The sequence below is a fragment of the Maylandia zebra genome, linkage group LG7 (genome assembly GCF_041146795.1).
Source record: "Maylandia zebra isolate NMK-2024a linkage group LG7, Mzebra_GT3a, whole genome shotgun sequence".
Classification (NCBI taxonomy): domain Eukaryota; kingdom Metazoa; phylum Chordata; class Actinopteri; order Cichliformes; family Cichlidae; genus Maylandia; species Maylandia zebra.
Window position 1 is genome coordinate 37,103,810 of NC_135173.1, and position 144,179 is coordinate 37,247,988.

General features: G+C 40.2%; 6 protein-coding genes and 1 long non-coding RNA gene across 13 annotated transcripts; 4 read left to right on the forward strand and 3 right to left on the reverse strand.

The window, feature by feature from the left end:
* The first annotated feature begins 5,990 nt into the window (after window positions 1–5,990).
* LOC101472857 (stomatin-like) lies at window positions 5,991–16,387 on the forward strand. Its single transcript, XM_004538429.6, has 7 exons — window positions 5,991–6,218; window positions 7,556–7,665; window positions 7,907–7,979; window positions 12,597–12,679; window positions 12,823–13,026; window positions 14,336–14,470; window positions 15,024–16,387. Exons 1-7 carry the CDS (start codon window positions 6,158–6,160, stop codon window positions 15,210–15,212), a joined length of 855 nt encoding a protein of 284 aa, XP_004538486.1. The 5' UTR covers window positions 5,991–6,157; the 3' UTR covers window positions 15,213–16,387.
* Window positions 16,388–16,463: 76 nt separating this feature from the next.
* On the reverse strand, window positions 16,464–37,845 carry gsna (gelsolin a). 2 transcript variants are annotated; one of them, XM_004538427.4, is made up of 17 exons: window positions 37,706–37,845; window positions 29,647–29,843; window positions 26,935–27,089; window positions 26,260–26,421; window positions 26,022–26,171; window positions 25,853–25,942; window positions 23,936–24,068; window positions 23,308–23,612; window positions 22,997–23,130; window positions 22,253–22,343; window positions 22,005–22,031; window positions 20,228–20,398; window positions 19,606–19,780; window positions 18,011–18,132; window positions 17,739–17,816; window positions 17,559–17,619; window positions 16,464–17,275 (listed from the first exon to the last, which is right to left on the reverse strand). In XM_004538427.4, the coding sequence occupies exons 2-17, from the start codon at window positions 29,840–29,842 to the stop codon at window positions 17,106–17,108; spliced, it is 2,220 nt and encodes a 739-aa protein (XP_004538484.1). In that variant the 5' UTR covers window position 29,843; window positions 37,706–37,845; the 3' UTR covers window positions 16,464–17,105. The 2 variants fall into 2 exon arrangements, with proteins under 2 accessions (XP_004538484.1, XP_004538485.1); XM_004538428.3 differs by lacking the exon at window positions 22,005–22,031.
* Window positions 37,846–41,343: 3,498 nt separating this feature from the next.
* ppp2r2ab (protein phosphatase 2, regulatory subunit B, alpha b) lies at window positions 41,344–52,517 on the forward strand. Its single transcript, XM_004538425.5, has 10 exons — window positions 41,344–41,657; window positions 43,416–43,484; window positions 46,092–46,189; window positions 46,409–46,574; window positions 47,088–47,200; window positions 47,550–47,727; window positions 48,353–48,517; window positions 48,667–48,836; window positions 49,603–49,694; window positions 50,736–52,517. The coding sequence occupies exons 1-10, from the start codon at window positions 41,651–41,653 to the stop codon at window positions 51,013–51,015; spliced, it is 1,338 nt and encodes a 445-aa protein (XP_004538482.1). The 5' UTR covers window positions 41,344–41,650; the 3' UTR covers window positions 51,016–52,517.
* A 563-nt stretch (window positions 52,518–53,080) lies between these two features.
* bnip3lb (BCL2 interacting protein 3 like b) lies at window positions 53,081–66,962 on the forward strand. Its single transcript, XM_004538424.6, has 6 exons — window positions 53,081–53,421; window positions 60,160–60,385; window positions 62,383–62,452; window positions 62,790–62,893; window positions 63,462–63,611; window positions 64,531–66,962. The coding sequence occupies exons 1-6, from the start codon at window positions 53,367–53,369 to the stop codon at window positions 64,577–64,579; spliced, it is 654 nt and encodes a 217-aa protein (XP_004538481.1). The 5' UTR covers window positions 53,081–53,366; the 3' UTR covers window positions 64,580–66,962.
* Window positions 66,963–74,565: 7,603 nt separating this feature from the next.
* On the forward strand, window positions 74,566–106,516 carry dpysl2b (dihydropyrimidinase like 2b). 2 transcript variants are annotated; one of them, XM_004538422.6, is made up of 14 exons: window positions 74,566–75,254; window positions 88,353–88,441; window positions 89,233–89,417; window positions 91,483–91,647; window positions 92,026–92,087; window positions 93,096–93,176; window positions 93,528–93,596; window positions 94,496–94,616; window positions 94,880–95,036; window positions 95,151–95,292; window positions 96,984–97,154; window positions 100,057–100,236; window positions 100,499–100,664; window positions 102,205–106,516. In XM_004538422.6, the coding sequence occupies exons 1-14, from the start codon at window positions 74,988–74,990 to the stop codon at window positions 102,294–102,296; spliced, it is 1,947 nt and encodes a 648-aa protein (XP_004538479.1). In that variant the 5' UTR covers window positions 74,566–74,987; the 3' UTR covers window positions 102,297–106,516. The 2 variants fall into 2 exon arrangements, with proteins under 2 accessions (XP_004538479.1, XP_004538480.1); XM_004538423.5 differs by lacking the exon at window positions 74,566–75,254 and adding an exon at window positions 78,777–79,105.
* LOC143419482 (uncharacterized) lies at window positions 84,607–95,630 on the reverse strand. The gene is made up of 5 exons (XR_013099475.1): window positions 95,522–95,630; window positions 94,461–94,637; window positions 89,249–89,447; window positions 88,334–88,417; window positions 84,607–85,318 (listed from the first exon to the last, which is right to left on the reverse strand). It is a non-coding gene; the product is annotated as an uncharacterized LOC143419482 (long non-coding RNA).
* Window positions 106,517–124,216: 17,700 nt separating the features above from the next.
* adra1ab (adrenoceptor alpha 1Ab) lies at window positions 124,217–137,219 on the reverse strand. Of its 5 annotated transcripts, none has more exons than XM_076886321.1 (3): window positions 137,040–137,219; window positions 132,449–133,616; window positions 124,217–125,883 (listed from the first exon to the last, which is right to left on the reverse strand). In XM_076886321.1, exons 2-3 carry the CDS (start codon window positions 133,362–133,364, stop codon window positions 125,432–125,434), a joined length of 1,368 nt encoding a protein of 455 aa, XP_076742436.1. In that variant the 5' UTR covers window positions 133,365–133,616; window positions 137,040–137,219; the 3' UTR covers window positions 124,217–125,431. The 5 variants fall into 5 exon arrangements, with proteins under 5 accessions (XP_076742436.1, XP_076742435.1, XP_076742434.1 ...); XM_076886320.1 differs by having other exon boundaries at window positions 132,449–133,649; XM_076886319.1 differs by having other exon boundaries at window positions 132,449–133,731.
* Window positions 137,220–144,179: the final 6,960 nt, after the last annotated feature.

A 144,179-nucleotide genomic window follows, 5' to 3' on the forward strand; every position in this document is an offset into this window, starting at 1 on the left:
AGTGATATTAGAGGAGTACAGAATTAAAAGTAGGTCAGAAAAATGAAGAATAGTAAGTAATTATTTTTCAACCACATGATTTTGATTTTTCTTTGTTTTGGCTTCTCCTACATATAACTCAAGTCTACCCTGCTGACACAGGGCTTGTGGCAGGTTCGTCCATCACAGGATAAGATATTTAAATTTCAGTGTGCACAGTATCGCAGAGGTTGTTGATCAGTTTTTAAAATGCGCGTTCCATTTTATTTTCTGGATTTTTCTATGAGTGAATTATCAGCTCAATGCCTGGTCCTCATTTCATTCCATGTTACGGCCCTGGGCCTTGGAGAGAGTGAGACTACCCTTTTGTGTTTATGCAAATCTAAGTGTGCTAGGACTCGTGGATGACTGGCTGCTGGGAGTCCTGTGCCAGCCTTCTTTTATGCAGATCACAGTGTGCCAGACCTTGCGGACGATTGGCTGCCTGGAGATCCCATGACACTCCGAGACCAATTGACTGGCTGATTGTCTGCACCTGGGAGTATAAAAAGGCTGAAGATTCTTCACACTGTGGGGGATTGTTGTGCTGATGTGAACATGCAGTGGCCTTCTTGTCTGCCTAATAGTTGAACTGTGTTTGTAACCTGATATACAGCTAACCTTAGTTTTATTAGACTCTTGTGTTTGCTGCCCACTTTAGTTAACCCTTAGCTTTTACTCTTGCCTGTTCTTTTCTTTGTGTATTAATTGTTTCCCCGGTGGTCTGTTGAACAGCCCCGTCGGTTTTCAGTTTGTTTGTAATAAAACCCCTTATTTACTCTGATTTTGTGAGAGGGCTTGTGTATGTTTATCCCCTCCTGTCGCCTAGCAGAGGGGGTCGTAACATTCCAACTGATTAAAGTCGTTATTTACGTATTTATGTTCAGTCATGACGTTTCTGGCAATTCTGAGTTGATGTTGTAACTGTCTATCACTGTTGCATTCAAACATAAAACAACTGATGCCCCAATGGGTATATAAATAGCTGGAAACAAGTTGAAATACTTTATTCTGACTGGATCAGACAGTGAAATTATTCTTTATGGAAAAATATAATGACTGCTGTCTAGTCATGTTATTAATCCAAAGCCGTTTTCATTTGCTCATCAGTGTTATTCCTGAGATATATTGGCATAAACTACATAAATATCCATATATCAATAAGAGGATCCTCTGTACAGTGAGGTCTATAGCAATTCTCCTGTGCAGTGCGTCAGACAAACTATGCTCTGCTTTCAGTTTTTTTCTGTTTGTGCTGCACCAGCCTATGTTTGACGCCTCAGTTTGTATTGTAACAACTTGCCAGCTGTTTTTGTAGTCATATATCTGCCCATTCACTTCTACATCCAGCACATTTTTTTGTCATAACAGTTCACTCACTGCTCTGTGTGGCTGCCTGCTAATAGTGACACAGTGGATGAGGAACCACCTCAATGACCCCTAGTGGTCAATTATTAAATCGCTTACCAAACGTCTCTAGTCTTATACTTTTGCCTTATACTTTTGTTTATTTTTATTTGAAGAAAACAGTGCTACTAGGATCAAATGTAACATTTCCAGACAAGTTTTTAAAAAAAACATTTATTTACACCTGCTACTTTTCATTTTGGATAAAGTCTGCAGGATGCTGATGTGGCTCTCTGTAATTTATAATTGATCACATTTCTTTGTACTGTGATACATCAAACTAGCTAATGTTAGCCCTATCTAGACACTTCAAGTACTTGTGTGGACTATTTGGATCCTAATTGATTCTTTTGTTCACCTTAATCCCCATCGGCATGAAGCTGAACCTCCATTATTGGCTAAGAAAAGGAGAGACTGAGAAATGGGCAGATAGAGCATGAAGAGAGATAGTTAGGGATGAGGAAAGATAACGAGGAGGACAAAGTACCCTGTAGGATTAGCAAAAAGGGTGGATAATAGGGAGCAAGTCTGGCTGCAGATAGAATAGCCTATCAAGTGAGAGTGAAAATGGGGGAAGGATTGGAAATGAGCGAATCATATGCTGTAACTTATCCTCCCAGTTCACCAGAGACCAAAGACACTTTGGTTTCAGCTGCAGGAAGCCCGAAGCCCAGGTAGCCTCGGGGAGATGGAGGGGTATTTTTTCACACATGAGAGGGTCTTAGCTGTACCTAACTGGCCACATTGGCCACCAGTCTTGTACACTGGTCCCAGCTTGGTGCTTTGTCAATGTGCTGTGACTAATCCAGGAGGGGTTCCACATTTTCTCTCACCCTAATTAAAAGAGGATTAGGTGAGGTGGAGCTCTAGACCACTGCAACATGCACAGCCACCATCCCTTAGTTTTCCCCAGGATAATTGCACTTTGCCTGGGTTTTCTGTGCATGCCACCACCTGAACTCAACAACCAGCTCTGTCACTAAAATGATTGGTGTTAATACTGAAGGAGCTTACAAATAAGGATTGATCCAAAAGAAAAAAATACACTAGCACTTCGTCAACTGGTGTCTACATATGGTCTATACGCTCTAAATCTGCTCCAATTTTGTATTTCATTACTGACTGTAAAATTTAATCCTGATGGCTTTATCTTCATTTGTGCATGTTCTGTAGGGATCTGTAAAGGGATTTAAAATACCGTGGCCTATTAATTTTTCCTCAAAATACCGTTTTCTTTGATAATTATTAATTCTGATTTAGAGCAAAAGAAAAGAAAAAAATCCCAGTTTTGATGCATTCACATCCTTCAACATTTCATTATTGAACTCGTAGGTGTAGCAGTGTTAAAATGAATATAAAGATAATAAAATAAAGTAAGCAAACTTCAGTGCCAAATTCAGGATTAACTGCATAAAGATAATGATTCTTTCAGCCACAGATTATATCAGAAGTGTTCTGTGGATAAAACCTTTTCCAATTATTTGGTGGCTTGTGCAGTCTAGTCTTTTTTTTATTTGTTTGTGTTTTGTTTTTTTTAGGATTTATTTTTGCCTTTTAATATTATTATAACATAAAAATAGAGCTTACAGGAAAGGTCTCAAACCTGGGCCCCTGCAATAGTCTTTTGGTACATGATGTCTTCCAGCCTACAGAGACTGACCAACTCTCATGTTTAGTATTCAACAGGTTTTTATGGTTGCTTTTTTTTTTTAACCTGTAAATCAATCTCATGTCATTTTGAAGCATGTCTTACTTTCTAAAATGCCTCTGGAGGCAACAGTAACAAGTAGAGAGGAGGCTTACTGGAGAAGCTGTAATCAGGTATTTACAGATGTGCCCTTGGCAGAAATGTTCTCCATTGATGAAAGAACAATGCCAAAACACTGGAACACTTGAACCACGTCAGGTGGAGGACTCTAAATAGCTAAATAGCTAAACAGGTGTGCCTTTATCAGGTACACCTGTTTAGCTGCTTGATAACTGCTGCTTGGGCTTACAGAGAATGATCCAAACAATAGAAGATTGAAAAAACACTGCCTGGTTTGATGACTGTCGATTTTTACTGCAACATTGGGTGTTGGATCAGAACTTGGTGTAAACAGCATACAAGTATGGATCCATCCTGTCTTGTATCAACAATTCAGGCTGCTGGTGGTTTAAATGGTATGGCAGACTTTGGGCCACTTTTTATCAATTGAGCATTATTTAGACACCACAGCCTGCCTAAGTATTGGTGTTGACCACGTCAGTTCCTTTCAAACCACAGTGTACACATTTTCTGATGGTTGTTCCCAGAAGGATAACACAAAGCTACTGCAGTCAAATAGCAGATCTTAACCCAATAGAGCATCTTTGGGATTTTATGGAACAGGAGATTCACATGCACAGCCAACAAATCTGCCGCAACTGTGTGACGCTATCATGTCAACGTGGAATGAAATCTCTGACTGCTGTCGCATAAATTCACTGAAAATATTTCATTGCCTGGGTTATTAATGGAAGCTACTTTCAGTTGTTAGCATTACCCTCGACAGTAGCCTGTAAATAGCAGGTTAATTTAAATAGGCTCCAGCTGCCACACTGAGTAGACCAGGGGTGTCAAACTCAAATACACAGTGGGCCAAAATTTAAAACTGGAACAAAGTCGCGAGCTAACGTTAATATTTATTGAAAAAAAAATCTTCCTCCAGATTTAAGAATGAATCTTTTCTTATGGACTCAAATAAGTTTTGCTGGAAAACTGAATATGGAACAAGCAAAGCTTAATACTAAACAATATATATATTAGCTGTATAATACCAGTAGGCCAGCTCTAACAGTAATTTGGTATGGCTTCGCGGGCCAAATGTAATTAGGCTGCGGGCCAAATTTGGCCCACGGGCCAGAGTTTGACACCTATGGAGTAGACTGTTACTTCCACTACATTTTTTGTATGTGAGGAAGCCATAAGAAAGTCAACCTTGCTGATCTTTCTTTAACCTCATGAGGCGGTGCAGACTACATAATGTTTTTAAGCTCATTTGCAGTTGAATTGTCTGACAAGGTCTATTGGTGTATCAGACCATCTTAAATAAAAAATGTGAGCTCCAAGCACTGAGCTCAATGTCTCACTTAAAGGTTCTGCCATTTTTTTAAAATATTCAACTCATCTCATCTCAGCTTCAGATGCCAACACCTACATGCACATTTTTAAGTCAAGCACATATTTGTGACATCATTAATGCTATATATTAGGCTTCAAAATGTAAGCAAACAGTATAATATTGGAAATACAGTATAAATATTGGGTCAAATATGCTTTGGACTCAAAAGTTAAGTATTAGCTTTTGGTGGTCACAGGATACTTTGATCTGTGTGAAAGTCTAGAATATGAGAAATTTTTTTGTTTCAAACCAGAGGCGATGCTTATACATCTAGTATAAATATCTCCCCATCGAACTGAACACATTCAGTTTGACTTGACATGTTTTGTTTCTTTTAATGAGACTTCAGTAGGGATAAGAATGACAAAGTCAGGACAGATCAATCAAATTAGTTTTACAAGTCTTGAGCCACTCCTCACATCTTTATATTTTGCTTCCAAGGACCTATAATTTGTTGTAATTTTTTTCTTATTTATTCCTATTAATTTTTAAGCAATGTTTTTTCAGACTCTAAAATGTTTCTTTTGAAATTAAACCAGTAGAAAACAAAAGAAAAAGTGTTGGGCATAAAATACTTTCTACAGCAGATAAACACAATCTGAAGGTCTTACAGAAGGGCATTAGGGAAAAGATTGTATCGGTATGCCAAATTGCACAAGAACTCGACCAAATATTAGCAGGTCTTATTGAGTGATGAATCCAAACTTGACATTTTTGGTTCAGATCATTGTTGACATGTACATAAGAGGTCAGGAAAGAGGTGCAATAGTGAGCGTCTACATCAATCTGTAAAACGCAAAGAGGTCCTGTGATGTAATTCATTTAAAGCCTATGGTGTTTGGGGACCTTGATAAAATTGATAGTATTGAATGCAGAAAAGTACTCTTAGATTTTGATCCACTATGCAATGCCTTCATTTTTTTCAGTGCGACAGTCCCAAACACATTGTCAGTGCAGTGAAAACATACCTGGATAGAAGAAACTCACAATGGAAGTCGATGATGGATTGGCCTCCCCAGAGCGCGGAACTCAACATTACTGGCATCATCTTGACAGAAAAATTTAAAAAAGGAAGTCAACATCCAAAGGAGAGCTCTGAATGTCCAAGAAACTAGGAGAACTATTCCTGAAGACCACTTAGAGAAAATACTGGAAAGCTTTCCTGAGAAAGTTCAGACTGTGAAGAATGACTGTGGTCACACCAAATATTGACTTTCAAGGTAATTAGAACAAACTGTGTTCACCTTATACTCTGTTTGTTTTGCCGCATATATTTAAACATTTCTTAGCAAAACATTAAGAAATGAGAAGTGACTCCAGACGTTTGTATAGCATGAACAATAGTGAACTGAATATGAAACTTCCTCGTTCTCTTCTCCGGGTGGTTTTTCCAATGTTTTCTACAGTTATGGGGTCTTCCAGGACGTGGGATGGAGCTGGTCTCAGCCACGCCCCCTTGCGTCAGATTACTGCAAGTAAAAACTTGGGTAAACGTCACCTCGCACTAACTGGCTGTCGCCCATAGTGAATCAATATATCGCTATCATTTCCTGCTGTCACTGTTAGTTATTTATTATTTGGCCGGGACTATGGCTGACGACAACGAAGATGCTGAAATGAAACGAGCCCGAAGTCGCGAACGGCAGTTAGGTAACGGCTGCTTAATTTTCTACGCCTTTTACTGATAGCTGGACAGAGATGGCTTCATAAAGTCAGTGAACTTTGGCCCAGCCGAGTTATTTGGCTTTTTCTTTAAGTCGGCACTTAGCTGAAAGTTTTACTTTTAGATTAGCGTGAAATTTCTAATTAAATGTTGGTAGAAGTACATATTTTTTTTAGTGATCATTACTTAAAAAACGAGCTAGCTAGCTCTGACCGTTAATAAGCCGTTAATAAGTTCCACTCACACCTTAACCGTCCAGTAATGTTTTACAAGACAGTAGCGTTCAAGAAACAGTATTAAACCACGTAACATACATGTTAATTACTGTAAAAAAAAAACACAAAAAAAAATTATTGTAAGTTAAGTATAAGCCATTCATGGCATTCTGACTTCTAATTTTGTCTGTTGAATGGATTGACAGAAGTAGAGAGCTGATTTCTTAATTTGTTTGCGTTACATGTTTCAGGTTATCAACAAATTTTCAGATTAGATAAAGAAAACCACAGCAAACGCAAAATGCACTTTCCATTTATGTATTAAGGGGGAAAAGCCATCCAAACCCTACCTGTCCTATGTAAAAAAGGAATTGCCACCTAAACCTAGTAACTGATTGTGCCACTCTTAGAATCAAGAACTGCAGTCAGGTGTTTGGATGACTGGCCACATGTGTTTCACACAAAAAAAGCCTTTTTGTTCAGCATTGTGTTTTTTCCTTGGCACTCTTGCTGATATCCTTCTTATTGTTGATTCATGAATACTGTTCGTTAGATGTTGTTTTATATTCTGTTGTGACCTCGTAGATGAATCGTTGATGTGCTCTTCCAGTAAATTTGGTAGGCAGCCTCTTCCTGGGAAGATTTATTAACATTACAAGTTCTCTCCATTCATTGATAGCGTCTTTCAAAATGGTTTGCTGGAGTACCAAAGCTTTAGAAATGGAGCACTTTCCAGAGTGATAGATTGTCAATCACTTTGTTTCTTTAGATTGTGGCATGTTGCATTGTTTTTTTGTTTTTTTTAGATCTTTTAGCTTACCTGCTTTGTCAGACAGGTTCTATTTAAGGGATTTCTTGATTCAACTATTTGAAAGGCTGAAAGGGGGCAATTACTTTTTCACATAGGGCCAAATAGATTAGGATTTTTCCCTTCCATTTTACCTTTGAAAAATAAAATAAATAAAAATAAAATCTAAAATATAATTTCTTAGCATCTAGAAGAATATACATGCAGATATGTCCAAATATACAAGATTCACTATGCATTTATATATTCTCATAGTTGGTACAAACCAGTTGAAATCATGCTGTCTGTCTTCTTTCCCCAGCTTTGGAGAACCCAAACACTGACATTGGCTTTTGTGGCAGGATTCTGGTTGGGCTCTCCCTCATTTTCCTGCTGATTACTCTGCCCATCTCCATATGGATGTGTATTGTGGTCAGCTACTTAAATTACAGTGCTATTTGTTTTATTTTAGAAACACCTTTTAAAAGCTGGTGACGCATGGTTGTTTACCATTCACCCAGATAAAATGCATCTTTACTTTACAGGAAAACTCATTTCTTTTTAAAAGTAGCATGCATAAGAATACCTCCATATCTAGCTGCAAGAAAAAGAAATTACTCATACTTACTTACATATTATATATGACCTTGGGGTTGTTTTTCTCTGTATACAGATTGTGAAGGAGTACCAGCGAGCTATTATTTTTCGCCTGGGGCGCCTTTTGTCAGGAGGAGCCAAAGGACCAGGTAAGAAGTCATGTTTTATTTCTTTTTCTCTTTTTATTACACCATCGTGTTTTTTTTTAAATAGTCATCTAAATATACAGTTCCTTTATTGAAATGTTAGTAGTCTTTAACTCATAGATAATATATTTTTCATGCTCAGCTGTGGTTGCATGGATCATCATTCAAATGTCCTGACATTTCTTTGCAAATGTCAGTTGTTGGACATTTGTTTAAGTGTTTCAGTGACTCACTTTTAGCTACCGTAATACAGAGCTGCTTCAAATGGGCGGGAGGAGAACAAGCACTAGTCAGTGTCCTGTTACCAGCGATTTAGATTGTCCGTTATTTTAGATGCAGTCAATAAATTTAATATTGATTACTGCTTTTATTGGCAGACTTAATGACATCAGTTGCTATCAGCTGAGCTTTAAATTGGAGGGTTTTTTTTCTTGCATTAAATTCAGACAAACAGTGTAGGAAACTTACCCATCGTCACACAGCTGACCACAGTCACTGGACTGATTGACCTAAACATAATTTTTTCATATATGATGTGTATTGTTGAGTTACATTTTTTTCCACCCTTTGTTTTGTAGAGCACACCAGTTGTTTGGTTGCGGTTACTTTACTACAAAAACCTCTAATTCTATCAGTCTGCAAGGGAGCGCAAAAAGTTACATAATGTATATCCAAGTGTCATTACAGTGTGGTTGTTAAAATGCCGACGTGAAGAAAGTACTGATTAGATGTATGATCCGTTTTGTTCATATAGCAAAGTATTGGGCAAATTATGCACCCTGATGATGGCACCAGATGACAAAAAGAGTCATGAAATCACAGGAGCAATTGCTGTTGATTCTCGGGGCATATTAATGCGTGTACCAAATTTCATGGAAATCCACTTAATGTTTTTTTAAACAACTCGACTCAAAGTCGCAGAAGCCAACTTCATTTTGGGGGATCACAGAAACATTACCATGCATCATCTGGTAACCAAATGTAGTGCCAATTCCTCCAGTAAATCCTGAGGATTTCTCATTTGGGGGGGGGGGGGGGGGGGGGGCACGTAATGTGTGTTACTTACTATTTTGTGACAGTCCATAGTGTAGTTTTTGAGACACTGATTGACAGTCCAATATTTGTGTTGTTAAAACCATGAAAAAAAAAACCATAGGAAGAATCAAAGAGAAGCATGGGGGCAGTGGGTCCTGTTGTGTTGTGTTTACAAGAGCGTTTTCTTCCTGCTGTTGGGCAGAATGACACAAGGCATGTCATAGCTAAAAATTAAAATGTGATTTTTTTGGTAGGCTTTTAGCAACAAGACCACAGACAAAGTGGGCATGGGTGCAGGTTCACTCAGGCCCCACACAGGGGCCCGAGGGAACCTGCACCCACAGAGCTGTTCAAGCGCTACAGCATATTTTTCTGAATGCCTTATCCATGCGATCAGTTATGTAACTTGTGTTTTGAATGGCAGCAGATTTGTTAGAAGCATAGAAGTAAAAAATACAGACTCCCACGAGGTACAATTTGCATACACCTCACAACTCGCTGTCTCTTTATCTTTGATTTCTTGTTGTACTAGATCTAAAAACCAAGCAGTGTCCTCTCAAAATGCTGAAACGTGGCTCCTCAGAGAGCCCCGGGCTTGAGTTTATGACAACATGGGGTTAATAATAGCACCTGCAACCTGCAACTCTTGGCTTCTCTATCTACGGGCTCACAAAGAAAGTGTCACGGAAAAGAGGGACCCAGGCGCGGTTCTTGCTCACAGAAACACAGTGCGTTTATTTACAGTGAAACAGATAAGTCCAACAATCAATTCAAAAGTGCAATTTTCCAATCGTGCTCGTCCCTTGCTCCCAGTGCGTTCCGTGTAGTAACTCCCTTAGTGTGTGTGCTCCCCAACTCGCTTCTCCGCTCGCCCCTCCTGGATAGGGTTGCCAACTCCCTGAAAAATAAATAAGGGACACCTCGTGGCCAGGGCCGGGCGACCCAGTTGTCTTCACCCTTCCCAGTTTGGTGAATTTTCTAGCTCTTTTTTTGTGTGTGAAATTATTTTTTTAACCATTTGACTTGAAGTTGATTTAAGTAGATGCATATTCTATTCTTTGTGATATGAACACATGTGAAACAAATGATCATTTAGCCATTTATTTTTAGCTCAAAATGACAACATTAACACAGTAAAACAGGTCTCTTTCTTAAACAGAAGCCTGTCATGCTTAACTTTTGAGAATATAAGTAAATCTTTCTTTAAAAGAACTCTGTCCTGCTTAACTTAAAATAATAGAAAACAATAGAAAGAAAAATATTCTTGTAACAGTGCACATTTAGTGCATTTAGTACAATTGGCTTCAGTTGAGGTATTATTTCAGCTTTTCTAATCAGCTGCTCCTGTTTGTAAACCTGCTTGTTCCCATGATTATGCATCATAACTCATCATCATTATTCATCTATGTATTACTTTTATGTATTAGTCATCTATTTGTTGTAATCATCTATCCTTGCAGTTGTTTATTACACAAAATAAATTATATTATCACACTTCTGGCCACATAGCGCTGATATTCACTGCACATGCCCATATTAACTTTTTCCAGCCAGGTGTTTTCCTTTTCCCATTCTTCCCTTTCTCTGAGGGGAACAAACATTGCTGCTCTAATGCTGGGCTTACACTGTGCGATTTTTGGCCCATTTTGAGCCGATTTTTGAGTGATCGGACCGATTTTGGCCTGCATCGTGTAGTATACGTGGGGTAACGAGAAGTGATTAACACCTCACGACCAGCTCCCGATCATCAATCGCTCGTGAGGGTCTCACCACAGGCGCTCACACTGCTCACGCGCAAACACGTAAACGTCGGTGAAAAAGACGGAGCAGCACGGCAGTGCAGCGTGCGATCTGGACACAAGCGATGGAGGCACAACTTGTAGAACTTTGGCAAGCTCATCCGAGCCTTTTCGATGTGGCATCACAAAATTATCACGACCACAACAACCGTGAAAATAGTTGGATTTACACTGCTGCTCAATCACAGCTGCCTGATCAATGTTTTTCATTAGCAATTTAGCAAAGTTGATGGTGGTGGTGTGTCTGTGTGAGTGAAAGACAGAGAGAGCGAGCGAGCGACAGATTTTCTGTTATAAACTTCATTTTATGGAGGCACAGTGTGAGCACTCAGGTCGCATCAGAGCATCGGTGAGAGTGTGAGACCTGCATCGTGACCTACCAACTTCTAACCTCTGCGAGTCAATCGTGCAGTTTGAGCAGGAGCTGAATAACGTGACTGAAAAAATCGCACAGTGTCTGCCCAGCTTTAGGTGTACTGTCGTCCGAGACTTGCACCGCAGTGTCGGCGTTTGTTTCCCTGTTGGCCATGCTTCTTGTTGTGGTCATCTGTTGTCTTCCGGTATTTTCTCCGCAAGCGACCTTTCCTCGACCAATGAGATGAGCGGTAATCTGAATTGTCATACTCGAATTGTCATAAGTGTGCTGTCAGCTCATTGGTCACAAAGCAGGAGAGGGGCTGGGAATTATGTTTTCAAACAAAGCGTTAATTCCATTAAAAGTTATAGACTACTTTTGATTCTCACTGTATTACGGGACAAAGTGCGTCCCTTATTAGCTCAATACGGGACGTGTACTTTTGTTTCGAAATACGGGACGATTCCGTATTTTAAGGGACGGTTGGCAACCCTACTCCTGGAGGAAGAAGGAAAATCCAGCGTTAGCCACACGCTAGCCGAATAACACACTCACACTGCTCGCACAGACTATACCAGTTCGGAGTAATAATCCCACGTCGACTGTCGCCGCGAGTCCAGGTTAAATACCCCTTTCTAGCCTGGAGGAATGATTACCAACCACTGGTCAGGTAATCAGCTGCAGGTGGGCCGGCAACAGCGAAGAGGGACTCCCAATGACGACAGTCGCCAGGACACGCCTCTCCCACGGTGCGCACTTCCGTAAACAACCCCGAGGGCCAGGGAGGGAGAAGCAAACATATATACAGAAAACATAAACACAAGCAGGGTCGTCCGGAAAGGGCCGTCCGACCGTGACAGAAAGTTTACTGTAAAATCTTTCATTCTGCCTGAAACTGAGATTTTTATCGATAAACATGCTTATGTGCATCACAAGATGTTTTTCAGACTGTATTAGACCAACTGGGACCTTTTTACTTGTCTGACTGAGAGTGCTTCAGATTTCATGGTGGAAGTGGCACGGGGAGACTGTTGTTATCATCATTGCCCCTCCTGAACAGATGTCTGTGATCTCACCATTTAAATTTACAATATCTTGACAGGAATGGCATCCAACCACTCTCTATCCGGTGTGGTGTTAATGTTTGCTAAATGATTGCACACCTAGCACATGTCTATTTCACTAGTATTGTTTGATGCACTAATTCAATCATAGTGACTTGAAACAGGCTAATGAAAGCTGCAAATATCCACGGCTTTGCCTTGCTGTCAGTACAGCTGCAGTCTCATAAAGCGAGAGCTTGACTTGGCCTCCTGCCAGGATCTCATTCATCCTGGTCTTTTCAAACATTTGTGAGGAAGCTTCCTCATTATTGTGTTTACTGTAGCGTTAGTCTTTGTTGAAACTATTTGCATTCTTGTGATTTCACAGGCTTGTTCTTCGTCTTGCCGTGCACTGACAGTTTTATTAATGTGGACATGCGCACCGTCACCTTTAACATCCCACCACAAGAGGTACGACATGCACCCTTCCAGTTACATTAAGCAGATCACTTTCACTGGAATTCAGCTCATGTAATAATAACTGTGCGTAGTTATTTTATTTGTAGTTTTTTAGCTTATTACACAGTATTGTGTAAACACTGTTCTTCTCTCAGGTTTTGACCAGAGACTCTGTGGCAGTGTGTGTTGATGCCCTGGTCTACTACCGGGTCCAGAATCCTACTCTGGCCGTGGCTAATGTCAGTAATGCAGATGCTGCTACGCAGCTTTTGGCCCAAACCACCCTGAGGAATGTTCTGAGTAACAAGAACCTGGCAGAGATTCTGTCTGACTGTGAACACATTGCACATTTTATGCAGGTAAACTCCTTCAGCTTTTCTCTTAGCTGTAACTGTGACCCCAAAACATGCAAGAAATAATTATATACTTCCAAAATTTACTTCTTTTTTTTTTTTTTTTTTTACATCGTTTACATTGTCCAATAAGCCTTTGAGCTGTCACTCTAAGGGTGTGTCCAAGGGTATGACCTTACACATTTGTTATATGTGGTATATCCAAAAGGTATTCCCTCATCTCTGTGAAGTCCTTCTGTCTCTATTGGCTCATTGTTAAGGCATTTTGAGATGCCATCTTGCTCTGAGCCTTGTTTACCAGGTGCATAATGCAGCTGTCACCCGAACTGTGTGTTACTGTTAAACTAACAAACTGCTGTAAACTGAGTGAAGCTTAGCTAATCCCATGTTTCTATGACGAGTCCAGCTTTTAGTTTGCTTTAGAATTTAATTATTTATTTTTTCCATTAAACTTTTACTTCCAGTTTATGCTGAGCTGCTGTAAATGATTAAATATTTATTTCTAATTCAGAGTCACAGAGACAGTGATCAGGAGGTACTTCAGGAAGTGGACAAATGTCTGTGACCACACCTCTTACTCGCTGAATTCAGCAATGCCGTTGGATTGTTTAGCTGGGTTTGGCCTGCGCCTCTTACGTCCACTTAAGGGAAATCTCACTGCTTCAGCTTAACAAGACATTTTGGACAATTCTATGCTTCCAACTTTGTAGGAATAGCCTGGGGAAAGACCTTTTTTGTTACATACTGTGCCCTAGTATACAAAGCAAAGTCCACAAAGGCATGGTTGGATGAATTTTGTGTTGAAGAAGCTGACTGAAAGTCCACTGAATACCACTGGGATGAACTAGAATGGAGTTTGTGAGCCAGGCCCCTTTGTCTAACACTGGTGTCTGACCTTACAAATGCTCTTCTGGATGAATGGGCAAAAATTCCCACTGGTAAATCTTTGTAGCAGTAACAGCTTCCACTCTCAGAAGAGTTGTATAATCATAGTATGATCAACAATGACCAATAGACACTTTTTCTTGAATTCTTTTGCTCATAAAATGTAAAAATAGACATGCAGTGTGTGACAGTGTGTAGATGTAAAATGTGTGTCTGTTTCTCTGCTTTGTGAGAGAAACGTGTCACCACTGTCAGCTCCATCTGCTGGACAGTTCTGAAAAATGTAAAACTTTGAAAGATGAGGGACATCCTTCTCATTCATTTAAAAACTTTGCGATAAAATCTATTGTTGTTGAGGGGTTTTTAAACATACGTTCTATTTTTACAGATGTGGTACTACAAACGGTATATTGCATGGCTGTCTCCTCAGGTCACTCTGGACAATGCCACAGATGACTGGGGAATCAAAGTGGAGCGGGTGGAGATCAAAGATGTGAAACTGCCCCCTCAGCTACTGAGAGCCATGGCATCTGAGGCTGAGGCCACCCGTGAGGCCCGAGCCAAGGTAAGGCGGTTCTACATCTCCATATCACTGTCTAAACACAAGTCTTTTAAGGGAAATGTCTTCGAGGACCATCTGAGAGACGAAATGCTGCAAATTAGCAGCAACTGAATTTCAAAATAAGATCAAGTGGATTGTCTGGCCATTCATTTCCTAATGTGTGGGAAACACTGACCTATTTTGAAAGTATTCAAATAGCACTCAGCTTTTTGCCTTCCAGTTTCCTGTGTCCTTCTTTTGCATTTATCAATTGTTGTTATTTTTCTACACTTCAATTTCATAAAAAGGAGAAAAAAGTAACATTGGGAGATTTATGTAGTTTGTAAGGTTACATACTGGTCTAATCCTTTTAAACAATAGGTTATTGGAGATTTTAAAAATTGGTTTAAAGGAGATTTACAAATAAAACAAGAAATCTATCGCAACCCAGAAAAAAGGAATTCTGCAAGATTTTGTAATAAGAATAGTCGTAACTGTGGGTGTAGAGGCTTCTTCCACTGGGCTGTGAGATCAAGGCGCTCTTTTCATTTTCTTCCCTCCTGTTTCTCCTCTTAAGGTGATCGCAGCAGAGGGGGAGATGAGCGCATCGCGGGCGTTGAAGGAGGCGTCCCTGGTGATTGCAGAGTCTCCGTCAGCCCTGCAGCTGCGCTACCTTCAGACCCTGAACACCATCGCTGAAGAGAAGAACTCCACCATCATTTTGGCACTTCCACTGGAGATTTTGCCGAAATTCGTCAATACATGAGAAAGTGTCTAAAAAAAAGAAAAGAAATGCACATACTCCCAGCATGCATCACTGAGCACATATACATGTGTAATCAACTTCATTGCCTCACCGTCATTACATCTGACAGCAGCCAGCTTATTTTCACATAGGTTTAATTTATAACTTCTTTTTATTTTTTTCCAACTTTATAATCAAAGAAAAAAAGTGACACAATCTAGGGTATCATCTCCTAGCCCACAGGCCTTCTTTGAGAATTTACCCTTTATTACAAACCTGTGAAATTTAGCATATTCTCTGTTTATCAGAGCTGGAGTTGAATATTTGCTTTGCCTCAGGTGCTCTGGCAGCTGAGCGGGTAGCTTGAGCCAGCAGTGGCAATGCCCCGCAGTCATCTTGGTGTGTTTGCCAATAAATGACCACTGATTCAATATATTATATAACATATATATAATAATATGTAGTATGAGTTTTTAGTCTTAGCATAACCTTTAACTTGAAGTTTTATTTATTTAATTGAGTTTTCTTTAGTTTTTGTTTTAAGTTGTTTATTTATTTATTTATTTGCAAGTTTGTTCATTTAAAGCTTCAGAAAGTGTCCAAGTATCAGGAAGCTGAAAAAATGAGTTATAATTGATCATATTCTTTCTTTCAGCGTGTAAATATTTAAACATGTTTGAATTTATATATTGTGAAAATGACACGTTCTGTTTTAATCTGTTGTTCTGCTTTCCTACTTTTAACATAAGTGTTTGGACTGTTTGACCAAGAAGTGATTTTTGCCTACAGCCACATGTTGTTGTTGCCACACAGAAGATTTCTTTGTTAGGAAAGGGAAAGGTTGTTCGATTTTACTTTAGTAAGTCGTATAGGTTTCTGTTGTGGTAACAATAGTGACATTTAGGGAATTTTGATACATATGGAAACACAACCAGTGGACAACACTGTGCTGCTGTGTTCTCTAAAGACTGTTTGATTGATTGTTGTCCAGTTTACCAGTTTTCATTGTAATTTAAATGAATTTGTTTCTGTAAAAAAAAACCTCAGACACATGAATAACTTTTTGAAGTTTCGTTCAGGATTAATGCCTGTGTTTGCTTTGTTGTTGTTTGTAGCACACATTCTTTTGTGCAGTATGATTTGATATGATTTTATTTTGAGTTAAGTGTATATGACTAAATAAATCTGAAAGCATGTTTGTGTTGATTTTTTTTCTTTCAGGTCAGTGTGAGAAGTTAAGTGTTTGTAAAAGCAGAGGCAGAAAACAGCTGGTATATTTTAATTTGGTTTATTGAATTGATTACAGGAAACCTTAGAAATTGCCACAGAAAGTGGAGCTAATAAAGAAGCAAAGCAGTGGTTTTCCACTAAAAGACACCGCAGCAGAACACAAGCTTCCTGGGTTAGAATCTGTGGCATTATTTTAAAATAAATATAACATCTAAAGGTACAAAAACATCAATAAAGACAGTACCCTTTAAAAAACAAGCTTACTGTAATCTCAAGGAAATCATTCTAAGGCATTGGTTGTATTGCTTTTTATAAGCTGTTTTCTTGGCAGTAGCTTTTGTAATATTGCAGGAAAACCAAACTTTAAACTGTCTTCTTTTATGTTTGTTATATTTTGCTAGTAAACAGGTTTTTATTGTCAAACATGGGAAAATCGCCTTGAATGAGAGTCGTAGTTTGAGGCTATATGTAGTGCAAATCCTAAAGGAAAGCCTGTGTATCTGTTGAAGTTCTATTTGTACTGGATGATTTCACTGGTTTCAAGGCACAACAGTAGCATTTGAGACAAAGTGAAAAAAAAAACAGTGATTCGTTAAAAAAAGAAAAGGGCACGTGTAGCTTAAAAAAAAAAGATCTTGCTACACGGTGACAGGTCGGGGCAGAGAGGTGGGAACAAGGGAATGTTCAGATGTTCAGTTCAGCCATAGCGCGCTCCAGAGGGTCGGTGGTCCAGTAGTCGTAGTCCCAGCCCAGGAACCAGCCAGTGAACGTGGGCGGCTCGAAGCCCTGCTTGATTTTGACAATGGGCGTCCTCGGGTCTCTCTTGGCCGGATCTGTCTCGATGTAACGGACCGCTGAGGAAGACGAGTTTGAATTAGTACAAGGATTAAAAGGGTAGCAGAAGATGCTTTATGCTTTGACTCTTGGTGACACTGCTGCTCTAGTTATGGGGCACTTTGCTGTTAATGCATGTATCAGTAATTATGATGTCTTTTAAATAAATACATTCTGTTTTTTGATTAAGTTTTAATTTTTTTTATCTAATGATTGATGTTGTGTTAGATAATTTGCAATGCCAGCTGTATTTCTCGTCTCCTATTCCACATGGCATTGTTCTTTCTCCTCATATTTGCTCACCAGATGCCATAGCTTCAGTCTTCTCCTCCTCTTGGGCCTCATTTCCAATCCAGACAAACACCTAAGAATAAAAAAAACCCCAAATAAATAAAGGTTTATTGTGGAGTTTATTCTTTTTGTGGGCACTGATTCTGCTCTGAATGCATATAGTACAGCAAAGGCAGTCAGCTTGTTTTTTACCTGCTCCCAGGTGTCCAAGATCATGACATCATCAGTGGCAAGGTCATCTTGGGTCATCTCACCTGGTACCTCCTCAATCTAAGAAGAAGAAGACGGATTTAAGGGGGCTTTATTTTTATGTACACGTAACGACAAATAAAGACACAGTGCACTGTTTTCAGCAGGTACTTTGAAATATTCTTGACATCCTGCACATGCTCGTGCAATACCAAAGACTTGAAAACTCGAGTCAGAATAGGACAAAACCAATCCAGCAGGAGAAGAAAACGTACTATAAAGTTTCCAGTCTTATTGGAACAAGCAAAGAGACGGGGTGGATGAGCATCCATCTTGTCCTTGAGTCTAGTGGAGGTGCGATACTCCGTCTTTCCACCCAGAGCCTCCCAGAACTGATCTGTAAAACGACAGAAACACTTCAAGCTATTACAACCATCAGAATTTGTAAGAGGGCAAAGCAATAGTTTGACATTTGGGTAACTCTGTTCCTTTTTTGTTGGTACAAAGCCAAATCAGGTTTTTAGTTTAGCATAAAACCTGGAAGTAAGCCTGGTTCTGTCTAATGGGGAAGAAAACAAAATGCTTGGTTTACATTATCAGGTTATCACTATTTTTAACTGAGGTAACTGCTAGAAGTATCTGTTAGTGGACAGATGTTCCAGTGATTTCACTGTCATCACACACAAATTCCTCTATTTGCACTGGGAGGCAGTGGGATAAGAGATGTGCATGTGGGAAAATGTGTTCTGAAAATTTCAGGTCAGCCAGTCTGACACTTAAATCCCATTTCTCCCCAATCCTGGCTCTCGCTTCAAATTCCAACACATCATCTTGACCATGCTTTCATGCCTATATGCACTGAGTTGCTGCCGTGTGATTGGTTGATTAAATATCTGCATTAACAACCAGTTGAATAGGTGTACCTAATAAAGTGTCTGGTAAGTGCAATTGCAGTGTTTCCCCACACATAGACTTTAGTTGGGCAACCTTATTTTGCTATTTATTCATTTTATTTTGCCCATGTGGAAACTGGTGGTTTTCGTCAAGTGAGCAGTGGTTTACAGGTGAGATAAGAGCACTGAAAATGTCAGTGCTGTTACATCACCTGCCATAGACCAAAAAAAAAAAATACCTGTAAACATATATAAAGAATGAAACAAACCAGGAGCTAAAAGCTTAATGGACCTGCTGAGGTGTTTGCAATATTGTGTAGTTTTTGTTACAATTATTCTTGCCCTTCCAGCTATACAGCTATTTAATCAATTTTTAATATACAAAATTATTGTTAGAGCACCTTTAAGGGTAAAATAAAGCAAAATAAAACAAAGTGTAAATGTAAATTTGCAACCAGCATCTGTGAAACAGCAGGTACCTGCACAGTACAGCATCAATTTTGAATAGAAAATCTTTTCAACCATCAGAAATAAAATGGTGAATTTCTCGCTTGTCTTTTGCGAGGCCCCAGCCGAGGCCAGTCCTCAAAAGCAGGGTGTTTATGAAAAATTGAATCTGTTATGTTGTAGCCTGAGGTGTTTTTATATGTGAAACTGTTAGCAGGGAGTTTCTTCTTCTTGAGCTTGGAAAGCAAATAGCAAGACTTCTGACAACATCAGAAGGGGTGATGCAATCAAGTCTGCTTTGTTTCAATATGGATGAACATAAGCGCTTAGCCGAAATACAAAAAGGGAGCTATTTAGCCTCGCATTAAAGCGCTATTTTAACAGCCAGACCACACTTTGTAGCTGACACAGATACAGTTGTGAGTATGTTAACAGCTGTTGGGTTTCAGCTTGACTTAAATGCAGCAAAAAAATTAAATAAAGGAGAGAAAATGATAGTGGAGGTAACTGTGTTTATCCTGTTTCCTCACCGCTCTCTCCTCCCTCGGACAGCTCGGAGACAGACACGCCCAGGATGTCACACAGCTGCTGAGCTCCCTGCTTCTCTGTGTCGCTGGCACCCACTCCCACCCACAGGAAGGAGTTGCCGGGGGTCACCAGAATAAAAGCATCATTGGAGTTTAGGTTTGATGCCTGCACGTCAAGCTGCATAGAAACAGAGATATTGCAAGTTATCATGAGGAGCTGTTGTACGTTGACCTTCTTAAGTGTTGGTGGTTTTTCATTTTTACCAATATTCATGCTAGCATAATGCTTTATTTGACATTTTATGCCCTCTAACACCAATTCGAGAGGATATTTTAAAGGAAAGGACATCGGTGTTTTCCATTCTTACTATGCATTTTTCCCTTTTCCTCTTAAATACCCTTCAACCATTTACTGAATACTTAAAAAAAACTTCAAGTATGAAGTGCTTCTGCTTTCCTTTAAAACCTCTAATTGTTACTTCATTGTTAATGGACAGTGCTTATTAGATTAGAAAACAAATATTTCAGAAATCTGTTAGAAACTGTTTTGCAAAAGAGAGAAGAAAAAAATTAAATAATCGAGGAATGATTAAATTCAGGTAATGAATGAGACGTTTCCTCTCACCTCCACAGCTCGTGTGTGTCCTGCAGAGTTGGAGCGCACCTGGAAGAGTCGAGTCTCAGCTGGAGCGGACTGACCTCCTTCTCTGGACGTTCCTCCCTTGTACACAATCATGGGCTTTCCTCCAAACAGACTCATCAAATGGGCCGGCTCTTTCCCCTGCACCACCCTCACCTGATACACAAATACCGAATTTAAATCTCTGCATCTAATGAAGTTGTTGTCACAGCAATTCATATCGAAAAATACCTCATGCATTTTGATGTTACAAGCGGTGCTACCAAATCACTGCAGACACATCCTCCCTAATTGTGTCCTGTGAAATATGCATCAACAAGGTGTGGAAAAAAAGTCTGCAGCAGTTCCCACCACTGACGCAAGATGGCAGCACAGAGCCAAATCATGCCATACCCTGAGGTGAGAGTGAGATCTGTGATATTAGTAACCACGGTGAAGATAAGGTATGTCGAAAACAGTCTGCGGTTTTTTGTAATAAACAGTCATAACTCTGAGGTGTTGCAGTCAGTGGTTCCTCTAATTCAGTAAGCACTGCACATTACACTAATCCTGAGCTTGCTGGGGCAAACAGAGAAGAGATAAATATTTACTGATGAGTTTACAGGGAGAAACTATTTGTATTACATGAAGTTTAACATAGAAAGCCAACATGCTTTTTTATGTTCTGCTGTTCCTTCAAATATTTGACATTTGATGCTTTTGGCTTGCTGCAGTTGCTGATAGATTAAAGTTGAGTTCATAGACTGTATATACAAGTGTGAAAATTCCTTAATGCTTATAAATGCATTCTATTTAATGGTCAGAAGGGGGCAACTTCTCTTAGTGAAAAAAGCCTCTAAAATCTATGAGAAACCAGCACTGCTCCTCAATTTGGATCCACTGGGACTTTGCTATGACCTGAGTAGAAACTTTCCTGACAAGGTTTTGGACAGCGTAGCAAGTCTTACTTAACATAACATAATGCTCATTATCATTATTAATGTAGCATATGCATCTCGTGATTGACAAGTCCCTGCAATGGGAGCGATTTCTCAAATGAGACAGAGGTGAAAGAAAAGCTCAAACTCTGGCTTCAGGCCAGAACTTGACCAACAGGTGACATCACGCTTGCTATGCTCATCCTTAAGTACAGCCTGTGATTCAGTTTAGTTTGACAGATGAGCAAATGCAAAAAGTGTTTGGTAATTGCAAGATGAGGAATCAGGAACATGAGGACAAATAACTGGGACTGCTGCTGATTCCTACACACAAATTCAAACACATACAGAGTCGTGCCACAACACACGGACAATAAGAAGGCCGTACATGCACACGCGAGGAGTGAGCAGTGAATGACCAAAGACTCGTATGAGTTCAGAGCCACTCATGAATATTTAGGCCTCACAGACAGGCTAAGGCATCATAATGTTGGTGTGACATCAGTTCAGGACAAAGGAAAAAAGTAGTGTGGCTTATTTATGCTAGCAGACCGAGCTGGCGACAGAGAAGGAGGGAGCCTCCCATGAAACTCCACAGTGGAATGTCCTGTTTGTGTTTCAACGAGTCGTTTTCATTTGAAATTCACTTTAGCTCATTATTACAGTCACTAAACCTGAAAGGACTTCTCAAAAATGAATAACACAATACCCTCCAGTAATTATAAAGAATGGGAGAATCGAGAGAATATGTCCTTGTTGCTTCTATTTTTGCTGTGGCTCTGGACACGAAACACATGAGTCCCTTAGTGAAGATGAGGAGCAGGGAAGGAATGAAGGAAAAATACCTGAGTGGTTATAGGAGCGCCAACAACCTGAGGAGATAGAAAAGGCCAGAAACCAAGCAAGTGAGGAAATGAGCAGCAGCACGGAAACCATGAGGAAGAGGGAACACAGTGAAAGGATGTAAAAGTCAGACAGGACGTGCTAAGGAAGCCAGACGTGAGCAGAGTCGTTGATGACAGGGAAGATCAAATAATATATAAGCATATGGAAAAAAAAACCAGAAGCACGCTAAAAGAACAATATGTTGTACCTGCACAGGACCGCCGCCGAGTTCTTCATCCAGCTGTGCGCCGAGGATCGCAGAAGCCCCAATTTCATCCTGACTGGAGTCTGCTCCCTGCCTGGAAAACAAGATGAGTTTATCAGCTCAGCATTCAAACATAACAAGAGGAACTGAGTTGGACACAGCATATGCTTACAGCCCAACCAATAAGATTTATGACTGTGATTAATCTAATATATATCAACTTTGTGTCTCTCGCTGAACTTTCTGAACTTCACACCTTCTCAATCTTTCCTCCGCGTACTTTTCACAGTGAAACAAAAGTGCAAAACTGAACTATGATTTGTTTATTTCCAGTGACTATTACATTAAATTCAGTGCTACCAAAAAGAAAATATATCCCCCTTTTTATAGTATTGAATGACTGATACTTAAATTTGTGGCAACAAGTTTAAGCTCCAGTGACTGAACTAGCTCTGAAAGGGGGATGCGATGAGTGCAAAATAACAACTTCATAATGTATAAATTTCTATGTGAAATCCCTTTGTGCTTTACAAATGTAATGTACCTACAAATTTATTTCTGACTCCTCAGCCTCGATGTTTGCTTATGAATCAGTAAATCTGATCAGACCCTGCTAATTATCTAAAAATAATAATACTCCAGCTCCACGCCGGCTGCTTATATTTTAGTGCTATAGTCTGATGACAGGTAACTTCACGATACAGACTCTAATTATGGTTCCACAGTCTTGACAAATTTATGTCTCACCACATGTAGATGATGTGTCCCTGGCGCCCTCCATGAGAGTAGTTGTAAAGGATGATGTAGCTGTCTCCTCCATAGAACTGTCCATAAGTGGATGGATCCACTGGGACTTTGTCAGATCCCTCTATACGCCAGATCTAAGAGGGGGGAAAAGAATAACATGGAAAACGTAAAATTAAAAAAAATCACATTTAGTAGGCTGTAGATTTCAAGGTGCACCTGCTCCCCCTACTGGAATGGAAAGTAATGACACACACAGGCAGCACTGAAAGCAAATCTGACACATAATCACAAGCTGAATGACAAACCCCCACCTGTTTCTCTCCGCTGCCATCGTCCACCATGCCATGCTGGGCGGCCATGGCGGAGGATTCATGTAGGGTGGCGGCATCGAAAGGCACCTTCTCAATCTTTGCGATGCTGTTAGCGATGTAGGCCACACCCAGGCCCACAGTCTCATCTTTATCGCGCCAGTCTTTGAAGAACTGCTTGAAGAGCGGCGTCTCGCCCATCTCAGGCAGGATCTGGACCTGTGTGTGTTTGGGGTAACCCATCTTCTTGATGAATTCGTCTGCTGCCTTCATCGCTGCTTTCCGCTCTTCCATGTTGGCGTCTTTGCCTGAAGAGAAAAGACATTAAATACTGGAGAACGAAATGGAGAAATGTTACTGAAAATCAAAAAAGGAGGCCAGAAATTATTTCTAAACCTGGGTGAGAAAGGTCATTTGGTGCATTGACTTCAGCACTAATATAAATATTACAAAAGAGTTCTGAAAGTTGAAGAGTTGGTAACGAGAAGGTAAATAGTTTAACTTTTGTGAAATGCACGTATTTGCGCTTTTGCTAAGAACGATATGAGACAGCTGTGTTGTCTGCAAGAGTGGAAAAAAGCAGCTCAGCCAAGAGCCATTTCTTGAGTCCGCTGCACCACCCTGCACTGACCTTTCCAGAGAAAGATCTTTCCATCAGAGCCGTGGTCCAGGATAAAGCAGTCACCAGACTCCAGGGTGCTCTGAGCGAAAGGGTTCTCTGCTGCCACGAGAGTAATCGACATGGCTCCGGTAGCATTGGACACCTGCAGGGGAGGATGGGAAGGAGGATGAAGGAGCTGCCAAGCAGGGAAAAGTACCGCTTTTCAGGAGATTGAAAGGCTGCTGTAGACGCTGCTTCCTCTTGATCTTTTAAGCCAGGCAAATATGAGCAAGGGTTTTATAAAAGATACGTCTCTTAATTGATGTCAGCTGGCAATTTTACTCTATGAATCTTAGAAATATGACGCTCAGTACTTTATATTTTAACTGATGAATGATCACAAAAAAGGGGCTGCAGTAGGAAACATTTTGGGGGTTAGTTTAGAAAAATTTTATATTTTTCTAAAATAACCCATAAAATGTTTCCTACTCTCTAACACATTATAGTTTTACCTTAATTATTACCTAAATGTGTATTCCTGATAGGGAGTTTGTATTTTTGGACTATATCGATTTACACTTACTAGTCACTTTATTAGGTACACTTTCCTTTTACTGGTTTGGACACTCTTTCAGCAAGGTACTGGAAACATTCCTCAGAGATTTATTGGCAGATAGATTGGTATGACAGCATCCCATGATGGTGACTGTGGAGGTACAGTGAGGCCTGCCCAAGAAACCACTTTGAGATGATTTGAGCTTTCTGACATGGGATGTTACCTTACTTGAAGCTGTCATCAGTTGATGTGTACACTAGTAATAAAGAATTGTCAGCAATATATCTCAGGTATACTGTGGCTTTGTGGTGTGACCTTCTGCTGCTCTAGCCCACCTGCTTCAAGATTTGACATATTGTCTCTTCAGAGATGCTCTTTTGCATACTTTGTTGTGCTTATTTTTACTATTTAATTTGTAAAAATGTGTATACACACACACACACACACACACACACACACACACACACACACGTAGGAAAATATTTAGTATACACATCCAGAAATGCATACACTATTATATATTGTACATATATTTATTAGTTTCAGGTTGGCCATTCTTGTATTTTGCTCGTTTGTGTTGTTGTGTTTGCACATCTCTGTTGCTTGTGGGGCTCGCACACAAGAATTTCACTCGCATGTGCTGTGCCAGTGTGCCTGCACATGTGATGTGACAATAAAAGTGATTTGATTTGATTTGATTTGATTATTTGAGTAACTGTTGCCTTTCTCTCAGCACAAACATTATCCCTTATTCAGACCACTCTCTGTAAACTATAGAGATGGTTGAGTGGAAAAATCACCCCAGATCAGCAGTTTCTGAAATACTCGTACAAACCCGCCATATTTAAAGTTTAAAGTCACTTAAATCTTTTTTCTTTCTCATTCTGATGCTTCAGCAGGTCGTCTTAATCATGTCTACCTGCCTAGATGCATGCAGCTGCTGTCTGGATTGCCTGATTACTTGTGTTAATAAGCAGTTGAATAGGTGTACCTAATAAAGTGTGAGTGTATATATGTGCAAAATTAACAAAACATTTACTACATTTTTTTTAATCTACTTTATTTTTAGTACTTTGGGTGCATCGTTCTGGAACTAAACTAAAACGTTTGTGGTCACTTGTAAATTGTTGTTGTTCACAATGAATCATGAATATATTAATTCATCATAAATAACTTTATTATCCTTTTATAATGAGGTTTCTGTATTGGTGTTTAGAGGCCCATTTCTAGCAACCAACATTTTTTATGTTGAAGAAGCCACATAATCAGCCTGTGCACAAACACAGGAACAAAAACTTTCCTTGCTCATGTGCCAGGCACGTTTCTAAGTGAGTGAACGCCATGTTTGTTTCTGTGTTGTTGCTTTTTTCTTAACAAATCCATGCTCTGACCTTGTAGAGTTTAGCCCTCATCCTGTTTGAAGCATCAGCTTTGATGTCATCCGAGTCTCCAGCTGGTAGATCTGGTTTGGGACCTAACACCTGAGGACAGAGGCAGAGATTTTAATAAAAAAGCGACGCCTGAAGACCTAAATTTGATCTCATAATGCACTGATCGCACCTCTATCATCTTCTCTCTCTCCACCCCCTCATCACAGACATAAACTCGAGACCTCCCACTGCGCTCATTATCACGGATCCCCTTGGCAACCTGAGTAGCCTTCAGCTTCTCAAAGCGGTTGCTCTGGGAGCCACACCACTGGTAAATCTCCTGTGGGGTGAAAGGAAAGACAGTGGATTGAATGAAGAAGAGCTTTTACAAGTCATTTTTTAAGATAAGATCTATGTATAAGATTTACATCTCCCAGGTCCAGGATGAAACAGTCTCCCGTGTTGAAGCTGTCCCAGCTGACCGGCACCTCCGTTGCCCTGACCACGCGGCGTCCTTTAATCTGGAGCACTCGCTGCACCGACACCTCATTGGTGACAACGTGCTTGAAACCAGATGCCACGCCTCCTTTCTGCAATATGAGCGTCGCATTTAAAAGTGAAATAAAATAAATAAATGAAAGTAAAGTCACTCCAACTGTAAATAATAAAATGTTTTTTTGAGCCCTGTTCTCTCTGCAAATTTACTGCCCTCTTGACACATCTGTGGCAAAAACGTACATACACATAGAAACTGTATAGAAAAATCCTCATATATCAATATTTCACTTACACAGCTTGAACCCTTATCAAAATGATCAAATCTTCTATTTTTGCACCTTACAGTATACTATGGAGCCAACTACGGGGATTTGTTTCTATGCATGTGAAACATCTAAATTTACAGCAGATGTTTCATGTAACAGTGAACGAATAAAGGAACTGAGATTCTGTTTCAAAATATGTGATAAATATAAAGTATTTCTTTACATGAGCCTGGTTTTAAAAGCATCAAAAACATAAAGGAAACACACCCCTCTAATCATTTATCATATTCCTCTTAGGTAAATTCAAATGTTTCTGCTAGTTCAACAGTGACATCTTACCATGTATTTGATTCCAGACTTGAAGTAGCCCAGAAAGGTTTTGGACTCGTGTCCCTGCACCTCACGGTACTGGATGGGTTTCCCCCCGAGGAAATCGTCCATTTGGACCGTAAAGATGGCTGCTGAGCCGCTCTCATCCTGGGTGCAGAAATCACCTGTGCGAGAGAAACCAAAGAAGGGATCCATCTTAAATCCAGCCCTCACAGTTCTGCTGAAAAATAACCCAGTTAGCCATATTTTGTGTCTGACCAGTTCTCCCAGTGAGGACTTCAGTCAGTTAGGAGATCAATATGTAAGAGCAGCAGCGGGTCACATTAATACATGTAACATTGTTTTATTTATGGGCACACAGTGTAGTCCATCAGCATGTGGGTGGATTACATCACATCCTGCTTATTGGTAAACTGTCTGTGCCAAGATCAATCAAGCTTACGAAAACAAAATAAAATTAATAATCTGACTCAGCAGTGTAAATAATGCGTTACCTAGTAATACCCATTTCCCATTATTAATACCAACACACACAGCACAGATACAAACAGTGACAACTAACTGGGATTTGAAATTGGAAATGAAAATGTTTGGTGATTAAGATGATTATCTTACCAGAACATCAATGTTGGTTTGGACACATCCAATACACAATTATAACTTTTGCCCTGTCTCCCTCATGTGCAATGTGCACACAGACAGGGCAATTTTCCCCATTTTCCCTATTTAACAAAGTATTTTATTCTATTAGTACAGTATTGTTTTCTATTTGTATAGTACTTATTCTATTGTATATAGTATTCTTTCTATTTTGTATAGTATGTTATTCTGTTTATCTTATTCTATTCTATTGTTTTTCTCTTTTTCTCTTAATTTTTTACTGCTCTTGTATTTTCTGCCGTGACCAAAAATTTCCCACGTGTGGGACTACTAAAGGTTTATCTTATCTTATCTTATCTTATCTTATCTTATCTTATCTTATCTTATCTTATCTTATCTTATCTTATCTTATCTCCCAATTTTAATCAAATAAAGAAGTATATAGTATATAATTAATTTAGTTTTCTCTGTAAAGTTCCTAGTGCTTTAAAATTTTCCCTTGACATAAAGGTTTTTTTTATTTTAAACCGTCATAAATAGTTATACATTAAACTGTATTGGGTAAGTCGTTGGTGAAATAATCTACAAACTTTTGCATGCACGGTTTAAATTTTCAGCACTTCAATGTAAGACATTATGTTGCATTACTGGCAGCACTTCCTCCTCTTTCCTCTGCTTTTTTCCCCCTTTCCTCCCTCTCGGTTTTGGGTTTGCATGTGTGAGTGTTATTGTGCATCTGGGAATGACACCGACTGGTCATCTCTCCAAAACACCCGCTGGCTTTTCACTTCACACTCAGCCAAACAGATCGGCATCCTAAATGATAGTGCGCAATAGTAAATGGTTATACCAAACTCCTGTAAAAATACAAGAGTTTGCACAGCAAATTCTTTGTGAATACTGGTAAAGGTGTGTTTTTTACAATATGATCTGTGATTGATTTTTATTGCTGTGGATGGAGATGTAGAGCTTTATCGTAAAATCATAAAATCTCTATGAATATTATGTATAATAGGAGCTAATTGTGTTAGAAAAGGGAAACCTGTAATCTATACAGCAAAGTCTTCTTTCGTTATGTAAATGTTATATTACCTAGTGGCAGATAACAGCTGACACAACCAGCTGCCAGTACAGTGCTGTACTGTAATTTAACAGGCAAATTCTCATAGCATGCAGTCAGGCTACGTTTTAGTTCTCACTTCCAGGTATTTCAATTTCCAGGAATTTATTTTCCTTTGCACCTGTGCACCAGGTCTTCACGTGGTATTCAAAACCAATTATCTGCAGGGCGGCTCCACCTGTCACATTCTTCTTTGGCTGACCTGCCTCTCACCTTATTTGCTCTTCCTACTTCAGCTCTCCACTCTGGCCAAGATTGCCTGGACTCCTGTGCTCACCTTCTCACTAACATCAGGCTGACCTCCTCTACAAAAACCACGAATCATTTTAAATATGCAATAAAGTAAAATAATTTTCATAATAATCCTGTTTATGAGTTCAAACTCATGTTCACTAATACTTTAGCTTAAAAGGTCATCTTTTACACTAATCAGCTTTTTTAGGGATCTCCATACTTCATTTGTCACTGAGAATATCTACATTTAGTCCTTATTAGGTTTTAAATGCATGAAAAAAACATCTACTATTAAACACCAACCCTCATTCGTTTCACAATCTGATAGAAATGATACAGCTTATTATCTGATAAAACTGTTTGCCAATGAGCCATGTGGCTTTCTGTTGCTTTATGGCACATGACTCACTGTCCTGACTAGTTTCAGCCTCTCCACTGCAGCAGAAACAACGGGCAAAATTATTTTCCAGGGCCTTCATCCTCGTACTGTTCCTCATCTGCTTTGCAAGTCAAAGAAGATCACACTGGAAAACTGAGATCATCTTTATTTTTTGCCACATCACAATGGAAACAAATACAAAAAGGCATGTCTCCCATGTGCTACTAGGGGTTTTGTGCTCAGCCTCAGTGTGACCTGTGATATTCGTGGTTTACTTTCACATTTGAATAATCCAAAAGAAAGAACAGCACTGTATGGTATCCCTTCCAGTTATAATGGTCGACTCTGAGTAATAACCCAGAGATCATTTCCCTTTCACGGCACTCACCCAACCAGAAGTGGAGGTCGTACTGCAGGCTCCCGGAGCGCTGTTTGATAGTATTGAGGATGAGGTAAGCATCTCCGGTGTAAAATCCCCCGCGCAGGTTCTCAGGGACAGGCACCAGGTCAAAGTTCTCCACCCTCCACACCTGGAGGCCTGGCTGCTGTCCAGCTCGCTCAAATTCTGGGTGGTGCGCTGCCATCCTGCATTCAGGGAAGTCACAGACCTTAAGTTAAGGGCTTTTGCTACTGCACAGGCCAAAAACAAATGCAGGTCAATGAGCTAAACAATAAACTTAGTTGGTCAAAAGGCTACTGCACCAATAAAACTTGCAGAGGTTGTAATAACTTTACAAAGTGAAGCAGACACTGCCCACATGAGAGCTATAAAAGCCACTCCCCTTAAAGCTCAGTGGTTGCCATGAATATAAAGATAAAGCTTTGTTCTAGTTAAGTATTAATACAGAGCAGAGTGATTCATCCACTGTGCTCAGGGTATTTCCTCTAGAGAGCAGCAAGAGGAAGCCATGGCAGTTATGACTCATTGTTATCATCATAAACTGTTAGTGATGGTTGGCAATAGAAACACTTCTGTGTTTCTGTATAACTGTCTATTTGTATATCCTGCAACCAGGGGTTTAAAAAAGCCTTTAAATGTGTCTTTAGATAACTACATAGTGGACAAATCTGCTCAGAGACATCTGTCCAATCATAAACACACACACAGACACACACATAGACCCATTCATTCATGTCTGACATAATGCCACCCACAAACAGTTTCAAGTAGGTGCCTGTGCTACACTAGATTACTGCCTACTGCCTTCTGGAACGCCTGAGCGGATGTCTCAGATGCTAAAATGAGAGCGGGGCATCCTGTTTAAAAAAAGAAAAGTGGTTAAAATTTGAATAGTTTTTCACTTTTTGCAGCTGTTATGTTGTTTGGGTAAAAAATTCTAATGCCAACAACACAATTCATACCACGACGAGGCAATAATTTAAACAAAATTATGCTACAAATTCTGCAGTAAAGATCAACAGCCCACACAGTCACAGCATCCTATACCAGCTGCTTGTTACGACATAAACACTACAGAGGTAACATTTTTTCTGCAGTGGAGTGGAGTAGTGCTCTAACCCAAACTACAATATCAAGTTTAGATGTTATAAAACTGTATAAACTAGAGTTCATGCAGTTCAAAACAAACACAGAACCTAGTTTTCCACAGGAATGCTGCTCGTGTACTGCCTTTCAATTTGCATGCACACTGAAGCAAGAATCGGCCATTCTTCTAGGCAGGCGCCTGCCCACAAACATGGCAGGAATCTGTTATTGACCCGGGAAGAGGAAAGTGGCTCCGAATTCATGCAACCAAGCCAACAAACGTGGGGCTTCTTTCCCCCCCATCTGTGCTCTCTTCTTATGTCAAACTCAGTGCACATTACTTTGTAGCTAAGGAATGGTTTGAGATGGAAAAGCAGGCGGATAATTTCACAGTGAAACACATGCAGTCAAAACAGAAGCTTCCTGGAGTCATACGAGGCCAGGCACCACCTGACCTTCCATAACTACACACAGGTTTGGCTGGACGGGAAAGATCTGAAGCCATGAGGCGATGCCATCACAGCATTATACACAGTCCTTGTAGATTTCCCCTTGTGAGAAGCTTGACGGTCACAAAAACCATAAATGATGCTTCTTTAGCCACATAAGAAGAATTAACTAACGATACCAATGTTGAATAGCCAGTTTCTGAAAGCTTCAACACACATTAGTGGCTTGGGTCATAAAGTTCTCATATGTTTTATTTGATAAAAAACAGTGTAGAGAGTTTTCATAACAATTTCACAACAAAAGTGACCCAGAAACTATTTCTAATTTGGATTTTATCTGTCTTGGATCACCACATGGGCTAACCTCAGTCTTTCTACTTAAGCTGTCAAACACGAGCCAGCCAAATTTCCTACTGAATTCCTGTTTAGATCTATTGCTGTGGTCTGGAACATCAAAATGACACAGTTCAGCCTTTACATAACCAAACTTTTGAGTTCAGTAGTTTCTGTAATGCTGTTGTTCAGGCTATATAGTGAGAGTGTATATCATCAGTACCTTTTGAATTCGTTCTTGCTTTCTTTCCATAAATATCATAGGAAAAGCTGAAGGTTTGCAACTTTTTTGGAGAGCTAGATGAGAGTTTCAGAGAGCTACCACTTCCATGTAGCATGTTGTATCCTGGCCTAGCATGATAATTTAAAGCAATGGAAGAAGCTAGCGTAGCTCTGACGAAATTAAAAATGCAGGGCGTTGTAACTTCCTAATGTCTTATTCCCACACTGAGGTTTTCCTGTACCCCCAGAGGCTGTAACACCCCCTCTAAGACCTCAAATGTCTCTTTTAACACTTTCCCAGTGTTTCATAAACTTATTATAGCACAAAGCCAAGCGTGTCTCTTTTCTTTATGCTAAGCAGCTAATCATCACCTTGCTGTCAGTTCATCTAAAGGTTGAAAAAGAAGAAAAAAAGTGATATTTCCCTCCCCAAAAAAAGTTTGGTTATTTCTTAGAGCTATTTTTATTATATCAGTGAGCCCAGATAGCATCCTCAAAACACACCTGATGATTCATATTTTTCAATTATGTATTTTCAAAAGTCATCTAAGTGCAGAAGCAAGCACATCCTCCCAAGATGGCTACTTCCTGGCAACTAGCAAAACACTGTAGTGACATACAATAACACTGTGCTCTCATGCAGCTGGTAATAAATCTGGTGCAATGCTACAGCATTTCTTTAATGAAACCAACATACCCAGAAATCTGCAAACAGCTTCACTTTAATTTGAAATCAAGCGGTAAAGGGAATATTTTTACCCCAAGCTGGCCATTACACAATCATTTAATATTCTCATGTAGAGGGTGCAAGTTTTATGAGCGGTTACCTCCTAAATCACATTCTCAAAAACATACCTGAAAACAAAGCTAGGTTTCCTTAACAACTGAAGGGTTTTCATTTAGTAGCTGCTGAGTAGGCTAACTTCCCTCTTAAACATACCACTTGTGGAAAAGACAGTATCACTTCTGTGCAGCTTCATATTCTGAAGATGATCATCTCTGTGGCACTAAATAAACATGACTGGCTGTGACTGTGATCTTCTCCTCTGATGGAGAAAAATGTTCTGTCTTGTCTCCTGCACATCAGAGCTCTTTCATCCTAGAGTTAGGTACGATCCCTGACTTAATAAAGCAAACATCAGAGGGGATACACTCAGCATCTGAGCAACCTTTGAAGAATCAAAGCCAGTAATGGTGAAAAAAAGAAGACGAAAACTTACACGGGGAAAAGGTTAGAGAATGAAGTTTAAGGCACAATAAGACTCTTACAAATACAAATGTTTTTGCTTGTATGAGGGACAGCAGCTGACTAAAACAGTCATTTACTATTCAGGGTTGCTTCACACTGGATAAAGTGACTCAAGGAACGGTGGTTTGTTGACTCAACACAGCCTAAATAGAACCGGTCACATGACCTGTGGTCAGTCACGGGCATGCTGAAGAAGGGAGGCGTCTGCCACCAGCCGCACACTGGCATCCAGTCAGTTTGTACCCCCTCATCTGTGGACCCACCCACCACCCCTTCGCCTCCTAACAAACAGGGAATGAGAGCTCATTCCAGCTCCAGTTATCTGATCCCCTCCCCCAATCCTCACCAACCTCTCTTTTGTGTCTGCCTTCGCTCGAGGCCCGAGTGAAAACTCGAAACTTGTGCAGGTCACAGCATTGGATTCATATGACAAGAAATAAACTGTTACATAAGCCCTTGTGATTTGTCTGCTGGTGTCCATTCTTCAAAAACAAACTCAAAATAGCGTTATCTGGAAAATCTTGATTCTTGGGGGCCATGGCAGCATATCATTCCTGAGTTTCTCCCAAATAAAACAATATTCCTCCTTCAGGAATGGTGTGTGTGCGTGTGTGTGTGTGTGTGTGTGTGGGGGGGGGGGGGGGGGGGGGGGGGGGGTATTTCTGGTGACTCATTTCCTCCATGCATGCCACTTTCAGCCTCTTCAGGGCTGCTGAGCTGCCATGTAGCTTGTTCAGGACACATCAGATAATGCTCTGTACAGACTCTGTAATAGCCACTCTGCTTCCCTACCATGTTGACACTGTGTAAGACAAGGAGAATCAAAATGGCTGTTTATGACTTTGTAAATAATCTCCCTGATTTATGGATGGCTGTCAAATGATATGAGAAACTTATTTCAGGAACAATCAATATGTGAGTAGCCATAGCTGAAAAACTCTGTAACCACTTCTCTTCTCATGTAATGTGCAGAAAGTTTTAAAGATGGGATTTCACTCTGTATGTGCGCATATGAAGTGAGTTCTCCAGTGAGTAATTAAGTAACAAGTAATGTGTTACACATTACTTTCTTTTTCAATTATGGCCCCAAACAATGCAATTTTACACTTTTAAACAGGAACATTCCTGATATTGTGTGGTCAATTTCACAGTAACAAAACTACAGTAAAATGTTTGCTTTATGTATCAGTTATAGAGAAGTCATTATGATTGTGGTTGCACTGCTGCCTCAGGAACTTGGCAGTTTGCAATCATTCGTTCATCTGTGCACTTAAAGTACCCAAAGACAACATGAGGCAGAAAGCTGAAGTTAAAAAGTAAGCTGACCGTTATATTGATGATCCTACAAACATAATTACATCCACCATGAAATCATTCAAAGCTAATAATTGGAGAGTTAGAGGAAGAACTACGAGAACTTTGCATGTTTAAAAAAATCAGAAGCCATTGTGAGCTACACATAAGACTTACAAGAAGTCAATGCTGCTTAATGGGACAAGACTGGCTTCTGGGGCTTGAGGTGTATTCACATATATTCATATACAATGATGATCACTTTCACAAGTCTAATTTAAATGGCATTTAAAATAAAATATTTTATAAAATTACCTAGATCTAAACTTAACTTTAACTTGTGGTTGAAGGCAGCCTAGATATCCCTAGTCGTGTTTGATTCATTTGACAGTCAAATCATAAAATAAAATTTTGCGGTGACTGAATGCCAAACATCCATCCATAGCCACCATAGCAATGCTTTACAACATTGACACACAATCTCAACTTTGTAAAGAATGGGATAATAGTCAATACTAGACTGCATGACCACAAGAGGCAGCTGGTCAGGAAATGGATATTTAAAAAACACAAGACATGCTCTCATTTTTCATGCAGAGTCAATCTGCCAGGTTGTCTGAACTTAGCAGCTTACAGCTCTCTTGGCCTTTTCTGACATAAAAGGTTGTCTTTTTCTATTGGTTTTGAGCCTCAACAATGCAGACTGAGTGCCAAATTATAATAATAAAACTGCTATTGAAATTATTTTACTTTAATCCTACTGAATGGGGCTGCCCGGAATGTGTAATTTCTATTAAATCTCACAGGACCTTTATTTTACACAGGTAAAATATCCACTCCTGCTTATCTTAACAGTGTTATTAATTGTTAATTGAGTTCATGTTTGCAATGAGTTATAAGTATCAGACACTTTCAGTGGTTGGGGCACTCTTACTTTGACGGGCGCTGCAGATTTAGCATACAAAAATGCTCTGCTATAAAGACACACAGTACTCTCATTAAAGTAAGATTCTGTTAAAAGTTTGATATACAATATAAAATTTCTAGTGCTGTCAACGTTAACGGGCTCGCTCCATGCGAGGGCTGCATGGCATCAGCTCGTTAATGGGTTAGCGCCGTGTAGCAACTCGCATGGGGCGATCTGCGTTAACTCGCTAACGGAGATTTGCCGCGTTAATGCGGTTATGGCGTTAACGTCATTTTAGCGAGATTAAGGCTGACAACACTAATAATTTCACAATGAAATGATTTCTGAGTACAAATAAAATGTTTATGATCTATTGCACAAAATAAGACTGTACAAAGATTAACATTAGCCTGTTTTATCCATTCCAAAACCAGTTTTCATGTGTGTTTGGGAGCAATTGTCCTGTTGGAACATCCAACTGTGACCACGTTTCAATTGTCTAGCTGTTGATTTGAGGTGAAGTTGAAGAATTTAGAGGTAATCTTCTTTCTTCATCATTCCTTCCATTTCCTGCAATGTACCAACACCACTGACAGCAAAACAGCCCCACTGGTGATGCTACCACCACCATGCTTGACAACTGGTACCGTGTTCTTGAAATCCTCACTTTTACTCTTCCAACCATACCTCTTGTCATTGTGGCCAGATAGCTCAAAATTTCTCTCATCTGAACATAAAACTTTTTTACAGAAGGCATGTGGCTCGTCCATGTGGGCAGCTGCAAGTTTCAATGGAGCTTGAAGCTGTCGATTTTGGAGCAGGGGCTTCTTTCTTGGTTGGCCCCTGGTCAGTCCATGGCGATGTAAAACTCGTCTCACAGTGGACAGTAATGGTGGTGTACCAGCAGTTTCCAGTTCATGGCAGGCTTGAACCTGCCATGAACTGGTGAGTCCTGAGTTATTCGTGAACATCTGAACTAATTTCCTTTCATCTGACGGTGACAGTTTGGGTCTTCTTCCAGACATCAGCAAAGTGGTGACACATCCGAGTAACTTGTACTTACATACAATTGTTTGAACTGATGATCTTGGAATTTGTAGTTCTTTAGAAATAACTCCAAGAGACTTTCCCAACTTGTGTAAATCTACAATGCTCTGTTTTAGATCTTCACTGAGTTCCTTGGACTTTCCCATTGTTCTGAGTATTGGTCAATCCAGCCAGAATTTTTGCCAGAAGCTTGTTGATGGCTACCAAAAACATCTGGTCAAGGTGGAACTCACTAAGGGACATTTAGCCAAATATAGTGAGCGTAAATACATATTTGAACCTGTATATATATACTTTTGACTCTGTGTGCAGTAAAGAAATCCAAAATAAATTCCAACTTGTGCACCCAATTCTTGTTTTTGAATGGTATTAAAGATGTATGCTGTACAATCATTCCACCCTGGAAAAAGAACAGTTCAAAGACATCATTGAAAGCCCAATATTACCATAACATTCATGCCCGGGATAAGTGTATGTAAACTTCTGACCACAACTTGGTATGCACTCATTCTTGTTGTTCCCCAGATGAGCCCTAAAGAAAGCATGCACACTGTTGTTTAAGGCGTATAAATTTGAAGTAGGGTGTAGTTCAGACACCACTTAATCTCTGGAGTGAGGAGCTGACTCAGTTCTTTCTAACTTCTGCACACATCATACAGTCTGATGAACTCAGTATATGCTCGCTACAACTGTCACGAAGAGGATGTTGTGACGGATCTGCTCATAACTGTTTCGTCATTTCTGTGGCAACCACAGCACAGTAACTAGTGTTTAGGACAGACGGGTACACTCAGTTTAGTCCACGGGTGATACATAACCCATTTTAATCTAAGACCAGTAAAACTTTTTGTATAATACTGCGTTTGTGTGTAGTGATATTAGCTACACCACACCATGAATAACGGTGCACTTTATTAATAAAACTCAAATTGTTAAATGATTTCTGTAATTTTCATGCTTTGCAACAACCAACCTTTGGTCATATGTTCGACACTCCAGCTTTAGGATACAAAACTGCTAGGTAGAATCTCACAGTTTCTACCATAGATCCTGAAAAACAGCATGTTTCTATAGTAACATGTTGTTTGGGTTTTTGCATCACATCATGAAAGTCACTCTAAATACAGTCAGACAGAGTGTGACGTCAGTTTTCATCCACACTGCATTTTCAGGAAACATTTCAGGTTTCCGTCGACTTGTCCTTATATGGCAACACTGCCTTGCATTATAGCTAATTAAAAGCTAAGTTTAGCACTTTTTCTATTTATTAGATAAGAAGAATATTGGTTAAAGTATAACAAAAACCGTAATTTCACCCTGTAGGTTAGTCTCTCTCTGTTAAACCTATAATCCAGACAGAACTAACGGGCGTTAAATAACGCATCAAATTACCATCCTGCAATCTGTGCGTCAGGCTACATATTTTCTTCGAATAACGTGGGTTAATAACACAAACCTTACCTGAACGCGGAGGTTGTGATCTGGGTCTATAACGGACGGACGGGTGTGGACCTGAGCTGCAGCAGGAGCACAGAGTCGGTAGTTCAGCAGAGCGCAAAGCAGCTTTTTATGGTCTGGCCCGGGACTCACTATATGACACACCCTCTCCGCCTGTCTGCTGCACCGCCTGCTGCATATCTGTCTGTCTATGTATAATGTAGCTGGGACAAGATGCACAGAATAACCGGTACAAGTAATAGCTGCTTACATATTTAGGGGTTCAGTACTGGCTTGGCTATTTTAATATTTTAATTTATTTTAATATTATTTATGAAAGAAAAAGAAAAAAACAACAACAACAGCTTACAAAGGTGTTTTTGTTTGGTTGATTGGTTTTGTGTGCCTGTATGTGAGAGAGTTTATTTTTATTGTATTTTTATTTATCTTTTGCTACGGGTATTATAATAGAATCTCTGCCACAACTGTAACTTCCGGCCACGACTCACTCTTCGTTCAGGAGAGGGCTTCTTAAACAACACTGCCCCTGTCTGGTACTACTATACTACCATACTATTACCTATTCTACTAATAAAAGCTCATCAATGGCCCTCTTGTGGCCTAAAAAGCAAAGAGCAGGCTAGTTTTTAGTCCCCTAACTGGCATACTCAGACAAAGGTTGTTTGAGTGACTGAGCAAGAAAGGTGGTTGGCTGGGCAGTTAGTTTAACTTTTGAGTGATGTTTAACAATAACAAACAGACCTTAGAAAATTCCCTTACTATTGTTAATATTATTATTCTTATTGTTATTATTTACTATTCTAGGGGATATTTAGACACAGTTTATGTTGAATAAATGTTGTGATAATGAGTGCCTGTAAATAAAGCATGATTGCTTCTCGTTCACACTATCTAATATGATGAACATAGTTTAGCATCAAGGCAGCATAAAAATGTGCATCAGCCAAAAAGTGTCACATTAGTGTGGTTATTTTTTCAGGAAAAAAAAAAGAATAAAATGCACAATACATTTTTAGTCAATAAACTGCAAATAACTAACAAACTAACTAAATGAATAGATAAATGAATAAAATGCCCGATGTAGCAAAAAAAAATGTTACAAATGAAAATTCAAATATGAAAATTGATATTAGATTTCTTTTGTTTTTGATTTGTCAGGTGTTCAAGAAGTTCTCCAGTTAAAAGACAAACAAACAAACAAAACAAAGTATTTAATTATTCCAGGTTAACATGGTTAATAAAATATTTATGAAAAGAACAAATTGCTTTGAAGATATACTGTATTGTAAATTGCTTTTAATAATGTGCATTTCCTTCTTCTTGCTAATATTTGGAGCTGGACGATTTACAAACAGAGGAGCGTCCAGTCATGGATGAAAACATCCCAACAAGAAAGTCTTGTTTTCGTGCCATGCTTTTTCAGAGTGACATATGCTGCCCTCAGCCTGGCATGCAGGAAATCTGGTAGCTGTATGTTCTTTTGCATGTTTTTATTTTTAGTGATATCTCTTGGCAGCTGCTTACAAAGCTCAGAGGATGACTGCTAATGACTCTGGCAACATCCTGATCAGCAGGTCGGCGTTTTCCATTTTCCTCATGAAATACTTTGGTGCTCCTTCAGTTGACCGGCACGCTAATCTGTACAGGCATGCATTGCTTAGGAGGACAAATCCTAATAATTTGGGTGACCCCAGGCTTCCCTTGTACTTGAATGTCACCATTCATATTTTTAAACTCCCATTTCCACCAAGTGATGGTGCTGTTGACCTCTTAGTTCTTCAGCTATCATTGCTTTGCTAAAGTTTTCATTTATTATTCTTTTGCTTTATGATTAAATATAAAATTGAAGCCTCAGCTGTACTTTGTGTTTAATGCTAAATATTGTGAAAAGCTTTAGCGTGGTGGCATTATCATCGACTAAAATTCCTGCTAAGACATGATCCCAAGACAGTGATGGAAAGAGTTGTTTTTAGAGAATACTAAATATATAATCCCAGTGGAAACAGCTAGCTGCAGGGTTTGTGGATGATTCTTAAAAATAGACTTACATGAAACTTTGGCTGCCAGCTGGTCCGTGCAAAATCAGAGGCATTCACAAGGGGTGTCCATTACTCCCATCTGCTGTCCTTAACCTCCCCAGTTAAACTTTCTTTGTCTCCTGCTTTCTGATGAGAAGGTCAAGCAAACAGATGCACTTTCGCTGATAATAACTGAGATGGGGTTTTAACTGGAAATGTCTAATACCGGGCTTGAAAACACTGACAGGTAAAGTGGGTCAGAAAGAATTGTCTTGCAAAGAACTGACAGCTTCACTAAGTCTAAGATATTATATTTGGCAGTAGTGTCTCTCTCCAGCTGATCAAGCATTTAGAAACAAAATATTCATTTCAGTCTCTTTCTTCTTCAGGCTTGTCTTTTGATGGTATTTCTTGCGTTCCTGAATTAGCACAGATAACGGAATGGTGCATTTCTATTTTCTTCGGTAGGCATACTTCCCCTGAAGAAGATAAAGGATCTCAAGGATCCATGTAGGTGGTGAAACGATCTCTTTGCCATCTGAAGGCCTGTGTGTTTGCAGTGCTAACAGACACTGGTTCCTTTACAGTACGCATAACTTACTGAAAAAATAAAGGAAGAGGCAAAGAGAAAGAGCTTGTTTTGAAATTTTGACTGCAGTAAAATTTGCTGTGAAAAAGAAATTTTGAAATACATTAGTCAAGACACATAAAAAAAACATTTATAAAAGTAGAAGCAGGGTACTGTCAATATATCAATGTCCAACACCTCTGCACCTCTGCATCTAAATAATTACATTTACTGGTTCCTCATGCTTCCATGCGTCCATCCATCCTCTTCCACAAAAGCAGTGATTAATTAGTTGCTAATCCGAAGGTCACCTTTCACCTGACTGTTTCTCTGTCTGATCTGGCCTGCGGTAACCGGGTTTCCTACTTTAGGTGGGACTGTAAAGCAGTCTGCCACATTAACTGCATGTCCTCGTTCACTACATCTTCTGAGGCACTCCTATTTTCCTGTATATCCACTTTTCTTCTTCTGTATATGTCCAGAACATCTCAACCATATCTCGCTAACCTCATCTCCAAACCTGCATTCCCTCTGAACCACTCATTTCTAATCCTGTCCATTCCAATAACTTCCAGTAAAAATCTTAGCATCTTTAAAATCTGCCTCATACCTTTTTGCAAACATCACACATGGACAGCTCTTGCTACCATCTTTCTTTCCTTTCTCTACCTCCCCTTTCATTCTTGCTCAGGTCTTATGTCTAAACTGTGATTCCCTCACTGAGACTGTAAGTCATATTTTCAGGAAATGTACATATATATTGACACAAGTTGTGGCAACACACATTCAGAGTAATCGTATTGGGAAGTGATTTATTATTATTATTTTCATAAGATTCAACCTGCATGCTGATTTGATTCAGATTTGGTCATCCTTGTAACGGAGTACAAGGAACTACAAGAACTATTAATACTTCCTTAAGGTTTGTATCGAGTTGCAGTATTAATGCAGAATACGTTTATACCCTCTTCATCCAGATGTGAGTACGCGCGTGCCCGTGCATCTACTTTGCTGTGTGCGCGCGCATTATAAAGACCTTTTAGTTCACGTGCGGAAGAGACTGTGGTGCGGGGTGGGGAAGAAATGACTTGTGGGATGCGAAGTAGCCGGCGGCAAGAGAGGCAGAGGAGGTTGATTGACACACAGAGAAACGTCAGGGAGCGTAGCGGGAAATAAAATAAGGAGAGTTATAAAACATCCAGCTTTACGGTTAATTTAAAGCCTCGCAGACATTTCGATCTGCGCACACAAACAGCGGATACCGAGCGGAAGAAAAAAAAAGTTCAGATCCCACGAATCAGCGCGTGGGAGTGGGAAGCAGGATCGTGACTGACTGAGGCAAGCTCCACTGTCTGTCTCGTTATGGCAGGTAATTGACTTTAACCGTTACACATAAAATAATATGGACGGGCTTGAGTCTTTACAGCGAGACCCCGCTCCTAGGAGCTCTTAGCTGCGGTAACTGCGAGATTTCGCAGTCGAGTATCGGTTTAGCTAACGGTAGCTAGCTAGTGCTAGCGTTAGCTAGCCAGCTAACTCAAGTGTCATCCTCCATCTGGCCTGCCCTTACCGGCTAATGCTAGCTAGCTAGCTAGCTGGCTGTTTACCGGCCCGGGACCATTTTCGTAAGCTAACTGTGCACGCCGTATATGCTAGCTATCCCCAAAACCTCAGTGCTCAGATTTTTAGTCTAAGGTTGATTTTTTTTTTTTTATTTCGAGAAGATTAAACAAATGCCCAGAAGGGCAAATTTTGCCTAGCATGCCGTAATTGGCTTCGCTCAAACTTTGACATTACCCACATGCAGGCTAGCCCTCCAGGCCCTGCTGCAGACTGAACAGTTTTTGCGTAAAATGAGTTAAAAGTCATCAGGCTTGTTTTTTTTAACACGCGCATGCTCGAGCGGAAAAACGAAGAAAAAAAAAAAACAACCTCAAAGCGAAAGAAATAAAAGCACTATGATCTAAACCATGACTCTGGCAGAAATGGGTTTATTTAGCGCAGTGTTGATTTTCAGTTCATTCATCAGCTCAGTAGTTGTTTGAAATCGTGTTGGCCTTTAGCTCCCCCCGTAGCCAGACGGGACTGATACTTGTAAAGGAAATATCTAGTGACATATTTGGTACATGCATTTGATTCATTAGGGTGGAGAAATTAATGACACTGCATGTTATCCTGCTTCTAAAACAGATTTTTGAGTTCATTTTGAACGCCTTTTTCTTTTCTGGGATCTTTGTCTTGCAGAAAGTGCAGGCACTGTGAAGCTATTACATTTTGTCCAGATCAGTACTTTTATGATTCAGTCCAGAATGTGTGTGTGTGTGTGTGTGTGTGTGATGAATCCGTGGTGACTCATAGATGTCCTTCATTTTTCTTCAAAGCGCGTGTGTTTCAATGTTGTTAAAGACAAATCGGACCAGTTTCCACTTAACCAATAAGAGAAACGATCATCTGTGGAAAATATGCCAAACATTTTTGTTGTGCAATGAGCTATGCTGATGGAGAACCTGTTGAGGCAAGTGATTAGAAGTTATTATTGAATCAGACAGCAAGTTTTGTCTTGTTGATATAGATTTTAAAAATAAGAGACTGCATTAGGAGACCATCTGCCTCCTCAATTGACCAGGCCTAAAATAAAGAATGTGTAATTACTTTCACATCCAGACCATTTGCAGTTTAGTTGGTATTTGTGAGATTTGAACCAGACTCTGTATCTCAAAGTGAGAAACCACTACCAACTAATCATGGCTTAGATCTAGCATGTTTATATTTATTTAAAAATCGCCGGTTTCTACTTGTTGCTTAATGTGCCTGTGACCCAACAGTAATATCTTTATGTTAATGTTAGTTTGGAGAAAAAATTACATTTTTGTCTGTTTTCTTTGAGGCTAGAATTGCAGAAGTTGTGAGAGGATATGTGCACATCTGTGACCACACGCATTTTGCAAGAACCCTGTCTCTTTTAATTTCTAACATCTTATCAATTATCCCTTGCTGTCACAGGCAGCAGGGGACACTCAAATGATAAGTTTTCTTAGGAACTTGTTTACATTGTCCAGAATGTGAAATGTTATGTAATAAACCTGCCACCACCCAGAACTAAATATTTATAATTGTATTTCTGTAGGTCCTGGAGGTGACATGCAGTGGTGCTTCTCTCAGGTGAAAGGAGCAATCGATGATGACGTAGCTGAGGGTAAGTGATTTGATTAATTCAGACTAATGGATATTGCACAATTTAGCCATAGTGGGGTATTCCTTGGTGAAAATTCAGACATTTTTTTCTGTTTCCTGTTGGCAGCATTATGCAAAATCTACCAGAGAGTGAGTCTGAGGCTAAGGCAGAATCGACAAAATATTGGTGCTGATGCAAATCCCGGTTTTTCTTTTCATAATTCAGTCATACTAGAAGCTTGTGAACAGACATTCCAAGCAGCTGTGGCCCCAGGCTTTTAGGAGACCACCAGGAGCTGACAAACTTTCCTCCTTTAACCAATCAATCTAGGGATGTGCAATGATATTTCTGTAAGAAACCTCCCCAAAGGGGCCCCACATGGGGGTGGGGGGTGCAGAGTACACCAGCTGTTTCAGAAACCATTACATTGAACTGATCTAATGTTGCTCCTTTCCTGCTCAGACATGTGTGATGTAGTGATTATAAAGTCTGATCGGACTGTTTGCCATGGTAAAGGACTGTGCTTTTTAAGTGCCCTTCTAGTTTCCACTGAAGAGATGCAACCCAAACACTTGATGCTGCTCCTGCTTTACATTAAAGGCTTTCCATTGGTGAGTCACTGGAAAGCTCTTTTTGAAAAAGGCAATGCAGACATTTAGGTTGCTGCTGGAAACTCGCTACTGGGTCCTTCTGTACCTTCTGTACATGGATCAGCCACTAGATTTGGAGGTTTTAGCATTTTCAAGAGGAATGCTTAAAAAAAAAAAAAGGAGCTGAGTCAGGCGTTTGGATAATTACCTGCTGATAATGCAGGGCCACTTGTGCTGTTCCATGCACTCTGTTCTTGGTTGCTCATTGTGGGAGTATCGTACTTTTCAGGAAAATTGGAAAACGGGACCTCCAGATGGCTGATGGACAAAAGCTCAGAGGCTGAAAGGATAAATCAATAGCTGTGAACCACTATCAGATGCTGTAGAGTGGTTTGCACCTCTGTTAGATGGGATTTTTGGTTAATTATATCATATTATAATCTTAATTTTTGTTAAATAATTTTGGTGATGTAGTTATATGGAAGGTGAGCATCAATATTTGTATTTAATTAACTGGTAAGTGAGTGAGCATTTAAAAATATATATTTAAGTCCGTCTTTCTTTATTGCCCCCAGTATTTTGCGAGAGCGCTGTAGTGTTACATATTGTTGAGCTTGTGGGTAACTTTTGTATCTAAAGAGTTCGTGGATTGTTGCAGTCTTTAAACTGTGTGGTAAGACTCAACAGCAATGGACTCCTATAAACAAGTCATTGATGTCAGCAAAGTAGGGGAAGGCCATAAAAAGATATGAAAACACTTCAGCTCATATTTACAGCTTTTAAAAAAAAAAAATTATTTGAAGGAGGAAATTATGGGCAAATGTGGAAGTCAAAACAAGATGGAAGAGCAACATGACTGCATGTTTCCTTTTCCAAATGGAAATATTATTGCACAGGCAGGAGTTGCAGGAAGGTTTAGCTGAGAGATGGGTGGACTGTACAGCACTGGTGATATGAACTATGGGCCATCATATAGAAATACAAGAAGAGTTTTCTAGCACAAACTCTAAAGGCACGTTCGAAGGAAAAAAGGAGCAGGATTTGATTAAAAGAGCACTTAGTCAGATGTTAGGCATGTGGATGGAAATATTCTGTTTTGAGGTGGGAGGTCAGTCTGAGCTTGTTTTGCAGGCAATGGTGGAGGAAACAACTAAATAATAAGCTTATTGTGGAAATAACCTGTAACGTGACATGGCTATCACAGATATGAAAATGATGGATAATGAAAGTCAATATATATCCACACTGTATGCAGTGAAGTGAGAAATGTACTGTCTTTACTGACAGAACATGTGAAAGGATTGGGAGCTGTCAGACTGCTACAGAGTTCCACGTGAAGCATGTTGCCATTCTCTAGATGCCAGGTACATGACCATGCCTGGAGTTTTGCAACAAAAAACATACAGAGAATACCATAGTACTGATATAGTTATTTCACTGCTTTACAAGTAGCAGCATGCCCAAGCTTTTCAGGTCATTTCAAGCCACATTCTAACCTTATTTTAGGATTTGGCATTTGTATTTTTGATGTCTTTACTTTAAAAATTAACCAAATACAGTCTGTCAGAATGATTTGCTTGGATATATTAATCCTTACTCTAGGCCTCAGGGACTGTGTCGTTAACAATGACCACTCGCTGCAATTTCTTGGAGCATTGTCTTTCTGCTCCAGTGGGCAACAAAGGGTTAAACAACTGTCTATGTGTGAGTGAGCTTCAGTGTATAAAGCAGCATACTGCTGCTGGGGGGGAAAGTGTAATTCTGTCAGAGTAAGAGGGAAAGAAAAGATGAAAACTAGGTTAGCAATCGTTTTCATTCTGCCCGACGTGCTGTGACATCCTCCTGCATCTTCAGGGCCACTTGCCTGTCTCCTCTCTGATTCTCACAAAGATAAATCCAGGGTTAGTTGAGAATAACTAAGTGGTTTCCTGGTGTACTTTCTGAGTAGTAGAGGGGCACATCTGTCTTGGTACACCACTTTCAAAATGTTAAAATTGCACATGTAATCTTATGTCCTTTTTATTTTATTTTTTTGCAGCGGACATTATATCTACAGTTGAATTTAACCACACAGGGGAGCTGCTGGCCACAGGAGACAAGGGTGGACGCGTAGTCATCTTCCAACAGGAAATCGAGGTACAGCTGCGTCGTGGTTAACTTCTGCCTAGTTTGATTCCCACACATTTTAGAAAAGGTCATCCTCTGAACTTGGTGACACAAAGTCAGAACAATTATTCTAGTTTTTGGACGCATGTCTGTAAACAAACAATAGTGGGCTTTATTTAAAAGATGGTTTTGTCTGTTTTCATACAAAAAACCCTTTAAACAAATTTACTCATCTCTGGTTCTCAACAGAACAAAAATCAGCCTCAGTTCCGGAGCGAGTACAATGTTTACAGCACTTTTCAGAGCCACGAGCCAGAGTTTGACTACTTGAAGAGTTTGGAAATAGAAGAGAAAATCAACAAGATTCGCTGGCTTCCTCAGAAGAATGCTGCTCAGTTCCTGTTGTCAACTAATGGTAAAATTCTCTCTTTAATTAAGCTGATGATCAGATATTTAACAACAGTCTGCAGTGAGTTTAATTTTGAATACAGGCATTAAAGAGAAATGAGTGACTCATAGACCCCGTCACACTTGACTCAGATGTGAAGAGAACTAGATATTAAAACATAATATTATAATTTCCTCCACAAGATGGTGAAATTAATGAATCTGCTTGTTAGTTAAGAGTAGTACTTTGTCTATCATAAAATTGCTACCTGACTCTTGTGAAACCACCATCGCATGTATGTAGACACCATACACTTGCATTTTATAGATGGCTCTGAGCAAAAAGTTCATTATTTATAGCACCAGGTGAAAAGGCAACTTTTTCAGAGTACAAACAGTTTAAGAAAGTCTGCTGTATATTGACTACATGAAGACCTGAATTGCTTTAAAAATCTCATAAATCTATAAGAAAATAACATTTCCATTTAGTGTGCCCGACAGTTGGTAATGTCATTTAAAATGTCATTTTTTTTTTCCACAGATAAAACGATTAAATTGTGGAAAATCAGTGAACGAGACAAGAGGCCAGAGGGCTACAATCTCAAAGAGGAGGATGGGCGCTACAAGGACCCTAACACTATCACATCTTTGCGGGTCAGTTCTCAAATCAACCACTGGCTGGTTCAAGGGTGTGGTTAGTCAGACAAACCAGTAGTTCTTTGGAAGCAAAACTTTTAAAACCTGGGTGTGTCAGAAGTTGGGAAGGGCTACTGGTTTGTCATCCTTTGCTGTTGCTGATGGTAAAAATGACTGTTATTACTAATCCGGGCTGTCTTTTTAGAACCTTGTGTAACCTGTTATTGCAAAGCTAAGACTGTGTTCTGTGTTCCTGTATAAAGATATGATGGTGCTTCTTATTTTCATCTAGCTAATAGCTTGATGTTGTTTCAAATCTGTGAAGAGCTTTGAGCCAGCTAACTCTCACTGCCTTTTCTCATCACAGGTACCAGTTTTAAAACCCATGGACCTCATGGTGGAAGCCAGTCCACGGAGGGTGTTTGCCAACGCTCACACCTACCATATCAACTCTGTCTCAGTCAACAGCGACAACGAGACCTACCTGTCTGCAGACGACCTCCGCATCAACCTCTGGCACCTCGAGATCACTGACCGCAGCTTCAGTATCCTTAGATGCATGCGGGCATGTTTGTCTGTGCACCTGACTTGTGCATTAACCTGTCTGTCATCAGCTTGACGTTTTTGTCCAACTGGGGGTGAACAGTGAACATAAAAGCATCATTATTCCTACACCTCAGCACAAACCGGCAGAAAGGTTCTGCCTCACTCACTCTACTGTGGCTGGTTTGCGTGTGTGCTCTCACCTCTGACACAGAACAGAAAAGATGGGGACTGAGATGTAACCTGGTCCATTGTTTTCTAAAGTCTTGCATGGAAAAACATAGCTGTAGCCATGTCCAGTGGCTAATATGACTGTCCTTTGTGGGTCTTCAGTGCAATGGGAAAACGGAAAAGACAAACCAAGAAATCTTGTAGTTCCATGAAAAAAACATTTCAGGACCTACATTGGGTCACACTGTCCTGCAATGGCTCTGCAGAGGTCCCAGAGGGATAGTTCCTGCAGTTCCAGCATGCACACATGCAAGGTACAGGTTGCCCTGAAATGGCCCATTAACTCTTGTGGTAGTAAACCAACTGTAATCGCCCAGTTTGAAAGTCACTTCAGCTTCTTTTGGTAGGTGTCAGAGTATGAAAGACGTTATCCCTCCTTACCCGCATGCTCCTCAGATATTGTTGACATTAAACCGGCTAACATGGAGGAACTTACAGAGGTGATCACAGCAGCAGAGTTCCACCCTCATCAATGTAACACCTTCGTTTACAGCAGCAGCAAAGGAACCATCCGACTGTGTGACATGAGGGTTTCAGCTCTATGTGACAAGCACTCAAAGTGTGAGTACCTACTCATCATACTTTTATATGTCCCTTCTTCTACCCTGACAGGCAGATTAAGTACTGGATTTGTTATGCAAAGCACTTTCATGTCACAGACCTTTTGGTGAACACTGCAGTTTGACTTTTTTCATCTTTCTGTCATCCAGTGTTTGAGGAACCAGAAGATCCAAGTAATCGCTCCTTTTTCTCTGAGATCATATCATCAATCTCAGATGTTAAATTTAGCCACAACGGACGCTACATGATGACTAGAGACTACTTGTCTGTAAAGATTTGGGACCTGAATATGGAAACCAGGCCTGTGGAGACATATCAGGTGAGAATGACAAATAGAAACTAGTGTGTGGTGTCAGGTTTACTACACAGTTATGAACAGTTATGAAACGACTGGCAGTAGGTTCATACACTGATGCCCTGGTTGCCACAGAATCTTCAAATTGTGGCGATTAATTTGTTAATAACTTTGTGATTTTGCTGCTAATATTTTACTATCAAAATGATTACAGATCATTTATTGTCATTATTTTGCATAGGAAATAATAGCATATAGATTTTTTTCATTACTGGAATGTAATAATCTCAGGTGGGCGCTTACTGTTTGCTATGTCTCTCAGCTAGAAAAGGCTATAGGCATATTTTAGGAAATGTGATTGAGAGGTGATGCATGGAAAGAGGAAGGAGGATTGACACCTAATATTGTCTGATAGTGTCCACAGCCTGTTAAACTCTGGTTTTCATATTTACTCATTTGATTTTAATGTACTTTTAGTTTTTATTTTATTATATGCAGTGGTAATTCATGTCACAGTTGGACAGTGGCCATTCTTTTTTCTTTTTTTTTTGCCCAGTCATTCCTGGTAATGTAATATAGTGGCCACTAGGGGGAACCCAACCCTGAAAGATAGGGTTACAGATAATGACAGGCATTTTAGATGTTCTTTTTCACAGATTCAAGCACCTTCTGCTACTTTATGGGGGTGCAGGAGATTTTGAATATTGGAGGTTTGTCTTTTGGAAGTCTCATTTAAAAATTTCTTATCATCATGTTTCTGCCCCCCCCCCACCCACAAAAATCATTACAGGTCCATGAGTACCTGAGAAGCAAGCTGTGCTCGCTATATGAGAATGACTGCATCTTTGACAAGTTTGAATGCTGCTGGAATGGCAATGACAGGTAAAAGGTTTGAGACACACAGGGGGTAAATGCAATAATAACACTAGGAAATTACATAATCTTTCAGGTAGCACTTTGTTTATTGCTGTCATGATTTTAAAGATTACACCCTGCAAGTTTTTTTCCCCCCACTCTTTCTTTTTGGTTGGTGCACTGCACATTTGGCCTCGATCCATCAAACCCTGTTTGTGTAGCACCTTTCATTCAGGTTCAAAGTGCTTCACAGATATCTGCCAAAGCTGATAAGACAGAACAAATATATAGTAAAACTAATAATATGCAATGATAAGCAATTAAAGATAAATTTAAAAAAAAAAAAATCAAAGAAATGTAATAAAAATGACTTAAGTGCATAGAGATTGCATAATTTAATATATTTGAATGAAGAAACATGAATGGAAAGTACAGCTAGATAAAATGCAGTAAAAAGATAAAAATGATAAAAGGTAGGAAAAATAATATGCTATAATCATTGGATATAAATAAAATAAACCAACGCAATGGTACATAAAAATAAAAAGCTTTCAAAGAACAAGTGATAAAATGATTATTAACCCTTGAACACTAAGGTGCGGTTTTTGTAACACCATCACTGATGTTTTCTGTAAAAATATATTAAATATATACACAATGGATGGGATTTGTTTGTTGCTTTAAAGCTGATTGACTTTTCAGCCTCCGGTTGCCTATGTAACCCTATAACATATTTATTACCACGTCATGTGTCAGTCAGAAGTAGTCTTTATCCATTGGTAGACGATTCAGTGACTTGCCAGGTTCTGCCCACTTTGTATAGCCAGTGGTCATTTCACCCATAAGCCTGGTTGAAGTTATCCTTAACTTTCTTATGATTTCTGGCAACCACGTACCTGGGAATCACTTCTGATGTGTAAGCAGTTTTAGAGTTGTCCTCTAATTGCCCATCACTTGTAAACTAGTGGTGCACAAAGTTTAAACTTTATTTTCTAATGGACATTGTTTTTGGATAACTTGATTTGATGACTCTCACTTTTCCCACGTCTCCCCACCTACTCTGGGCAGTGTGGTGATGACCGGCTCATATAACAACTTCTTCAGGATGTTCGATCGCGGCCACAGACGGGACGTGACATTGGAGGCGTCCCGTGAAAACAGCAAGCCCATGCAGGTCCTGAAGCCCCGCAAGGTGTGCACAGGCGGCAAACGCAAAAAGGATGAAATCAGCGTGGATAGTTTGGACTTCAATAAGAAGATCCTGCACACTGCCTGGCATCCCCAGGACAACATCATTGCGGTGGCAACGACCAACAACCTCTACATATTCCAGGATAAAGTGAACTAATTGCAGGGTGAGCTTGTCACATCTGGCGCGGGTGATGTCATTTGTAACCACCCGCAGCCTCACAGCCTCATCCAGGGCCATCTGTGGTGGTAATGCCAACAACCAGCATCCCTGTCCGGCCCTACTGAGTGACCAGACTTTGCCACTAGATGTGGACAGAGGAGGACTTGCTTTTGCCCATCATCAGTCTGTCTGTGGCAGAGTGATGCCTGCCTTGTTGTTAAGTGATGTTGTGCCAATTTCTTTCTCTTCATCATCTTTTTTTTTTTTTCTTTTGCCAACCCGCCTGCCCTTTACTTTTCTAATGTGGGTGAAACAAGTTTAATTTCCTTAAATTTCTGAATACAGACACACTTATTTTTATAAATACCCCCGTCCCCTAAAATGGTAGAAAATGAAAAACCCCTAGTTTGTCCCATTATTATCCTGTGCCATTGTAGTGTTTACTTTTCTAAGAAAAGTTTGACCTTTGTTTTGTGTACACTTTTTTTTTTTTCACAAATTCATCAGTTCTGCTGTCTGTTTTTGAGTGTCTTCACATTTCCTTTTTTTCATTAAACCATACATTCATCACAACTTGCTGCTCATCTTGGACACATCCAGGATTTTGAGAAGTACAGTGGTTTTTTCTTTTTTTTTTTCTTTTTTTTGCTGCTTTCTGGGGGTTGTTTTTTTTGTTTTGTTTTTTGTTGTCCGCTCAGATTTGGTCCAGTGAGATTTTTGTTCTGCTTGCTGTTTGTCACTGTGCCTCAAGCTCTGGTTGGCCAAACAGGCCCAAACTCAGTAAGAGCTCCTCCTTTGGTTTTTTTTTTTTTTTTTTCTTGTTTTTCTCCCCCTTGGGTGTGTGTGAGTGTATCGTGATATTTTTGTGCATCGGCTCCTCTTCCTCCTGTTTTTTTTTTTTTTTTTTTTCTTTTCTTTTTTTGTTTTCTCTTGTCTTCAATAATAGTCAGGTATCAGAGAAGGCCTATTCAAAGATAATTATGATGGTCATATTTATATTAAAAAGGTTAAAGAGTCAACAGGTTTGTTCCGTCCTATTTTGTGAGATGAAGCCTAACCTCGAAACGTGACTTTTTTTTTTTTTTTTTTTTTTTTTGAGGGGGGGGTGGCTTTTTACCCCCCCAATCCTGTACCACAACATTCAGCTCAAGCTGCACTTCACAACAGGGAATAACATCTAATTTGACACTGGACTTTGTTGCTGCACCAACTCAAGTATTTGGATGTCTGTGATGTGAGACTGCAATTTTTTTTTTTTTTTTTTTTTTTTTTTAAAGAAAAGATTTGAGGCATTACAGTGTTTAAACTACTGCAGACGTAACTGATACTGTAACTGTGATGGTGCAATGAGCCTCACAGAAGATCTGCAGCACTTGGATGTCTCCACACCCTATTTAAAAAGTGGACACTTAAGAGTATATTGATGCCTCTAGTAATGTATAACTACAATTTTAATCAATGACAGTGGGGGGAGGGGAAAATAAAGGAACTACTTTTTGCATCCTTGTGAATGCTTGGTTGTTGGTGGGATCTCATCACTGCTCAACTGATGTTATGCTAAGCGTTACAGCTGGATTATCACAGAGCATTGTTGTTGACCTCATTAAACTCCTTCAGTTGGTAAGGGGACTTTTTTTTCTTTTTAAAGCTGTTGCCCCATCATTCACCGTGCAAGACGTACGTGCAGTTGCGATTAAGGGAATACTTGATGAACGTGATAAAATTCAGCCGCTGAAAGTTTATTGAAATCAGCTGAAAGGGTGTCCACTTGCTGAAAGCCGGTAATAAACATTCATCTGGCTCGTGGCTTGACCGCGTGTGTACGTGGGGGCATACACGTCCCGTCCTGCATGGCAAACGCAGAGCCCGTGAGCAACAAATCCCGATGCTTAAAAAAAAAGAGAGAGAATTTTTAAAAAAAAAATACTTCGGATCTTCTGTTTTCCAATTATTGATGCACGTAATATCCTGAGCTTTTGTTTTGTTTTTTTCCGCCTCGTTATGTCGACTCGCCCTCTCTTCTCGCTTATCAACGGGAGGCTGTGATGTCATCACCCAGCTTCCCGGAGAGAGGGAGGGAGCGAAGGCGTGAGCGGGCTCGCGAGGAGACTGGCTGCTTCCAGACCAGCTAACGCTCGAAAACAAGCGACAGCTGTGCTGTAGCTTAGCTAGCTGCTGTCCCCCTCAACCCCCATCTTAAAGAAAAAAAAAAAACAAAAGGAAAAAAAGAAGCACACGACTCGGGTCTATTCTCTTATTACAACTCTGAATGTGTGCAGCTAAAACACTGCGCCTTTTGCACTGACTCGAGCCTTTTATGCAACCCATCCTGCTCGCCAGGCACGACGATGTCCGACGCTAACACTACTTCTACAGACAACAACGGAGACTCGGGGCTAAACGGTAAGCTAAATCCTAACCAAACTGCTCAACTGTGACAGCTACCCGGTCTATATTCTTTCTAAAAATAATTTCTGGATGTTTTTATAGTAGGTTTATTGCAGGGCTAACCAGTAATTTTGTATGCTTATGTATTTTTTTTCACGGCGAAGCTGCCTACAAGGGGACGGTTTACAGAACGGTATGTTCCGTGTGTTTATTGACACTGTTTGGGCCAATGGTGTTTTAGTTGTACGCGCGATTGACAGGATCCTAAGCCAATCAGCGATTGGTAGGTAGAACGTAGACGTGGGGTTTAAGCTTTGTCAACAAGGCTAGATCGAAAAAGTTCAAAGTGGCAAAAATGGGGAAATGCATTTTGGTAATTTAACCTGAATCGTTCGTGTCGTGGAAAGTAGCAAAAAGAAATTTAGAAGACTTAAGTACTGTCTTTAAGATTTTCGTTTGCTTGGATTTTTGAGGTTACTTCTGTCGTTCATGTAACTTTTTTCCCGTCGACATAAGTTTTTGTTGATAAGCGGAATTAAAACTTAATATTCTTTCCTTTTTTTCCCCTCTGGTTTTCATCTGCTTTAATTTATTCTGCCAAATAAATGTCTGTTTAAACATTTGCACTTTGTTTTTTTTTTTCTAAACTTTAGTTTCGTAGTTTATTAACTAAGTCCATTGGTATTTATAGAAAGATATGAAATAAATATTTTACTTAAGACCATTGTTTGCATTGAAATCAGAATACTTTATTAATCCCAAGGGCGAATTGTTTTGTTACAGATGTTCATTTATACAAATATGGAAAATCTCTAAATATATAAAAAAAATTCCAAAAAATACCCAAAAAAATTAAGTAAAACTAATGTTAAATTAAAATTAAATGTCCCAAAGTTAAACTAATGTTATGTACAGTATAGATGTGATATTATAAGTGGAAAAACACCTAGGTTTCATCAGGAGCATTTATAAAGTTTGATTTCCTGTGTTTGAATGAGTCTTTTGCTGAACTTGCCTCTATGGCTCTCCATCTTGTGCCTAACAGCTACAAGGGTGTGAAGGATTGTCCAGTATTGACCGCAACTTGGCTAGCATCCCTCTGTCTAAAACATGCCCTTAAAGGTGGTGTGATTAGAACGCTGACACTCCGGCTTACTTACTTGAGGGGGGGCTCTGCCTAGACAGCTTTTGTGATTCAAGTTTTACAACATAAATAGCATGCAATGACTTGGCATGCCATTTTTGGCCACAACGACAAGGGGACAGACCTTATACACATGACGAAAGAAATTGGTTGGGGAGGTGAGGAGTATGATACAAGAGGCAGCATGTAAGAACACAGAGGCTGCTTAATTTTAAGCCAAAGTCTGCTGGATAGGAAACAAACTTTCCAGCTGGTTTTCACACACACACATCATTTTGAACAACCAGTGGAGATTAGCTGCTTCTAAAAAAGGCTAGAAAATTGCCAGTTTTTGGTCACTGGATGGTAAATGTATTCCACCCGAGTTCATGGCAGACATTTTTAATATATATATTAGAGATGGCACGATACCACTTTTTTATGTCCGATACCGATATCATAAATTTGGATATCTGCCGATACCGATATGAATCCGATATAGTGTTTTTTAACCAACAAAACTGTTTTTTAAAATATCTTGCTGCATTTTGCAAGTCTGCAAGTTCATACTCAAGTTTAAAACAACAACTACACTAAAGCTATTCTGTTATACCTGTATACAAAAAAAATATTTCATAGTTCAGCAATACTGATCAATCTAATAAACTTAAACCTACACCATCCTCCCTATTCTGGTATTTTAAAGAGTACTTAGTGTAAATATTAAGCAACCTAACTAATAGGGTTCCAACTCCCAGCAACAACAAAATTAAATAAATAAAAAATAGGGAACCACCCCTCACGCGCCACCTCATGATGCTTAATCGACGTAATCAACCTTAATTTGATGCAGTGCGAAAAAAAATGCACAGAAATCAATTATTTTTCAAGAAATATTAAATAGATTCAACATCTTTCTTCAACAAAATTGCAGACTGCACAGATGGTACCTTCCCAAAGTAAAGAGTACTATAGCTTACTAGGGTATATATATTAGACTTAATAGTCACTATATACAGTAATTGACTTCTATTCATTTTACATCAAATTAAAACTTTGGGTGTCAGATAATTATTTATTAAAAGCTAGACATTTTAAATGAGAATAAGAAAGAAAAGTATGTCTTTGTGCCCCATTTTCCCCGTTCATGCCCTATCGGCCCCCCTGGCTAAACTTTGCAAGATCCGCCCCTGCACAGTTACCAGCGTCAGCTACGTAGAAAAAGATCCTCGAGTAGAAAGTAAGATTAAATAAATTCTAACAACAGCTTATCAAGCTTAAACGTTCTGCTGTTGTTCAGCCGCTGGTTTCCTCTTTCTGGTGCAAAGTGGGCCAAAAACAAACAAGAGAGACGGACTCGTGACAGAAAAGCCGATCAGCTGATCATTAAGCAGTTTCATGATTGAAGTAGCAGCCGGAGAGCGAGAGGCAGTCGCTCGTTAAGCTTAACGCAGGAATGCTTTACAAACATTCAGAGATGGACTTACACACTTGCTTTACTTCTCTCGGGGATAACTTTGTCGGAGATGAAATGCCGGGTTGCTAGCGAAGCTCCAAATGCTATCCAGACCACCGACAGGTCCCGCATGCCACAGCCGCTCTATCACGTGATGCATACTGCTCCGACGTGCTAACGTTCTGAGGTGAGTTACGGTGTGTTGCAAGTTTTGTGAGGTGCTTTCGTGATATTTAATGGATCGGATTACATTTTTTATTTTTCTCCGATATCCGATCCAGTAATTTAGGTCAGTATCGGACCGATACCGATACGTAATATCGGATCGGTCCATCTCTAATATATATGAAACAGCCTGTTGAATATCATCTGCCCAAATTAGAAGATCAAAAAGAAAAAAATGTGGATCTTAGTGCATGTACTGTTTGTGTTGTCACAGAAAAACCTGTGACACACCTATAAGGACAGCTAGCCCTTGTGCTTATCACAAGGGAGAGGCCAGCAGTGCACTTTGTAATCTGATTCTTTTTAGGTGTTTTCTCACTCACACCAGTGTCATAAATATAGTTATGTAATCCCAGGGGTCTTGAGTCCCAACATGCGACCATGGATAAGCTTTAGCCTTAACATCATGTCTCACCCCTATGAACCCCACCAACAGCTGATGGCTGGGCTGGGCCAGAATGTTCGGATGCATCAGCACCATGGTAACGTGGTTTTAGTCCACAGAGTGGAGACAATGGCCTGTCAACAGCAGCTTGGCTTGCAGTCCACCGTGTAATCTGCAGGATGAGTGTGAGTGCTGAGTCGAGGCCTGTTAAGAGGGGGGGGAGGGGTGTGTGTGTGTGGGGGGGGGCTGCACCCTTTGCTTTTAACTGACCTGTTGTCTATGAAATTCTATGCCACATGGTGTTTACATACTGTAATGGTAATATTTATGAGGACTTCTCCTCCTTCTTTTTTTTTTTTTTTTTTTTTTTTTTGGTGGAGTAGGAGGAGAAAGTGTTTTAAAGCTGCGTAAAGATTCCCCCCACCCCCTTCTCAAAATTCTAGACTTGGGTAATCTGCCCCCCTCTAAATTTGTAACTCATCTCTGACATGCTGTACTCTTTAGTTACCAGTTCATGTCAGACATCACGTACAAATGGGGACAGCGTCATATATCACAGCCACAGCACATACTGTACACTAGGTGCTCTTTCACCACAGGGCTGTGAAAATGACATTACTTTTTAACTTCTTCAACTGCCAGTTTTGGGCGCCCAGCTTGTCTCTTTCCAGGAAATTCCCCTCAGGAAGTGATTGTTGACATGCTCTGTCTTTGTTGTCTTGCATGTTTTTGCTTGGATTTCCTAGTAAAGGCCGCTTTACCTTAATCAGAGGGAATGCTGTGGCTTTGTCACACCCTGTACCAGCCATAAAACAAAAGGCAAATATTGTGACAGGTCGTGGCAGGATAACAACAGGTGCAATTTATCATCTGAATAACCAGTCAGATGCCAGCTGAGAGTAATGTCTTCCAAGGCTCCAGCTAAAACTTTGCCGCTTTCCCTAGTAGTTCAAGGAATCTGTCACCCTGTGGGTGGCAAAGAGACTTCTGTTGTCATAACAGACATAAATCGGTCAAATTCTGACTAATGTATGTAGACATGCAAAACTCAAAGATTTAAAAAAAAAAAAAAGAATAAATAATAATAATCAGTGGCTTTAAAGACTTCCCCGTGTCTATGGGGAAAGGCCTCCCAGACCTGACGTATAAGCACTTTCCTGATGACTTGATGGACTCAAATGGTCATTTCAGGTCACACTTGTTGTAAGTTTTGGTCACTCACAGCCCTGGACCTCGTTCAGACTTCTCTATTTAAATTATTATAATAATATCTTTTTGATGATGGTTACTTGTTCTACACTTTTACTTAGTACATATGGGAAAAAATGTTATGTCATTATAAAACCATTCTTTGCGTATGTTACTGTGCTTTCCATATTATCATGATTGTGGAGATAAATTATGATTTGAACAGGTTCTACAGGCTTATAGAGTGGGAAATTTGAAAGCTTACAGTTGATTCACTTCCTCTTTTTAAAAATGTAGATGATGAAAAATTAAAGCCATCGATAACTCCACAGTTTCGATAACCATTGAAACTGTGGAGGAGAAGGGAAACAGTTTTCCCTTCTCCTCAGGTTAAGAGCCTTGGTGTCATCCTGGACAGTTCGCTTTCCTATAAATCTCACATCAATAATCTCACCCGTTCTGCAATTCTCTTTTGCATGGTCTCCCCCAAAAATCCCTCCATAAGCTTCAACTGGTTCAGAACTCTGCTGCTCGCATTATCACCAGAACCCCCTCCTACCAGCACATCACCCCTGTTCTTCAGGAACTTCACTGGCTCCCTGTGAAATTCCGGATAATTTTCAAAATTCTTCTGCTCACCTTCAAGGCCATTCATAACCTCGCTCCTCCTTACCTTTCTGACCTGTTAACCACCACCTGTTCTGCCCGTTCACTTCGTTCTTCTTCTTCTATCCAGCTTACTGTACCTTCCTTCCGCCTCACCACCATGGGAAGCAGAGCTTTCAGCTGCTCTGCTCCCAGGCTGTGGAACTCTCTGCCCCCAGAAATAAGAAACACTGGTTCTCTCCCCCAGTTTAAATCCCAACTCAAAACTCATCTGTTCAAATCTGCATATTCACTGTGAATCCACTGTTTGTTAATTTTATCTTGTGCTTTTATTTTATTGTTCTTATTCTGCAATTGTTTTACTAAGTGTTTTATCCTATTGTAAAGTGTCCTTGGGTGACTTGAAAGGCACTCATAAATAAAATGTATTATTATTAGAACTGTATTTAATGAGATTTCCTTTTAACAACTCTCATTTTTCTATATGAGGCTAATTAGGAGAGAGTTGATAGCTGTATGCTTCTATCAACACACAGTGAGTTGGTAACAAATAGTGTTTACGGTTTAGAACAAAACATAAATTTTTAATGGATAAAAAATGTTCTGGGGCATTAGGTATACCCATATATGATATATACTTTTATGGCTTGAATGCAATTCAAGCCCACACCAGACTTCCAGGTTTTTCCTGCAACTGTAACTTGAGAGCAGGTGAACTACCCCCATCCCATTTGAACAAAACTTCAACTATCCATTGTTGTTTATCTCTCTACGAGCAAAAAAAATTTGACAGTGGTCTGCTCTTTTTTTCTCTCCTGCTCTCTATTGTGTGGTCAGACCTGCTGAGCTGTTTCCTCATGGAGAGCCTGCTTGAGGTTCCTCTTTAGCTCTGTGCAAGCCAGTAACGGGTATAAACAAGTTTACTTAGAACCAGCAACAACTCGAAACTCATTACTGGGCACGGCAGTGAGTTTCAAAGCCTAAGAATGCTTAACTTTAATCAGGATAGTTAATGACCTATCCCGCACAGCTCTAGGATCTGGCCTGTTAACTGCAACCCATCAAGGTTTAGGGTTGGGTTTTATTTCATTCACAAGCTAAAAAGGCACATTGTTGGAAATTTACATTTTAAACATGTCCTGTCATTGTGTCTGGTTCGTTTGTTTGTTTTAAAGTCTGTAATTATTTTATAAAAAGTGGTGGATGTTAACTTTTTAAAAAACAATTTGGTTAACTGTTTGATAACCTGAATACTTGTTTTCAAGTCCATGCACAGGGAAGCATGTGCACGCGTCTCCCTTTTTGAAAAGCAATGCAAAATTTAATCTAATCTTTAGCTTAACACATGTCCATAGAGTCAACTGGATTTCTAAAAATAGAAGCTGGCTCATGTTTATACAAGAAGATTTAAGATAACAATGGTTCTCTTATCACAATATAAACAATCTTTTTGTTTGTAATTCTAATAGAAAGAAAAGATCCAAGAATATTTTACTGTTATTTTTTTTGCAAATAAGTAAAAGACCAACAAATGGAAAGTAAATGGTGTTTCTTGAACTATAACTTTGGCCATTTAAACTCAAAGTTCTTGTAAATTCAGAAGCCGCTAGTTTTCTATCTGCTTGTTGCAAGAACACATTTTATGAGAGATTACAGTTAGCCTAGCAGCAAAACTCTTCTCTGTTTGAGTGAAGATGTTTTAAAATGAAGCTTTAACTCACATCAGAAAGAAACAAATACTGAATAATATTTCTGTGTTTTCTCCCTCAGGGTCCTGGGTGGAGTTGGAGATGAACAGAAATCACCAAGCCCAGTCATTGTCAACAGTTGACTCTGTTTCGGGCCTGCTGCCGCTCCCTCAGGTGGAGGAAGAGGAGGCCATAGTGGGAGGCTTGGAGCATGTCCCATCCTCTTCTTCAATCCACAACGGAGACATGGAAAAGATCCTTTTGGATGCCCAGCATGAATCAAGCCGCAGCAACTCGTCCTGTGACAGGTACTTTTATGAACAAACATCGCTCAAGCTCCTCCGTATATCTCTAACCTATTCAGTTTATTCTTAACAACAAAGTTTCATTTTTAGTGCAAATATTAAAACTTTCAGAATAAAACCAGCTTAGTTGCAAAGCTTCCTGTATTCCCAGATCTGTTTGACATTAAACACAGATTAGGACATGGGAGTTTAATCACGATCAAGAGTCAAGAAAGTCATTGGTTCATAAAGGCCTGTATTTATAGAAGATTTAGTCACATGAGGAAGTTGATTCCTCTCCAGCTTTTTCCTGTGATTTTTCTCTCAGTGTAAAGCTACATGCTTCAGAAATGCAGATTTAAAAAAATAAAAGAAAATTATTTTTTGCTAAAGCCATATGAATTGCTAAAATAAATTTATGCATATTTATGTTCTTATTACGTATTATTCTTAGAAGTTAAAAACTGGAAACAGTTATCTTAAATTGCACAATTGAAGCCCTTTTTACACTAACCTAACAGGCAGCATGTATTAGCAAGTCAAATGCCTCTGAAGTAATACTGGGTTTTGGCTATGATGACCTTATTTTCACCTGATTCTTACCAGTGACATGCTATGACAGGGAATAGTACTCGATGAAGTGTTAGCTCACTGTGCTAACAGCCTATCAGATGTGATATCTTCAGGGCACAGTGTAAACACACCTGTCACCTGACTAGCATGATGGTGTTAAACCAGAAACTATGCTGCACTTTTTTTTTTTTCTTCTATTGTTTTTCCTGGCATATATTTATTTACAAAACCAGCTTTTATCTGTGCATTTTGGTGTGAAAACCCTACAACCCTTGAGAAAATTGCTTTTAGGCTCCATTAAGACTTTGTGCAACATAAAAACTCTTACAAGGTGTTAAATACTGGGCAGTTTGCTTCTAAAAGCTCGTTGGGAGCGGCTTCTCTGTCACAATAAATCAGATTCAATTCAGAGTTGAAAGGGTCTCAGTCGACTTGCTTCTTCTTTCCTTAGCAGACTTCACAATTTATCTGGCATGTAAGCAACAAACTGACCCTTTGCCCCACAGCCACATCGTGTGCTTGTGTGTATTGCTCAAAACTGTGATAAAAGGGACCTTATCAGTCCGCTGTCAGCAAGTCACCTGAGCACGATTTCAGATATTTGAGCTGAGAGCAGTGTATCAGCAAACCGCTCAGAAATGATCAGGGACACAAGCACTTGACATATATTTTGTCATAACACTCTCAGAGCAAGGCTGGTGTCATTTTGCTCAGAGGCAATTAGGCAAGTGTTTTCTTTACTTATCTTTCTGAGATGCTTTGCACACATTTCATCAGAGGGGTCAGAGTGAAGGAAGAGCAGCACTTTAAAGGACTTCTAACTCATAGCCAATAAATACAAGCTACAAGTTGGCATTTTAATCCTGTTATTCATATTAAGTGATTCATTTGTTTAATATTTCACAGATCCATGATGACGATGCATTTATAGTGCTTGTGGTACGGCAAGGCGGATGTGCTGTGGAATAGGCTTTAGTGGTATTTGTTTATAGATTGTGTGAAGTACACTTTAATATTGCAATACCACCCAAACCTGGGGGCTTTTTTCTACCCCAAGGTTAAAATAATATAGGGAGCCTTCATTTTTGGATTTTGTTGTCTTGGGTCATACGATCCAGTCCAGCCTAGTGTTGCAATGTAAACTAATGCATAAAGACTGTGTATTGCTGTGTGTCAGATCAATTTGATAAGGATCCACCAGCTGGTACTGGTACAATAAATGCTGATATTAAAGTAATATTTTTTCTGTATGTAGAACACATTACCACAGCATATATGCGCTTTTGTACTGCTTTGATAACTGGTGACGCAAAAACATGTACATCACTTGTTCACTTTAAAGTTACATGAGGGAATTGTCAAATTGTTGTTGTTGTTGTTATTATTATTATTATTATTATTATTATTATTATTATTATTATTATTATTATATTTTTTTAAAACCACAGCCCCCCACGACCTCACTCTCCCCAGGATGAGGGTCAGATCATCTTTGACGCGGAAAGAAGAGACAGCCAGGTAAGACGTAAGCATATGTATGCCTATCATATGCTTCATCAGTCTGTTGCCATGGCAGCTTCAACCACTGGCCCTGGAGGGGGATGACAGCCGTTGCCTGCCTTTAGTTTCCATGGAGATGGCTGCCACACCCAGTGTGTATTTCTGTATCGTCTGCACAGCCTGTCATCAGCATTATAGTTTTACTTATGTGTTTTCCTGGTGTCAGACATCTGAAAACATGGCGTGCACATGCTCAAATATTCCAAACAAGTCTCGTTTGTCCTGACAGACAGGTTGTGAGGGTCCTAAAGGCTGCAGGCTTTTATTGCTAAACTACATGTTTTTATGCCTTTAGTCTGAAGAGGATGTCTTGGACAAGGAGAAGGACATGGACATCTTGATGAAGGACGCAGATTGGGTTGCAGACTGGTCTAGTCGACCGGAAAACATTCCCCCCAAGTAAGTCTGAACTCTGTAAACATCAGCCTTCTGCGTGCAAATGATCATGCTCAGCTGCTTGTTTGTGCAGAGAAAGGAAATGATCATTATGGTAATAAAGTCACTCTAAAGAACAAATACGAAGCCAGCTGCTATAAGGTGTCAGCTCTGATGCTGGAATAAAAACTATATATTACTTAAACCCTTGAAAACCTAAAGGTTTCTGTAATGTATCTCAGATAAATGTGCACGACATCTGTGATACAACCTAAGATCTCATGCATACATGACACATCTCTTTTAATTGGTACCAGCTTCGAAAATGCTGTGGGATTAAAACTAGTTGATTAATCACTTAGTTTTCTTCACATCACAGTGTTTTTCAAATTGCTACTTTTCTCCAACACGCGAGGTGTTTTAAGGTGTGCAGGTATAAAACAAAGAAAAGGTGCAAACTCTTACCCAGAAAGAGCTTGCTTGCTTCATATGTGACTGAAAGTTATGTTTACAGCTATATTTACCTTTTATTGAGAGGCATTAGGTTATGAAGCAACTGTTCTGCATCTATAATGCGTGTGTTTTTAAACAGGGAATTTCATTTCCGGCACCCCCGACGCTCAGTAACGCTCAGTATGAGGAAGACTGGGGCCATGAAGAAAGGAGGCATTTTCTCTGCCGAGTTCCTCAAAGTCTTCATCCCCTCGCTGCTGCTATCACACATCCTCGCTCTGGGGCTGGGGTAAGAATCAAACACCACAGATCACCTGTGCAGCGTGTGTTATGTCTAAAGCAAGACTGACAGTAGTTAGTGAAATTTGCTCAACTGATTTATTGATTTATTTTTTTAAATGTATGTCAAAAAAGGATAAAATCTTAAAAAAAAAAAAAACATGTTGTTGTACATAACCCCAGCAGGGGGAGCTGTATAACCACAGACGAACATCAGCTGCAACCACTCTTTTGTATGTTGGCAGAACAGCTGCAGACTAAAAGGCTGCACACCTGCTGCTTCATAGTGACACTCCCAGGGGTTCCATGTGATAACACATGGTACAATAATCTTGGCTCCCCAGTCAGACACAATCATTACACAGCATTAATACTTCAGACATCATTTGCTGAACATGATGTGGTATTCAGTGGGAGATATTAATGAACCAATCATATTGGGGGGGGGGAATATGTCTGCTGGGCATTTGCATTCAAACTAAAGGGTTGGTTTTAGAGCGAAATGTATCCAATGCAAAACAGTATTTAGCATTAAATCTGCAGATTAAGCAGTCATTGTGGCTTGGCAGTCTCCAGGAGTTGCTTTGGGAAGTTGTTTAAAGCAGTAACTAAGTAAGGTTATTATAATGGGACCCTTGAAAGCTATAGTTCTAGCACTGTCATCTACCTTCCCCATAGAGTTCAATTCAGTTTGACTTATGTAACACCAGTAGTTTTCAGTCTCGTGTGCAGCTGCTTGTTTCATATAAACTGGCTCTCCCAAGTTTGGAACCACTGGTTTAATGTCCACTTACTTTCAATGGATTCATTGAAAGGTGACAGAGTAATTGAGGTACCCCTACCTCAGATCAGGCTTTAGGCACCTTGCCTAGCTCATTGATTAAACCACCACACCCAGTCGTGTTTAACGTCATTTACCTTCTTTTCAGGGTCTACATTGGCAAGAGGCTGACCATGCCACCCACCAGCTCTTTATGAGAATGAACATGAAGAAAAGTGCCTCAGAAGTGGGCAAGCGTCAGAGGAAGTTTTTCTGTCGTGAGAAGAATGCTTGTCTCTCCTTCCTGTCCTGCTTGCCCCTATTACCCCTCCTAAACCCTGAGATATGACATGTTCTCAGGCAAAGTGCATCCTCTTCCTCCTCAGCCTCCCCTCCTTCCTGCCTCTTGTTTTGTTTTTGTTTTTTCTTGATCTACTGTTCTTACTGTCTGTTGATACTCCCCCTACTCTTGACCTCCCCAATATCTTTCACTAATTTGCATAAACTTTTCAGAAATGAAGGTCATATTTCCTTTTCCTCATCAGTTGGAATGTTTATAATGCATGGGTTTCCAGGGAGGGTTGCAGCATCAAACCAAACTCTTCTTCTACACATGCTGTTTTAGTCCCCTTTTGACTAACTGACAAGGAGGGAGGACTGTTATAGAACTGACCAGAGATTGTGCCACCTGCAGGTGTAGCCCAGTACTCGACCTTGGAAGCAAATTCAGACTTGGCTACGCAAACTAAAAATGTGACCATGCCTTTTTCAGAGTAGCCATTTTATTTAGATTATTATTATTTTTTTTTTAAATAATTTATTTTGTAATGATGGTGGTTTACTGAGAAGTTTTAAATAATGAAAGGCGTTTCCACAGTGGCCAACCCATACCGCAAGCTCTCATGAAATTCACTGGAGGAGTCTGGCTCTGTCTGCCGTTAGATTTATGTGACAATATGCAGTTATGTGCATACGATTGCATATTTTGCTTGGTGACAGGAACTGGAATACAGGTTGTAGATGGAAAGGCAGGCAGCGCGTCCCATTCGGTGTGTACACGAACAGTATTTTACATACACCAATATGGTTGGGTAACAGTGGTGTATGTTTCAGGAAAGGTTCATCTGTCTGTCCAAACTGTGAGCGTCCAAGTTGTCCTTTCAGTGAGCCTCCTGGTTTCTGTGGAGCATAACTGATCATTTCCTGCATGTGTGGTGTGTTTTTTTTTTTTTTTGTTTTGTTTTTTTTTTTAACTCTAGACTGGGCTGGACTTTACGCGATTATAGTTTCAAATTAGTGCACGCGTTGTATTGTTCAAAGGTTCGATACCAAAAGGCCTAGAAGTGAGATTTTGATTTGAGATTAAAAAAGAAGTTAGATATTTTCTTTGAGAACATTTTTGAGTGTTTAGAGGATATCTCATGAAACAAATTACTTTTATACATGGAAATTTACTTCCAAAGATTTTAGAGCCATTAAGGAAAATGATACAGCCAGCCGTGCTTCCTGACACTCCAACAGGTTTGCCAAAACAAAAAACGAGGAGAATTAACTTGACGCTGCAGATGAAGGGATCAATTTGGATAGGCAGAAGGTACCCAGTGGTTCTCAATCTATCTCTCTTTCGTGATGCTGCAGCAGCTTCTGACTGACTGGAGGAAAGTTTGTGTAAACACAGGCTCTAATGTTAGGACGGCTGTAGCATGCATGGAAAACTTTATCTCTGAAGCTGATCAGTTTGTCTGAGCCAACCTGGGTCCAGATGACTTGAAGTCAGTTAGCGTTTCTGCAGAGTTGATTTGGAGTCGATATGCACTCCACCTGCAGTAAATGTTTTTTATTTTGTAATTATTTTTAGTCATCAAGGAGTAAGCTGAGTGCTTTTAAGTTTTCTTCTCCTTATCCACTTGCTCCGAGTCTACTCTGTTGATGTTCGCGTATCAGCATATAGCACCACAATGAGTTCCTGTAAGTCGCCACACAACACGTTTGCTTTAGCTTGACCGTTTCTTCCCGTTTATGACACAAAGTCAAGCATAAATGCAAAACGTTAACAAGGACTTGTTCCCTTTTCAAAAATGAATTTCATTGTGAAATTTTACGGTACAAAAGAATAACATACAAAATCTTAAAGGATACGGGGACAGTAAAATTTGACTCCTCATCATGCATACAAGCTGATTCAAAGACTGGCTAAGAACCACTTGCGGGGTGTGGATGTTCTCGTTTCAGCCACAGAGATACTAATGTTTTTCTTTCTGCCTATGTTTGTATGTGCAGCATTTGAAAGTGGTAATCCTTCTCTCCTGTGTAGTTTGTTTTTGAAATGTTTTTGTTTTTTTTTCTCCTCTCTTGGTGTTGGACAAAGATTGTGAACGCACAGGAGTCATGTTGGACCTGGATCATGATTTAAAGTGTGAAAACAAAAGACCTCCATTGTTGATGGCAGGGCCTAATGTGAATAGAAATGGAAGGAGCTGAAAGACTCGTGGTATGAAAGTGTTTATTGTAATGCTACATTTGCTTTAATCTCTTTTTCCCCCACTACATTGGAGAAGATAATGGACATTTTCGTCATTAAAGATTACCTGAATGAAGCAATATGATTGTATTGTACTTTTTCTTTATCTTGAAAGTTGACAACCTGAAGTTTAAATTTTATTTTCGGAAAGAGGAACCACCTTGCAGTTCTTACAAACCTCAATTGAATATTCAGATAATTTTCAACTGCTTTGTTTTGATGTTGGCTTTGCAATATTTAAATTAATCTTTTGAAGCTGTTTAAAGTAGTCTAATCACCCAGTCACATGGCAGCAACCTACTGCATTTAGCCTGTACATATGATCAGGACCTGCTGAAGTATAAACTGAGGATCAGACTGCGGAAGACAGGCGATTTAAGTAACTTAAACCAGATGGGCTGGTCACAGTATCTCCGAAACTACTGAGCTATTGAACAGTTTTTACAACCAAGGCAGGTAGAAGGGCATATCTGAATGCACAATGTATTGAACCTTGAAGTGGATAGACTACAAAAAATCTATACCAGAAGTTTGGAAAAATGTTGGCTGGTTTGAGTCTTGATCTCTGCTGTGATGTTTGGATGGAAGGGTCAAAATATAGCGTAAACAACATGAAAACGTGGACCTGCCTTGAAGTTTCAGGTGTAATGGTGTGATGCTATAATACCAGCCTTGGTATTTGGTGAGCATCATGTAAATGTCACGTCTTACCTGAGTATTGTTGCCGACCATTTCCATCCCTTTATGACCACAGTTTTCCCATCTTTTGATGGCTGCTTTTAGAAGGATAACGCAACAAAACTCACGTAATCTCAAGTTGTTGAACATGACTATGAGCTCACTTTACCCAAATGGCCTCCGCAGCCATCAGATCTCAATCCAATTGAGTATCTTTAAGATGTGATGGAATGGGAGTTTCCCACCTTTGATGTGCAGCTCACAAATCTAAAGCAACTGTGTGATGCCATCATGAGGAATGTTTCATTGCCTTGTTGAACCTGTGCCAGGAATTAGGGTAGTTGTGAATTCAAAAGGGTGTCCAACCTGGTATTAGGTCTACCTAATGAATTGGCTGTGAGTGTATATTTTTAACTTCAGAGGACTCAACTTTGCTTGTCTTATTTGTAAGAATAAATTCTAGCTAGAGTTTGATTTTCCTCTGACTTACTGTACTTCCATAGACAGCTACTATGAAAAGTCCACAGCTATTACTTTGCAATCCAGTCCAAAAACTGTGCTTTCCTGATGAGTTAGCACACGTAACTAAGACCTGGGGCATCAAGCTTCTCTGGAAATTCCTTTGCGCTCTTGATCATTACAGTGTTAATATTCTCAGAGCAGAGAAAGAAATGTGGCTGAGGTTGCCTTTTAAGAGATAATGAAATGCCCCAAACTCAAATTTCAGTTAACATTTTGGTAAATTATACATTTAAATGCTTTTGGAATGTCTCTCCTTGTTTTTAAATGTGCATACCTGTCTATTAAAAGTCTTACCAATCAGAAGATATTATTTCTTTAATTTTTCTTCTTTGAAACATCATCTGGATATTTTAGCTGCACAAAGCAGAAGCAGGAAGACCTTCCGGTTTGATTTTAGTGATTAGAAACAGTCCCATAGGACCCCTGAAGAACACAACTTTAAAAGCTTGAAGCTCTGCTCTCAAGTGGGAGGTATTCTGCAACAGTTTCAACAATCTTTTCCTCAGTAGTTTAGATAATACCACAGTCAGGGTACATGAACCTCATAATCTTATCCATCTGTTTGTTTAAACTGCTTCAGTGATGTCAGATGACCAGCAGTGAATATCATCAGCCATCACGAGGTTTAAATGTAAGAGATCAGTTTTAGTTCTAAAAATAATCAATCAAAATTCAGAGTTTGAATGCGCTAGTCAGTTTAGGCCTTTCTCTGCAGAGTATGTTTTCTCTTCTCACAGTTCAAAGCCAGTTAGCTTAATGAGTGATTCTAAACAGACCTTGGGCATGAGCCTGCGTGGCTGTCTTGCCCAGTGGCAGCTGGGATATGTTCCAGGCCGACATGACTTTCAAGGATAAAGTAGGTTTAGCTAATGGATGGCTGCATTTCTTTGATCAGGGCACTTAGTTACTGTAATGAGCTTCTGAATGACTTAGAATAACCTAAAGTAACTTAAGTAGTAAACATACAGAAGTGCACTTAGCCCACTTAATCAGTTTAACATCTGGGAAATTTACTAGTTGTATTTACTGGTTGTAAAGGGAAGCTGCTATTCTGCAAAATTCCTACTGATCTGTGATGCAAAGACATTTGATTCTCCAGACTCTGGTTCATGATCAGCTGATTGAGAGTCAGGATCTGGTTTCAAACTCCAGCAAGAAGATGCTTACACACAGACTGTGTATGGCATCTCCTGTAATGAAGCAAAAGTGTCAAAAGTAACACAAGAGAAGATCATCTCATCCTGCACACTTTATGAAACACAAAACGGGATGATGTGGCACTCTACAGGTTTCTAAGGGATATTTTGGTCAACCTGTAGAAATACCAGAAGTTTGGATAATCCAAAGTAGCAGAAAACCCCCCACACAGAATAATCACAGACAATAAAATAATTGATCTGAAGGCAGCCTCATCCACCTCAACCCAATAATGCTTCCACCGGTCCTCCTCCATCTTCCCTATATGGAACCTCAGCACACCTGTTCCTAGCCAATCCGGACACAGTGTGACACATAGCCCCTCCCACTGCAGCTGATGGCGTTACCATGGGTTACAGGGTGGTGGCCAGCTCCATCTCTCCCTCTTGTAAGGAGACTTTCTTCCCCTTCTTCTCAGGATTCAGCAGAATACACTGCAGCAGCACACAAAGATACTGAAACAGAACAAAACACAGCCCAACAGGTTTGATCAGGGTGCCTGTTCCTGCTTGTTTCCATCAGTAACTCATTTCCACTCATTTCCCACTTCCAACTGAAATTACCTTTTGTACTTATTGTAAGCATTTTTATTTTCTTATTTTGAAAAGGAAAAAGGTCTTCAGTAAGCAGAAGGCTCCTTTAAGTATCTGAATTGTCTGATCTTATTTATGTTCATATACTGATACGAAGGGGATTTCCTTCGAGTGGTGGGGTCCCCTCCTGATCCCACCCACTGATATTGGTCTAGAGTATTGTTAGGCTTACAATGCCCCAAACTCCCAAATAAAAACACAGACAGAATCAGAGGTGGAATGTAACTTATTAAAGTACGTTACTAAAGTAAAGTTTTAATGTACTTGTGTTTTATTGAAGTATTTCCTTGTTAAAACTTATCATTTTATTTAAATAGGATTACGAGATTAACGTCTCAGAGACATCAATGGGTTGTTGCGTATGATTCTGCTGATAAGCAAAGAATAAGCAAAGAATAACGTTCAGTGACCGAAAAGCACAATTTTGCTTACTTCAATCTACAATTCATTAAAAAACAACAACAAAAGACCTCTATTACATCAGTGTCTGTGCCTCTTCAGTGTAAGATATCAACCTGGCTGCTAGGCTAACATTTTAATGGTATTTGTACAGTAGATGAAAATTTTTAAAAAATGAATTCTCTTCACATAACCCTTGTAACTTCCTTCTACTGGAATAATATTTTCCACTGGAATAATATTTTCCTGTGTAAGTTGCAGAAGTTCTGTTGTAGCAGAAAAACAATGAGTGTTGAACTTTATGGAGACATTTTGAATGATTCCATAGACACAGAGTCAACCAATCCCCCCAGACCTTCCAGCTTCTCTGATTTCATTTGGACTTTTCTAAACCTACTTCATTACACTGATGCTGGAAACCATGTCATTTGTAGAGAAAACTATGCAAAATCAGGCAGCAGATTCTTCGCCTGTGCTTTTCTTTTTATGATAAATTAGCACCAGCTCAGTGATGACCCATGCTCAGTGATTTGGGTTTCTTGAAAAGTCTAGGTTTCCATTCCTCCCCCATAGTATCAAACTGGCTGCCCTCAAAACTGACAAAGTGCTGTGTAAATTGAACTGAACAGGGCTAATAATCTAATCCAATAAGTATGTTTTGGTTGGAGCAGCCGATTCCAGAATCCACTCGTACTGCTGATCTCCCTGCTTGTCCTACATTTGTTACTGGATGCCAGAGCCGTGCCCTTCCTGTCCAGAGACCAGACTCTCCCTGTGCCTCTTCCAACTGTTTATCGGGCACCCCGCCAACTTTCCCTTCTAATTATCTAACGCTGCCCCCCCACCCCCCGCCCCTTGCTCTGCTCTCAGCAGGGGACTTTTTTTTTTTAGTGTAAAGACAGTTCAGGATAAAGGCAGGAGGTGTACAGGTGTCAGGGCACACTCTTGGCCTTCAGGTGTGGCTGTACCCCAGGCATGTTCACCTTTCAGAAGCCACTGCTGGCATTCAGAAATCAGACTTTGCCATCTTCCTGCAGGAATGACCACCCGCCCACACACACACACACACACACACTGCAGCCCTCTGGGAGAGGGAATAGTAGCAGGAAAGCCATTTGCTGCCCACCACGTTGTTATGGAAACTGCGCGGACACGGACTCTTGTGCAGGAGAGCTTTTGTCTGTCATGCTTGAAGTCAGGAATCAACAATGTGTTATTAGAATCAGCTGTTACAGCCTGGTCTTATTGATCACCATGCAACACTGATTTATTTATACCTCAAACACATCTGTTCTCTGTAAGGCTCATCTGCAAATGTTCTTTATAACCCTTCACTTAACCTCTAGCAACACATATAAAGGTCATATATATAAATCTGCACAGGCTACCTGACTGTTTTTCATGTGACTTCACTTGGTGAGTTAAGTATGATATTTTTAAACCACACAATGTCCCGGTGTTGAGCTAAGCCACACTTTATAAACCACACTTTAGTCATGCGCTTGCGTTATCTATAATTACATTTATGACTCTTTGTAGTGTTAAAGCGTTTGTTGCTGTGTTGGTCGGGAGAAAGAAAGGTCTTTATGAAAGAAAAGTTATTACTTTTATGTATTGTTTTCCAATGTCCACAAACAGCATTACAAGGCTATTTATAGGTAAGTAATTACTGTACATACTGACATCTAATATTTAACCATGGGAGTTCTACGTATGGCAAGTACCCTATGCTAACCCCCACCCTGTGTTTTGGAAGAAAATACTAAATAACTTTTTTTTTTGGAAGAAATTTAAACTGCTTGTTTATTTGTTTGTTAGAGTCATCACCAAAAACCTCAGAAAACAATTTTCAAGACAGCACAGCGTTAGGGGATTAAACCTCAGAGGATTAACCCCTTAAGTGCTGATTTGGAATTGGACTACCCAATGTGAGGCAAAGGACATTGGGCACAAGAATCCTGCATTCATTTTAGTCATTGTAGTGGTAGGTGGCCCCCGACAAATACCCAGAACAATGGGCTTTCAGGAGAACCAGGTTACATACTAATACATACTGACGATGATTTAAACCAAAGGTTTTACATTTGATTTCACTCCTTAGACCTGTTGATACTGACAGCTGCTACTTTTTCAGTACAGAGATATGCTGAGTTTTGAGCTAATAGCTCTTTGGGAATCACCTTGTTGGTGCAGAACTTTTTGTGCCAGTGTTTTCTTTGGCATTTTTCCTACATTCAGATGAAGAAATAGGAACAAAGTAGGTTTTTTTTATGACAAGTTGTTAGTAACAAAGTATTTAAAAATGCAATTTAAACTTGGTTCTTTGCTGAGTTGTCTGTGATGTGTAGACACTGGTTCATCTATTAAGAATGATTCAATATTTTTCAGTGCTTCAGTGATTCAGAAGTCTGAAAATGGTCAAGTACGAGGACTGGACTGAAAAGGAGTGGAAAAATAGACAATGTCTAAAGAAGTACTTTGGAAGAACTTCAGAAATCATGGCTCTATCTATCTATCTATCTATCTATCTATCTATCTATCTATCTATCTATCTATCTATCTGTCTGTCTGTCTGTCTGTCTGTCTGTCTGTCTGTCTGTCTGTCTGTCTGTCTGTCTGTCCGTCCGTCCGTCCGTCCGTCCGTCCGTCCGTCCGTCCGTCCGTCCGTCCGTCCGTCCGTCCGTCCGTCTATCAGTATTAAGCTTTTAGTACAGTGTAGCTGCAGATTGATCATAAAAAAATGCAGTAAGCGAACCAGGCTGTCAGTCTCATGCATCAAATGAATGTGGTAAAAGACAATCTGAAAACATGCTGAGTATGGAAAGTTTAACACAAAGTTTTGCACTGCAGATTTTGCAGGGGTAATAATCGATATAATAATATTGGGGTTATTGTAGGTGCAGCATTTTCTTACAAATGTGACCGTGTCTCTGGCATTGGGTTTGATACCAAAACATGCCAACTGGAAGAAAATCATGTTATGATCATTTCCAGGCAGAGTGGTGCGAAGAGTAAAACTTAAATCCAAGCGGAAAAGACAGCAGGAACTGTTATTTTGATTTCCTCTAGTTTAAGTTCCTTCAACACAGGACACTGATGATACCTTAAGACACCTTTTGCAAAACTATGCACAATACTTCAACTATGGTTCTCTACAACTCTGCATCGTATTTATCTGTTTAGCTGTTGGGATATTTGAGCTTCCAACAGAGAATTAGCTATGTGCAGTTTGAATAAAACATTACAGGCCAGTTTTATAGAACAATAATATCATCCCTTTCTAACAGATTCACCTTAGTGAAGGATGTGTAACTTATATCTAATGGCTTAATATAGGTTTGATAAAGTATTTTCTTTTTTTCATCACATTATGAAATTTCAACCAACAGCTGAATCACAAGGCTGAAGTTGTGGCAGAGCTGAGAAAGCCATCATTACCCTTGCGTTAAAGGTGAGAAATTGGTAGTTTCGAAACAAAACGTGGAATTCTATCTTTTCTTAATTGAAATTGTATTCCTCTATATGGTTCTGGTTAGTTTTGAAGGGGTGGGTCTTACATGGAAAATATGATGTCACACACTCTACGTACATTACGTTGCTTGGGGCTGCCATATGTCCTGTAGGAAGTGGTAAAAGTAAAAGAAACAGATAAAAGACAAACTAAATAAATAATAACAGCTCAAATCATTTAAGTAACTTGTAATACAAGGGAGAGAGCGTCCACATGTCCCCACTTCCTTTCCCCTTAAGTGGCTGAACTTTATGATTTGACTACAAATCAAATGGAAGCTGGAGTTGAAACTTGAGCAAGTGCTGGACACACCTGAGGGGTGTGTGTGTGTGTGTGTGTGTGTGTGTGTGTGTGTGTGTGTGTGTGTGTGTTTTGGAGCCCGGGGTGTGGTGCTGAAGGGACAGCTATCCTCATTGTTGGACTGGGTGTGACTTTGAGGAACTCTCCATGGTGCTGGGCCACTCTTGACCTCAAACATCCGACAGAGACGCCCTGCAGAGACATTTAAAGACTGCACGCCACGCTTTAATTATTACATTACACAGCTCTCTGGCGGGCAGGACAGCTGCGAGGACACTGTCTCCGGGTTAAATAGAGCTACAGCGAACAAGTCTTCAGTTTGGACAAGTGAGAGCGCAATATTTCCGGACATTCAGCTGTGATGCGCTCCCGATAGTGCCAGTCTGGACGGTTTCATTCGGGCTACAGGTAATCCCTCATTGGGAAACATCCTCCTCCTCCACCCTATAGGATCTCTTTGTGACAAAGCCAGACTTTAGGTCTCTCCCTCATATGCTGATTTATAACTCAAACAGCTGTGGGCAAGGAGCTAATTTAGACTCATGAGTAAGCAAATCAGAATTGTTGCTGATCTGTGGCGGAATCACTGACAAGCAATATAGCAGAAGGCTGTCTCACATCTTTCCCTAATATCAGATATTACGTGGATTCATTTTGCACTTCTCTCTCCACCGTGAGAGTGTGTGTGTATCTTTTTTTTCTCGAGCAGCATTAGCTTTACTGATTTTTTCCAGCTTTGGTCACAGTGCGACCACCTGCGATTGAAAACCGGCAAAGGCGGTGGCTGTCCAAGCGCACAGCGCTGAGGGAAGGGGAAAAAACCGGACAACACAACAAGCTGAGACTCCGAGCATCTGTGCAGCTACACACCGCTAAACCCAATCACAACCAACCGCCTGGAAGGGATGTCGACCGCCGGGGAAATGCCAGCTTTCTTTCAGAGGATGGGCTCCGAGAGCCCGGCCAGGCCCAGGCAGAAATTCTGTGGCGTGTTCTGTCCAGTGGAAGGTTCCTCGGACAGCAAGACGCTGGACTTTGATGCACTCTCGGCGTGCAGGGGCAGGAGTGACGGGCGAGTCATTGACCGACAGACCGACATCTCCCAGCCGAGGAAGGTAGAGATAAGGGAGAGCACAGGGAAAGAGGCTCTGCAGAATCTCGATGATAAACGGGTAATTTTCTCCGATTTTGCATGCCGATTGTGTATATTTTACACCTCTCCTTCCCAGTCTTCCTCCTTTTGTCTTTCTTTCTCTACATTTATCATTCCAGCTCTCATTTATTTCATCCAACATTCAGCTTTTTGCACACACCCGCGCCATTTTTCATCTACAATCGCATCAGTCACAGAGCCTTTGCCACTCAGCAGAGTTTGTTTAAGCATACACATCCAGTTTATGCCAGACAACTTGCCATGACTACATTTCCCAGAAAGCACTATGATGTAACAGAGTCGCTGGCCCTCAGTTAGAGGGCCCACCATGCAGAAATGCCAGAGGGAGTGGCTCTGTTAGTCAGAGTCCTTAACAGCACAGTGCAGCTGGCTGTTGGTGAAGGAAACACTGTTAACAGGTCTGCACGAGAAAGAAAAAATAAACATATGTGTCATCTACCATGGCATGATTTAAATAGGAGGCACACCTTTGTGAACACATCAGCCTGGTTGCTTTTGCAAGGTGATGCAGGGTTGGACCATTGCAGCATTACTGCCCTTGAGATCTCTCGTTCTTTTAACAGCAGAACTGAGTTGATGGACAGGCTCAACCTGACCTGCATGACTTGCAGGAAAATCTATCACGTCTTTTACTGCTGCTTCAAGCAGTTATTCAGTTTTTAGTGATTGGTGGTCAACCCACATCTGTACTTCCTTTACTTAATACTCAAGCACTCAGGATGCTGTTAAAAGCTTTGGGCGTTGGTGTTGAGCCCTTTTATCATGTTACATATTGATCGGAAGCATTCGCCACACAACCCACTCCCTACTCTCTTCCATCTCTTCAAGTCATATATGATTAGTTAGTTGCTCTTCACTTTTCTGATGTGAGAGCTTACTTCACAAACACAGACTTCACAGACTTAATTGATGTGATCTTCAATATCAGTGATGTCATTATTACAGGAGATGCATTTCAGCGTTGCGTTCTTCAAAAGCAAGCTGACATTTTAGGACTGTGGTGGATAAAATGCGACACAACAGCGCTGCAGTGCATGTTTACTCAGCTATTGTGTGTAAATGTGGGTTCGCTGCACTCGCAATTTCTAGTTTTACTTCTGCTCCACTCAATTTCAGAGGCACACACTGCACTTTGTAACCCACACCATTTATTGTACACTTATTGTAAAGTAAGCTTTACAGACTTAATTAATAACACGTTAAGATAAAACTCTATTGAATTCATGTAAATGTACATGATTTTTTAGCACTGATTTCCAGCTCCATGTTTGAATCCATGGACTCTACTAGAGTAGGTTTGCACAAGTCACAATTTAGAATAATCCTTCTCTATCTCATATTAAACCTTTGTGCAGATCCTCTGTCTGAAACAAGGCATGTAACTCCCTTTAGCCTCCTTTTAAACCAGCATTCCTCTGATTGGCGATCAGTGGTAAACAGAAGGTTTGAAAAGCAGGTAGGTGGAGCTGTTTGCCTAAGATCACCATATTTTGGATAACAACTCTCTATGATGTCATACGGAGCCAAGAGCATAAAAAACTGTCTGAAACATGTTGTTAGAGCAGTCTGAAGCCTGAGCTTTTGTCTCATGGGGATTACATGTACTTACATAACATGTAAACTCATTATGTTAAACTTTGGCCCTCTTTAATATGGCTATTCAAATTAAGAAAATAAGAAAAACTGAGTTTGTGACTGAATTGACAACTTTTACTGTGGTTTTACAGACATTTATATAACAAATGAACTTTAGATAGCAATTTCTTGCCTTAAGGACTTTGTTTGCAGTTGTTTTTTAATGCACCTTGGGCAATCTGATTACATGCGGATGGCTAAGAGGCATCACTGTTTACAACTGTTTATCACATGTCTCCAAGGCTTCTGTACATATTTCACAACCGGCTTCGTCACTTCCACTGGAAGGTTAAAGGACACTGTCCCTTTTCTCTCCCTTGCACATTAAGAAAACAAAGTAATGGTTATAGCAGCTGTTGAGACTGGCAGGAAAATGTCATCCGTGTCCATGGCATTAAAAAAAAGAAACACCACATGCTGCACTAATGACATATTTTCCTGTTACATCCTTGTCAGGGACACATCAAGACAAAAGCATTACAGACTACTTTGGTAAGTCCTGTGGCTGATCAGCTGCACATCATGATGTGAATCTACTGTTACACAAAGAATCCTTATGCCTAGCGGAAGACCGTGGAGGCCATGCTTTAAGCGTATACACCAAATTTGGACCCTAACATTTGGATGTCACAGCAGAAGTCGAGGCTTATCAGTCAAGGCAACATTTTTTAATCTTCCATTGTTTAATTTTAGTAAGCCAAACTGTAGCTTTACCTTCCAGTTCTTAGCTGGCAGAAGCAGCGTGGTCTTCTGCTTTAAAGTTTGATGCGTTCTTCTCAGATCTCTGATTTTTTTTCTGTTTTTGGACTATTCTCTGTAAACCCTGGAGATGGGTTTGTGGGAGTGAGCAGTTTTCTTAATGCCGATACCATCCTGTCTGGCACCAACAATCAAAGTCACAAAGTCACTTAAATCACCTTTCTTTCTCATCCTGATGCTCGGTTTGAACTTCAGCAGGTCATCTTGACCATGTCAACATGCCTCAGTGGGTTGACTTGCTGCCATGTAATCAGCTGATTATATATTTGAGTGAACAAGCAACCGAACAGGTTTACCTAATAAAGTGTCTAATGAGTGTATATTTGCTGCTGTCTACTAATAATCTTATTTCCCAGAATGCATTTTAAAATCAGGTGTAAACACAGACATAAAAACTACAAACGGTTTTCAAACTTTGGTCTTAAAGGAACTGTGTCAGTTCAAATACATATTTTTTCTATTTATAAATAAGCACAAAACAAAATTTAGCGGAGAGCCTCTGAGTACAAAATATATCTGGTTAAGCTCAATTGACTACTTTTGGTAATCTTACACTGCTTTAACCTGTTATAGATAAATAATAAAGTTAACTGTGTACTGAGGAAGAACATTTTAAAAATGAAAGCAGAGTTTATCACATTTCTTTTACTATGAAGTGAAGTCTTCTCGATCGGTCTTTGATTAAAAATAAAAATGCAAACACTAAGTAAATCTCGAACAATGTCGGACTATTTTGTCTGTCAGCATTTGCCAAACACACAAAAGGCCAAATTTCCATTCCCGTGATTCCAGGTTTACCCATTTCTCAAATAGTGCTGTAATCCCAACTTGTATTGAGAACCATTCAAGTTGATCAGAGCTGGAAACAGGTGAAATCACGTCACCCTGCCTGAGCCTGAGCTCTTGCTCGCTCTAATAACACCCCCACCTTCAGACACACAGCAGATAATATGAGGTAAGATGGCTGCTGGCTGTTTCTTCATTTGTTCCTTCGGTGGATGTTTGCAGGCTGCACTCCCTGCTTGCCTGCCTTCCCTAATCCGGCGAAAGCAATTGATGGCATTAGTGTGCTTCTCTGCTGTCAATGGAGCAGGGCGAGGCTCTGCGCATGCTCCGTGGGGTTCTTTTATTGGGAAGAGGCTCTCGAGCGGTCCCTCCCTCCCCTCTTGTCTGACTCCGTCTGGGAAGGAACGGTTTGGTGCATCGGCGGAGACCGGGAGGCTGCCAGGATCCGGAGTTGAGCGATAGTTTGATTCTTCACGTCTGTGGCCTCCTGCAGATCACCCGTGTCTGTGTAGTCTTCCCCCCTATTTATCTTCATCACCATCATCCTCACTACAGCCCGGCAGCCAGCGGTAATCCGTCCCGTTTGCATTTCTAGCGGTCTGCGGCGCACACGAAACACCGGTGAAGATGTCTGGCTACCAAGGCAAAAAGAACATTCCCCGCATCACAGTGAGTGCTCGGGTGTTTTCACGTTTGGAGTGGCAGTGAGTGGGTCCAGCCTGGCTGGTGTGGGCCTGCGGGGTGTGTTTGCAGGATGTCACCGGGGCGGCATGGTCCCTGCGCCGCTGCGCTCCTCGACGATCCAGGGCAATGGCGCAAGAGTTGATCTCCTAAAAGAAATTCCAAAATAAAATAAAAGCGTTTTGTAGATGGTTTTCTGTTTCGCTGTGAGATCGAAAGCACACGAGGGTCGAGAAATCAGTGAGGCCAGCGATAGTATGGTGAGGCTGAAATTTTCGTGTTTTTATTTATTTATTTATTTTTTTGCAGCATCTTTGCGACAAGTGCTTATGTCCGGATAAACCCGAGCTCTCGCTTTACATTAGAGTATCCATTGTTTGTGCACATTCACGCCACCCCTGCATTTCTTCTTCCGTGCCATGCATGACAGTTGAGATTTCACGCCGGTGGTCTTTGTTAGACTGTGTCTGGTGGCCGGGTATCACTGCACACCAACTGGTGGAGCAAATGCTTCCCTGCATCCGCTCCACGGCTCAGTACCCGGCTGTTTCTTTTAACCTTAGCGTCTTTTCCTTTTTTAAAGCCATCCTTGATATATATATATATATATATATATATATATCTATACATATATCTCTCTATATTTAGAGAGATATATATATATAGCCGTTTAGAAGGCACAAAAGGCTTTAAGATACATTCAGTGTGTCATTGTGGAGCAGATTATTTCCCCGAATTCATAGCGAAGCTGCAGGGATGTGGTGCTTCAATGGAAAGTGGAGAATAGGGAGGGGATGGGAGGGGAGCCAGGGAAGGGAGGGGACAGTGGGTCCTATTTCCTTCCATGCCTGTCTTTCAGCTGTGTAATGAAGGGAAGATGCATATAGGCAGAGCTGATCAGGGAGGAGGTCACTGCCTTTTCATCCTGATGTCAATGAGCTGAAACAATGGTGAAGAGTGACCCAGAAGAGCCTGTTTGAAAGCCATACAGATGGATCTGCACCTTCTAATTGTGGACTTACTAAACAAAGCATTCAAGCAGCAGGATATGAAGCATCATTATCCTGTTATCTAGCAGGCCCACGCTCCCCAAAGGTTTCACCAAGCTAGGAAAACCTCTTCAGTCTGAGGAGATCATAGCACAAGCATGATTATGGTCACGGGTTGTCTCTGAGATATGTGCTGATTAGTAGATTATAAGAATTGTTTTATTCAATAAAGTTTTCTTTTGATCAGCTAATTGATTGATTGGAGCTTTCTCTGCCAGAGTTATTTCAGAGCCACGGCCTGACCCACATTATGCAGAGCTGTTAGCCTTTTGTGTCATGGTAGCCAAAGCAAACTGTAATTGGAGTGTCTAAGTGGTTGACTGTTCATGTAGCTCTCATCAACTTCAGATTTAACTGAAATAATAGTTCTTTAAAAGAGACACACGTCTCTATGTACGTACACTGAAGCAGATCCACATCATGGAAAGATTGATGCTTAATATATATTTCTAGCAATAATATGAAAAATTCTCCTCTGTGTTAATATCATGCATCACTTGGTGATAACTGGCAACCTCTCACGTGAATAATTTTCCTCAGTTCTCTCTCTTAACTGCTTGAGACACAGCAGATGGATGGTGGAAAGATCAGAGGATTAGTGGGTGTTGTAGTCAGACCTAACTGGATAGACTGTCTATTCTTAAACAGAGCATGAAAGACATAAGAAATGAGTCAGAGTCAGAGGGGATCTCTTGAAGATCTAGCAGAGGGATCAGAGGAGAATGTGAGGAAGATGTTACTGGAACTGTAAACTGTAGATGCTGGAAAGTAGCATTCTGGTTGGTTCCCGTGGACCTGAAAAGGCATTATTAGGAGGCATGGATGACCTTATTAAACCAAAAAGACACTCAAGAGGAAATGAAGGTTACACTGAATTAAAAGTAAACAGCAAATGCTGAAGTAGATGCAAATGAGCCCCTTGCCTTCCGCACCTTTCTTCATAGACCACTCAAATCAGTATGAATTACATATTTTACTGAATTTGAATATTTTCATTGAACTGGGTGGAGCACTGGGCTCCATAGAACAGTTTAGCCAGATGGACATGGGTCAGCTGCACAGACAGGGACAGACTTAGGGCGGCTCTCATCAAATATGAATGAACCTCTGCAAGTTCACCACCTGGACTTGGTGCTTCTGTGTGACTTCAGAACCAGATTCATACAACAAGATCATTGAAACTGAACAACTAGCCAAGCAGGGCTGACACTGTTTATTTTTTAAAATGTTATTAGCCATTAAATATGAATTTTGGAGTCTACAACATATCATCCACTCCTTCAATTTCTGATGGGTTTAAGCAGAGATGCTCAGACCACCTCTCCCAAGCACCGGCTCTAGCTTTACTAAAGCATTGCCAAGCCACCTGAGAGAGATGATATCTCCAGTGTGTCCTGGGTCTGCCCTGATCTGGGATCTCTTACCAGTTGGACATGCCCACAAAACCTCACCTAGGAGGCACCCAGGAGTCTTTAAGATGCCCGAACCGCCTCAAATTTAAAGACGTTCTATCACTTTCTACAACTGGTATTGTCACAGTTGACAGTTTTGGTGGTGAAACAGTTAAATATTTAGTCCGTCAACAAGTTGTGTCATTTATTAGGAATGTGATCAATTTATAAAGTTCAAATGTGCTGATTCTGCAGTCTGTTCTCTGTTTTGTGTCACTGTGGACAGACTATATTTGGCCTTTAAACTGGTGCTTGAGCAGAACCTTTAATAGATGCTTATCACTCTTCATGCTGGCATTCGAAAGATTAAACCCAGAGTCGATCCATCAGAAAACAAATGAACAGATTCAAAAAGAATCCCTGAAAAGAAAACCGGAGTAATGTTTGCACTTGAGATGCTGCAAGTGGAAAAATATTTTCTCATTTTTGCTTGATGAAAACATAACTGATTAGTAAGCAGAAAAAATGGTTCAATCAGTTACATTTCCTTTGATGCATTTATTGATTGATTGGCTCTTTCAGCTCTAGAATGAGGGTGAGTTATTTCAGTGAAGGCTATAAATACAGATAAAAGTAAATCAAGAACAAGAAGGCTGTTTAAATGCAGCTCCAGTGAATGAGGTAAAAATAGAGCGAGGCTATTATAAGACTGTCCTGGATTAAAGTCTCAGTGGCTACAATCCTCAGCAAATGAAGGATCATTAAGTAGTGTGCTACTATAACATACCTTTAGTAGAGCAGTGTCTCTGGTGACAGTGCAGTGCATGTGTAGTTACTTCAAACGTGGCTGGAGTGAGTTCACGCAGCTATCTCACCCTGCAACGCAGCCCGGAGTGCCTTCTCTTCACACATCACACTACGCTCCTAATCAGCCACCCACTGACTCAACCTTGTTTTTTTTTTTCCTTTTCTTTTATTCCCCCCACCTCTCAGGATCATCCCGAATTCCCCCATTCATAAAGCCAGAAGTCAGGGAGACTGTACAGCATGTATCAACTCTGCTGTTATTCAGCTGCTGAGCAGAGGGGAATGCTGTTGAGCAACAGTATCGCAGCTCCTCCGGCTGCGCTATGTCACAGGAAAAAGGTCAATGAATGTATTCTTTTTCAAGTTTGAGATTAATTAAACAATTTTGTAGTCAAAGAGAAAGTTTAAATTTAGTTTTGCATTTCAATTGGGAATTTAGGCTAGTTTACTTTCTATTTCAGTGGTAGGGGTTTAAGTTATGAGTTAGTGGAAAAAAGTTTTTAAGTCAAATTTTCAGAGAAATAAAGAATGTCATATTTTCATTTCCTGTGAATGTGGGAGGATAACAGAGCAATTTAAGAGACTTTTCAAACTAAATGAGCAAGTTTTAATAGCAAAGAAGAGTGTTTTTATGGATTAAGAGGCTAAAACAATTAAAAACATGGTGATCAGTCATCATGAAAATAAAGTAAAAGTGGAATTTCTTGCATCAAAGGAAGAATCACATTCATCCAATGCATCAAGTGTGTTTTATAAATAAAACAGAAATGACTACTTAGAAAAATTTTGTATCTGTTTTTTCATGTCATTAATGTGCAGATGACTATTTCTGGGAATTACTTTATTTCCTGTTTTGCACTTTATTTTGAAGGAGCAGAGTGTTTTCCCAGTGGTTGCCTGAACATGTATGGAGATGATTTTAGCAGCGGGCTGTTTTTTGACTAATCCAGGACAAATATAAATCATAATGCTGCATGTCTGACCTGGCAGCCTTCTCCACCTGACTTAACTGTTTCCAGGATATCTTCCATTTGGACAACAACATACAATGTTGCCGGGTTACGTCTAACACTGGCAGACGTTTTCACTGCACCCAAGCTGATTTTGCCCTGATTTTATGAAAGTCAGCAGTTTGAGTACCCAGGCTTCTCTTCTCTTCCTGTGGAGGGTCTTAGTTTTCCTCCGTATGGTGCTGTGGTTTATTAATGTCAGGATTTTAATAATCGCAGCATTTGATTGATGTTGGTGATTTAACAAAACCATTACCTCTGCTTTCCATTATACCCAGTCTGTTTCTTTTTCTTAAGCACAATGTTTTACGTTATTAATAATACCTGTAAAAATTATAAGGATCTCTCATAACCTCATGAGAAGTATTATGTAAATCTACACTTCTCCTTAGCTTCGTAGAGCTTTTAATTCATTGTTTTTACGCCCCAAAGCACTGCAGAGTCCATACCCCTCTAACTAAATGAGAAAAAGGCCCATCTAGTGATCATCTGGTGAGTAAAGCATACATTTAGCAGCTAAACATAACGACAGAAACAACATTTCTGAAAAAATTTATCTTTAGACACAGGCTTTCCTGCTGTGCTGATAGTGTGACAGAGAACAAGACAGATTTTTACTAACCTGTCTGTTTTATACTTTGTTATTTTGCTGATGGCTAACCATGATATGTAGAGTTTACCAGCCTTGCTGGGACTTGTTTCTTGATCTCTTTCCATGTAAAATTCAGTTTTATTTAATCCAATGTGAATCCAGCTGATATACTTTAATGATATTTAGAAACAGAGTGTATGAGATATTCTAAAGTGATCCCTACTGGATGGAAAAACTGATCCACAATATACATCTCGGGGTTAAAGTGCTAACAACATGCCTGCAGATGGATTAAAAATGAGATATTTCTATGTTAGAGCTATTTAAAATCTAATGCCAGCAATGTGTTAACAGCATGGATATTAAAAAAAATGGACATAGTCATCAATTGTTGGTTTTCGACACTGTTAAGCTTCAACATCAGTGTTTTGTCCATCACCATGTTGGGTTTTTTTGGAACTGGAAGTTACCTTATGGATCAAAGATTGGAGTCATCAAAAGTGTAAAAGATGAAAGTAGCTGCTGCGATGTCATCTATTGCAACCTTACTGGTTAATGATTTATGATTGTCAACAAGCGTGCCGCTTTATACCATATCAATGTTGATGCATGATATGACCAATACTTACATAACAGATTTAATATGACCCAAAATACCTTTTTTTCTCTCGTATACTTCTATAGAACTGGAAGTCTTTTCTAATGGCTTTCAGATAGAATCCATCCAGCTTCTATCACTTATCTAAGTCCAGCTTGTGGGGGCAGCAGTCTAATTAGAGAAACCCAGACCTCCCTCTCCCCCAGCAACCTCCTCCCCTTCAGCTGGCTCATATTAGTGTGGAGGAGTGGCTGCGCTACTCTTTGTCTCTTGTGAATGACCAAACTCCTCACTGTATCTCTAAGGGAGGTTATTTGTATGTGCGATCTCATTCTTTTGCTCAGTCACTACCCAGAGCTCGTAGCAAAGTACACTGAGGGTACATTGGCTAATTAGCCCTAACTAGACTTTCACTCAAGAAGATAAGTACAACCCCCCCAAGAACTTCTGGTATCGTCAGTACATAATAGTGAGGGTTAATATTATTCAGGTATTACATTACAAAGGCACCAAATGCAAACACACACCCAGGTAGATGATTTACAAAGAAATTCCTGCCACTCAGAGTTGTTATGAAGGAGGAAGGAATCCATAGAGGACAAAACTATATTTTGTACCCAGCTGTAAATGTGCACTTCAGTTCTCTAATATAGAAGTCTGTGGGGATTGACTCGAGCCTCAGGAGGCACAGAGACGAACTGGAGTTGTTGTTTCAGCTCTGGACGTTGCCCCTTCCAGTCACAAGCTCTTATAGCTAAGGTAAAACAAATAAACACAAACAAAACATTAGTCATAGATATCTAAATTATCCACACTTCACAGTAATTAAAGTTGCAGACAATCTCATAATACTTAAGGAAATAAATTTGTCTAAAACTGACACTTATCATTAACAAAAGACAGACAACACAGCAGGCTTCTGAGCTTCATTATCCCACAGTTTGAGTCACGTGTTCACTCCTGTTTTCTGGAGGGCTCAGTTTTAGGCTCTGTTGATACTGCGTCCCACTGCACTGCAGTTTTTTGGCATCTATCAGCAGATAGAAAAGGAGCCATGAACTGTTTGCCCCTTTGGTGTAGGTGGGACTTATTTATGCTCTGTCTCCATGCTCCGCCCACTATGCCGAAAGTATTACACTAGTCCAGGATGTTTTGTTTGAGGAAACAGAGGTGAAGGAGGTTGAGGAAAGTTACTGTGTTAAACAAAATATTCAGTGATTGTTTTTATAAGTGTCCTAATTACGTTACAGATCAGGTTTTTTTTAATGCTCATTGAACTGTTTTTGCCTTGTATGCAATCTCAGTAAGGTTGTAGGTTGTAGCCTGGAATGTAAACACAGTAGTTTAGTAACAGTGGGCCCATTGAGCTTTATCCACATCCTGTTTGTGAGCTCTGAAAAAGTTCCCACGAAGGAAAGGTCACTGTCATGCTTGGCACAGATCCAGTACAATCACACGCTCTGTCACACGACCCCTGCGAGCTTTAAAACAATTGAATTATTTTAAAGCACGGTTCTGGATTCAGGGACACTAATTGTTCTGCAAATACAGCTCTATATGAAACAGCGCAATAGGTGCAATTTTGTGAGAAGGGCTGCAGTGTCTTGGCAAAGTTCAGTGAGTAATGTGATAATGACAGTCATGACGGGGCGCATGATGTAACGGCATATTTCAAAGCAGTTGTTGGGAGGAAAACGGGCCAGCAGCGGGCTGGAGCGAAGCCAGTCGCTCAACCAGAGCACTCTGTTCCACACAGATCGAAGATTACCACATGATCTATCTGCATTAGTTCCATCACTGCTGTCAGAGTGTGGCCACACCTTTCAGATGACAACTGCAAGGCATTTTCCAGAAGCTGCTGCAGTCAGCTGAAGTTGTTTTACTGTGTACTTTACTCCATTCTATATTTCATCCAGAAGAATACGGGGTATTGCTAATATGTGAAACGTTAGTACACATGTGAGGAAAAAAATGCTTCAAAAGCAGTCATAAGGAAATTTGGATAGGTATATATATCTGAGATCGTTGTGTGAGGACTTTGTTTTTTCCTATTCAGGGGTACTACTGTACATGGAAAAGGGTTTAAAGCTTTTGTGGCTCCTGAGGGAACTGCGGATCTGATGGACATCACTTGAGTCAGTGGCCGTCAAAGCTGAAGACTATGAAACTGAAATTATTGGGCAGCCATCTTGAGGCTGCATTTACCTCTGCTAGTAAAAAACAGCTGAGGTCCTTCACACTGGGGTCTGGTTATGAATGGCATTGTTGGTCCCAGTCAAAATTTTCCCCCTGCAACAGCACTAAAGTTATGCAAAAGAAGTGCATATTTATGGAGCGTTTCTTTGCAACATCCATCATTTTTTTTAAACCATTAATCTGTTTATATTTTTAAGACTTTCCTGTAGTAAATATTGAATGTTGGTCATTAAAACCACCAAATAGACCAACTTAGTCTGTTTACATACTAAGCTAAAAGATATTCAGTTTATTTATTTATTTTTTTAAGTGAGCTAAATAAGTTTGCGTTATTTCTACATATGTGGCTGTGTTATATAAACAACCTATTAGGTAATATTTTACAGAGCTGGCTTATGGTTTGTGCTGCCTGCAGCACAGCAGTTGTCCTCTGGGCTGAAGCTGCTGGCCTGGCAGCAGCCAGTGGCAGCGCCTCAAACAGAGCAGCCTTTGTTAGAAGGGGGAACGCTGGAGCCCTTGTGACATAGCTGCCACTCCCTTTCTTGGAGAGAGGGCCAGGGCCTCCCCGGGGTGGCTCGAAGGAGGGACTGTGGAGGTGGTAGACTCCCCCCTCCTCCCCGTCCTCTCTCCAGCATAGAGACAAGTGGCACGGCAGCAGGCATGGATGATTGATTACACGCTCAGTGGCCTGATTGGTTCTCTCTCACGTCTGTTTGTGCGATAATTCGACCACATGAAGGGGGCAGATGGGTGTGTCTGGAGGCGGGCTGCTGTCTTTATTGTCCGAGCAGTGAATGATTTCCCTAATTTTGCTTTTAAAGCAAAGATCAAGTGATCCACCAGTGAGAGGAGCGGTGATGAAAATGCACTGGGCCCTCTCTTTGCTCTCAGCACAGGGATCTAGAAGTTTGTTGTTCTTCTTAATTTGGAGATAATGCTTTGTGTACTGCAGATGTTCACTAATCCCATTTTAAAGCAGTCAGACTGTTTGAATCCAGTCCCCTCCTTAGATTAACGTCTTTTCTTTGTCCGTATTCATCTTCTTTTCACAATGTCTTTCCACCGCCAGCCTGACATAAACAGTGTCACAGTGAAAACATCCACACACAAAAAAAACTGGTGCTGGTCCAAACATCCCAGCTCTTAATACTCTTTTACCCCCTGCCCCTCCAATCAGCCACCCCCACCGGATCAGTGTGTTAGAGTATTAAGAGTGTGTACAGTGTGTTTACAGATATCTGTATGCGTGTGTGTTTGCAGAATAGGAAAGCCAGTGTCAGCTGAGAGACAATGCACAGCCATGTGTTCCTTATCAGACGGCAGCCTAAAAAGGCCAAGCAGAGCCAGTATTTATGTTTTGCTGTGATTGTTGCCAATCCACTCCTTGAAGTGACATTTCCCAAAACGTCTTTCATCAAATGCCCTTAATCCAGCATCCAGTTGAGCCAAATCGGATACTCACCCTTGTAAGCGTATTTTTATAGGCGGCTATAAATCCATGTCTTTTACAGGGTTGTTATTCCTACAGATTAACTCAAGCTGTTTTTTTAAACAAAAATGTGCAGCAATTCACCTTCTTTATTGTTTTCCAGAGCGACCGTCTCCTGATCAAAGGGGCCAAGATTGTGAATGATGACCAGTCCTTCTGTGCCGACATCTATATGGAGGATGGAGTCATCAAGTGAGTTTTCCTTTAAGCTGCCGGCAGTTTATTAAAAACCCAACTTTTACCATGTCCATGTTTGAAGCTCTCGGCTGAATCACTACAAACTAACTAAGGGCCTCCTCTGCAGCAAGTAGAGTTTACTACTCATCTCACCATAATCTCACTATGATATACAATTACCTCTAAATAGCACCACAAATAATACATTCTTCTTGCAGAGTGAAAAGTAAACTTGTCATTATTGCCATATAAAATCTTCAGTGTTTAATGTCAAAGTTACCAATAAATGAAACCAGCACTGCCATACTACAATTCTGATCACTTTTTTAGCTTGTCATTATAACTTTTCTGTAAATTCGTTAGGTTAATCGTCATGAAACTAAGCTGTTTTAGTGCCAAAAGTGACTGAGTAGGATGATTTATTTATGATGATGAGCTCTAGCAATGCAGGACAGATATTTTTTCTCAAGTCTGGCTTTTATCAGACGGCCCTGGAGAAAGCTGACAATGCAGTCAGTTTTTAGTTTTGACTGTGTTTGCTATACAAAACAGGAAAAGTTGTGAGTAAGAAGTTAATTACTTTTTTGCAGAGCGTAATGGAAACTGCCACAAAGAAAATGATGAGCATTGATACATACTCAAAAACTACTACCCTAACCCATAAGTATATGAAACCACTAATTACTAAAAAATAGTAAATGTAATTAATGAAATTAAAATGACTAATTCATTTGTAATTCTGCTTTCTAAAATTACTAAGGGTGGTGTAATCAGCAGTTTAAATGTTGCTTTTCTCTTTAACTCAGACAAATCGGGGAAAACCTCATTGTGCCCGGTGGGGTAAAAACCATCGATGCCCATGGTCGGATGCTGATGCCCGGTGGCATCGATGTGCACACTCGTTTCCAGATGCCCGATCGGGGCATGACCGCCGCTGATGACTTCTACCAGGGCTCCAAGGCGGCGCTGGCCGGAGGCACCACCATGATCAGTGAGTTGCTGAGCACAAAGCCCCTGCTGTCTGCAACAGAAGATTCAGAAATGGGTTAAAGTTGGTGTCTGAAAGCTTTGTGTGAGTGAAAGGAAGCTGAGTGTGTCTGTGGTGGGTTTTTCCCTGCAGTGATTCTTCATTTACTGATTGGCCCTAATTGAACATGTCTTAATGAGAACAGGAAGCGTGCCAGGCCTGCTCATGAGCAAGCCAAAATATGAACCCATCCATCTGGTCGGAGCACTCTGAGCCATGAGGTGCTGATTGCTGTACATACTGTGTCAGGAAGTTTCCAAAGAGACAGACAGACTCTGTAGTTTGTTTGCTATTATTTTATACACCCTGTTTATGTAATTTTGGCCTGTTGTAGTTGTAGTATTCTGAATTTCTTAATGGTGCTTGCAAAGCCCAGATTTTCTTCTCCTTGGGCTCGTTTCCCTTGCACTTCAAAGTCGTTAAGCTCAAGTTAAGAGTTTAAGCATTAGTTGAAAACTTGTCCGCAGGAATTTCTTTCTACTTCCTTTGAGTTACCATCTATCTGTAGTTTTGTTATGGCTTGGTTTGTCCTAGACATAGTTTTTAAACAGGGCATTGGAGTCAGTTTCAAGTTGTACCCAGATTTAAAAAAAAAAAAACCCAAACTCTTACCCTGTGTTTTATCAGTGATTTTTTTTTCTAACAAAATATCGTAAATATAATGTAACAGCAAATCTTGGTTCTTACATTGGTTTAATGGTAATGTTATTTTTAAATTTACATACAAATTTAAAGAGTTGACGTAATGAGCAAAGAAAACAAAGCTAAATGAAAACTTGAACTGTAAATGTCACACTGGCCCTCCCTCTGCTGACTCAACAGGAACACCATCCTCCTCCTGGCAGCAAAACATACTCACACTGCATGCCTTTTTTACCCCAAGCTAAAAGCCGATTGCTGTAGCTCCTCTTAGGGGCTTAGTCAGGTCTGGAATTGGTGTGTAACATCCTGCAGCCTGGTGACACTTGCCAAATAGAGATGATTTCTATAATGAAATGCTCTATTCAATGTAGTTTAGGCTTAATTAAAGGCATCTGAATCCAATCTTAACTACAGACTACATATAAAAGGTACATTTTAGCCACCTTGACACCACTCACTCACTGGTAATAGTCATGTTAGGTTGTTGGGTTTTTCTTGGAGCCAGTAGGGACAATGTTTTGGAGGGATTTGTGATGATATTAGTTAGCAGGGCTTTCACACAATAGATACCTGCTAAATCGTAAATATAATAGTATTAGAATTTCACTCACCAAAACTCAAACATAGACTTCTTATATTGACCTTGTGAGCGTTGTTAAATTTAAACGCGAGTTAAAAAAATTCTATTAATTCACTTTTATTTATATCGTGCCAAATCAGAAAAACAGTTTCCTCAAGGGGCCTTATATTATATGGTAAAGACTATAATAATACAGAGAAAATCCCAACAATCAAACAACCCCCATCAGTAAACACTTGGCGACAGTGGGAAGGAAAAACTCCCTTATAACAGGAAGAAACCTGCGGCAGGACTAGGCTCAAGGAGGGTCAGCCATCTGCTGTGACCATTTGGGGATGAGAGGAGGAGCACAGGACCTTACAAAGACATTCAGTCTACATACATATGTATCAAAGAGGAAAAATAGCAAATGTAAAGTTGGGCATTTTAGCATTGAACTCTATTAAGAATGTGTTTTGGGGAAAGCCTAAAGTGGCCACTTCAGGAACTGCAGTTTCTGCATTCACTGTTTAGCCCTGGAGTTTGCATCTTGCTCTAGATATGAAAGGTTTCTAATCAGACACGTTTCATACAGTTTCAGGTCTGACTCTGGTGTGTAAATATGATCATTTTTAAAAATCAGTTTGTTCCACATGTTCATACAGCCAGGCGTGAAATACATCATTGTCCATTAGGCCTGGATACAACATAACATAAAAGATAGATAAAATACAAGACAGCAGAGTTCCTGTATTTGTGTAGCTGTTTAACCGTGTGTGTGTGTGTGTGTGTGTGTGTGTGCGTGTGTGTGTGTGCGTGTGCGTCTAGTTGACCATGTGCTACCTGAGCCTGGCACCAGCCTTATGTCAGCCTTCGAGCAGTGGCGTGAATGGGCCGACAGCAAGTCCTGCTGCGATTACTCTCTGCATATCGACATTACCGAGTGGCACAAGGGAATCCAGGAAGAGATGGAGACGCTCGTGAAGGATCACGGTACGTCTCACGTAACCACAGTCATGTTTGATTATCTTGAATTAAAGATTTGCGCATTGGGAACGTGATTGGAAAAATTAATATTTAGATCTGTTCGATGCAAAAAGATTAACATCAGTCAGTATCAGTCCTGTAACCTGAGTGCAGCAGCCTGCACGTGATGCATTTAATGCAACTTTTTAGAATGAAAGCATCAGAAAGAGATGTTCTACTCACTTTTTAGCAAGACACACGCAAAAACCCACAATAAAGGGTCTTATTTTACACAATAGTTTTCTTGCATTCAAATGATCCAAACTTAGGGTTCATCATCTACCAAGGAACTTCGTATTTAAGTTGGTTAATGATTAGTATTTTTTTCTGCTTTAAACCTTTCAGGTGTTAACTCTTTCCTGGTCTACCTGGCTTATAAGGATATTTTCCAGCTTACTGATGCTCAGGTAGGTTGTCACTGAATTTTTCAGCATATTCTGTATTGTGCTACAATAAATTGAATTATGCTACAGCCCTTCTGTACAAACTCTTTTAGCTTAAAGGCTGCTTATACTTACAGCGGTGATATTAGATATACTGTTGTCTGATCGCCAGGGCAACAAACAGGCATTAAGTATTGACCTAAAGAGGAAGAGAAAGAGATTGAAAGCCTACAGTAAATCTGACCTAATACTATCATAAAAGTCATATCCTACTCTTGATTTTGGCTCACGCGCTCACTCTACAGCGTGACTTACTGTGCGAGTCTGTTTGTCTTGGCTAGGCTTCCCCTCGTGCTGATTTTCCTGTGTGTTTCTCTTGGGAGAGCGACAGGATAATGAAAGCCACAAACTCTCTTTCTGACTGAAAATGAATTAATCCCACCTGAAAGCAGTTTTGAAACAGATCTGTGATGATCTTTGCACCTGTGTGAGGAATGCTGGCAGTTGGGTGCAGCCAGAGTTTATCATTTTCTCTTCCGTGTCAAACTCTGACGGCTTTTTATTGTTGCATGTTTAGCAGTCCTGGTTGGGGGGATGATGACTCGTTCATCACCACAGTTTTTCTTCTGTCTGTGAACTCGCTGTGTTTCCTAAACTTCAGACTGTGGGAGACTCGCTAATAAAGATTACTACACAATCAGTTACCCACAACTGATAGTGGAAAAAAGAGCTTATGTTTGCTAAAATTATTCAATTATAGACTTTAAATCCATCTTTTAAACCAAATAAATACTAGGGTAGACCAAATGTTAGCCCTTTTTCCAATTAGTCACATTCATTCAGACAAAGACATTGTCTGAATGACCCACCGACTTAAAAAGAAAAGATTTTTCCAATATATCACTGCTGGAAATCAAAAAAGCAAAAAAAAACCCCATGCTGTGAGTTCCTCTTCATCTAAAACAATTGATACAACTAGACTTTAGGTCTGTGCTGGAGTTCAAAATTTTACTGTCTTTGTCTTTGCTGCAGGTGTATGAGGTTTTCAGTGTGATCCGCGATCTGGGAGCCATCGCCCAGGTTCACGCTGAGAATGGTGACATCGTAGCTGAGGTATGACTCTTCATACCATAACAAGATGCCATCTGGAGATGAACAGACATGATTTTTCTGCAGGATTTTTGCATTAAATGGAATCTTAACACCCTAAGCTTTGAGGGTTATGAGATACCGCTTGAAAGCTGGACTTTGAGCTCAAAGACTGTGACACATCAGTTTCTTCTCAGTTGTGACGAAATGTTCAGTGCTAAGCTGTTAATAGCCAACAGATGAGGATAGATATTCTCAGAGCTGCTTAGTTTTCACTGCCAAAGCCAGTCATGACAAACATTCGTCCACCTGCACATGACTCAACATCTCGTATTTCCCAATGCGCTTTGTGTGTGCTCATGTGCGTGTGTTTAGGAGCAGCGCAGGATGCTGGAGCAGGGGATCACTGGGCCTGAAGGACACGTGCTGAGCCGCCCTGAGGAGGTGAGTCACAGCTACAACTCTGTGAAATGTTGCTTGGACTTTGAGGAAAGCGTATCGGTTCATCTCCAAGTTGTTGGGGTTTTTTCGCAGTAGGGGATGTGACCTTTACGGGCTTCAGCGTTGCTGCGTCTGAATCGTTGAAAGTTTTACCTTGAGGCTCTGGATTTTTCACTTCTTTATAATCTTTGTAACTTTCTCCTTTTCCCATGATGAATGTAGATAATCACGCCCTAAAGCCACTTTAATTGAGTACATCCTCCCTGCATAAATCAATGTTATTTTAAAATCAGTTCCTCAGTTTTTCTTCTTAAGGTTTTCTGTATTTTTCTAATTATCATCTGATGAAGGCAGTGATTTCTTAGGGGCCTTAGGGGAAAAAGCACAAGTTAAATTGTCATGGCAGTGCTGCTCCTGCTCAGGTTAATCAAATCTTGACCATTTTCCATGGTCATACATGGAAAAAGAGACATAAAAATAATGAAAAATACCTTGAAATGTTGCAATAAATTGACCTAGAAAATTTTAAATTCCATATTGCTTTTCACCTCGGAACATTTTCTCTGTCATTTAATCTGTCAGAAAACGTCTCCCTTCAGTGTTTAACCTTGTTGTACCTGCGTTGCTATGCAAGGAGAATATGAGTTAAATATGAAGCTACAGCTCGCTGCTGAATACTTAGATATTTCCTTAATATTTAGCTTAAATTGATTCACCTCATTTATTCATTTTATATACTATATATAAGTTATTTACCTTTATAAATACATGTGATATCTAAAACACCAGGGCATTGACATACTGTTGTGCACACATTAAAATGACGAAGACTGAAATGAAGAAGAGAGGAATAAGAAAGGTCATCACCTCCATCTATTAAAGTGAACTCTTCTGTATTCCAGGTGGAGGCGGAGGCCGTTAACCGCTCTGTGACTGTAGCCAACCAGACCAACTGCCCGCTGTATGTCACCAAGGTGATGAGCAAGAGCGCTTCTGATGTCATCGCTCAGGCCAGGAAGAAGGGTGAGAACTAAGATAAAGATACTGCCCATCGTCAGAGAGGAAAAAGACAATATTAGTGGATTTTCACAATAATATGAAACTAAATTAAATTTAAGCCCAATTTTATGTTATGATTAAGATTAATTATAGAGTAGACTTCACAGAAAACGGTAAAATAAACACAGATAAGTACAAATAGATGCAATGAAGCTTTTGCATGAGTTCGCATGACATGCACGTGAGGAACATAGGATCTTATGCTATGATGGGACTTGTCTTTATAGGCACTGTTGTCTATGGAGAGCCAATCACTGCAAGTCTGGGAACAGACGGTTCACACTATTGGAGCAAGAATTGGGCCAAAGCGGCTGCTTACGTCACCTCTCCTCCACTGAGCCCTGACCCGACCACACCAGACTATCTCAACTCCCTGCTCTCCTGGTAATTGGATGCAAACACGTTATAGGCAAAGTTAAAAAGAAAATGTCAGCAGTGCTTTTTCTCTGAGCATGACACAGTCCTGTCTGTCTTTTTTGTACTAAACTTATTACATAGTGGAGACCTTCAGGTGACAGGAAGTGCACATTGTCCCTTTAACACTGCCCAGCGTGCTGTGGGCAAAGATGACTTCAGCTTGATTCCTGAGGGTGTGAATGGCACTGAGGAGAGGATGTCTATCATTTGGGACAAGTGTGTGGTGAGTAAATTTTGCTTTTGGGTGGAGTTCACAAGACCCTGTGCAGTCCTGTGAAAACTCCCCATGATTCAGTAGCTTGTAGAACCACCTTTAGCAGCAATAACTTGAGGTAATCATTTTCTGTATGACTCTCACATCATTATAGAAGTCTTTAGGCCAAGTTTGCTTCAGTTCATTGAGGTTTGCAGAAATTTCTTTATGACGATGGTGGCATTGTGTTAACACTCACCTGAAAGCTCCAGACCAGCAAACTGCCAAAACTTCTGCTTTTATAGAGGTGCTCACACTTTCTGATGCTCAGTTAATCAGGTGCATTTGATTAACAGCACCTGGCTGCTACTTACCCCCTTAATTCCCATGGAAGCGGTAAGGGTGGACTTATTCTTTCACAGGACTGTGTCTCACAATACACTAAAGGCGTTTTCACTCTTGGCTCCATTCTTCCCTCAAAGCAGCTCAGAGCAGTTAGTCAGCTCTTTTCACGTTTATGTTAACACTGTAAATGATGTCAGACCTCTTTTAGGCAAACTGAACTGGGACTCATTTGAGAAGTGTTCGGTTCACTTCAAGTCCACACTGCGGTCTGTTTAACCTGTGCATTGTAAACAGAAACTCACTGCCGGTGTATTATAGGTCTCTCGGCGTCTCTAGGCATGCTGTTGACAATAAGCATGCAACTGCTTAAAAACCAAATTGACATATGGAGTGAAGTAAAGCTTTACTCCAATTTACATCCAGCTAAAAGGGAACGGCTTTATTGGGAATACATCACCGAGCTGTAGGAGTTGTGCCAACCCTAAAAATGTAATTAAAGGGGAATGAGGTGATTTTATAAAAGTAATCTGATACCATCCTTTAAATGTACTCTGTTACAAGTAAAAATGCTAGATTTTGTATCATATTAGATTAAAACTAACAGTACTAAATGAAAAAAAAATTCGCCCCTTACTGTCATTCTGTTAAAAATCTGTCAAAACAATTAGCTTGTTTTTTATTTTTTGTTTTTTGGTACAATAACTTCTTCCAGGATTATTTTCCATGTTGCAGGTCCCCAAAATACATATAAATGGCTCAACATTTTCCAATTTTTAAATTATTACTATTTTTCCCAGTAATTCTAAGCTGTGATAAGGTCAAAGTCACACCCCAGCCATTTCAGTTTGCATAAATACAACAAAACGATTTCAAACCCACTCTAATGCTAAACCTTGTTTCTCTTCAGTGTTTCTGCTTTATCAAACCACATTTGAGCACCAAAATCACAAACTATATCATGAACTATATCATAATAGTAGTATTATGATAGTAGTACTACTATTAGTGGTATAATAGTAGTATAATATATCATAATAATAGTAGGAAAACACCAGTTTAATGCCTGTGACATTAAACTGGTGACATTAAACTATTTAAAAAGTACACTTTGGATAAACTTCCAAGGGTCATAGCTCCAAAAATTCCACCCACTCCTATGTGCTTTGAAGGCCAAAAACAGTGCTTTGTCCTCTATCAGATCTACAAAAAACAGAACAAAAACAAGCTAAATTTCTTGGTGCAAGAAGAGGATTTAGGAGGGTTGATCTTGATTAATTCAAAAAAGGGCCGTATGTGAATACACGTGAAACGGACAAAACACAAAAGAGGTCACAAGCTTTGGTAGCTTTCTCACTCTCAGCTCTGACTTATTTCAGGTAACGGGTAAGATGGATGAAAACCAGTTTGTGGCCGTGACCAGCACAAACGCTGCCAAGATCTTCAACCTGTACCCCCGCAAGGGCCGCATTGCTGTGGGCTCAGATGCTGATCTGGTGCTGTGGGACCCTGACGTCACAAAGATCATCTCCGCCAAGAGCCACCAGTCGGTATGGTCCTCAATTATTTCTACATAACTAGCTATTAATACTGACACAGAGGTCTCTTTTCTTCGCTAATGAAAGCCTACCATATACTGACTTTAATTATATACGCTGCATGTGCCAAAAGTTTGCGGGCATTCCAAGCTGCTAAGGAACCGTTTCCTGTTTCTTTCAAACAATACATCGTCATAGCAACAGCGTTAGATGAAAACCAAAAAGCTTGAAGGTCTGAAAAATGGAGCTGTCCAAATTTTGAGTGGTTCTGGTTAATCAGCTAAGAGTAGTTTATAAAAATATAGGACAGCGAACTTCCTGTAAGTCTATTGTGTTGTGACTGTGGATCGGTTTGGGCATGTTTATATTTTAAGAACAGGACTTTTTAACAAAAACTGGAGTCCAGTAACAAAAGTATATATTATCATATTAAACCACTGATGCAATTTAAAGCAGCAGTGTTAAATAAAAACCCACAGGCTTCAAAATATGAAGATAAGATCGTGAAAATACAACCTCTGGACTTCTGGTTTCCTGTAGGTGGCGCTATGACAAAGACTCAGTATTGGAATGCAGATATACTCCTACTTGTAAAAGGCTAGCCTTGAAACTAGCCATTTTGGTAACTCCTTATGAATGAGGAGAGAGCAGTAACTTTAATGACCACTTCCATGACCACAAGAGCCTCAAAACTACATGTATAAATTAAAATCTCATTGTCTCATTCATTTCAAACTGGTGTCAGAGTTCAGGATCCACAGAGAATAGATTATTTAGATTAGGATAAAATTCAGGTAATTTCATCAAGTGATTAATACTGTTTGATAAGCTTTTAATTTGCCCTTGTTAAATTGCTAAAAGAAAATATCCTGCATTCTAAAATGTGGACCTTCCTACTTTAACTCTTTCTGAAAGAGTAAATGTAAAAGCTTGTGTGTGACTACTGAATCACTCAAGAGGTTCTTACAGACTGCTCACGGTCTTAAAATGAACAGATCCCACGGGTCAGTTCTTTTCCTGGCCATGTGCATTTTACTAAGCACATGGATCATAGAGGAGAGCTGCTGTTAATGGGTGTGGCTGACGAATTGCACTTGCAGAGGATAGCGGGGCTGACATCCGGAGGTCTGGCAGTTAGGTCCAGGCGTGTCTCTCCATTCCTGATTCCCAATCCAGTTCCTGCATTACCTGTTGGGGAACACGTATATAACATTTGCTTACATATTTACTATGATAACCAGTAGATTTTTTTTTCTACAACCGCAAAGTAGAAACTGTTGCAACGCTATTTTGGGGGGCTTTCTGGCACTGAACAATTACTGTCTTTATGTCTTTGGGATTCTTCTGTGGATTTCTGTTTAGTGTTCTTTAATTGGCAGGTCTCTTCTATTAAATTTCAGAAATGCAATAACATGTTTTGTTAGGAATCTGCACCACAGAGAACCTTAGATGTGACTGCTCTGCTTAACTAGCATGGAGGAGTTTGTGAACGAGCTACTGCTGCTGTGCAGAAATGCCACAGTGAATGACTTTGGGATGTGGGGGTGTGGCTTTGTTGTGGACATGATGCACTTGCCCACCAAAGTTAATATATGCATTTGAAAGCTAATGTGGGGGATTCAACTTTGAAGTCTCTCAGGGGGTGCTATCAATCCGTATTGCCCCATCACTGCCCATCAATGTTTAATGACCTTTCAGTCACACTGAGGCCCTCAAACACACTATTTATTCTTCTAATGCTAATGACACTAATTGTTATGCATGTAACTGATGACATTCAAAATAAGTGGTTGATAACTCTTTTGTTGTGATCAAGGACTCTTGTTTTATGGCAGCCTGACTGCTGAAGAGGGTGTGGGCCTCACACAGCGTCGAGGGAGTGATGTCATCATTAAAATCTGCCAGAGAGCTGGAACACATCATTTCTGATTGTTAGCAGGCCGGTCACTGTGCATCTGTATCCGTGTGTGTATGCATGGAAGACAGAGTGAGCTGTACACGCTCATGGAATCTGTCTTCTTAATCCCGTCATGTTCTTCGGTTTCCTTTTTGTTCCGCTTGGTCAGAAAATAACGGACCAGTGTTCAGGGGAGAAATTGCTCATTTGGAGTGTGTATGCATGCATGTGTGTGGGTGTCATAGGATAACCCAATATACCAGTGATCTCATTTTAGGCTCTGTCAGATTGCCATGACCTCAGCTTTAGCTCAATAAGCTTTTTGGGAGAGGAGTCGTAGGGCTTTCAAACTGGTCACACGGTAACCTCCACACCCTCCATGTCCACACACAAGCACTAAAACAACACCTTCTTCTTCTCTCAGCCTGAAGACTAATGCCTCTGTACTCTGCATTAGTAGGCCCGAGGAAACACTTTTATGTGAGTTAAATCAGTTAAGCTCCTATGAAATTATAGAAATTTTACACAGTGAGTCCTACAATATAACTCTGGCAGCTTTTCAAATAAACATTCAGTGCGAGCTTCATAAGTCTGTGAACTAAAATGGCATGCAGAATGTGCAACAGGAGGTTACGTCAGCCTTATGATAGCGGAAAATAAGCGGGGGGAAGTTGAATGACTGCATCTCCGCTTTGAAGGTATTTCTGTTATGATTTAAAGTGTCGGCATGGCGTTAGGAGGAACAAGCAGCTGCCATAAAACATCACAGGAACACAGCTGTCAGGTGTCAGACAAGAACTTAAAACCTGTTTCAAATCTAAAAGCACCAACAAAAAGGCTTATCTTTAAAATGTCGTACGTACAGTGCAATACAGTTAACAATGCGGGAAAATGTTCAAATATGTAAATACACTCAGATCCTTCAGTCCTTATGTTTGGAATTATATGCTATAATAAAGTAGTGATGTTTTATATTGTATGTTACTTTTGACACTACTGCTGTCCTTCTCCCCACAGACTGTGGAGTACAACATCTTTGAAGGCACAGAGGTGCGCGGCGGGCCTCTGGTCGTGATCAGCCAGGGCAAGATTGTTTTGGAGGACGGGAACCTCCACGTCACAGAGGGCTCAGGACGTTACGTGGTCCGTAAACCTTTCCCTGACTACGTCTACAAGAGGATAAAAGCTCGCAGCAGGGTACAACACTCCTCTTTGTCTGCTAGGGTTTGTGTTTAACCGTTTAATCAGATGGTAACATACTGGAAGTCATTTTGACATTAAAGTTGCTTCCCACACCCAGCAATTTCTTTTACGATTGGTAATTTGTGGAAAATTGGAGGGATGTCACATCTTGTTAGGAATTGGCCAAACTGTCCACACATCCAGCTCCACAGTGTGAATCTTTCCTTGCTAGTTTCCAGTGCTGTGACTGGCCTGTGTCTCATTTCCAACAATGCAGCTGGCTGAGCTGAGAGGCGTACCCAGGGGACTGTATGATGGTCCAGTCTGTGAGGTGTCAGTCACTCCTAAAACCATGACTCCAGCCTCCTCTGCCAAGACTTCACCTGCCAAACAGCCTGGCCAACCCGTCCGCAACCTGCACCAATCTGGCTTCAGCCTATCCGGTCAGTTGTGTTACCATCAGTTCTGGAGTCATTTTTGGGATGTTGAAGCACTGAATCCATTTTGGGGAGAGATTTAAAACCATTTACCTTCTTTTTGTATATCAGAGACTCAACATTGATGAGTCAAATTTTGCACTAAATTTAATCTGCATGAAAAGCCTAAACTAAGGGATTCTTTCATGACATACGGAGTTAAACACTGCATGCATAGCCCCATATTGCTCTCAAATAAGCCATGCATTCATTCAAGTGTAAGGGGCAGACTTTACACTGAAATTGGGTCCTTCTGTTGGACCGTGGCTACCTATCAAAAATAAAATAAAAGAGGCAGTTGGATACTATGCACCAGAAAAATCTTTACATTTGTCTTTCAGAGCTAATAATAATAATACTTGGTAAATTTGTGTGAATATTCATTTCCCATTTATTTTGTTATTGCTGTAGTTTTATATTTATTTCTGTGCATGATTGACAGCTTAAAAAACCTTGCTACAGTATCTCAATCTATCCACTGTCTGAGCCGAGCTGTTTTAGCTACTCTCCCTTGAAGGCCATTTCACTTCTCTTATTGGCTGAGGGACATGTGGTATCTGGCTCCACTGACACCATAAATACCCAAGAGTGGAAAAAGGGTCTGGTACCTGAGCAGTCACTGACCTCATGAATTAAAAGTTTGGCCGCATTAAAAATGAGCAGCCACCATATACTATAATCAGTATATAACACGTCCACTTGAAGTGTGTTGTGTTATGTTTTGTTTGTCTTTTAGTTTGTTAAGATTTTGCATCTTAATTTTGTGTATTAATTACACTCAGACCTCAACATCGCCCACTTTTTAAAGGACAAAATATTTAAAAAGTAGATTTTATTATGCTGGCTGAAGTTTTTCAGCCAGCTATGAGGTAAATAGTAACTGTAAAAATAAGATTTGATTTTGATGAAAAAAATAAAGGAAAATGGGGGAAAGAAAAGGCAAAGCTGCATATTTTACATTTCAGTGTTGAGGAACTACTCATCCCACGATGCATTGCAAATTTCAGCTTCCATAACAAATGGCTTCCAGCCTTCTCAAATTGAATCGTTTTTCGTTTACATGTGTGTGGCAAAGTGTGGCCTTGTTATCAATACATTACGGTGCTTCATTCTGGACTGCAGTCACCAATTGATGTTTTGTGCTCACATTTACATGGTAACAGCGACCTCCAGCAGCAACCTCCAACAATGTCTCCAATTGGAGACATTGCTGTTTTGGATTGTGGGTAGAGTAGTTTTTCTGCAGTGTCACAAATAAAATGTGTTAGTGTTAAAACAAGGTTGATATCATGCAGACAGGAGCACAGACCATTGTTTCACAGTGTCGTAGCTCGTAGTAGGTTTACTATGGATGGCTATGGCTTGTAATTAAAATCACTGTGGACAATGTGAAGGGGAATTTATGTTTCCTCCTGTGGTTGACTTCCCAAAGGAATTTTTCCTGCCACTTTCTAGTATTACAAAGACCAAAATTCATAAAACTAATCCTTTCCATTCTATCACACAGGAGCTCAGATTGATGACAACGTTCCTCGCCGGAATACCCAGCGCATCGTGGCGCCCCCAGGCGGCAGGGCAAACATCACCAGCCTGGGTTAGAGCCCCATCCTCAGGCGCTGAGGAGGAAATGAGGATTTGTGGATGTATGGCCAGCAGGAGCTGAAGTGGTGGGGGGTGAAGAAGCTACAGCATTACACCAAGATTCAAACTCTTCACAACACCTCATCAGGCCACCTGTTAGCCTCCAGCCTTCATGTCCTCATTTGCTGCTTTTTTCCCCACTTCTCCCCCAAAAACCTGTTCCTAGAGGACAGAGTTAGGAAAAAACACACAAACAAAAAAGAAGGTCTGCCTCATATGATGAAAAAATTGACAAAAAAATTGATAACACTCCTTATTTGAGCACTTTTGACTGCATCATTTCATTTTTATACTGTAATTTCTCCCTCCCATGTATCCCTGTGATATTTGCTTTGCTGTTGTTTTCATTGAGGGGTTGAGTAAGACTAACGTGATGTTATGCAGACGATGATGTTGGAGCAGGATGTCTGTTCTTTTTCCATGTTTTTTTTTGCATTTTGTGAGGAGTTAGAATGAAGCATGGATATAAAAACACACTAATTTCCTTTTATTCTTTCTCGAATAGGCCAAACAGTAAGTTGCTTGAAATTGACCAATTTTGCATTTCATTCAGCCAAAAAGAATCTAATACTTCCTTCCAGCTGTTAGAAGTCTGTGATTTGTATTATATCACATTTCAGTCGCTTCATTTTCCAGTCCATTGCTGTCTCTCATACAGTGCCACAATTGATATTTAATTGACTATTCGCCACGAAGACGGCCTTAACATTTGAAAAATTGAACATGGTAATGCTGTACTATGGGTACAGTCTGTTGGGAGTCAGCTGGAGAGTCCTGTGGAGCAGAAGGAGCTTTTGGCACGTAGTAAATAGAGCTTTATTCTTCATCTCTGTGTGTAAGGTCATTGTTAAGTGGGATTGATTTACAGGGGGAAAGAGAAAGTTTTACTTAATGTTACTTCCGACTCGGCCTTTCCTTGCCTTACTTTCTCTTTAGCGCCGTCCTTTTAGAGAACTTTTAGGAGTGTGGGGAAGGTGCCGTTCACAACGCAGCTACATGTTTTCCCATTTGTTTACATTCCCAGGAATCACAAAGGTCCAAATTCTTCATTGACAGCAGTAGAAACATCTGACAACCGTCCGTCACCAAGCAGTGCATTTACATACAGAATGTCTCTCCTTCCAAATGTGACTGTTTTATACTCCCCCCTCCCCTCCACACACACACCTCATTTTCTTTCTACTCTTTATGTGCCTGAACCCACAGAAGTTGTATTGATAGTCAGATTTTAGCTTCTTGTTTTGTTATTGTTTTTGAGGTAAGTGAAGGATGTAAGATAAAAAGATGTAAAATAGCCAGGATTAACCGATTCAAAGGTGCCAGATTTTGCGCTTTCATTGGGCCTATTCTGAAGATAGAGCCCTGTAAAGATGAACAGTGCTTGATATGTTGAAATGTTCTGTTGTTTTATAGTTTTGAACTTGTTGTCAAACTGCTTTTTAGTGTCATTCTGTAACTAGGTGCCTAAGGGCTGAGCACTATTGATTTATGCTTGAAAGTAGACATGAGCTAATGTACTTCTGACTAGTGTGCAGTGTTGATGTGTGAGGAATGGGACACGCACAGCAGGCTCCTGTACAGCTCTCAGTATGGCTGTGGAGTTAACATTGCTTCAGGCTGTACTGCAGCTGTATGCATTGTTCTTCTCCCTTTTCTTTTCTTTTTTTTAACAGCACAGTCTGGTTTTATTAAGTGAAGCAACTGATTTTCACCAGTAACCATCTTTCTGCCTGTGACTAAACGCTGAATAAACTTGACATGAACATAACCAGGGGCACTTATATAAACTGGGCTTAGATTCTTTAAATGCGCCTGTCTAGTTAACATAGTGACAGCAACTTAGGGGAAACCAAAGGTGAAACACATACATATTCCCTACCACTAAAAGGGTTAGGGATCACTTTGAAATACAGTACAAAATAGTCATCAATGTAATATTATACTGGTGGAAAATTGGGTCAAATAACCTTGTCTTTCATTATAAACCACTGATATATATATATTTTTTTAGTGGAGATAATTTATTTGAATTTCAGGGATAGGACTACACCTCAAACGCACCACCCTTCCGGTTCTATATTTCTGAGCGCTGTGCCTCCACTACCATGCCAGGGAGCCGTTACCGATCCACACTGTGGCCTTTCCTAAACTGCAGTCACAGGTCCAGGTCCTTGCTCTCTCCAAACGCACTTCTTTCAGTAAACCTAATCATATTTGAGGTGTGATCCCTGCTATTGAAATGAGATATCCTAAGACAGCATGGAGAAGCTCAATTCCAGCAACCATGTCTCCCGTGGTCAGTGGGCACACTGTTAAAAAAAAAGGATGTTTTCATGTAACGGTGTGTACTGCTCCCTTCACACACTGGTGCAAAACTGGCTCTGAAAAGTGGTGGACCTGGATGCTCGATTGAGTGAGAGGACATAGTCTCTTGTTTGAGAAATAGGCATCTAATAGAACTACATATGGAAGCTTTGTTAAATAGTAGCCCTCAGAGCTTCATTGTGCTGGTTTTTGAAAAGACTAGTACACACTGTTGCATGAAAACTCTTTGTGGGGCATTTTGAGAGTGTAAACTAACACAACTGCCCTACCTGCTTGTCTAGCCAAATTTATGGCTTCTTTAGTCACCACATTGCAGGAGGTAGCACTGTGTCACTCAAGCACAGTCTGCTGAATGTATGCCTAGATGGATGCTACATGAAAAATCAGTGATTAATGGCTTCTCATTAGAACAAATGCGCAAAAAGGACATTCCCAAGTAACCCCAAATTTCTGAGTGGTTTTGTGCATAATGTAGATATTAAAAGTTACACTTTCAGCCTTAGTGTTCCAGGTTTTCTCCCCTCTGAAAAAACAGGAAGTCTGTAGAAGGCAGACTCTTTCAGCATTACAAATGCTTTATGTATTTAAAGAATCCAAGGCAGACGGGAATGTAATAAATGCACGTCTCTGAAGCATTCAAATATGTGACGAGATAGGAATGTCTTCAAGGCAACTTAAACCTCTGCAAGTCAGAAGTGGAGAATTTTACTGTTTCACAGTTTCTTAATTCTTTTGATACTTTTCAAAAACTTCTTCAACATCCATGTTAGCATTCTGCTGCAGCTTGTAGTAAATCCAGTTACCGCTTTTTCAACGTTGGTTAAAAGTGTAGATGCGGGTGAGGCCCACAACACCAGCACAGTCTGGCTGCATCTGCTCCTTTCGCTCTCCCTTTTCCTTCTTTCTCTTCCTCCCTTCTTGGCTCTTTGGTTGTTTCTGGCTGTTGCCGTAGAGACAGACCCCTCCACTCTCATGGGGTTCTTGCTTTTTTTGTTTGTCATGGCAACGCTTTGTCAAATTTGAGGTTGCCATCAGCAACCCGTCCTGACCTGGAGCTATTAGTACAGGTTTTTGCGGACACACACACACACACACACACACACACACACACACACACACACACACACACACACACACACACACACACACACACACACACACATTTTTTTCATTATTCACTTAGAGTGCTGAAACATTACTACATAATCCTGTGCTGGGTTATGTGGAATTCAGAATGCTACCATAGTTCACAGTGCACTGCAGACTATTGAGGAAACACACACACACACACACACACACACACACACACACACACACACACACAGACTCTTAGCACACTAAAGAGCAAGGAGCCGTTGCTGCATTGCAGCGCCTGTGCCTGAAAAAAATCACTCGGATATTAAATACTAGCTGTCATTATTGGCATCCTCTTCGTGTCCCATGCCTCCTCAGTTTACACGCATACACACACTTATACTCCTTTAATGCTCTGTCAGCTTGGATGCTTTTTCTATGCCATATTATTGCTAATGATATACGAGTGATATGTATGTAAGCAACATGCTGCAGATTGAGAGGAGCTTCTTTCCATTCTGAGGTTGTTGATGCTGTCAAACATCTCCTTTGCCACCTGCAGCCCCTCCGTCGCCCTCTGTAAGCCTTTAACCTTTGTGAAAGTGAAACTCTGTGATGGTATTTGTCTTGGTGGCTGTGGGGTTTCTGGGATGCTTGCTCACTATGTCAAATCCCACGGATGGTGATGTAAAAAAAAAAAAAAAAGGAAAAAAGAAAGAAAAAGAAAAGAAAGTAACAGCGAGGACTTCAATGAATTAAAAAAAATGAGAAAAAATGAATTAAGTCTGTGTGTTTTTCATTACCTATTATGCGTTGTGTTAAGCAACATGTTTTCCACACAGTGCACCACACTGACTTTGATGTAGTAAAGGAAGGGATAACTATTAGACAGGTGAATTAAAGGCCCTAAGGCTTTAAAATCCATAAGAAAATAAAAAGTCATTTGGTCCCTAAATAAAATAAACACACTTATCAATAAATATATATTTCACCAAATCATTATTTATATAGCAGTATCCTTCCTGTTATCTTGGAGAACCACCTTTAACAGCAATAATGTGAAGTTTTTTGTGTGATTTTATCAGTCTCTCACATCATTATGGAGGAATTTTGGCCCACTCTTCTTCACAACATTGCCTCAGTTCATTAAGGGCATTCTTTTATGCACGGCTCTAAGTTTTCCCACCACAGCATCTTAATCGAGTTGAGGTCTGTGCTTTGACTGGACCACTGCAGCGCCTTCATTTTTTTGTTTTTTAGCCATTCTGGCACAGATTTGCTGCTTTGCTTGATATCACTGTCCTGCTGCATTTCAGCTAAGTTTTAGCTGTCATCTAGGAAAAGAGGCTTTCTCCTGGTAACCCTTCCAGACAAGCCATGCTTGTTCAGTAGAAACTTTGTGCAGTTTCTCTGAGCATTGCACAGTCTGACCGTGACGTGAATTTGCTGGGAAATCCACTCCTGGGAAGACTGGCAACTGTTTTGAATGTTTTCCACATGTGAATTATCTTTTTCACTACAGAATGATGAACTTCAGATTGTTTGGAAATGACTTTATAACTTTTCCCAGATTGATGGGCAGTAACAGTTGCTAACAGTTGTTAACACACACACACACACACACACACACACACACACACACGCACACACACACGCACGCACGCACGCACGCACGCACGCACACACACACACACGCACTTGAATGCTCCAGACCAGCAAAATGCCCAATTTTGTAGGAAAAAATAAAAACACAGTCTAATATGTGTAATATGCCCTTTTGTTGTTCATCTGAAGTTATATTTAAAAAATTTTAGAACTTGATGAGGGAAGGAAAATCCTCCCCCTCTACCCTTATGTATAAAACTTTAGGAAACTGTGTTTCATTTAGCCCAATCCGATCAGTTAAGATAGATACCTCTCATTGCACCTCTGGCATGATCTGTAACCAGTCCTTAATCACAGCAGAAGTTTTAGTTTACATGATTTGAGCGCCCTCTGTTGGCATTAAGCAGGTGTGATCGGGTAGTGTTTACAATTTTTTGCACTAGAGAGACACGGCCAAGGAAAAGGCCATACTATTTCACAGCACATTTAAAAAGCAAAAAAAAGCTAATAAATAAAATAAAATAAAATTAAAAAAAAAAATACACATTCTCCACATTTGTGTATTACAGGCTTTTCATAGACCATTGAAGGTTAGAGAGCTACAAATAAAGGTAAGACATGATGCACAGTTTTCTTTAAAGAAATAGAAACAAATGTAAACGCTTAGAGGTTTTTGTCATTTAAAGGTGTAAAAAAATCACCACTCAAGTAAAGTCTTTGTAAAATCAAGTGGTGGATGTTTTTGCACTAAATCTTATGTTGCCTTTTATCGTTCGTCATCCTTTTAGAAAGTGAATGATTTAAGGTCCCAGCATGCTTTAAAGGGAAAAACATTAAGGACTGTTCTGAGGCCTTGGCGTAGAAATAACATCAACTTCGATACAATTATCTTTTCCAAAAATGTAATCAACAATGCAATACCATATTTAAACTTTTTCACTATCACTTGGCATTTCCCTCTGTTAGGGATACAAACCCTCTATTAAACTGCACAGACTGCAGTGCTAACCTGATGGATGGCAGCATTACTCTTTGCTCTCTTTATTCAATGCAAATGCCAGCACCTATTTTTGGAACAGCCCTTGTTAAAGAAATTACTGATGTCACCCTTGGCTGAACATGCGATGGGTAACAAAAGTGAGTGTGTGAAGAATGAACCCATGACTCATCTGACTGTGCAAAGCACTTTGCTGTCAGAGAAATGCTGTCAGTGTAGTTCAGACAGACAAATGAAGGTGCAGTACTCCAATGCCAGAGACTGACTGAATGAATTTTTGGATTCAGCTAAATGTTATGAATTCATTTCCAAACTCTTGTAGAGCACTCGAGTGGAAAGGTCCTGTCTCCAACCCTGGTTGAACACCTGAGACCTGTCTGTTTGCAGTCTGCATGTTTCCTCCTACAGTCAAGATGTGCACATTAGATGACCTGCAAAAATTAATGCATGCTTCTTGCTGAGAATCTACTGGCCTTTCCATCTGCTGGAGGTAAACCATGGTGCACCACACCTTCTGCTCATTGCATTGGGGAACAGTCTCCAGCAGTCTGCAACACTGAATATAGAAATCAGTCATACAAAGTTTATGCAGCCTATTATAGTTCTACCTTGAAGCAAAGACACATTAAATTCATGCATCCTCTGTTTCTTCACACTCTTGCGGAATGAAACTCACGAGGGTAATTTTATGTGTAGAAAATAAAACAATTACCTGATGCTATGACTGTTAAAAAACTGGGGTGTTTGTGATGTGCTTCTTTTTTGCCGTTTGAAGTGAAGACATGCAAGAGGAAGTTTGAGAACTGCTGCACTACAAAGTGAATGCAGTAAATCTTCACCAGGAAGCATGCATCAAAACTCTTTTACACTAGGTGGCAATGCTGTCATCCTGTTCGCCTTGCTCTCTCTGCTATGGAGTGTTTGTGGGATTTCCTTTTTCCAACTGGTGAATGAAAAAAAAAATCTGTTGCTCTCCTTGCAAATCTCTCATGTTGGTGTACAAACTGCTTGAAAGAAAAATCACTTAGATTGGCACAACATTAGTGATACAATCAAAATGTGGTGGTAATCAGCAATTACTACAACTACCTGCAGGGCCTGTTCTCAAGAGCGTTAAAGTCAAAAGCCATCATTTCCTGTAACATAAAAGGCTTCAGAGGTGCTTTTATATGCTCTCCTCAGAGGCACATGAAAAAAATGTGGGGAAAGATCTCAAAAAATATAAACTGAGTAAAGAACGGATTGAAATTTAAATTCTGCAAGGATTTCCTCTTCAGGTACAAGCCCTGCTCGCATCCTCTCAAGGAAAGTGGGAAATGTTTGTTGCATTATGGTATATAATAAAATGCAAAGGAGTGCCATGTTATGTCACACAGAGCCCCCTGGTGGCCACTTCATTAAAAGACTTTGTATGTCTATCATAAGGCTGACACATACAGACAGTCCAGAGTTCCCAGACAGTGGAAAGTCATTTAAGGTAAGTGTCATATCTCTACCTGTATCACCTGTAGGAAAGCAACAAAGATTGAGATTGAGGGTGCACATTTTTGACAAAATGTTCCAGTTAACCACATCCTCTGAATTTAATTCATATACAGATTCAGTGGGCATTTTGTAAGGTACACCCAAGTATTACTTGGACCCCCTTTTACCTTCGCAGCTGGTAAAATTCTTCATGGCATAGAGTCAGATGGGTACATGTTGGATATGGTCATCAGCGATATTCAGATAGCCTGGTGTTGAAAACTATTCTCAGCTAAGGAGCCCAGAGTGTTCCAAGAAAATATCCCCCACACCATTACACCACCACCAACCTGAATTGTTGATACAATGCAGGATGGATCCATGCTTTCATGTTGTTTACACCAAACTCTGATTCTGCCTTTCAAATGTTGCAGCAGAAATCAAGACTCATTAGATGAGGCAACATTTTTCCAATCTTTTGCTGTGCAGTTTTGATGATCCCATGCAAACTGTGGCCTTTATTGTTCTTAGCTGACAGGAGTGATACCCAGTGTGGACTTCTGTTGCATTTGGAAATGCTCTTCCGCATACTGATATTGATGTCTTTTTGTTCTCTTCTTATGTTAGAGGGAAAGATGGGACATTTTTCAGTTTAAATAGACCGCCGAATTGGAAAGGGTGTGTTTGGAATATAGATATTGCCAGCTTAGAGTTCTGATTATTATAACAGATTTGCACAAGGCTTTCTGTTGACTATATTACGATGGATATAGGCACTATGACCGATTGGTTATTGAAGTCCACGCTTGAAACCTGGATGTGAGCGTTTTGTTCGAGACCCTCTTGGTGTTTTGAAATGGGACGTGACTACTGAGGCAGATCTGACCGAGAAACAGAGGACACTGCAAGTATGACTCCAGCTCGTTTTCAAAATGAAGATCTTGTACTCAGTAAGACGTGAAACAAGCAAGACTGTAAGCCCATCAGGAAAGTTTTTAATGAGGTCATAGATCAATTAGTATTGTTTTCCTATAGAATTTTGTACAACTGGATGAGTCACCCGTGCTGTCCATGAAAAAAAAAATCTAGAATAAATGCACTTCTACAGGCTTCAGTGTTCAGGCTTTTCGGCTACTGCTGTCTTTTATATACAGTATATGGAGCTGGCATTTTTTGTTTTGTTTTTTTCTTTGATTCTTTTGTGGTTTTTCTCTCCTTTTCTTCCCGTCTTTGTCGGGTTCTGGCTGCTGTCATTCTTTGATTGTTTCCACCTGTCCTCTCCTACCTCAGTGTATTTAGCTGCGTGTCTCGCCAGCTGTCATGTGTTAGTCAGTCACTTGCTGTTCGGAAGCTTCCACCAGTGTTGAAGCTCTATCAGCAAACTGTACTGGTGTATCAAAAGTAGAAGTGTGTAGAAACATGTCCAAAATGTTCATTTAGATTAACAGTGATTCACAAACTCATGATACCTTACACAGTTTAATTTTGAAGTGACAGACAAAGGGTCAAGCCCCCGCCCCTAAAGAAAATGTCATAAGAGACACGATGAACATTATTTGAAATGCAAACAGAATTATCAGATAGCAACAGTACCAAACAGCTGAATGCAAGCCTCAAACAGTTTCCTTCATATCTGTGTTTTGAGCTGATTTTTAACAACGGCTTGATTTTTGTAAAGCAGTCAGGCTGAAGAGTTTTCTTCTCTTTCTTCTCATTTTCTAAGAAATGAAAAGATCCACATGAAGTCCTAATTAGCTTCAAAGTGTCAAGGTTGACATAAATTATATTCACAAACTTGCTACATTTCCTAAGCTCCCAGCCTTTATTAAGTGGCAAACTGGGACGCTACCACTGCTGACAGAAGTGTATTGACCTTTAGATGAATCCACTAACCTTTTAAAGATTGCTATTTGGTGGCTGAAGTCAAACTGTGGTTACACCACAGATCACTGCATTGTGTTTTTTAGAAGCCATAAACCATCTTTTTATGACACTAACATCACTTTCCTTCCTTCTGAATAGGAAGAAGACCTTCAAATGCATCTCTCCATTCAGTTACTGTGAAAAATTGCTCTTTAATTTTTAAAGCTTACAGTAAAGAGATTTTATGTCCATTCCCACTAGACTTTTGGATAAAGGCAAAAGCAATTTCAGTGAACTAGAAAGGATCAATGTGCCAGATGTCAGCTGCCTGCTTTTAAAAACTAGTGTTCAGTGACGCGAGTATTAAATGCATCTTACATGGTATCAGCACCTTTTCGTGTGCAGGGGCTTTAAGTCCTCTCTCGTTAATTTTCATTCATGACTGCCAGCATTCAAACCAGTTATTTTAAGTCCACAAACACAGGCACAATAGTTCCAAATGCCAGCACTGAAAAGGTGTTAGGAAGAGATAAATTATTTGAATAATTCATGGAGTGAATATGGGGAGTCATTCAAATGTTTTTGGATTTTTAGATTGCTTTTATAGAGTGTTTTAATTTGCTCAGATGTAATATAAAAATGCGGAAGCAACAGCTTAATTTTCTCGAGCACCAAAAAAACCCACCGGTACTGCAGACCTTAACTACAGTATATTGATCTGGCAGCTTGTTTGTATTCCTTCACAGACTGTGTTCAGTTCTGGCAACGTGCCGGCAGATGCAGTGCCTGCTTCACTAATAGTAGAGCAGCTGCAGGCTTTGTTGTTCTTTATAGATTTTCAAGTTCCTTCACTACCACAAAGGTCTGCTAGTTATTCTGGCTGATTTAGGCTTCTGGAGAGGTTGAAGTTTAAGAAGCTGCAGAGCTCTGAAAAACGTGAGGGTACAAAACTCAAAGTGAATAATAAAGATGCATATAAAGATGACAGTCAAGCTCTGTCACGGTGCCAAAAGAGAGGTTAAGTCAGGGAAATATGTAAGAGCACCTGTGTTGGTGCGTGGTGTGTGGATGTGAGATAGCTTTCATCTGTGCTTACTTGTAGCTTGTCAATGAAAACGCATGTTAAGAAGGAATACTCACTAACACAAATATAACACCAGCCAATTACATGGAGGCAAGCTAATGCATCCAGCCATATAGACATTGTCAAGGCAACCTGTTGAAGTTCAAACCGAGCATTAGAACAGAGGGAGAAAAGGGTGTTTGAAGATGGTATGGTTGTTAGTGCCTGATGAGCTGGTCTGAGTATTTCAGAAACTGTGGATCCACTGTAAGTTTTCATGTCTCTTAGGTTTACAGAGAATGGTTCAAAAACGATAAAATATCCAGTGAACAAAGGTCAGAAGAGGCAAATGGCCAGACCTCTTCCAGCACAAACAAATTCAAAGCTTGGGTCCATCCCGCCTTGTATGAGCAGTTCAGTCTGCTGAACTAATGGTGTGTTTTCTTGGCATACTTTGGGGCCTTTACTACCAACTGAGTATACTTTAAACATCACTTTAAACATCACAGCCTACATGAGTATCGTTGCTGACCATGTCCATCCTTTTATAACCACAGTGGACCCATCTTCTGATAACCGCAGCCAGCAGGATAACATGCCATGTCACAAAGCTCGAATCATCTCAGCCTGGTTTCTTGAACATGACAGTGAGTTTACAATACTTGAATGGCCTTCATAGTCATCAGACCTCAGTCCAGGAGAGCACCTTTGGGATGTGGCGCAATAGAAAAAAAGTGTAGCAACTGTGTGATAGTAACAATAAAATATGGATTGTGTTTCCTGCACATTGTTGAATCTATACCACAAAAATACACATAAGGTGTAACTTGTGAAGTGGACAGGTGACTGCATATATTCTAATAACCACTAGTTTATGTTGTCTATTACCAGTTCTGTGCTGTTTTGATACACATGTTTGCCCCAGTGTAGCCAAATTTAACACTGCAAACTGTCTGAAAGAAATGTCAATTGTTGTGTGTGTTTCCATCTGCTTCTGTTATCCAGATATTCTTAGGAAGGTGAAATGTAGCAGTCTGGCTGATTGCGTGCTGGGTGGACTTGAATCGATAAAAAATGAAGAAGACAAAATAATTTAAAAAAGCAGCATTAAGTGGTGCTTGTCCCAGATATTTGTTTGTGGAACACCATGTGCTTTTTTTTGGCTTGTTTTCACGTCTTTATCACATACCATATTGTTTTTTAAATATATTTGCCAACTTTTTCTACCTTAGCCAAGTGTTAATAACTTACACTATTTCTTTCTTTGTTCTTTTTTCTTTTACATTTTTTTCCCGACATTCCAAACTCAGTTTTCTGTGCAAAATTGAAAATGCATATTTACATAATTGTGTGTGTATGTGTGTGTTTTATTGTTTCTGTAAGTAAAAAAACAGGGCAATCGACCGTTCATATTGGAATGGAGGAGTAATAGATTGCGGAGAGGTTTTACCTCAGTTCAGGTGAGACAGAGCTGAGCTAAGACTGGTTTGGAGAGAGGTGCCAACTGGAGTAACTGGTATACCAGTTGTGCATCTACTAATTAGCTTTTCATTCAGTGGTGGGCTGCAAGCTAGGAGACACGTAGAGAAGCACTCAGCTGCTGGTCCCTGCCAGTCTGCACAGGGAGCCTGGGATATTGTTTAGAGAGAGCTGTGCATGTTCAGTGGGCATTTATTTCATGTTACCTAAAGTGTGTGTCTTGGAAAATATAAAGTATGTGTACTGCCAAAGTTATGTACCGAGAGTGTTGAGGTGGACCCACGGAGAGTGGAATCTCGGACCTCATAAGTACTTTCTAACACAGAGCGATGGAAACAGACCTCTGTTATGAACATCTGTAGAACTGTTCTACCGATATTTCAGGAAACCTCTATGGGTTTTGAGTTGGGACACAACAATGTCCATCTCTGATGTACTGAGGCAGACAGCAACTATGTCCCAGAGCTATTGCTGACCTTAGTTTGTCGCAGCGTTTAAGGCCACCACCTCAAGCCTGCAAATCGAATCACATGAGTAGACCAAAAAGTAACGGCATAATCCATTTGAAAAGCGCAAGCACAGGATTTAGAAAAAAATACAGCATAGGTAGAAAACATAACAACAGAACGAGAGAGCCTCAGTAGTCTGAAATGCAGGCTCCACGTGTCTCCAGGGAGGCACTAAAAACTGATGCATACTGATATTGGCAAAGTGAATTGTTCGGTTCCTAACATCAAGCATAAATCAGTAGTTCTGGAGAATGAGCCTGCAGCCAGATGACATATTAAAGGAAAAACCTAAACAATTACGGGAAAAAGCACAACAAATCCGGTCGCTTTATCATCAGGCGCACCGAGCTGCACAGCGAGGCAGTCAACATCCAACATGCTATGTGGCATTTATTAAAATTCTGAGCACGCCCAGCTGTTTCTGTGTCAAAATGGCAAGAGGGAAACGATCTAAGTGACTCTGAAAGGGAGTTCATTGTTGGGGCATGGATGATTGCTCAACTGACAGATGCAAGGAACAGTGACTAAAGTGACATCTGTGGTTATCGCTAACTGAAAAAGATCAGTGGCGGGGCTTGGAAATTGTGGTTGACAGCCCTTATTTGAGGGCTGTGATGCTTGTGCATTAGTGTGATAGGTAAGAAACGAGTCGTCCTCAGGTGCCTGAGAATGTCAGAGCAGGACGTGATGTGACTGTCAGTAAGAGCAGTCCACTGGTGAATACCTAGAGTGGGATATTATACTAGGGTTGCAGTGCATGAACCTGTTACAGGGATGAAAGCAGGGTGGAAGCTATAAATACTAATCTAGAGATAAAAAGGACATATATCAATATCAAAAGACCAGAAGAAAGGCTTAAGACTTGAACCCTACAGTGAGGGGCTCAGTGGACACATCTTTACCAATAAATGTGCAATATTTACCACAACAGCGTATCTTAAGTAAAATTAATAAATAGCTGTGTGCTGAAAATATCTCGATCTCAAAGTCTCCACTTTTTAGTTTACCTCTCCTAACCATCAACTGCATTACTTGACATGCAGCCAGAGCAGCAATCCTCTTTCTGACATATTGACATCCACTTGCTGTCATAAAATTCTTATGATGGATATGCATTTTCTGAACGCGCTGGGTGGTATGTGCTATCCACATGAGCCAGTGTGATTTGAGATGTCCCCACATGATTTCACATGCACCTCTGAAACATTTTGTGTGCTTTCAGCTGAGATTTGGATGTGATTTCTGTAAACAAGTCCTCCTTCTCCCATCTCCACCTGACCCGCCACTTAATGGGTCATAGTGCCTCTCCAAAGAAATGGAAATTACGACATGCACCAGTGTTTCTGCTGCTGGTACGAAAACCCAAAGGAAGCACATTACTCAACAGACAGTTTAATGAAAAGATGATTTTGAAGTGAACTCTACAGAGGGGCTGGTGTTTGGCATTAAACTTTACTTACTGTGCATGGGAAATAAGGGTGTCTGGCAGCTCATACCAACTCCTTTCACCAGCAAAAGAGAGGAAAATAGGTTAAATTATACATCATTAGCCTTCAATGAATATACAAAGAATCAAAATTACCAGTATTAGAAGAATAAAGAGAGAACAAGGAGTTTTCTGTACCACATTCTCATCATTTAGAGAAATATTTCAGCTGCCATTTGCTGCTCCCAACTTCTGGCTTCACAGAAACAGAAAGTTAATTTACGTATGAACCCCCAGCCCGAAAAAAAAAAAAAAAATATGGTTGTTCTTCACTGTAGGATTATCTTTTCATGCAACTCCTGATTGCTCCTTTCACTACTTGCACTTGCACATCTGTATCAAGCTCTAAACTCCTCCAGTGAGTCAAAAAAGTGAACCTTGGACCCTTATTTTCATTTTGAAGGTGAGGACTGAGTCACTGAGAGCTAAATGTAGCAAGCAGAGCATGCGGAAAGTGAATATTTTACTTGGTGTGACCAAAAATGTGTGCTGTGAGCAACTAAACAAGAGAACAATGGCAATGCTTCAATGCTTTGGCATCTTTTCTTTTTCTGCCAATTTATGGTGCATGTTTGAATGTCAGCAAATGATGAGCATGCACTTGGACACACTCCTGACTTTATGGACGATTTTCAGGCTTGTGTACTGTGGTGGTGATCCTTGACATGTGGCTTGGATCAGTTTAACACAGAAGTTCATGTTTGTTCCTACTTTGGCACAACAAAATTAGTTAAAATCAGTTAAAAAGAAGTCATGCATGAAGATTAGATGTGTTTCTGTTTGGATTAAGTTTGAAGGTTGGTGCGAGCACAGACAAGTTGAAATACTTCTTTTATGTTTAAAAGGAGAGGTCAGGATCATGAAGATTTTTAATATACCTATAATAACCCTTAAGCTACCTTTGTTTACTCTAAAAGAAAGAGAGTGAGAGACCACCTCAATTATCTGGCCAGCTGCTATGCAATCCTCCAACTCCAAGAAAAACATTAGCATCTGCTACAGGAAGAAACTTTAGCATAAGATTTGACTTTTGGCCAAAACCTAATAACATATAATTCAGGGAGCCATAAAATAAAACAACTTTGTCCAATTTAATATACCTTTAATAACCCTTACGCTACCTTTCTTTACTCTAAAAGAAAGAGAGTGAGAGACCACCTCACATACAGGCAACTTAAAACTTGATATTTCATTTGCTTCAGCATGAGTTTACATCCCATTAAATCACATTTTCTTTACATTTCAGCAAAATGGATCAGATGGCTGCTTGTTAAGGAATGCAAAGAGCACACAGACTGACAGACAGACGGGAGAATACATACAGAGATTCCATTATTATGATTATTATGATTGTGATGATGATTGTGATTATTATATGTTTCTGTAACTTTAAAAATCAAGAGATTAAATGATGTTACACAATATTCAGCAGGTGTTAGGTCCTTCATGCGCAGGTTGTCTGTAGAGCTTACAGTAAATCACACATTTGATGTAAAACTTTCTTCAGATCAACAATATTTATGTGGATTTTCAGCTATGTGTTGCTTGTTGATGTTCTCTCTGCATATACGTTAGTAACACTGTTAATAGGGTTAGGGTCACTCTGATGTGCTCACTTCTAATCAGTCCCTGTGAAAATCTTATCATCAGCTCTGCCTGCTGTGTTTTTGCCACCGCCAACATATCCAAAACATACATAGCAGGTCTAATTCCTATCTTTTAAACCTTCCCTTTCACTCTTGCTGCTATCCTTCTGTCACAAATCACCCCTGACACTCATCTCCACCTGCTCCACCCTCTTGTTCCCTGTCTGTTGGTTTTGATTGCTGACTTCAGATATTTAAACTCATCCACTTTCATTACGTCTCCTTCTTTCTTCACTGCTACACATGTCTCCCTCTCATTCATACACATGTATTCCATCTTGCTTCCACTGACTTTTTTTCCTCCCCAGAGCATACCTCCATCTCTCCTGGCTCTCTTCCACCTGCTCCCTACTCTCACTACAGATCACACTGTCATCTTGCAAACATATACTAGCAGAAAGTCCATGGAGACTTGTGACTGATCTCATTTGTGTACCACTGCAAACAAGAAGGGGCTCAGAGTCAGTCCCTGATGTAATCCCACATCCACTCTGAATCCATCTGCCCTTCCTATCATCCTTATACATGTCCCGCTCCACCCTCAAACACATACACATACACTCCTGACTTCCTCATGCAGTACCACAATAATATACTTTCTCTAGATCCACAAAGACACAATGCAGCGTCTTCTGAACTTCTTTGTACTTCTACATCAACACCCTCAAAGCAAACATTGCATCTGCAGTGCTCTTTCTCAGCAGGAAGCCATGCTGCTGCTCACTGATCGTCACCTCTCTTCTAACCTAGCTTCAACAGTTCTTTCCCAGAGCTTCATGGTATGGCTCATCTGCTTTATTCCTCCGTAGTTGCTATAGCTCTGGACATCAATGTCCTTCCTGATGCAACCCTCCCCATTTATCTGGGCTTGGGACCAATCATAGTTGTGATTTTGCTTTTGACAACAGGGGTGGCAATATATGTGCTAATGGTCAACTGGCTCTCAGGGCCTGTTCCTTTTGCAGTGTGTGCAAGTTTCCACTTCTACTGCAATGCTAGATAAATGATGAAAACACTCACTGACACATCTAGTTACTTTTTACACTGCAATTATTGAGTTTGGACTAATAGAGAAACTCCAAAACAAACTCACTGATGCATGGAAACAATGAGATATTAGCATTTATTTGGAGTTGCGCATGTGTTTACCTGATGAATGTATAATGTACAGCTGGTGACATCGTCTGGGCTCATGTGTCAAGTTTCCCTCACATCCACTTTGATTAATATTTTTCATGCTCTTAATTTTAATACTTGAACTAGAAAAAGTCTCTCGAAAATTGGATAGGATGGAAGGACATTACATTCCTTATGGCACAACAAATGAAGCTGCAGAGCAGTTCTCGTTCAATTATCTGGCCAGCTGCTATGCAATCCTCCAACTCCAAGAAAAACATTAGCATCTGCTACAGGAAGAAAATTTAGCATACGATTTGACTTTTGGCCAAAACCTAATAACATATAATTCAGGGAGCCATAAAATAAAACAACTCTGTCCAATTTAATTTCTGCTGGCAGGCAGAATTCGTCACCTCTCGTGTTGCAGAGTATCATCTAAGCGTTCAATGAGACAGAAAATGATTCAACTAAACAACACAGTGGGGAATTCTGGCAACTATAACAGCAAAACTTGTGCCAGTTATTGCATTTTTCTTTTTTTCTTTTTTTTTTGGCCTGTCCCGTTTGGCTCTTTTGCCATCAGAATTGTTGTCTAAAGGCAAAGAAAGATGCCCAACGGATTTACTTTACCAAACTGACCATCCCAGCCTTGCCGTAATGGTCCATTTGATTCACCTTTTATTGTTTATTTTATTTTCACTTACTGAATACGGGACAGACTTGACTGGGGGAAAGAAGGGGAGAAAGAAAGAGGGAAAGAGAAACAGCTGAGAAGAGGGACGGGGGAGAAGGGCAAAAGACAAAAACCAACAGAACGGGCAGAGAAAAAAAAATGCATATATCAATCACCTGCTGAGAAAGAAAAAAGAAAGCAAGCAGAAGAGAACAAGAGTAATAGAATAAACAACATCACAATGATATATGGGAATATGACAGTAAATACTAAATGTTAAACATTATTGTGCAGCACATAAGATCAACAGAACACAGTGTGCTTTGAGGTAGGAGCCAAAAAGGGTGTAGTTTGTGGGTGTGATCACCCGTGTGTACACCTGTGAGCATGGACGCGCTTGTTTTTTTAAAAGGTTCCTTCATGTAATGATCTGCTAGAGGGTGTGGGGGGGCCACAGCCCCGTCCTCCAGGGCTTGAAGCAGGTGTGGAGGAGATCAAAACTCCAGACATCCAGAGGCCCCCAGAACACAAGAGACCAAGGAAGACCAACAGAGGGGCAGCTGCGCCACTGTCCCAGAAAGAGCTGAGGAGAGTCCCAGATGAGGGCTCACTCAGCAGCCGCGGAGCAGAAGCCAGGGGGAGTTGCAGTGACGCGCCCGTGAGCTCCGCCGGCAGCCAGCTGCGCCTGAGTGACCGAGCCCCAGGCCGAGAGGCCGGGGGCACCCCACCTCCGAAGTGGCCCGAGCGAGCCCCAGGCTCCAGGCCCCGATAAGCGGCCGCCAAGGAGTGAGCCGGTGTGTACCTGGACGCCCATCCCCGGACACAAAGAACCACCAACGCACCGATGTCTGAGGGGGTCCGCCACTGGCAGGGGAAGTGGTGGTAGGGGGAGATAGGCCTCCAAACCTTGGAGGGCCTGAGATGTCCCCAGAGAGGTGGCGCCTGACACCCAACCTGACATATAGACACAGACATACAGGCACACACAGATACAAACATCCATTCCCACCCTCATGCTCTCATATGCACTTACTCCACACTCAACCAACGTGGAGACAGACATAAAGAGACGTTGTACACACGATCACACTCCCCAAGCGTACTCTACAAACCGGGTCTAGGTGCCCCCGCCCCTGGAGGGGGGAACTGCACCCAGACCCAGGTGGTGTTTCCCTTTTCCCTGCGGTGGGGGGAGGCAGACCGCCCCGACTCCGCAGCAGCAGGAAGGCCCCACACTCCAGACCGCAGTCGGACGGCCAACTCCTCCTCCTAGCCCCCCTGCTCCAGCAGATCGCAGAGAACGGGGGTGATTTTGCATTTTTCAAGTAAGCTACTCATTTCCGCCCGCTTGCAGAGATATCAGTCTTGCACCTGAGTATATTTTGAATATGAGAGTTTCCATTTACTTGGATTTGGAGTTGTGCAAACTTTTCGCTCATGCTTTATAAGCTATGTATTCCATGGGAATGCTTTTGATAGTCTAATGAAAATTACACATTTATGCTTGGTGACTTGGTGGAACCCCAGCTCGTGAACAGTTGCCTTTCAGAAGAAGTTTTTGCGAAGTCTTCTAACACAAACAACACTTTCCTCATTGAATTGAGGCTTCTTTGACTTCTCGAAGTTACAATTCTTGTCACCTGCTGTGCTTCACCGCTCAACATTATTAATCATGATCACACGGTGTAATGAAACATCACTTTGCTAAGTCAACTGATTAGGTTAAAGCTTGTCTTTTCCCCAATGGAAGCCTGGATCCATTTATCACAACACTGTTTGCTTAAATATGACAGCTGCTGCAACACTCTTTGAATCCTTTGCTCCTTTTTTGAAAACGAGAGGTGAATGCTTAATAGGAATCTGATGCATTTATTTCCATAAATAACATTGGAACCGATGGAAGCAGACGCAACACCACTCAGCTGCTCCTCGCGCACACACACACACACACACACACACACACACACACACACACACACACATGGATGGGCACAAATCACTTGGGCGTGGATGTGCGTTCACCCAGAAAGGAGCTGTGTGATGATTCTCCCTCTCCATGTACCCTGTCTTGCAGTGATATTGTGTTATGAGTCATTAGTTTTCGAGGCTGTGCCCGCAGTCCAAAGATGTGAATTTAAACAAAACAGAGAAATGTGAGGACGGACTCTGTAGTTTGATTTCACAATGAAACATGAGTGAAGCCATGGAGATAAGAATACGTGTTCTATATTTATGCTGCTATTGAAAATTAGAGCTACTGGACAATAAACAAGAGACGTTACAGCAGAAATCCTTGAGAGCAAAGCAGGATGAAAGAAACTCCTCTTACAGACCTTAGGTTATTGTTAAATGACAAATCGCTTGTTTTCTGGGAATTCTTTCTACAGTCTGCGTTTTGCAGATAAGCTCATCTCAGGTATTCATCACTGCTACGATGTCTGTAGGGTAGAAGAACGCTTTTTAATCCGAATGCTGTGAAGAAAAACAACTTATAACTCAAGGAAGCAAAGGATTTATAGTTTAAAAAAAGACAAAAAAACATAACAACTTTTTAGAGAAGATAAGACACCCAAAGCACATTTTAAAGGTATGAATCAATGCTCACAACATGTTCTTTTTTGTTTTGTTTTTTTGAATGAAGAATTCAGCTTATCTTGACACAGGAATGTATTTTGTTTGTTTATAAACTGGTTTTTAGTTAATGAACAGATTTAAACTCAATTTCAATATAGACACAGAATGCTCATTTCAGAGCATTCATTTTTTTAGACTGTTATTTATTTCTGTATTTGTTTTCTGCTGCTTTTTACTTTCATGCAATGTAATTTAATTAAACTGCAGTACCGCTGTAAAGTTTTCAGTTATTGATGTGATACAAAATAATTCATTAACAGTTTCAAGTACTGATGACAGGATAATGTTGGCATTTCATAAACTTACAACATTAAAAAAGCATTTAATTGCAGAAGTGATTAAAGTAAACACTAGAGATGCACCGATCATTTGGCCAGGGTCACCCAATCACTTAAATCACCTTCACTGAGCTGAACTTAAAATGGACAGTCTGAAAAAGCCGAGAGAGGCAAAGTGGAAAAAGTTAAAGCCATACAGTCCCCAGAGCCAGCCACAAACCAAAAGCCTCAGTATGAGCAAAGGATCAAAGCTGTTACAAGAGAAATGAAAGAGAGGAAAAGGGTTGATGTCCTGTTAGCTGCTGAATTTACAGTTGTGGTCAGAGGTTTAGATACACATGTCATAGACATCAATGCCATGATATTTCTATTTGTAATCATTTCTGAACTGTTCTCTTTTGACAGCACTCATTAGATTTATCAATAATCAGAGTTATTTTGTTGTGTCACCACTTATCTGAGGGCTGGAAGATGACCTAAACTGTCACTCTTAGAACCAACCCAGGAAGCACCAAGGCTCAGGAACCCCATCAGTTTAAATACACTCTACCAACTCTGCCAAGAAGATCAAATATCCAGCACAAATTATCCCAGACATTTGTTGATAGCTACCAAATGTGTCTGGCAGAGGTGCAACTTGCTAAGGGACAATTAACTAAACATTAGCAGGCATGGATGCATAATTTTGAGCCTGTGTGGATTAGAGAAAATCCACAACCGATTTTTGAAAGTCTTTAAAGATGTGTGCTGTACCATCATTTTACCCTGGAAAGAGAACAGCTTAAAGAAAGAGTTAAAAACAACTCAAATTACCATGGTACTCATCATGGTATTCATGCCCATGATGAGTATATTTAAACCTCTGATCACAATAAATAAGCCAGACAATTATATACGTACCTGACATTTGTTTTGTCATATAAATATAATGGTCATGTTTCTATTTCTTAAGGTAAAATGTGCCATACAACAGGGGCACAATTAATGATGCATACATTTTAAAAAGAGAAAATCATGAAACTTACTGTTCGATAAGCTACAACATTGGAATGCTCCAGGAGAATTTCAATCGGTGCATCTCTAGTAAAGGCCATGGGGGGTCATTCCAGGTAAACTGAATATTGACAGTCCTGAGTCAAACAAATGGAAATTCAGTGATAAGATTTTTCTGTCACAGGGTATTTTTAGGGGTGGGGTTAATTCACATAGAGATCTGGTATCCTGTCCTCTGACATTACCAGTTTAGAATTTTGTAAGTCGATTAATTAAAATGTGAAACCATTATGGCAGTGTCACTGGCAAACAGTGCATCTATAAGAGGGTCATTTTGGATTCAATGATAACAGCTTTCCTCCACTGCTGGAGATATAACATAGGTAATTTGATCAGTAAATAGCACATTCATTTGATTTGATTAGATTTTTTTTTACACAAGGAGTAAACTCTCCAATGTGTCCAAATGATTCCAGGCACATTGTTAAAGCACACTTCACAGCTGTGTTCTCCCACACACTTTTTCTTTGTATTTTCATACTCTGTCACACAGCTAACTTAATCACGACTGGTAACGTAACTGCCACTTATGTCTCAAATTACATCTGAGTTGAAGAAAATTGATTTCACTTAATTGTTGCACTAGGAACTGGAATGTAATTGGCTCACAAAGATTCAGTCTTCTTTTGGCTCATTGTTTTTGTTCTGGCCCTGCACCAAAGGCCAGGCTGATGGTATCTATTAAACAGGCATTTTAATTAGGATTTGTTAGACAGCAAAACGCAGCTAAAATGAGAGTTACTGTTAGACTTTCACTCATCAGGTGGACAGTAAAACACATTGTTAGAGGATGGTAAGGTTGCTCTGCTGGATGTGTAAGCAGAGAAATGCCTCTTATGTTAGCCATAGCTTCTTTTTAATGAGGTAATAATGCACATCAAGCCTGAGTTTTTGTCAGCTCATTTTAGAGTCCTTCTGCACAAAAAACCTTATGGATACATCTTACAGATGAGAAGAACCATTGCAGTTTTGAATGCGCGTGCATCAGTTTTAAATAACCAGAATAAAGCACAAGTCGTACACCAGCAGGAAGCCAGTATTCACACAAGCAATGCTGTAAAACACTGAAAGCTGATTTTTAACACAATTTCCAAAGAACCCAAACAAACAGCAAAGCAAAACTCTTCCACTTTAAATCTGTAAACTGTGCTGTGCTGTAAAAATGTCCTTTTTTTTTTTACCCAGTACTCACCAAGGAATGCAATTTTCAACTTTTTCTTTTAGGAAATTGTTTCATCTCTTTAAAGCAAAGGTCACACATGCAACACACACCCTCCTCTATCTTACGCTTTCTCAAAGCTTTCGCTGAATACTAATTATTTCCATGACTTTTGAGTATCTCACCCTTAAGGGTTTTTGTGCAATCTGAAGAAATACCACTAATATTAAAAAAATATCATGTCTCCAGAGTTCTCTTACAATAGCGTTTCTATAAGTTTCTGTTATCTCGTTTATTCCTTGGCATTCAGGGATGGTTATACTTTCTATCCTAGACACTTGCCAAAAGGGCTTTTAACTTGCATTCTCAAACCAAAAGAGCTTTGCATCTGTTCCAAAATTCACTTGCTGGACAGTCACAGGCTCCTACTTGCTGGCAGCTGAAAAGCTCCTCTCGAAAATTTTGACATTTAATGCCCCGTTCAAGTGAAGCTCAGTAGTGGCTGTTGTGAGAATACAAGTATTACTTACTAGCTCTCCAAATGACGTGTCATGCGACGAGGCACCATCAAAAGCTCAAGCCATTATTGGCTAGACCTGCACTCTAATGTCTCTGTGAAATATAATTATATGTAAAAGTTTTACATAGATGTCGAAGTGAAAGCTGTCAAACAGCCTCTCCTGTAATGCCGAGGGAAAGGTGTAAGACCTTAGCAGATCTGTTGGAGGCCTTCTCTGGCACTGGAGTTTGACTTGCTGAGAAACACCATGCCTTCAGAAGACTCTTACTCTGGCCTTGTGCACTCTGAGATTGGTCTACACCATCAGCAGATGAGGATGAGGTCGACAGCACTCTACAGCAAGTCAGTGAAGAAAGGGTGACAGGTTCTTGCACTGGGCCTGGGTCGGAGGAGTGGGTGGTGATGTGTCCTAGGGTTTGAGAAGTAGTCGGCACAGCAGTTCTCAGGCACTGGCCACGCAGCACGCTGTGGAAGGCTTTCTTGAACTCCTGGCTAAAGCACGGGTAGATAATGGGGTTAATGCAGCTGTTGAGGTAACCCAGCCAGAAGGTTATTTTAAAGATGGTTTCAGGAGGCTTACAGGATGGGAAGATGGATCCTAGCAAAGATGCAGAAAGAACCTCAAATCAGAAAATGAATAAAAAAGCACACCAATGAGAGCAATAATACCTCAAGGTCCTAGATAAAGGCAGATATCGAAAGCCCATGGATCTGACAAGATTAAACCATTCTCTAATTTCACGTGGTTTCAATTTATTCATGTTTTTGTATAATTACAACTTTCTGGAAACAGATATTTTTATTTGTCAGCATGACAACGTCCCCGCACATTTCCAGCTTTATAAATAAAACATTTCCCAAGTGGATGATCTTGACTCGTCCCTTAACAAAAAAACAAAAAACAAATAATGAATAATTTAAAATGGCATCTTGGAAGAAAAAGGGCAAGTGTAATAACTGTACTGGAACTAAAAAGGCAGTAAATCTGTGAAATGGTTAGGCTTTTTCCCCTATTCATTTATTCTGGCATTTGCCAACATCGGGTGACTGAAAAAATGAGCATGCATGAGGGGAGCATACATTACAGCGGTGTAATCCTGCAGAGTAGATTCATTCTTTACCTGCTCCTTTAAGGCTTACATTTATTATACCATTTATTTATATTATTTTAAGTTGCTTTTTAGTTTCATTTTGTTGTGTGGTGCTATGTTTTTCTCTCAGTTATATTTAGGCCAAGTTCTGGAGCTCAAAAATGAAGCCAATGCCAATTTACCAAAAATTGCAGTGGCCACTTGAGGCTGGCTCCAAGAGCAAATCAATCCCCACAGAATCCCATTTTAAAAACATCAAACTTCAGAGCACATTACTCTATTATTGGATTTTGTTAATACCTTAATTTAGGAGCGTGGATGTTAGGCCTTACCTCGATGTAGCTAAATCATTAAACCATGACCCTATTTGTACTGCTGGTGCCTTTTGGAGCATTTTTTAAACGAACTTATCTGACAAATACTGCAGTTTGCTGTGTGGTACACCCTGTCCACAAAGCTTTTGCTTGAGTTTTGTTGTGTTAAATTCCAGTTATTAACTTAGCAGTAACGAGGCATCTGTGATTTGTGTGCTTTGGGTCCACAGTTTCTTTTTTATAGATGTAGCTTTGAAACCAAGTGTTCTAGAAACTTCTGGCCAAAGAGTCTAGAGAGTAAATATTTATGCCCAGAACACTGACTTTGAGCATTTCAATTACATGTTAATTTACCATGTGTTTTTATTAGAGAAATACAGTTTAAATGGTTACATTTCATGGAATGTGGCCAAATCAAATTTTCTTGACATCGACATAACTTTTGGTTGCAATCAGGCATCATTCAGGTTTAGAAACCAAAACTAATCTGTTAAGTTTTGGGAAACATCTTGGTTTCTCTCACAGTGTTCATGTAATTTTTCAGCTTTAATTGTAAAAATTCTAATGTACCTGTTACACAGACTGGGCTGGAAAAGGAAAGCAGCTGTCATAATGTGAACGTGCAAGTTTATATTTGATGTTGCCCCTCTGGTGTTGTATCACTCTGACCTTTGTGTTTGTATGATGTATGTTTGTATTACAAAAAATCCGACTATTGGCCTTAGCAAAGGTGAATGCTCCCCGAGTGCCCTTATAGTTGCTATTGAAGCAGCTGCTGTGAAAGGCTGGTGACCAAATGGTTTAGAAAAAAAAAACCAAGCATTTGATCTGAGGGGCTCAGGACAATTCAAAATAAATAAAAAATATACTTGTGGTTTTTCAAACCCTCAGTCTGTGAATCTCAGAGCTTGAATGAACACTGTGCCGTGACGGACCGTCTCAGTTGAAATGCATAACTATCCTCCTGTGACTGGCTGCCTCAGGTGGGTACAGGGTGACTGAGGATGCCTCCTGGCATTACAGCCCATTAAGCCTCATGCTAGTTATTATCTATAATAGCTTTCATTGGGGAGGGAGTAGTAGTTTGCTTCTTTCCATTTCAGCTCACAGCTGAAGCCTTTTCTGCTCCAATATGGTGCTTTATTTGGTCTGTGTTGTTGCTTATAATTGAATTTCTTGATGTTCCTTAAAAGAAACTTGGCCAGTAGAATCAAGGCAGAGTAGAGAAGGAGAAAGAGCTTGCTTGACGTTGTTTTCATAGACCAAAACACCAACCAATTTTATGCAAACTATGGGTACTTTTACATTTTTTCACGTTGTATTTAGCAGTGACTCGAACAAAATTCAAACCTGGATACAAATTTTATGGACCGTGTACAATAAACGTGACACAAACGTAAATATAAAACATAACATGAAATGAACATAATATATATGAAAATTAAAAGAGCTGTAACAAATGTTTTTGAAAAACATGCAGTATAGATATTAATAATCGCTGTATGTTTGATGATGTGCAAAGTTTTGTTAAGATTAGCACACCGTTCAAGGATGCGATAAATATGCATGTGATCTTTATAATATGATGATTCAGCTGCTTTTTATGCAGACTTAATTATTGCATTGGAGTGGGACTGTGATGCACAGATTGCCGTTCCCAAAAGACTGTTGCTATTGTATCTAAAGGTAATATATTGGCAAATGTGAAAGAGCCACCATGAAAATTCCTACTGTCCCCCTGAAAATGACTGTCATAACTTCAGTGGACCTGAATTGACACCTTGCAGGGTTACCACACTACCACACAGACAAACTCCAAAGAGATTTTAACACCTGCCAAAGTATTTGTGGTAGTTCCCACTGCAGCAAGTGTCACGGGGATCACATTTTGCCATGTTGGCATGCATGCATGCACTTACACAAGATAAAAACAACATCAGTTGCAGCTGTTAAAGCTGCCCATCACAGTTTTATGGTCTTTTTTTGTTTGTTTAATCCAATAGTGCAGAGCCCTTTAATGTTACGTTCCCCCTATTATAAGCAGATGGGCAATAGCACTGTGCAAAAATCTGTCACAGTTTATTAGCTTTGAGAAACAAATGACTCATTAATAGCTGTTATTTCCTAACAGACATTTAACATAACAGACAGTCACTGCAGGAGCACACGTGTTCGTACTAACATTAATAGCTCTATTTTCGAACACCAGTAAGCCATAATAGCAAGTGCCTGAAAAGAAAACAGGTGAATGGAACTCAGCCATCATTATTTATTATTAATCATTTGCTTTTGTGAGAAAAGGCCTACTGACTAAATGTTTCAACATTAATGTTACAGGGCCCTAGAGTGCGGCACTCTAAAAATAAATATTTGGTCGCACCTGTGCGACCAGATGATCCGGTAACAAAAAAAAAATCTCTGCAACTCTCCGTGTGGTCAACAACAGACACACATTATGCCCCTATCGTGGACTAAACCAATCAGAGGTAGTCAGGGGCGGGACCTCTCTGATTGGCCGTGGTCCAGTTGAAAGTGCAGGTGGAAGAGAGAGGTGAGTAGCTTGAATAAAGCGATATCAATTCATTAACGGATTCCACACAAAGACCTAAACACAGAGCGGACCCGACGCATCAGAATCAGCTTTGTCTTTCTCGGCTTTCTCACCCGACGGCCTGAACACGGACACGCTGTCGGAGCTTAGCGATTCTGATGTGTCGGGTCCGCTCTGTGTTTACGTCTTTTTGCGCTGATTCTGAGCTGCAGGTTTTGTCTCTCTCCAACCAAAATTCGCCGAGCCTGCAGCAAAAGAAGCAGCAAACTGCGCTTCACATTTGATCAATGTCGTCATGAATTCCCTCTGACTTTTGCTGTTTTGCTTCCACCACAATAAAAATCACACTTCCTGCACAGCTCTCTCTCTCTCTGTACTTCAGGAACAGTTTCCCGTCTCAAATCTGTTTTCTGCATTATTCATTCGCTTATTACCCACCAGTCTACCATTGTTTACAGCGCTTTTTCTTTTTTCACTTAAATGACCTCGGACAAGAAAGCCTAATTTCTGCTGTTCAATACTGAAGAAATTTAAATTTCTTAAAATTATGCAAAATTGCAGAATATTTTTAAGGTTATCTGCTATAAAAAGCCAGACCAGGAAAATCTCCTTCATGTTTTCCTGTGTTTTATTCTCAGTTACTTTCACACAAAGGCATCTGCTGTGATGTTCACAATTCTGATGAAGTCAGTACTGATAAATGATCAGAATTATAATATTTCTGACTGTCTGAGGCTAAATTGAATCAAATCAGGACTTTGAGAACCGGAATCGAATGGATTATAGAAATCAGTGATGATACCCAGCCCTAGTGAGCAGCCTAGGCCTGAGAGAAGTGGATGTAGCTGTGGGTAATAAGAAAAGATGAAAAGAACTATTGACAACTTTTTTGTTAAGGCCTGATCTGTCTGAAATTCATAGCCAGTGCTCTGACACGGTGTCATCAACCTTTGAATGCTGAAAAAGCACAGTGTATCCAGAAAACACATTATATGCTGCAATAAATGCACTGCCCAAGTGTCCCCTCTCCCCACGGCCTTTCAGCAGCAGACAGCAGCAAACAGGTCGTCAGAGGAGGCCAAGATGATGATTAAGTTTAACATTTTCTACAATATTGACAAAGCACTTTAAGCACAAGTTTGTTAGTTAATAATTTAGAAATTAATATTGTCTGTATGGACTCCCCCCCCCCCAAAGAAAGTGCACATGTAAAACTGCGGTGTTAAGCGATGCGGTTGAAAAATTTGAGTGCGCCTAACTTTTGTGCCGGTACGCCCAAGTTTTTAAAGTTAGGCGTACCGGTGCGCCCATGTCAAAAAGTTAGTCTAGAGCCCTGTGTTAAACAACAATGGCATAGAAATGATCATAAAAGTTGGAAAATAAGGGCAGTGAAAATAGTAAATCTTTGATATCATCTCTATCAACATGGAAAAACTAACTACGGTAGTTGACCTTGGCTTGGTATTGTTTTGTCATATTATGATAACTGGGGTACAGTTATTGTGATGTGTTAATCCCAGTATATAAAGACTTGATTGTTGACTAAACCGAGACATGAACATCTAGTCTTTAGAATAAAAGGCCTTTTGTTTGCACTTGGATTATACCTTGTGTCTGTTATATGGATAGTTATGAAAGTACACACTGCAAAGAAAAAACTGAAAACGATAACACGTATATTATTTGTCCAGATGATGTGTTTCATCCACGTCTCCTACGTCTCTTATCGTAGCTGGGTTCCGCCTTCAATAAGATTAGTATTTATGTAACCAAATAGATTTTTCAGCGTGAATCTCACCATCTGTGACCTGGGAGGTAAATACTGACTGACTGGTATTCTTAAAAACATGCCGGTCCACTCCAACGATCACTTATCTCAGTCAAGCTGTAAGAGTTATTTCAGAAGCAATTAAGATTTCTAGATAGAGCCTCACAACGGTTGGTCTCTGTCCTCTCTTACATCTGTGATAGCATCACTGCTGTCACCATCATTGACGAGAATGTAGGAAAAATTTCTTACACATAAAGCTGAGGATATCTGACTGAATGGACATTCACCTTTTATTGAGCTTCTTCACATTATCCTCAGCCCATATCTACAGATGGACACCAGCAGAATAATTCATGCTTGACAGATCTTTTCCATTCAATGGGGCTTCTGTGAAAATGCTAAAATTACAGTTATAGTCTTCTAAAAGGAAAAAAAAAAATCAACATTGTTTGAATCACATTAAGTCTCCTGCTTGGAAATGTCAAGTTTTTCATTATCTTTGCAATCAAAATATTCCAAGAAACTGCCAATCAAACAAAAAAAAAAAAAAAAAGTAATGCACTTACTGTCAGACTAAGGGAACTGAGGTGTAACTCTATTACAAGCAAATTAATTCCAAAAATAATTAATGATAAGCAGACTTTAGATTCTCCAAAACAAGTTATACTATATTTTTCCTCTTCTTTAAACCTGCCTTAAACCAACGTTACAAGTGTGGCATATAGGAGTAGGTTTCATTCTATTGCTACATTTACTAGTCTATTCTAGGGTTAACTATCTTCTGGGTAATAGGTGGATACTGCTAAAGTGTTATTTATTGAAGTGGGAGGGGTTATGAAGCCGCATGCTGCAGTGGCTGTACCCAAATACTAAATGGTGTGCATCCCCATTTAGCATAACCACTGCTGTAATGAAGTTTTCTCCAGTTCGATTATTTTATCTTTAGTCTGATTTCTTTTTTCTTTGTTGTACTAAAACCTTTAGCAGCAAAGAAAAAGAACACAGACTGTTGAACATTTTCAAGGCTCTTTCTTTGTGTTTTCACCACCCAGCCATCTGACACAGGTACATCCATACAAAACTTGTTTTACAAAGACAATTTCAACTCATCTGCATTTTTAACCTTCAGTGAGGTTGAAAATGCCGTGATAATATTATATAAATATTTGTGTATTTTTTTCATTTCAAAATACCATGTTTTCTCTTGTGTATATATTGATAAATAACTATTTTCTGCTCTCCAACTTTTTGATGCTATATGGAACATTTTTAGTAGCTAAAACAGCAGTAAATGTCCTTCAGTATGCAACAAAAAATGAATTTCTCTTTGAGAATAGCAGATGCTTAGGTGTGTGCCTTGAACCTAAAGAAGAACACGAGTGTTACAAAGTGAGGCTTTGTCAGCTTCAGTGCAGAGGAGGTAAGAAGGTACCTACCGATGGGCAAAACCAGGAAAAAAGGCAGCCAGCACATAATAAAGCATCCAACGACAATGCCAAGAGTCTTGGCTGCTTTTTCTTCTCTTGAGAACTTCAGCAGCCTTGGTAGGGAAAAGGAGGAGCGTTTATGCATTGCGGTCCCCTCGTCACCCTCCTGCTTCCCTATCTGAGCAGCGTTCCCTCTGTGTATCCTCAGCATCACCCCCTCCATCTCTACCCCCTTTCCTTTCCTCCCTTTCCTCAGGGTTTTGGTCTCTCTCTTCGCCACGGTATATACACGACAGTACATGGCCAGGATGATGACCAGTGGTATATAGAAAGATCCTAAGGCTGAGAACAAGGCGTAGCCAGGCTCCTCTGTAATTCGGCACACTGTCTCGTCCTCTGGGTCGGGCTCTTTCCAGCCGAATAGAGGGCCAACAGATATAGCTGCTGAGAGTCCCCAGAGAGCAGCCACCGCGGTCAGGCCTCGCCGTCCGGTAGCTATAGCGGGGTAACGCAGGGGGTAGCTGACAGCCAGGTAGCGGTCAATAGAAATCACACACAGGCTGAGGATAGAGGCAGTGCAGCAGAGGACATCCAGGGCGGCCCATACGCTGCAGAAGGACCGGCCAAACACCCACCTGCCGAGAGCCTCTGAGGTGGCGGAGAAGGGCAGGACAGCAGAGCTGAGCAGCAGGTCTGCTGCTGCCAGGTTGGCAATGAAGTAATGTGTCACAGAGCGCCAGTGGTGGTGGAACAGCACAGACAGGATGACCAAGATGTTTCCGAGGACCCCAAACACTACAAAGACCACCAGCACCATCCCCAGGACGACTGCCTTGGCTACATCCACCTCTGGGTGGGCGGAGGAGCTGCAGTTTGGACAAAGACCTGCTGCAGAATAAACACTCATGTTCTCTGCAGGAAACATTGTAATCTGCTGGTTGCATTAAGATGTAAAGTGTCTGGCAAATTGATGACACTCATGCCACATCTGTTCTTTAATTACTTCAGCTCCAACCCTCTGCCGTCTTCCGCTCCTCCCAGCGCAGAGGATAAAAGCTTTTACAGCTGCATAAACTGCTCTTCCAGTTAATTTGTAGGTACAGTGGCTCTTGCCAGCACTCCAGTGATCATGTGGCCAGGGTTGCTTGGCAGAACGTCTTATGCTGGAAGAGTAACACTGCCACAGTTTGCCATATTTAGTCTGGAAAAGCTTAATAAAAATGACAAATGCTCAAGTGGCAGTCACAGATGGATTTGGGGTGTCATGTCTTGCCATAACGAAAAGGCTTTACCTGTTAAAACAAGAAAAGAGATAAAGGAAATTTATCAACACATTCATAATCCTAGACTTTTATAAATACCCAAAACGAGCTCATTACTGCTTTAAGTGCTATTCTTTCTCTGACAGCGTAGGAGCAAATCAAAACAGAGGATGCAAGACAGAGCACATTAAATGTAAAATTGTAAAGTATAATCACCCGGCCATGATTAAAGGGTAAAAACATCATTTAATGGCCTCTTTCAGCCTCTTTGTGTGCAAATTCTTCTCCCTTTATTACAGCTGCAGTAGAAAAAAGAGAGTATGCTCCTGAGCCCAGCATTCCCAGTTTTCTTTTTCATTCAAAAAAACCAAAACAAAAATCCCCTCCCAGTGCGGTTTTCTTGTTTTGTTGGCTCTGCAAGAAAATACTGGTAAGATTAAAACATCCCATTATTTATACCTGATATTTGTTTAACCTTCATTTAAGCTGTCAGACTGATTAAAGCTAAACATGTCTTTACACAGGCGGTGTTCTTGAAAAGTAACTGTGGTAAGGATTATAATAGAAAAGAAAATATAAAGAAACAAGATATCATCCATTAAGAAAGAGGCAAACACAAGGACAACACAGCAGGAATATTATCCTTGGGGGGTGGGGATCATTTGTGGCATCATGAGAAATCCAGCCAAACATTCAGAGAGCTTAAAGATAAATTAAGACAGAGATCATTTTTTAAAGTCCCTCCCTCAGAGGTCTTGTGTCATTAATCAGGGTTTTAACTCATCTACCAGATGACAAGCCAAGAATTGAACCTTGAGGAGGGCACTATATTACCCCAGTGAAGGCTTCAGCCATCGATAGTCCCGCTCAGTACCACTCGCAGTGAGCGTGTTTTAGATCAGGGATGTCACTGAGCGCGATAAGCACCAGCGAAGCATAGAATAAAAGAAAGTGGCCGTGATAAAGCCTTCAGAGAGAAGAGTCATGCTTGTCACATGTTCGTGCGGGATCAAAGGATTTCACTCGCCGCACGTCCCACTGCCAGGCGGAACGAAATTCACCCAAATAAACACTTGATGCTGGGATTTCCACATCAGTGGCCGGAGGGGGAATTGATAGGTGGTGAAAACATATCTTGGTCATATCTTAACATTTTTGGTTGTAATAAGATTTCTCAGTGTGGTGTCGCGCCTGCACGGAGAGATTGCTTTTTTTTGTTTTGTTTTCCTCAGCCCACCAGTGTTCGAGGACCACTGTTACTATGGAAGGATGTCAAACATATTTACATTGACCTGAGGCAGCGGTTGCAATTCTACATAGGTGAAACAAGATTACCAATATCTACAATGTGATGCAGTACTCCTACAACCACGCACAATGTTTTGTGTGCCTCAAGGCCACACAGTTGTCTTGATGTTAGCTGATAATGTAAAGCATGTATCAATAATAATAACAACGAGAAAAAGAATACTTTAATCATTGTTTTGGGAGCATTCATATTCATTTGATTATATCTAGTAAAAGGACTTTCTGCATCTCTCAATTTTATATTATTGCCAGTCGAATATCCTTTTTCCATTTAATAAACCACGAAAATATTGTAGAGATTAATAGACAGCGATAACCACAGCCTCAGCCCCCAAGGGCATTTTCCTTCAGTTGTCCAGCAGCAAGCAAAAACAAAGACTGAGACTGCACACGTCCATCATTCTCTGCAGATAAGATTTGATTAAAAGCTATCAGTGAACATCATTACAATCTAATTTACATCTGAATCCAAAGATGGCTCACTCAGGTTATTGCATTAGCAGAGCTCCTGGAAAGATTGTATGTTGTCCTTGAAGAAACTTTTTTGTTCCCCCTCCAGCTGGGCGGCCTTTGCCGAATGGAAACAAGTCAGCCAATTAAACCTAGAATTGGAATTATAATTAGGGTTTTGTTTTTTAAACAGATAGGATATTAGTGAGCATATTAACTGACTTAATGTAGCCTGACCATGGGTATATTAAATCAGAACAGCAGTTCCTAGCATGGGATGGTCTCATTATCACAAGGGTAACACAGACAATATCAACTTACTATTAACTGTCCTGATATTGTTTTGTGAATGCAGCAGATGAAGTCCCGTGAAAGCAATTGAGTTTGCTACACTTTGTAAAGTGCAAACATCTCTGCATCATGTCAAACACATTCCTACAGACTTATTAGATTTTGTTAGGCACTAATCATCAAGGATGCACTTTTTTCAACCTGCTTGCCTGTAACTAATTTATTGCTTTTCGGTGCATGATTTGCAGACTGATGAGAGTGTATTCAATGAACTTAATTTGGAAAATTTGTTACCACAAGCTCCCACAAGGACACATGAAAAAAATCACTTATGATGAAGTGAGAAAATGCTCACATTTGCACAAAGATCTAATTACTTTAGATCTGTTCTATGTCCAACAAACAAAGAAATGTAATATTTCTCCAGAACATCAGCTCTGAGAAAAGGGAGAAAAGAAAAATCAAGGATGTTAAATGCTTATCTTGAACATGTTTCCTCCAGGTCACCATATCACATAAAAGAAAAAATGGAATTTATGACTGATTCAGATGCCTGTGAATGCCTCGGTAGAGTTCATATATCATTTCTGCAAACACTGTAACATAACTGCTTGTGTCAGGTCTCTGAAGGAGAGAGCACTACCGTGATGAATCACTGCACATTTGAAGTCAGTTTCTAAATTGCTATTTATTCTCTTGGGGGGGGGGGTTTCATAATTCAGTCCCCGATCATTACATTCCACTAGTCTTGAACATACACAGCCTTTCAGGGCGGATAATGTGAGTGCATCTCCTTTTCATCCACCTGAAGAAGTGATTTTTGTTAGTGTTTGTCATCATTTAATGGAAGATACATCCCTGAGGACCAAAGCTTTGAATTCTCCTGAGCTTTAAAGCACGTTCCTTATGCAGCTACAACCATTCATCATTTTCTTTGCATTATTAATATTCACTTCAATATTCCACATATTCTGAATGAATATGGCCTGTGCATGCCTTTTATTTGCGTTCATTTCTAATAATAAACCTTCGTTACATATTTTAAATGCACAGAAAACATAAACTCTCTAAAAGGTTGCCTGGATTATCATTACTAAACGGAAATAAAGCAGTTTTCTCAGTGTGCTTATATGTGGCCTGCCAGACAATAGCCGCCTCCTTCACATGGTTAAAAATAATCACAAACAAGCACAATGATCCATTCTGATGACTGGAAGCCACTCAGTTTGTGAAGTACAGTAAGCAGGAGTATGGACAAGAAAAAGGAAGGGAGGGGGTGAAAGTCTTACCTTCATCCATGTGCGCAGATCTCACCGGAATTCAGCTAATTTTCTCTGAAAGCATGTCATTTGTCACAGTGTCAGCCGCAGACAGCACGGAAAGCAAAGTCAAGTGCTTCTCTCCCTCCTGCTGTCCTCCTGCTCTCTCTGGTGAAAAATAAAGTCACAGTGGACTACCCCACCTGATCCTCCCAGACCCCGCCCCCTCACCGAGCGGCTCACACCTTTTAATTGCCGTTCAATTTAAATTTAACGCTTATTCAGGTAACCGCGTTCACGTGCGTGTGGCCCGGTAAAAGCGAGCTAACTGAGCTGTGAAACTAATTACACGTCGTTTCAAAAGGTTCATTAGGCTTCAGAAAGCAAGATTTATAACTCTGTTATTTTTTACTGCATTTTTCTACTGTTAACAAGTAAAGTGATCCTAACAAAGACTATTTTGATATGTCTTATTCCGCTGTGCTTATAGCTATGCTGCTGTACAAACGCTACAGTACTGTGCAAAAGTCTTGAGCTTTTTAAATATTTATTTCACTGGATCTAAGAAAAATGCTAAAGAAAAGAGAGTTCAACAGACATAAGATAGCCTTGCTCTGGTGATTACCAGAGAGCCAAAACTTGCATTTTATATTTTATATCCCAGGATATAAAACAGGGAGAAAAGGACTTGTGTAACCAAGTTACACAAGGGCTGCACTGAACATCAGTGGCAACAGGTTTCATGAAGTGACGAGTCCACATTTGAATTTTTGTTTGTTTAAATCGGCATTAATTTATACCGAGAGGCGAAGCGGACCCCCCCCCCCCGGGCCAAAAGCTTACAAAAGTTTGATAAAGGTGTCTGCATACTTTGTTTTTCTTATAGCTGCCTGAAACATTTGTGAAGGACTTTTGCCAGTGAGAAGATGATGGATTTCTGGTTCTCCAGAGACTGAAGGGACCGGCTTGATCCTGGTGGTGCTTGTCTTTTGCTTTGCAGAGATATACTAGATGTAGTGAGGCAGAATCCTTAGTGGGGGCAGGAGAGGTCCAGTGCATCAATAATACCTCAAGGATGACAAATAGGCTATTTCTTCTCTCAGATTATTGTTTCGGGTTGAGTTATTTATGGATTCTCCAATGGCTGAGCAGCTTGACCGCAGGTGTCTCAGATGTTGTTGAGGGCATAGGCAGCTCTGTTCACTTAGAGATTTTTTTTTTCACAATCCTGTCCTGAATGCTGGGATGATGCATTCATCTTCACATGACAGTTGTCTCATATGTCTGTTGCCACTGTGTGTATTGATCTAGTGTATGGATCTTTCTTGCGTATGGGCTCGTTGCAGCTTTCAGCACACATTTGTTTTTGTTTTTTTTACACTGTCCTTAGACTGACCTCCATGGCTTGTTCCCTGCTCAATGACAACAAGTGATTTGTTGTTTGGAATTAGTGGGGTCTGTGCTGATTGAGCTCATCCAAAAACAACAGCAGTTGAAAGCCTTAAAAATGAGAACTTCTTCTTTTATTAGTCATTTAGTGTTATCCAAATTAAAAACAGAGAGTGTGGTTTTAGCAGCTACAATGTGTTGAGCTCCAGAGATTTAACTGTTCTTTGGCTCTGCAGTTATTTACACTATTTGTCCAAGTAAAAGATTGAAAATCTCTTTTTCAAAGGACACCTCAACATTTACATCGTAACCTGGTCTCATGCCGTAAGTGCTGGTCAATTAGTCCCACAAATTCAGTCTCTTTTATTGTGTACACAAAGTTGACCATCATTCTACAGGAGAAATTGGGAGAATACTTCATGATCCTGTTACTGTATATTTTTGAGTGCTCACCGAGTGCAGACCCAGCTAACCAAGAAAACAGAGCCTTGAACAAAGTGAAACCCACTTTACTTCAGTCTGATTAGTTTAGGTGCCTAAATATAACCGAGCATCAAATTAAAATGAAGAAAATGGACTTGAAACAAAACTTAAGTGAAAAAGTAACGGTTCTGCTGTAGGGCTTAAACAATGACTTTGGCCTCTGCCATTCCTTCAGCTTCCAAACATGGACTTTTTCCATCCTCAAAACCTCTGTGTTGAAGGACACAATGCAACAGATCAGCAGAGGCCATGCTGATAAATAACTCATATTCCTGTAAAAAAAAAAGAAAAGAAAAAGTTAGGGGTTGTATCGAGGGAAATGAATAATAGATTCAATTTTGTGAGCATTTCACGTACTGCTGTGAGATTGTGTTGCATGTGGAACCTAACAATCAGTAGATGAATATTGCAACCTGCTGTTAAAAAACTTTGATTGACCATAAAGCTATTTAATGGTTGTGTGATGACAAACTTCGTTTTACTAAATCAGGGCTCTGCACAGGCTTAAAATGAGCTTCAAATTTGCTGAGCACAGCACAACATGTTTTAATAATGAAACTAGGTTTGCAGTTGTTTCAGATCTTCTCAAAAAATTAGTTTCACTCAGCAGAGGTGTTGATGCCATCTGTGGGTTTAATATATAAATGTTAAAAGAGTGTCTTTAGGAATACAAAACCCATCTAAAGTATTAAAGATAGATAGACGTGGTTAGAGGCAGATTTTCCTGTGCAAACGTTATGGAAAAATGTGACTAGAAGTGAATTTTCCTTTCAAAAGACCATTGCTGACACAAATTATGTGCTTTAATGGAATGACTAGAGAATCAGCTAAACAACACTGAAAATGGAAAGGTTTTTTCACCTACACAAACCCAGATGAAATGCATGGACACTGAGTCCAGCTATAAAGCCTCTTCTGGTACAAGCATCTCTCAGTATAATACAAAACAGTTCAATGTCAAGATTTTGCTGTAGTACACAAAATGCAGGACACAGTCGAAAAGTAGTTTTCATAAACAGAATCTTCATGAAAACAGAGCAGACCATTATTAAGTATTAAAATGTTATTTTACAAAAGAATGACAACAATAAAAGAATGTAAACAAACATTTTTCATAAACAATGATAATCATATCTCATTTGAACTATTAAGGAACAATATAGGATCCATAAGCTTAATGCATGATTATAAATGAAATTTAGATATGTTTATTTTATATAATATTGCAAGAGCTTTGGGCATTTTATTTTTACATTGCTTATGCAGCAGTGGACATCACAGGCAGGTAACAGAAATTTTGATCAGGCAAGTATCTTTGGATTAGTCTCTTATTTCATTCACAGGCAGGAGCCGTACTAGGAAAGGCAACTTGAGCAGTCCGAACAGCTTGTCTCTGTCTCTGGGGGCAGGGGGCTATATTCAGATAACTTTATTTGGGAGGAGAAACAGAGCTTCTCCTCTTTTTCTGCCAGTCTGAGCACCAATGCTCCGAGCAGGCAAGTAGTTATTGTGGGCAGGATGAGAGTGGGTCAGGGAGGTTAGAAAGAAAGTATTTTCTGCAGGCTCTTCAACAGGTTTCCTTGGCGGAGACAGACATGTAAGTACAAAGCAAATGTAGACTGAGTATAAATACTGCCTTGATTTGAGATGGAAGACAAGTGTGCCTGCCCTGGGTTAGACAGCACCCACCACTGAAAGAGTCTGATAAGTTTTCATTGACACATACATTCACACAGTCAGGGGAGAGATGAAGAGAAAGGCTGATGCCATCAGGACCTTCAATATCACTTTACCTCATTCTCTGTGTAGAAACTGTTGAATTAAACTGAAGTATTTGCTGTGTGTACCTGTCTGTAATAATGGGATGCAAACGAGAAAACGTTCCAGCTGAGACCTGGCCAGTCCATCCTTCTAGCTGCTCAGTGGATAACAGTTACACTGAACTTGCGGAGATTTTGCACAGCTGAGCCACATGAAAGCATTTAATGCTGTGTTTCTACACTATGTTCAGGCACAAACACAATAAAACAGCTACTTTAAAGCTGAAAACTTGTTCCAGCTTTTTCATACAGGAAACGAATCAACAATCAATAAGGGAATCAATGAAGGACTCAACCAAAGCAAAAATAATAAAGCATATAAATAAATAATCATGTAACTTCTGACAAAGTCAGGGTTTCAGACAGTGTTTGGAAAATGTTGGCTGAATGATTGAGTGAAAAAAAGCAACAAACATATGGGCCCCTCCTGAAAAACCTTCTTAACACGTCTAAACCAGGATTGTCAAACTCAGTTTGGTTTATGGATCATATACACTGCTCAAAAAGAGATAAAGGAACACTTTGAAAACAAATCAGGAAAAAAACAAAACAAATAAACATGGCAGATATTTATCCTTATATGGACTGGGTAATGTGTTAGGAACTAACGGACAGATATGGGCTGTAACTGTTACTTGGAATGCGTTACTGTTATCCGATTACTTTTTTCAGGTAATGATAAAAGTAAGAGATTACTATTGCAAAAAAGTAATTAGATTACTGTTACTTTCCTGTAAGCACACAGCGTTATGGCGTTACTGTGTTACTAAACTGTGATTTTGTTTTTGAGAGTGTCTCATGACAATGACGTACGAGCGTGCGATGTCCGTGGCACCCTAACCTCCACCCACCCCACTCCTGCTAAACAGGTGAAAATAGATTTAAGAATCACAGAATCTTTGATTTTATTTATTTTTGCTGTGTTTTACTTGCCTCTTTTTGAAAGAGTGAGTGCAAACACAAAAAAATATTTTATTTAATATGCTGGAATATGCAGAAAATAGATTTACATGTTAAACAAATTTCTTCCACTTAAAGACTGTTGCATAGGATTTAATTTTTGCTTGATGTAATGTGCATAAAGTTAAAAGATTAAAACAAATAAAACTATTTTTAAAAGAGACTTTTTCATTTGATTACATTTTATATGATGGATTATACAATAAAAGTCCAATTGGGCTGAAAGGTCTATTGCTTTATAACGTGTTCAGGTTGTGTGTCATGTTTTTAAAAAGTAACTAAGTAATAAAGTAACTAATTGCTTTTGAAAATAAGTAATCAGTAAAGTAACAGTATTGCTTTCTTGGAGAAGTAATCAGTAATTAGTAAATAATTACTTTTTTCAAGTAAGTTGACCAACACTGCTAACGGATGCCACATTATTAGACAGAGATGAAAATGACCAACTCAAAATGAGACTCAGCAGTTTGTATAGCCCCCACCTACCTGACAGTGTTGAGGCATGCTTCTAACAGGACAAGGGGATCTCCTCCCAGATCTGTACCAGGGCACCGCTGAGCTTCTGGACAGTATATGGTTCATCCTGATCCTTGGTTGGACTCAATCATAATGTCCCAGAGATGGAATTAGATCAGGTGAGTATGGGGCCCAGTTAATGGTATCAATTTCTTCATTCTCCAACAACTGCTTGCATACTCTTAACACAGGGGGCCAAGCTTTGTTATGGCGCAGGAGGAACCCAGGGCCCCCTGCAGCAGCATAGGGTGTGACAGTGGATTCAGCAATTTTTATCCTGATATCCAATGGTAGTCAGGGTGCTGTTGCCTAGCCTACAGAGGTCTATGTGTTCCTCCATAGACATGCCTCCCCAGACCATCACTAAACCACCACCAAACTGGTCATGCTGAACAATGCTACAGGCAGTATAATATTCTTCACAGCTTCCTGAGACCCATTCATATCTGTCACATGTGCTCAGGGTAAACCTGCTCTCATTTGTTAAAAGCACAAGGCACCAGTGGTGGACCTCCCAATCGTGGTATTCTATGGTGCCGAGCAGTAAACACAGGACCCACTAGAGGACATCGGGACCCTCAGTTTCAGTCTGAGGCAAGTCTGTGTCTGATTGTTTGGTCAGAAACATTCACACTAGTGTCCCGCCAGTGCTCATCCTGTTTCTCCTTGCACAAAGGAGAAGATACTAGTCCTACTGATGGGTTAAGAACCATCTATGGCACTGTCCAGCTCTCCTAGAGTAGCTGCATGTCTGCTGTAATCTCTTGAGACTGTGTTGGGATACACAGCAAACCTTCTGGCATAGTATGTATTGATGTGCCATCCTGGAGGAGTTGGACTACCCTACCTGTCTGTAGGGTCCAGGTATTGCCTCATGCTTTCAGTGGCGACTCTGACAATTTGACTATTTCACTCTTAAATATCTTTATATCTTTAATCTAGAAAAGCATCTTGTACTTTTTCACTCCTGCATACTAATTCTGGCATCATCTTACCAGGAACAGCTCTGTACTTTGAACCTTTATTGACAAGTTGAAAATATTTGACTGCGGTTCAAACTATTTGTAGAGGGGGGCCAAACTGGACCCTTTGATAGGCTGGTTCTTGCTACACTTTTAAGACAAGATATTAACATCTGCATTTGCTCAAGCGATATTGTATGACTGCACAGGTGCCACTATATATGAAAACACACTTGATCTTAGGCTGCATGTCTTTAAAGTGTCAAGGTGCTTTGTGTGAAGATCTGAAAAGTGTAAACAATGAAAGGCCCAAGGCAGTTTTTTGGGAAGAAAAGTTTTTCTTAAGCTCTCTTTCTGACTACTTATTTTATATGTCATGCAGGTCTATCAGATGTTGACTATGACTTGTGTTGACAAATCCTGTGTTCCTGCCATGAAATGTCAACTTGAAGTTTTATTTTTCAAAGTTTAGAATGACTCAAGAGCTCCAGACGCTCTTTAGACATCAATCAGAAAAGTGTTTCTTCTTGTTCTTGTTGTTTCTTTTTTTTTTTTTTTTTATCTCTGCAGTTGTTGAAGTTTAGCTAGTCTACAAACTGGTATGGTTTTTTTCTGTTGGAAAAGGAATCTCAAGCTTGTTTAAAAAGAAAAGATTATTTGCTGCCCTGTCACGGATAAAACATTTACTCTCTGGTCAGTCGTTTTTGCTATGAGCTGAATATTTGTTGTATTCAGCTCCTGTCTGGAGATTTCTCGCTAAGGAAGAAATACTGAACTCCTTTACTTTAAAGGTCAGGTTCCTCATCTTCAGGCAGACAGACATCTTGGAGAGCCATTTCTGCACCGTAGTGCTCATAGCACCCTCTCACAGCTGATGTTCTCCCACATTCGCCACCTTTAGACATTTAAAGTGATTGCATTTGTAGGAAAAAACTCACTCCTTTTACTGCCAGGGGAATGCAAACACACACGGCGCCAGCCTCTGCTTGGCAGAGAGAAATACATTTTGTTGTTATCAGTTTCAGTTGGTTAAATGCTAA

Bases quoted from the DNA above. Each gene is read 5' to 3' on its own strand.
- LOC101472857 (XM_004538429.6), top strand. From the start codon at position 6,158: ATGGCTGACGACAACGAAGATGCTGAAATGAAACGAGCCCGAAGTCGC. The intron at 7,980-12,596 runs GTAAGAAGTCAT...GTGATTTCACAG, and splicing joins AGGAGGAGCCAAAGGACCAG to GCTTGTTCTTCGTCTTGCCG. The intron at 14,471-15,023 runs GTAAGGCGGTTC...TCTCCTCTTAAG, and splicing joins CCCGTGAGGCCCGAGCCAAG to GTGATCGCAGCAGAGGGGGA.
- gsna (XM_004538427.4), bottom strand. From the start codon at position 29,842: ATGGCAGCGCACCACCCAGAATTTGAGCGAGCTGGACAGCAGCCAGGC. The intron at 27,090-29,646 runs GTGAGTGCCGTG...TCTCTCGCACAG, and splicing joins CGACCTCCACTTCTGGTTGG to GTGATTTCTGCACCCAGGAT. The intron at 20,399-22,004 runs GTATTTTTCCTT...TTTGTGTATCAG, and splicing joins GCGCTCCTATAACCACTCAG to GTGAGGGTGGTGCAGGGGAA.
- ppp2r2ab (XM_004538425.5), top strand. The intron at 43,485-46,091 runs GTAAGTGATTTG...ATTTTTTTGCAG, and splicing joins CGATGATGACGTAGCTGAGG to CGGACATTATATCTACAGTT. The intron at 47,728-48,352 runs GTATCCTTAGAT...CATGCTCCTCAG, and splicing joins GATCACTGACCGCAGCTTCA to ATATTGTTGACATTAAACCG.
- bnip3lb (XM_004538424.6), top strand. From the start codon at position 53,367: ATGTCCGACGCTAACACTACTTCTACAGACAACAACGGAGACTCGGGG. The intron at 53,422-60,159 runs GTAAGCTAAATC...TTTCTCCCTCAG, and splicing joins CGGAGACTCGGGGCTAAACG to GGTCCTGGGTGGAGTTGGAG. The intron at 62,453-62,789 runs GTAAGACGTAAG...TTATGCCTTTAG, and splicing joins CGGAAAGAAGAGACAGCCAG to TCTGAAGAGGATGTCTTGGA.
- dpysl2b (XM_004538422.6), top strand. From the start codon at position 74,988: ATGTCGACCGCCGGGGAAATGCCAGCTTTCTTTCAGAGGATGGGCTCC. The intron at 92,088-93,095 runs GTAGGTTGTCAC...TCTTTGCTGCAG, and splicing joins TCCAGCTTACTGATGCTCAG to GTGTATGAGGTTTTCAGTGT. The intron at 100,237-100,498 runs GTACAACACTCC...CCAACAATGCAG, and splicing joins GGATAAAAGCTCGCAGCAGG to CTGGCTGAGCTGAGAGGCGT.
- adra1ab (XM_076886321.1), bottom strand. From the start codon at position 133,364: ATGTTTCCTGCAGAGAACATGAGTGTTTATTCTGCAGCAGGTCTTTGT. The intron at 125,884-132,448 runs GTAGGTACCTTC...CATCTTTGCTAG, and splicing joins TTTCCTGGTTTTGCCCATCG to GATCCATCTTCCCATCCTGT.